The sequence below is a fragment of the Macrotis lagotis genome, chromosome X, assembly GCF_037893015.1.
Source record: "Macrotis lagotis isolate mMagLag1 chromosome X, bilby.v1.9.chrom.fasta, whole genome shotgun sequence".
Classification (NCBI taxonomy): domain Eukaryota; kingdom Metazoa; phylum Chordata; class Mammalia; order Peramelemorphia; family Peramelidae; genus Macrotis; species Macrotis lagotis.
In genome coordinates this window covers 526,426,463-526,570,641 of record NC_133666.1, presented here as the reverse complement: position 1 = coordinate 526,570,641, position 144,179 = coordinate 526,426,463, and the positions used below count along the sequence as shown (strand labels likewise).

Here is a 144,179-nt window from a genome sequence, read left to right as displayed (position 1 = left end):
GTAGTAATATATTCCTAATAGCATTTTTTCTGGTATCAAAAAACTAGAAATAAAATGAATAACCAATAGCCAGGAAATGACTAAAGAATTGTGGTAGACATATAAATGTAACAACAGTTAAAATGAGGAATTCCAAAAAATATGAGGAATTCTAAAAGAATGAGATTTTTATGAATTGATGTAATATGAGTATGTAGAATCAGAAAATTTATGCAATAATGTCAATAAGGTAAATGAAAAGAAAACCAAAAATTGAGTGATTAAAAATGACAAAATATGCTCTCAAAGGTGAGATAAGAAATATATCTTCCTTTTAATTGTTGAGGTAGAGGCACTATGAATGTTGAATATATCATATACCATGAGAGGTGCTTAATGTGTTATTAGTTTCATTCACCTTTTTATTTTCTTTGACCCCAGGTTGAAGAGAATATATCTACTAATAGCTGGAATACAGAAACAAAAGGCATTAATAAAACATGCCAATCTCTAAATTGGTCCTACAAAGCATAAAGGTCCCATAAAGGTTCTATGATGGCAGAGGCACAGGCAGAGGGGAAATATCAGAGTAGGCAGGGTTGTTTTAGTGAACAACCAATTAGGGCTAATGGTAGGCCTCCGTGATATAATAGCAGTAATATGGAAGCATGGTGCTCTGAATAAAATGACAGACTTCAACTCAAGAATTCCTCCTCATACATGCATTACCCATGTGATGACTCAGTTTCTTTATTTGTAAAATGGAGATAATGTATATTGAAGGGTTGTTGTAAGGATATGAGATTTTATTTATGTTTATATGGATCACATGAGATTTATATGTATATAGTGCTTTGTAAACCCTTAAAGCATTTTGTAAATGTTGGCTATTATTAGCTATTACTATAGTCAACATAATCAACTCAATTTACTATCAATGCAGTTAAAAAAATCAAAACCAAATCTCATTTATATCTCCCAAGTATATGTGTCATCATCCATGTTGGGAGAGATGCCGATGGCATGAAGGGGACAGACAACAAGGAAGTAAACCAATGAATATGTTCCCTTTTGAGCTCCTTCAAATAATATTCTCCCCTTGAAGAGAGAATATAATAAAAGTACTGAACTTAATCATCTAAATAAGAAAGGTAATTTTGAAACATTTATTACCTTGATTCTTATACATAAGGTAATGATGTGGCATATATAAGGTAAAACAAAAGAGACATGATTTTTGACAATGGTACAAAAGTTGGGTTTGGATGGCTTTAGAGGCAGAGAATTTCTTAAGTAGAATGTTAAGGACTTGCAAGATAAAAACCAACTTTAACTGCATATCTTCAAAATAAAGAGGAAAGTGTACATTAACAAAGAGAAAGTGATATAAGTTGTAGGACTGATAAGCTTGAAGCTTCTGACTTAAGAAACCAAAAATGGTTCGACTAACAGATACTTTCTGAACGATTAAATGAGCAGTGACTTGGTTTTGAGATGAACTTTCCACATCCTTAAGTCTGTTCTTGGAACCCACTGAATTGTTTATCTGAGACAGTGATACTACTTACAGGAACAATTCTGGTTACTCTTGGTTGACTAATGCTTTCCTTGTTGCATTTGATAATACATAATTAGATAACACACAACCAGGCAATTGATAATACCTTTCTAAATTTGTCTGTGATGGTACCTTAAAATAAATTGCAACCTTTCTCCAATGACAACCTTGGAGAACATGGCTTCAAAGTTAGTGAAAACAACAAAACAATTCATTAATAGCTCCTTCAAAGAACAAGAAATATTATTGTTATTCATCCTTCTTTTTTGAGGAAGATCAGTGATATGTGAATTCCAAACTGACCCTCAGTGTTAAAAAAGAAAAGAAAACAGCTATGGCACCTTTGACCTATCCATACTAAAGTAGAAGCCAAAACTCAGTAAGACAATGAGACCTGAGAGGGTTCAGAATGCCATTATTCAGACTGTATACAGAAAAAAGATTCATGGAAGTGAGGGGAAATATCAAGGTGGGCAAATTCCTAAAGCAATATGGTCAAGTAATCCAGTTTACAGGGCAGACCAGCCTCTACAGAACTACTTTCCCACACTTACCACTGTCTCCACTATTCAGTAAAAGGGAAAACTGATCATTGCTAAAACCTGAATGTTCCAAAGCATAGCTCTCTTGCAAGGCTGAAGGCTGGGACTGAATCTGGGCTTAGATTTAAAAATCAAAAGGGGAGATATTTTTAATTTGAAAAATTATATCTATAATTTTAAAAAATTTAACTGGAACCATTCCAAGATATAATTAAGTTAAACAATGATGAAAACAAGGCAGTCTGGATGTTTGGAAAATTGGATTGTTTTGAGTCTTGTCTATGGGTAACATATAGGTTGCTATGCCAATGTGTTCAGTCACTGGATGAAACCCAGGATCCACTAATCATGCTGTCTCAGAGTCATTCAGATATTGTCTAAAAGATGTAAAAGCCTTCCCTGAGTAAAATTTGGAGTTTATTTCCTTTGTACATCTAAATGCACACACACACACACACACACACACACACACACACATACTTACACATACACATACAATGTATCTGTTCATTTAATTTTAATTATGCAATTAGAAAAAGGAATACTATTAGAAATTAGGAATTAGCATTAGGAATGCTTTATGTTAACACTGTCCTTTCCCCCTTGGGACTTACCTCCCAACTCATATTCCTAGACTGCAGATTTTATCCATAAGGGGTGATTACTACCTTAGGGTCAAAATGTACTGTTGTTCTGTAGTTCTTAAAACTATAGCTCATGAGTCTGATCAGTATGCTTAGCTTTAATAACCAGTAGAGGTCACAATCCCTCAGTCATTTACTGAGATAGCATAATTAAGAACAATAATTATAAGGCATTCCTCCACATAAACATGGGGTACACTCTCCCAGAAATACAGATTTAGTGGGAAGAGTGGGGACATATACTGATAATGAAGCATATACATAAGGAAAACATGCAATCAAGGCAACATGTCTCCAGCACATCAGAGCTCCAAGGTCCTTTTTCTTCTCATAGTGTCTTCACCCTGACCCACCCTGACCTTGCCACCTCCATTGGATGCATTCTATACTGGACAAGTCACTCAGACTCTCTGGGTTTTATTTTCTCTACAGCCCAGTTCTCAACTGTCAAGGTAATTTTTTTTTGTAAATCTATGATTTGGCCAACCATGGTAGGCTCTCTAATATCACTGTCTCAGACAAACAGTTCAATGGGATCCAAAAACAGACTTAAGGATATGGAAAGTTCATCTCAAAACCAAGCCACTTACTTTACATGATTAGGGAAGTTAGATGGTTAATAGAGTATAAGGCATGGAGTCTAAATCCAGCCTCAGACACCACTAGTTGTGTGACCCTGAGCAAAGCACTTAATCCTGTTTGCCTCAGTTTACTACTCTATAAAATGAAATAGAAAAGGAAGTGGCAAAGCACTCCAATATCTGCCAAATAAAATTCCAAATGGGATCATAGAGAATTGGACATGACTAAAATCAGCAACAGTGCTTAAGTGTGGTACTTCCTGAAGATTAAATTTCCCCTTCTAATCCTATTATGATCTCAAACATTTCAGGCCACCACCAAATAGTAAAAATTAATGGTTTTCATAGAATCTCAGAATTGAAAGGAATTTGAGTTCTGATATAGTTTAAGCTTTAGTTAAACAGGAATGTTTACCCAACCCCAATACACTTAAACAGTCCTGCTAAAAAGATCTCTAATGATGAGGAATGCACTATGCTATGAAGTAATCTATTTCACTTTTTGGACAATTCTAATCATTAGAAATATTTTTAGTTGAATCAAAATCTTCCTCACTTCAACTTCTACTCATTGCACCTGATTCTGCCTTCTGGATCCAAACAAAACAATTTTAATATCTCTTCTAATTTCCCTTTCTGACCCTTATAAAAGACACACTATTAACCAGAGAAATGGCCGACAGGCTCTCAGTCAGAGAGAGAAGCAGGTCAGGCATGGATAATCTAGTAACTGGACTATCAGCCCCTGAATAATTGAGAATTTACTGTATCCAACAACCTAGGAACTGAAGCCCACTATTTTTTCCTCTTTTAACATGTTCTTTATGGTTAATGGCCAGAGTAATAGCAGCAGCAGGAATACTTCTCTGCCAAAATGCATAACTGAATCAGAGGGGCCATTACTCTGGGTGTGAAAGAACGAGTTATGAGGTCTGCTGCATTGGCAGGTCTGGAATCCTTCCCTTGGCAATGGGCAATACCTAATGATTCAAAGGAAGGACTTTTAATTCTTCAAAACAGGCCAGACCAATTGTGTAATCTTATTTTCAGGGACAAAAAATGAGGAGAAAGAGGTAGCCAGGGAAATTCCTTCCCTTGCAATGATCAGCTTATATCCTTCAGCATCAGATTTGATTATTCTTATCTATAATTGTCTAACTATAAATATTGTGATTGGTCATAAAAAGACTAGACTTTAAAAAAAATACAGGCACAGTATTTGACTTTGTGACTGCCTGTGGTGGTGAATTCCACAGGCTGACTACATGCTGTGTGAAAAACTATTTCCTTTTATTTGTTCTAAATTTACCAGCTTCTAATTCTATCAAGTGTCCCCTTGTTCTCACATTAGAGAACAGGGTGAAAAGAACAGACTGTACATGCCACATTTATCCCCTTTTAAAGTTATATAAATTAAATTGATGTCCTCTTCCTACCTTTCCAAACTCTTCTTTCCATGATGAATCATTCTTTGGTGAGGTAGGAATGGGGGAAGGGGGAGAGCTTCTATTAAGAGTCCTGTGTAAAGAACAACATTATGTGCAGGAATCTGCAAAGTGAATGGATGAATTAAAAACAACAAAAACAAACATCATTAAGTAATAACTAATGGCAAAGCACTATGCTTAGTTCTAGGGATAAAAATAGAAAGGAAAGACAGTTCCTATCCTCAAGGAACTCATATTCTAATGAAGCAACATGTATGGAAATTTTCAGCTGCAAGTCAAATGGAAAGTTCCTAGAATCTTAAGGATGTGGAGGCAAAGCTGATGTTGAAGAGACTTATTTAAAGCCATTTCCACTGACAAAATCATAGACTTAATGTTGAATCTTTGGGCAGTGCCAAGGACTTTGGTGCTAAGAGTCTTCTTTTTGGGGTCTTCAATAGTTATAGCTGAAGTACCTGCAGAAAAGTTTGCATCACCTCTAAAGATATGGTTGCAGGTACTGGGGTCTTGGGTTCAAGGTCCTGGACTGTTTCCCTCAAGGTCTGAGGGATAGTCAAGATGGTTGCAGTGGTTTGGTTTGCCTGGTGCATGCTGCCTCCTTCCTTTCCCTCAGAATGCCTTACTGCTTTACTTTGGCTGGCTTGCCTGCCTTGTGTTTAAAAGTTGGTTGTCAGTTGGTTCTAGAAATGGCTAACCTCTTCTCCATAGGACTTGCTATCCCTCCTGGTGTGTATGAGAGCTGGACTGGAAAGTACTGTCACTCTCAAGGCTCTTGTGCCCATCTAAAACATAGGGATGAACTGGTTATCCACTGCTTAGACTCCTGCCCAATGACTTATAAACATCTCAAAATATACTAGGAAAACAAGAGAGAACTGAGAGGCAATAATTATCTGTCAACAAAACAACTGGAAAGGGGAAAAGCCAGGTAAAGGAAATAAAAAAAATACAAATAAATTTATCCTTGGTTTAATGGAAATTAACTGAATAGAATTTTGAGCTTAAGCAGTTCATGAATGAAGCCAAAAACTCTCTTATGGGAGCAAAAGCCCCTGGATTCACAAAACACAAACTCATGTCATCCACCTTGTTCCTGATGCTGTTTCTATGGACTATTTGTAGCTCATCTTAACTGTTTGCCATCACCTTCTTGAAGGCAAAAAAACAAAAATGCTTGAAAATTATTATCATTTTCAGGGGGAATCTCCAAATTCTGGTTCAATGGGTTATCAATTCTTAATGAAGATGCTAGTTTAATAAACAAAAGTTGGATATATAAACTGGTCAAGAAAAGCACAAGTTAATAGTCTGCTGATAGGCAACATGATATAGTATATGGAATGCAAAGCTTTACATCAGGAAGATCTGTGTTCAAATCCCACCTCCGACACTTATTATTCATAAAACTATAGATAAGTCACTTGTCTTTTCTGAATGTTTTCTTATCTGTAAAAATGGGAATGATAATAACTATAGACTCAATTTGATAGGGTAGATAAGATAATAAATATAAAAAACTTTGAAAACTTTTTTTTAGGTTTTTGCAAAGCAAATGGGGTTAAGTGGCTTGCCCAAGGCCACACAGCTAGGTAATTATTAAGTGTCTGAGACCAGATTTGAACCCAGGTACTCCTGACCCCAGGACTGGTGCTTTATCCATTGCGCCACCTAGCCACCCCCCACTTTGCAAACTTTAAAGAACTATATAAATATAACTTGCTATTGCCATTATTAATATTATTATCATCAATAGATATTAGCTATTTGATGTATACCTATATGTCCCAGTAATGAAAAGCAAGCCTCTGTTGCTAAAAAAGACCTGGTTATAGCAATACTCAGCCCAATGAGATAGTCCTAAACTATGCATGTGATACAGGCTAGGAGGTCTTGAGAGAGGTCAATAGACTCATGTTACACAAATTTAACATAAAACTCCAAAGATGTGAAAGAATTATCTTGGATGCAAAACTGGAAATGTTAAGATGAGTAAAAGAATTTAGCCAAATTGCTAAACTAAGTAGGATGATTATGATGATGATGTTTGTCCTCCATTCTTGAAGAAGAGCATAATTTCAGGGAGGTGATGCCATGACATGAATCTTAATTGGATTTGAGTGAGGGAATGCTGTCACCAGTCCTACTTTCTTTTCTAGAGCCATCTGTGCCCAGTGATAAGGAATTAAGATAATGAGACATAATCAAGATGTAATCAAATGTCTTGCCTAAGGTATCATCACTAGTAAGTGTCTGAAGTCAGATTTGAATTCAGGTCCTTCTGACTTCAGGACCAATATTCTACCCACTGTGCTATCTAGATGTCCCTATTATAAGTAGGAACAATATTGTGGCAAGATGAGCCTCATATTTATACCCCCTGTTAATGGTTTTGAACTATATTTTCATCCTATATTTTTATTTTGTGAATTATATTACCATGACATTATCAAACCAGAAAGTTATAATTTTCCTTTTAAGTTCAAGTTTCATATTTGGTTTGAAGCTTTTACCTAGTGGTCAGCATATATCTCATGGTAAAGATCTTTGATTTTATGAAGTCAATTAAAACTGGACTTCATAACCTAAACTCACTTTTTAGAAAACGACACAAAGTCATCTTTTTCCTTAAGTGAGAAATATCCTTCAGGGTCCATCATATTACATGGCTTGAAGTCTCACTCTGAGGCTAGTCTTAGATCTATGCTATTGGGTCACCTTATAGATGGAATTGTGGAGGGTACACTGGTTCAGGGAAGACAAATAACTTTACTGTGAGGACTGCTGAGCTCTCTTCAGGGCTGCTCACACAACTTTGGTGTCCCTGATTCCCCTGACTCTTTTCTGTGCCTCCAAGACATTGGAGCATGTTAAGAAATTATACTCTAATAAAACTGTTTTAGTAATGGGCTAAACCAGGTTAAGGTATTGGAGGGTCCTCAAATTCATTGGTGAGTTTTTTTTTGGGGGGGGTCTAACCCTAGCATGTGAAATCTTCCCAGGTAGAATTGGAGCATGTGAATATTTTATTTCAATGGGCCATAGAGGGTGACTGAAGCAGTTGCTGTGGAGCGCTTAGAGCTTAGTTAAACATCAAAGACACCAAGGTCATCCACTAGGTCCCAGGCCATTACCAATTGTCCTGATTTTCTCTTGCTACTGAATTCTGATGTCTCTGGATGACAGTGCAAGGCTGATGACTTTGCAAAACTCTGACTCACTTAAATCCAATTTTGCATAAATCAAAAAAAATGGAACCATCTAACATGAAATGCTTTTGCTACCATCTTTTCCAGTTGGATGTCTCCCAAATCTATCTCCTGGCTTGGAGCCTCACTCTTGCACTTTATTTCCATATGGTTAGAGTGCACCTCCTACTGTCACTTCCACCTCACTTAACAAAATAAAGAAATATATTGTCTGCTTAACCTGGATCCTCTTTTCAATTATTCCATTTTTTTTTCAAAGCATCATCATTCTTCCAGTCTCTCAGACAAAAATTTCAGGTATTATCTACATTTCATAGAAATGGAGCTCATGTGGTCTAAGCTTCTATAAGGTGAAGGGATTCCTCTATAAGAATCTTTTGGATGATCAACCAGCCTCTACCTGGGAATATCTGGTGATGAGAACTTCACTACTTAATAAAATATCTTGTTTTATTATTAGGAGGCTCCAGCTATTTGGAAAACTTATCTTATAACAAGTGAAAATCTGTTTTGACTCCCCTTTCTTTTGTTCTCTATAGTCAATTTGCCAACATAAAATTGTTGTTTCTTTTCTATAAATTCATCTTGAATTTGTTTTTCCTTCCTCCCTTTTCATTTCCATTGTCATTTTCAGGTCCAGGTAATTATCACTGTGTCCCAAGACTAGGGAAGTAGTTTCTCGGATCAGTCTTTTTGCTTTTAGTCTCCCAGCTCCTGTGAACCATTTATGTCTTCCTTAAAACAACTTTCATGATGTCATTGCCCTACTAAATAACCCATGATGGCTGTTTGTTGCCTACATTACATGAAGTCTAAACATTCTGCTGGAGTTTTTAAAAATATTTTTATTTTGTCAAATATTTCCCAATTGCATGTAAAAGCATTTTTAAAAATTCATTTTTAAACATCCTGAGCTACAAATTCTCTCCCTCCTTGACACACCCTTAAGAAGGCAAACAATTAGATGTTGAGTGTACATGTGAAGTCATGCAAAAGATATTTCCATATTAGTTATGTTACAAAAGAAAACACAAACAAAATAAAACAATAAAAACAGATTAAAAAAAGTTTGCTTCAATCTGCATTCAGAGTTCATCGGTTCTTTCTCTGCTTGTGGACAATATTTTTCACAGCTTCCTTTGAATTTTCATGGATCATTACCTTGATCAAACCAGTTAGTTCTTTCATGACTGATCATCCTTACATTATTGCTATCACTATGGACAATGTCCTCCTCATTCTGCTCACTTCACTTTGATTGCATTTTATACAAATATTCCCAGGTTTTTCTGAAATCATCCTGCTCATCATTTCTTACAGCACAATGGTATGCCTTCATTCCTTCATAATCATATGCCACAACTTGTTCAACCATTTCCAGCTGATGGGCATCTCCTTGATTTCCAATTCTTTGTAAACACAAAAAGAGGCTGCTGGATTTTTAAGATCCTCAAGAATCTAGCCTCCCCTTAACTACCCAATCTTATTTATCAAAATTCCAATATACAATCTCTATTCTCAGATTTGATATTCCTATATTTTCTATCTCCTACTTCCATAATTCTCCTTACTTTGATAAAGAGATTTATTGTTATTCATGATGAACTTTTATTTGTATAAACAATCTTTGGTAGAAAGGAGCTAAAATGGAGAGTAATGTAACTATCACCACACCCATCAGAGTGATCAGTAGCTTTTATTCTGAACCCCTTGCATTCCTAGATTATAGATATTTGTTATGTGGCATTTGGGTATAATTCTAGCTTGAGAGGACAACTTTTTTCGAGATTAGAGAGGAGAAAAACATCCAGTCACAATGATCCTAGAGCCTGCATATCCCTCCCAGCCTACATGTGTTTGGTGTAGGCACTGAGCTCCTCTTATTCCTCCAATGATAGAAAACAAAGTTTCCTTTGGAGATTGGGTGGCCCAGATCAGTTAGTTATCCCATGCCACATGAAAATCTGAGATATAATTATATCACATGGCACAACTAAATATACTTTATGCTATTACAACCTAGGATTCTCCTATTAAATATTTTATTTTTAGTTCAGTAAAGAAAAGATAGGTATCTTTTTTGCAGAATTATACTATAATGATTAAACATTATCTTACAGGAGTAACCTCAAAGTTGTGAAATATATAGCTGTTTGACATTAAAAAGACATCTTGAGAACTAGTCCGATTTTCCATCAGGATACTGTAAAAACACCAGTTGAATGGGGGGGGGTGATGATGAACTTTGATGGACTTGCTCATTCCATCAGTGCAACAATCAGGGACAATTTTGGGCCATCTGCAATGGAGAATACCATCTGTATCCAGATAAAGAGCTGTGGAGTTTTAACAAAGATCAAAATCTATTACCTTTAATTTAGGGGGAACAAAACCATTATCTTATTATGTAATTTTGCTATCTCTTATACTTTATTTTTCTTCCTTAAGGATACAATTTCTCTCCCCTCACATTTAACTTAGATCAATGTATACCTTGGAAACAATGCAAAGACTAACAGACTGCCTTCTGTGGGGGACTGATGGGAAGGGAAGCAAGATTAGGGGGAAAATTGTAAAACTCAAAATAAATAAAATCTTTTTTAAAAATAACACCAGTTGAGATATATATATATATATATATATATATATATATATATATATATATATATATGTATATACTCAAATAATTTATTCTGTGAACCAAGTTGACCAAATTCAGAAGGATAGTCAGGAAATCAACTCTGAAGATGAAAAACCTGCCTAAAATATGCACAATGTAACCTAAATTCCAGAAAACTCTGAATAGCAGCTGGTAATGAGGTAGAGTTGGTGTAGTGATTAGACTGAAAGATCTAGAATCAGGAAGATCTGGGTTAATATTCCCATCTCAAATACTAGCTATGGGACCATGGACAAGACATTTAAACTCTCTGGGACCTGTTTCCTCATCTATGAAATGAAGTGGAATAGATCACTTCTAAAAGTCTTTTCCTGCTCTAAATCTAAGATCCTCTAAGTCAGGAAAACTGGGTTTAAATCACTCTTTAGCAAGTCACTCTGTGACATAATGTGGACAATTCATTGGATATCCTGGAGTGTCAATCATCTCATCTGTAAAACTAGGATAAATATTTTTAAAATGGGGAAAAATATACTCACTACCTTCACACAGGGTTCTTATGAGGAAATCATTTTACTAACCTCAAAGTATTATGTAAATATGAAATAGTAACAATAATAATGGCAATGACTGGTTGGATTGCCAGGTGACAAAGTAGCTGGTTACTGTTAGCAGCCATCTGTTCACATGAAGAATAAAGATGTGTCATGCATCAAAATTATTGATGGATATGTTTTTGCTCAAGCAATCAAGCAAATTAGGTGTTTACTATATGCCAGATACTATGTTGATCACTAGGGACACAAAACTAAAAAGTCCTAAGTGTAAATACTGAGACTGATTAGTTTCCAGAGAGCATCTCATGGAACTCAGAGTTGCCTTTCTTGGTTCTGGTTGACCATGGGGGGAGTTTGGGAAGTTACCTTTAGTCTTATGTGATTCAGAGCTTATTGAGGTAATGGAATCTCTTTACTGGCTGAAGAGTTAGAAAAAAACAATGACTTAGTGGATGTAAAAGAAGGGAATGACCACTTTCTCAGCTGCTCTTTTCCTTTATATTTATAAATTGTGTGAATATTCTTTTGAGCTACTTCCCAAGATGGGAGATGGGTGATTTGTTCCAACCCTTCCCCTGGTTTCTTGCAGTCATGAGAACATAACCTCTAAAGCACATGCCTTGCCAAGTCAAGTCTGAGCCTGGATGTAAACTGTCTCTTTTTTGTGTTTGAGCTTGACTGATTTTAGGTGAACAAATACTCATCTTGAAATAGATTTGTCCAGATATGGAGGTGACCTTGTGAGTTTGAGAAGTCCAATACTCCCCTACTGATTTGAGATTGGTCCAAGTCTGACTGTTTTATTAGTAGATGCTTACAAAGTTGTTTGGACAGTGAAGAATCAGGTTGAATATAAAATTCCTAATTAGCAGTTTGACAAACTGCTTTATGTTCTGATGAGGCCTAAGTTTCAGTCCCTCAGAAGAGGAATCAATAAGTTGCAAGTTACTGAATCCTTTCTTAGGGTGGTTTGTGAAAGCTCAATGTGAGTCTTTTGTTTTTAGTGTTTCTTTTGTGTGTAGGGATTATCTGTCCCATAATGAACTGATATTGTATGCTGAGTAGACTAAATCATCCCTTGGATGCCAGGGTTCAATTTAAAAAGTTAGAGGATGAGGGGGCGGCTAGGTGGCATAGTGGATAGAGCACTGGCCCTGGAGTCAGGAGGATCTGAGTTCAAATCCGACCTCAGACACTTAATAATTACCTAGCTGTGTGGCCTTGGGCAAGCCACTTAACCCCATTGCCTTGCAAAAACCTAAAAAAAGAAAAGTTAGAGAATGAGAACAGACTGCCTCATTAGAATCTGGGGGACTTGGAACCAAATCAATTCGACCTACATGCCTAGGGGCAGAAAAGAGCCTGGATACTTCAGTTCCATGTGAGTTCCAGCAGCAGTTTTGCAATATTAGATGACTATAGACAAGACACATACAAAACAGATAGTATATACCTGCCTTTCTGAATAGGAAGGTTCTAGAAACAGGAAAGGAGGACCGTATACCATAACATTTGAACTGAGTCTTGAAGGAAAACATGGGGTTCCTAGAAGTTTAGGGTAAGGAGTACCTACTCTAGCATAGAGGACAATTGTGTAAAAAAACAATAAGGAACCAGTACAGCTGGACAGTAAAGAAATGAAAGAGTGTAGGAAATCTGGAGATATAGGAAGGAGCTGGATTGTGAAGAACTTTAAAGACTTTAGGAGTTTATATTTAACTCTAGAGGTAATGGGGGCCAATAAAGCTTACTGAATGGGGAAGTGGGTGACATACTTTGCAGTGAAAAATTAGTCATTTAAGAAACATTAAAATGTAAATAAATTGCTTTAATATTGCCTATACTTAAGGAAAGGTCCCATAGATCTCTTCAGGAAATCTAGATCAGCTTAAGAGCAAGAAGCAAGTTCATTTCAAGCTGTGACTTTTGCAGATAATTCTTGGAAGGCCTCCCTGAAGTGGATAAAGAAAGAACGTGAGGCTCTCATTGCACAGAATTAGGATGTAAAGGTAGCACACAGTTCCTGAAATGAAGAAAAACACTTGGCCACGGCTACAACTTTTCTCAATAATGCCAAATGGCTCAGTAATTTATTGTCTCTGGTGATTGGATTCCAGTGAAGGAAACTGAAATGTCATACCTTCATTCACAACACCATCTCATGGAATTATTTTTTCCGGATTCTTAGGGAAGTTAAACTATTTGAGAAGAATATCAGGAACTGTTGTTTCAGCCTGTTTTGTGAGTAGATAATTGCCTTCCAACTCCATTCTTTCAGGAAATGGTGTGTGCTGCATTGTTCCTAGATGGGGGCAGCAATGTGCTTTTAGGAAGGTCCATACATGTGTTAGTTAAAAAAACAAAAACATGAAGTCCAAATCACTACTTTGTACCCAGACTTTTTGAATTTGGTCTAGATAAGAAGCTGGCCCCAGACAACCTGTCCACATACCATTAGCATTCTTTAGAGAGATCGTAAGCAAAGTCAGCTTTCAGGAATGAAAATTTTAGTACAAAATCCATTACAATGAAAATAGTTCAGCAGATCCATTGAATAAATAAGACTTTTCTAATTTGTGCTGAATTGAAGATCAACAAAAGAGCCTGAGGTGTGAACTATAATGGAAAGAATACTAGGTTTGGAAGTCAGTCCCCCCCCAATACAGGATCTACCACTAATCACTTGTATGACTTTGGGGAAACTGCTTAATTTCTCCAGGTCTTGGTCTTTTCATTTGTAAAATGAAAACTTTTCTCTAAATGACCTCTAAGATTTCTTTCCAGATGTAATATTCTATGAATTAGAAATAAAACATTTGTCCTTAGAAGTACCTTTGACAACATGGAATATGTTAGGCCATTTTCCTGAAAAATGACATCATTTGTGGTACCAGCTGTATGGGTGTGTCATGTAAAGATTTACAAAACTTGACTCCATTCTGCCTTAATACAAATTTAAAAGCAATAGAAAATAACATAATCCAGTTAAATGCTGTAAATGGGTTTGAATGTGCAAAATTTCAGTAGCTCAAACAACTTTAGATCATCTTTTCAGGGAATCAGAGAACTGTGAAAGACCAGTTTTGAAGAGTCAAATTAAGAAAGAATCATATATAGATGTTAAATGTATAATAGAATAGCAGAGAGTCAAAGCAATTGGTAATTCAGGAATTGCTTTGAATATATTATGGATAAGGTAGTAAGTGTGGCATAGAGAAAAGAGTACTGTACATAAGAGTCAGAAGAAACTTGGATTGGAAACCTGTCTCTGATATTTATTAACTGTGACATTGTGGGCAAATAATTTAACTTTGTTCAGTCTTGGTTTCCCCATTTGTAAACAGAGATTATAAAATCTGTAGTATCTATTTTTGCAATATGTGAAATGTTCACCATTGATTTGATCCAATTCAAATCATCATAGAATCTCAGAATTGGACGAAACTTCAGGGGTCAAACAGTCCAAACTGGAGCTTTTCAATGATTCTTTCTAAGAGCTATTAGGCAAGGGACCATCTTAGTCTTTGCTTATAAATACCCTGCAAGGGACAGTCTATGCTTTTTCTTAGGTAGCCCATTACACTTTTGGATAGTTCTAATTATTACAGTTTTTTTAACATCAAATTTAAATGTGCCTCTCCCCATCTTCTATGAAATGCTCCCAGCTTTGTTCTTTTGGGTTAAATAGTGGATAAATCCAATTCCTTTACAATATAATAACCCTTCAGATAATTAAAGACAGTTCTCGTATCTTCCCTATTCTAGGCTAAGTAGCCCCAGTTTTTTCAAGTAATCCTTAAATGGCACAATTTCAGAGCTGTTTATCATTTTGCACTTCTTTACAAAGGTTATCCCCTATGCCCACCATACATGCCCTTCTTAACTTTCACTTCTTGGCATTACTGGTTTCCTTTCAGACTTAGTTCATATACTAAACTGCAAAAGAAATATTTCATGCTCCTTCTTATTGTGAGTACTCTCCCCACCACAACTATTTTGCATTTACTTTATTATTATTCTTGTCACAAGGGTCACAAGGGTGACAAGAATCAGAAAGATCAGAAAGGTCACTTCACATGGCAAATACTAAAGAACAGGAACATATTCAACACCCTGATTTCAGATAGAATAGTAGAACAAACCATTTCAGTTAGTGTAATATGGACTTAAAGTACCAAATATCTAGGCCCTTTGATGGAAGATTACCACTAGCCCAATACAGAGGTGAATAACAGAGGCATCTTTTATTATAATTGCAGTTTAATAAAAAGAAAAAATATATTTTTGGTTAAGAAGTTGAATTTCAACAAGTCACCATTAGGGAATAAATAAGACTAGAGATGGATGAAATCTTGTACCTTGAATATCCTAATATCATTTTCAATTAAATTAAAGCAATTGAGATACCAAGAGAAGGAAAGAATGCTTTTTTTTTGTTATAACTATGGATGACTGGGTCCTATGCATATTACTAGCTTATAAAATAATTGTCATTTGATACTGAGGAAGTGATTAGACATAGAATCATATTTAATTTAATTCAAAAATTAAAACTATTATTCCAAGTTTGTTTCTAAAAAATGAAATTACAAAGTTTGGGGGAGAATTTTATTGATAATAAAATATTGGATAATTAAGTAGATATTATTAGGTGTAAGATATCTGAAATAAAGAAAAAAATTAAAAACTTATATGCCCTGACTTGTAATGTTACAATGAATTCATGTAAGTTCTTAGAAGTTATTGCAATGAAACAATAACCAAAGGACAGAAGATCAGTTTTCATAATCAACACATTTTTAAAAAAAGGTCTTGAGCTGAGTAAAAAACTAAAGCAAAAAAACTGTTCTTAGAACTACGAAAAATAATGATGATGAGAATAAGGATTTATAAGAATGAAGATGACTTTATTACATTTCAGTACCCAGCAGAGTTTAAGGTCATTCCATGATATTTATCTCAGAGAGAATTAAAAATTCCAAGAATGAGGAAAGATTGAACTCCAAAGCAACCCTATTTTACCTTGATACATCAGATGACTAGAAAGAAGAGATTACACCAAAAGATAACAATATTATTAGTTAATATTATCTAATAATATTAGATAACAATATCTAATATTAGATGTATTAACAGTTAATAACAAACAAGCTAAGAATTTAGAAACTAAGTTTAAGAATCTAAAAAATAGCAAAACAGTTCTTAAACTGACTATGAGTGAGCAATTACTGTTTTGTTTTTTATCATTTATTGTTTTAAAAATATTTTATTTTAATCAGTCAAAATCTACCTCTCACCCTACTACTTTATTATCTCTCTCCTTCCCACTTGAGAACATAGATCCATTTCATTTATAACAAATTTCCACTGACCATGGACAAAAAATAATTTAATTGTCCTGGTCTTGCTGTTTTGTTGGTGTATTGAGTGTTGTGTTATTCAAGGGATCTCAGGGATAGGATAGGAACCTGCGAAATTTCAGTGCTCCCAAAATATTCTGATCAAGGGTAAAAAGTCTGATCATTTACTCCACTGATTTTAAATCTGCAAGTTTCCAACCTGGATTTGGTCTTAGAGTAGACTACTGCTAGATTCAGCCCTGTCAGGTCAGCTAGAAAGCTTCATTGGTTCAAAGCAGCAAATTGTGGGTTTTTGTTTGGTCTGGGATTCCTGCCTGATTCATTCTCCTGCAAGCTGCTCCATAGACTAGAAATGAAACCGCTGTTCTGCACCTGGGAACTGAACCACACCATTGTTGCCACTCCTGGCATTTGAACTTTGTTATCCTGCTCTATATAAAAGGCCTAGTTCTATGTACACACCCTAGCTGTGGTCCATATGGGTCTAGTGGAGTCTGGGTATGAGTATGGGACCTCTTCTTGAACAGGTATTCTCTCCTTGGGGGCCACTCCCCAGAATACCTGTAGCCTGACCACAGTCCCCAGTGACTGAAAACCTCCCTTTCTACTTATGCTGACTTGAACTGGATGATGATTCAATATAAGTTTTTTAATGGATTTTCCCCATCAGTGTTTGATTTGATGTATTTTCTAGTTCTGTTTAGAAGAGTTTTGTAGATGGGAGCACTGCCATACTAGCTGCTACTGCAGCCTCCCTATTAATATTTATTGTAGAGATGTTTTCTCTAGCTGTTATAAAACATTGATTTGTTTGTAATTATTATATTGGCAAATATGGAATTTTAGGTTATACAATTGGTTATTTGTCTGTCTAGTCCAACTACATTATTTTACAGATGAGAAAATTTGGGATTAGGGAGATAACACACTGGTAAGAAATGTTAGAAGTTAGTTATTAATCCTGATTAAATCATATTAATTATTTCAAAATATATTTGGAAGCAGTGTGGAATGGTAGGGAGATACTGAGATGGAAGTAAAAAAGGCTGGGTTGAAATCCCACCTCTGACAGTTATTAGTTTTGTGACTCTCGATAAGTCAGTGTATCTGTATATGTCTCTGAATGTTCCTTAGGATTTATTTACTAAACCATGGATGATGGTGATCTGAAGTAGGAGAAGTTTCCATACTAGCAGTACCACTTAGTAGCCAAATCACCAAATTACTGGATAATAAGGTTCACTGGGTAAGGATGCATTAGCAGTTATCAAAGTATAATGTTATTTTTCCAGATACATAATTTTTTCATTTATAGAAGCATTCTCAAACTATAGACGTAGAAAAAAGGTAGAGTCTAGAATTCTATTATGCAGAAATCTGGGCTTTAAAAATAATTTGATACTATTAAAAATATAAAATACTGTAGGGCACATTCTCTCTCTCTCTCTCTCTCTCTCTCTCTCTCTCTCTCTCTCTCTTCTCGCTCTCTTTCTCGCTCTCGCTCTCTCATTGGTAACTCCATTCTCCATTCCCTTTAATACTTCCCCTCACTCTCCAATTAAAACCTAAGGGGGGACATTTTTTTAGGCAAATAAGCATGCTGAGGAAAATTAATCCACCTGGTTGCCATGACCAAAAAATGCATGTCTTTTTCTGTACCTTGATTCCATCACTTCTTTGTCAATAAGCAGCATGCTGCAGAGGTAATCAGGAGGCTTAGTTGGTCTTTGCTTTGATCAGACTTAAATCTTTCAAAGCTGTTTTTCTTTATAATATTGTTGTTCTTAAAAAACTGTTTCAGTTTTGTTCTGTTTACTTTGCATCCATTCATACTACCAAGGATTCTCTGAAATGGTTTCTTTTATCATTTTCATAAATGACAATACTCCATTACATTCATATATACCAACATTATTCAGGCATTCTCTAAATAATGACTAGGCCCCTTGGATTCCAAGTCCTCTTTTATTTCTCCCTTTTTAATGCCCCCCCATTTCTAAATCAGAAATTTTGTTTAGCTTGTAATCCCTAGTCTATCTAATCCCCTCCACTCCTTAGACCCACTCATTTCCATCTTGAGTTTCATGTATTTCTATTCCATCTCTCTGTGTGCATGTGTACATGTCTATGTTTAACCCTCTCTTGGCCAATTTAGGTAACAATGAGGTTTATCTGATGTCCACTGTCCTTTCTTCATTCTGTTTGTATACACTTCTCATGAAGCACAATTATATGTTTTATTCCCTTCTTTTCTACACCAGTATCTTCTTTTAAGTGTACTTTCATTCTCTTTCCCTTCCTAACCCCCCCCCCCCCAATAGAATCAGTCTACCCCAAGGTCTCTATTTTTCTTTTTCAAATCAATAATCTTTGAAGATATTAAGATTATGGAAGGTACACTTGTTGTTTCACCCTAGTAGAATGTTATCACTGCATCATCAATCACCTTCAAATTACTCAAATAAATTTACCTTTTCTAGGTTTCACTTGTTTCATCTTTTTTTTAGGTTTTTGCAACGGTCAAGTGGCTTGCCCAAGGCCACACAGCTAGGTAATTATTGAGTGTCTGAGGCTGGATTTGAACTCAGGTACTCCCGACTCCAGGGCTAGTGCTCTATCCACTGCGCCACCTAGCCTCCCGGCTAGGTTTCACTTGATTCTGGCATTTGATGTCAAAATTCTTATACAATTGTTTTTTCATCAGAAATACTTAAAATCTTTTATTCCATTAAAATACATTTTCCCTTGTTAGATTATAGACATTTTTCTGGGTTACAGCCTGAAAATAAGCTCCAATCTATATTCAGACAACATCAGTTCTATTTTTGTGATGAATAGTATTTTTTTATCACAAGTCCTTTAGAATTGGGTCACAGCAGTACTGAGAAAAGCACTGATTATCCTATTAGTTATTTTGTATATAGCATATTTAACATTGTACCTGCTCTTGCAAGTTTTTTTAACAAGAGAGCATACTGTTCATCATTTCTTATAGAATTCCATTTCATCTTAATCACATACCGCAATTTGTTTAGCCATTTTCCAACTGATGGGCATCCCCTTAATTTCCAATTCCTTGCCTCCAGAAAAGAGCTGCTATACATACAGATCCTTTTCCTTCATGTTTTTCATCTCTTCTGTAATATACACCCAATAGTGGCTAGTTCCAAATTGCTCCACAGCATTATTGAAATCATTTCACAACTCCTACAACAGAGCATTGTCTTCCCCCACACACACATTCCTTCCAACATTTATCATATTCTCTTTCAGTCCTATTAGTCAATCCAATAGGAATAAGGTAGTATCAATACTGAGGACATTTTAAAAGAATGATTTAAATAGCATTGATAGCCTCAACTGAAAACTGTTATCTTTAGAGAAATGGTTTATTTTTAATAAATCTGACTATGTTTGAGAAATGAGGTCTTTATCAAAGAAACTTGTTTATTTTTTCCCAGTTACTATTGCTAACTTTATTTCATTCCATTCTATTTCCCCCACTCTCACTTATTCCATTCTATATCTCCTTTCACCAGGTCCTTCCTCAAGTGTTTTGCATCTGATTACCCTCTCACAATCTTCCCTCCCTTCTATCACTACCCCCTCTCTCCCCCAACCCCTACCCTTTCTTCCATCCCTTTCTTCTAGGATAAGATAGATTTCTAAGCCCAACTGAGTGTTGCTTCTTATTCCCTCTGAGCCAAATTTATTTTTAAAATTATCTCCTTTACTTATTTTCATTGTTATTTTTTATATCAGATACCTTGCATTTTCTGTTCTCTGTTCTATAGCTTTTTTTTCTTAGAATCCTGGATTTATTTGATCCAAATTTTCAAGAAGTCTGCTGAATAAAGTTTACCTACCTTTTTATTCTATTTATTCTTCAACCAATTATTTCCCTTATGAACTTTTATTTCATTGTCATCTATTTATTTCTAGGTATTCATGTAGTTCTCATGGTAAAATTCAACTTTTGGTCTCTTCTTCATTAACATTATCTCCCACATTCAGAACACTCTCTTCCTTATCTCTATCAATATGAGTCCCATTGATATTTCAAAGCCCAATTTAAGTTCATGGAATCCTCTTTGGCTAAAACTCATTTTCAGATCATTATCCATTATGCTCTGCTGCCAGTATATTTATTGCTATAAACTGATTTAACATGAAATTAGTAAAGAGTTTAATGTGGTCAAACATGGACATGATTTTAAATATATTTTAAAACATTTTTAGTACAAGTACAAAATATATAATAAATATTCACAAGCCTTTCCATGCTATATAACTTGATAGAAAAGGATTGGCTATATTTAACTTCCTAGGAAACAAAGTCAACTTTAAACAAAATTACTAAACAACTTCTAAAAAATATAATAAATTACTAATTTTTGATCTTTTTCTTGCTCAAAAGCTGGTGTTTTAACTTATTTTTTAAAATCTAGTAAAATCATATATTTTCTAATATTTTCATTGTATGGTCATAAGATATTCTGAAGATTTAGGAGAAATTTTGTTAATACAGTGACACCTACTGGTTTTGAACTGCAAATTTCAAATTCCAAGTTAAAGCAAATCTTAAAAACCTACTGGAGATTAAATTACATTAGTTTGTTTGCAAACCATCCCTTGATTGAGCATATGGTAGACAACAGAGAAAATTTTTTCTTTTTTTGTAGTAATGATTTTTTTGGTAGAATTTTTATGGGTGTACTTCCTGGAAAGAAAAGTATTTTTTCAACACATCCCTGATAGTTAAATTTGTATTTAGCATTAGATAAATACTTATTTACGTGTGTGTGTTTTTTTAAGGAAAGTAATTACACTGAATCCAATGAAAAAGATGAAATTTGTCATGCTTTGAACTACTCTACCTTTAACAAGATAATGTCATAAAAATAAACTGTCATAATTGACTTATCATAATTGAAAATTTTGTAATCTTGCATTTTTCAGTGAAGTATCCCTTCTAGCTAATAGCATATATGAAACTCTCTCAGAGCCACACCTATCACTCAGAACCGCTGGAAACATCTGCCTTGGGGGCTGAAATTTTCCAAGTTTGGTCTCCATTTAAAGGTGAAATTTTCCTGGAAAACTTAAGAGCAAATATGCTCACTTATTTTGAGGAGAGATGGTGGAAAACATGTACCCCACACTATTTTCCACTTTAAAAAATGTATTAAATTATTTTTAAAACCCAGGTTTCTCCATAATAGCTGAATTTCAGACACTACCTTTCTTTGTGTGTGTAGTCTGAGAAAGCTTCTGTAAATGAAAAAATTATGTAACTGGAAAAAGAACATTCTGTTTAATAAATTTTCACCATGCGATTTCAATAAAGTTTACTCGTAGAATTTGAGAAATGTGAAGCATTATTTGACAACTACACAATACTGGTAGTTTCTTGATGATTTACTCAGTTGGATGTCTCCTCTTTCCTTCCCATTTTACTCTTTCTGCAAAAAGATCCAAATATGAAGGACTTTAATTTTTTCATATTTTGCTCACCTTAATATATTAAAGTTTATGACAGATCACCATACTTTTATCCTATCTTTAGAGATAAACTTGGAATTAATTTGCTTTTATCAATAGGGCTATAATCATCATCTAAAACATTTACTGAACACTCATTGCATGCCTGGATCTTTTGTAAAACCCTTTCCAAAAGCTGAATGGAAAACACTAAGGTTAAAATTAAGATAAATGCACATTTGCTAAATGTATTTTCAAGATGACCTGCAAAGTCTTTTTTGATGAACAACTTTATTTTTCCTGAACCCTTTTTTTTTTTTGGACAGTAATCCATGAACAGCACAGAAAGGAAGAGACCTTTCCTCTTCCTTCAGGATCTAAAATCCATTTTGGATGGGGTGGGGTGCGATGAGAAAACACAGCTTTACAGAATAATTTAAAAGAGCATGACAATTTTATTTTAGATAGAAAAGCATCTTCTTATAAAATCTACATTTATTTTTTCTTTAATTATGGAACACACTTAACACTCAGTGTCTTTGGAATTGTTTAAAGGTTCTTCCCTCATGAAGTGAACATTTTAATCTATGCAGAGATTTATATACGTTTTTGCTCATGGTACCAATTGTATCATTAAAATGAGCATGATGAAAGAGTAGTATATACAGTAGAAGTATATTAATGAATCTGGCTTCTATTTCCAATTCAGCAATGACACATTTATAGCCTTAGTTACAATTATTTGGTAAAATGACAACTTTTTACAATGGAAATAATACTTAAAACATGCTTCAATGAATAATAATGCTATTGAAAAATTATGACATGCTTGTAAAGTTCTTGTGAAGAACTCAACAAAGCATCAGATAAATATCCAATATATTGGTCCCCCCCCCCCAATTTTTTGACTAAAGACATTCTCAATTCGTTTTTAAATAGTTTACTTGCACCTTTCTTCTTGAGGCAAAAATAAATAGCCCCCATCCCAGGTGTCTAGGGCACTATTACTGGCACACACTAAAACTCTCTTAAAATGCTTCAGAGAGAGGATGGAGACTTTCTTACATACAAAATTAGTCTTTCAAGAAGCAAAGGACCGTGGTCCTTTATGATACCCAAATGTTTCACAGCACTTTGGTTCATAACTACTGATATAGAAACTACATATTCATTTCACATCTTGCCTCTGTCATTAATTGTATGTTAATCACTTGTCTTTCTGGCCTCAGTTTCTTCATCTGCAAATGAAGCTGTACTGGACCCAGGTCCCTTTTAGTCCTAATTCTAGGATTTTTGATCCATATTATTTGAAAGTGACATTTCCATAAACCACAATGGTAACCCAAAGAACTTGGAAAAGGTCCAAAATTCTGAAGAATATAGAAAGAACACAATGCTGCCCTGTTTCTCTTCCCTTCCAGGTACTTACAAATAGTAATAAAACTAGAAGCAGTCTGTTAGAATACATAAGGCAATAATAATGATAAGAAGGCATTACTATTAAGAGAAGCCTTTGAGATACATATCTATGTTTATAGTTAGTAGTATGGTGAGCACAGTTATGTGTTTTAAAACTGAAAAGGTAAGTCTTCAGCAAATTTTATTATGTCTTCATTTTGTTCACTATGAAAAAAAATTCAACCAAAGTTATATTTTTTATAGTAATTTGTCTTTTTTCACAAATATGAGACAAATTATTGTAAATTCTTGTTGTTATCCTGCTACTTATCTATTGTATAGACCAAAAGTGATTTGATCATTCTAGACAAAAGGGATAGTGGTCAAAACTAGGAAATCAACATTCAGGATTGAACTCAAGTGAAAAAGAAATATGCCTAGAAGTTGTTACAAAAAAATACATTTTCTATTTTTAATCCTGAATGTTAATATTTCTTTTCAAATGATTTTAGATTAGTAGTTCTTCTGGAGCTTGTACAAGGTAAAGTAAGGTAACTGAACTTGAACACAAGGGAACAGAAAACTTGAACTCCCATCAGACAATCATATTTTTGAGTATATTCTTGATGAAGCACATAGACCTGATTTTTTACTTACAGCATCCATTCATCGTTGGATGTACTTAATGTAAAGATATTCCAGAAACTTTCCATTCAAAATGGGATTTTTATTTAAGGCTTTCCTTATTTCTCGTGTGTGGGATACTTTAGAGCTATGTTGTTTTTTTTTCTATCCACTAAAGAGAATTAACAAAATTCCAACATGCCTTACTGTCGGCAAGGACTCTTTTTACTCCATGTACCACAGGATGATTGATGAACCTGTCAGGCTTACGGTAGCGGACAGAAAAAGTTGGCTGAAGTTCAGTGTTATTGAAAGAAATCTCAAATACTTATTCTGTCTCCTCTACTAACTTTAATCACATTTTCAACATGCTGCCAAGAATGAAGCTTTGACACTAAGCCATAAATTTACACAGGCAACCATTGTCGATTTTATGTAGTCACAACACTGAGATAACAAGAGTTGGATATATTTTTTTCTTGTTCCCTTCTTTACTGCATAGCAGTTATATCATTTGAAATGCTTATCCATGCTTTAGGATTCATTTGTAACATATATCCTCCTGGTACTACTGCATTTTATTTCTTCTTCATTTACAAAGACTAAAGAAATACAATTTACATTCCCAATCTAAGATTGTTAAATGCATATTTTAAAGATCACAGTGATGACAGCATTGGTATAGTTTATACCACAATATATTTGCTTATGAATATATACACTTATCACTAAAAACAACTTGATATCTAACATGGCCTCTTTGCCATGTGAGCTAATACTTTTGATTCTTCCAGAGCCAGAATACATATTTAAGCTAAAAAGCTTAATCCCCTGCAAACAGATATATAATGAGGTAAATACTATAGGTAAGATCTGATTCTCGATAAGGATAAAAAGCATAACCCAGATTTCTGGTAAGCTCTTCCTTAAACAAAGTTCAAAATCTTCCATGGTAAAAGGCCACTAGTCTTTGTAAGAGAGAATTTTGCTAACTTAATCCATTGGAATATGTGCATGTTGTGACTGCACAGTTCACACCAATATCCTAAAGTTAGCAGTTTATTGTTCAACAGAGACATTGCTGTTGCTGAAACTATTTTGATTTTCAGCTCTTTACTCCAAGCTGTTTCAAGGCTAGTAGTTTGTGAACATTACTCATATAAGAACAATATGCATTCTCCTCCTATATAGTCTGGGGATTACTAGTATTCAGTTGTATATAGTATTTAAACAAGTATAATAATCCAATACTAACTCATGTATGAGAATGGATTAGATTATTTTTCATAGTCTGATAGTTTTGCTACATTTGTCATTTTCTTATCTAGTCAGTGAGCATGGATAGACTGCAAATTCTGATAGTTTAAGAACCAATTCATTCCATTTTTCCTCCTACTTCCCCACCTAAATAATTATACAGAGGCACTTAAAATTGGAGGCATATAGGACTATTTTCTTTTTATAATGAATATTAAATCTGAAATCTACCAAAAGTTTTTATCTTTCTTATCAATCTTTGATGTAGCATTACCACCAAACCATATTGCTAATTTTGTAACAGAGGACAAGTCTGGTGTCTTTTGGTTTTTGTTTTTTTTGGCACAGTGGAAAGAAAAGTTTTTGTACTGTTGTTATTCAAGCTCTCAAAATGATGAAAATTTAGCTAGATCTTTCTCCATCTCAGCATACTGTTCTTTAAGGCGTTCTGTGGCTTTTTTATGTTCTTCATCCACTGCAGCCTGCTTGTTCTGTTGCTCTTTCATGAAATCTTCCCATTGGGTTATGCGCTGTTTTTCACTAATCAATAAGTGTTGACTATGAAGCTGAGAAAAGAAAACATGAAAATCATACAATATTCTATCTAGTTATTTTTATGTTCAGAAAATACATATTTCTGCCTAAACCAAATTACAAAAATCAAATCTAATAGTTAATCACCATAATAACAAGTATAGTTTCATTCTGATTAGAAAAGCAAATGGGGAAAAATGTGGCATATTAGGAATAGTAGATCTGATATTCTCCTTACTATAAATGAACCTGAATGTTCATATTTCTTAACTTTTTAAAGTATATTTTTAAAGAACATAAAGTCAAATATGAAAATAGAGCAACATCATGAATAATGTGTTTTTCAATAGAATTATCTCTTTATGTATCCCTTGTAGTTACATACATTTATGTTAATGTATCAAGATTTAAAAAAAGAACCTGATCAATAATAAATTCACATTTCTATAGCACTTGAAGGTCTACAAATGAGAAAACAAAGGGTCACAACTTTAATGGTTTCATTTGTTAAAAATCAGAGAAAGCAACAAAAGGAAATGCTATTTTTACTTTAATCTTATGAGTGAGAAAGAACTAGATGCTGATGTATTAGTGATGAGAACTTCAAGAGGTACTGACTATCTTAGGATCCATGAAAGATCAGGAAAGATAAGAAAAGTCTTAAGTATAGCCTTGGTTTTAGGAGATTTCAAAAGAGAAGTAGTAACTTAAAGTTTAAAATTTCACATGGAATTTGACCCAGGGTAGGGTCACCCAAATACAGATCATTCTATTAAGAATGAAAAGAGGTGTATGGTCTAAAAAGTCTATTGTGTACACAGAGAACTAACTCACTGATCAAATTAGGGTATGTAACTGAAGAACATAAGAATGCCCTAGTCTTATAACTTCAATCTCAGGAGCAGAACTAAAACAGAACAAACTGAGACTGATAATGAACACAAAGAACAAAAAGGGACTTTTTCATACCCTTGGAAAGGATGACAAAGAACAGGCACAACTAGTTCATTCTAAATTTGTTTCAGTTTTCACCAAGTTTCCTTCCATGACAATTTCTGAACATCATGTGGGGAGTGGTAGAAATAATGTCACTAATTCCAGCAAACTAAGAGTTAATCATGCTGCTAACAAAATGTGTTTTAGTGGAATTTTCTTTAAGAACTAATGGTCAAAACTATTAAGAAAAAAAAGAACAGATAAGAAAATACTATCCCAATACAAGATCCCAAATGAATAATCAGTAAAGAGAAGTTAATGTAGACTACACAATAATTATTAAGTCAGTCAATGACAACATTTATTAAGAACCTACCATATGCTAGTTACTGTGCTAAGCACTGAGGACACACACACACACACACAAAGGTCAAAATGGTCCCTCTCCTCAGAGATTTCACATTCTAATAGGGGAAACAACATGCAAACTACTAGGTCAAGACAAGATAGATAATTCTCTGGACCCAAGTCTTTTGTGGCCTTCCTAAACACAGACAACTTAACTAGTATACATTCAAAGCTTATTAGTATTTCAACAGAAATGAAAAAAAAATAAAACTAAAACAAACTCAAAACCCAAGACAATCCATACTCAACTAGATTCTCTATACCAGCAGCTGAGTCCAATCTGAGAAGACAACTTACCTCAAAGATTGAGAAACCAAGGCATGCTGTGAAACCAGAACTGATACACTGGATTTGGTCTCCTCTCAAAGGAAATGGCTCACACAATGACCCTGTTCCAGCACATCAAACACCTTTACTTCCAGTGTGCAGTCACACTGTGTTTCCTTCTCCATATGTACTATATGCCAGTGGAGTGGAAGCTCTCTGAGGGCAGCAACAGTTTCTAGGTTATGATGTTATTAAAGGCTTGGTGAAATGAAATGAATTTTCTACTAAGGAGAGAATCTTAAAGGATTTTGGACTGGAAAAGAATAAACAAAAGCAATCAACTGAGTTGAATTCAAGATAAGTGAAGAGATAATAAGATATGTGATGAGATGTCCTCAAGAATTTAAGAACTGAACCAACCAGTGATATTAAAAGACACTGAAAGAACAAATGATTAGGATTTCTGAAAAATCCTCATAATTTTTTTAAAAAAATATGTTGGTTTGTGGGTTGGTTGTTTCTTGTCTTTCCTTATTGAAGAAGACCAAAATGATACCACTATGTCAATACAAAAACAAAAAAAACACCACACATTGGCAATTATTGGAAATGATAGTTGACAATAAAAGAAGGAAATAGCAAAATCAGAATCTGCTAACGCATGAAAGTGAGAAGTCTAGTAAATGATAGTAAACAGAAAATATTTCAAGGATGTTATTGACAGCAACAAGAGATTCAGATGTACAAAACATTTCATGGCAGCATGAATTCCAGTACAAAAAAACTGGAAACAAATTATGTACCCATAAACAAGGAAACAAATTACAGCATACATGATGGGATATTGTTTTTCTATAAGGCATAACAAAGATGAAAATAATTCTTTGGAACATGGAAAGACTTGCAAGACATGATGCAAAGTGAAGAGAACAAAGTGAAAAGAATTATATACGCAATAACTAGATGGTGCAGAGTTGGGTGCTGCCCTTTAAGTCAGGAGAACCTGAGTTCAAATGTGACCTCAGAGACTTACTAGCTGTGTGACCTCAAGCAAATCACGTAACCCTGATTGCTTCACATGCAGGTCAATCTCCTGTTGTCCTAATTAATATCTAGCCTACTAGACCGAGATTGCTCTGGAGGAGAAAATGAAATGTGACTTAGCACAGTGCCCTCTCACTCAAATCCAATTCACATGCATGTCATGACATCACCTCCCTGATTCATGGTGTTCTTTGAGAATGAAGGACAAACACCATCATCATCATCATATAAAAAAATCAACACCAAGATTTTTGTCAAATACAAAAGTCATTGTTAGTACAAATTAAAAAATAATTAAAGAACAAAATTTTACTGTCTGCCAATAATTTAATAAACTGTTTTGGAGGGCAATGTGCTCTGAAGAAAGTTTGAGATTATTTCTTATGAACTTTCAGTTATGTCAAAATAAAATATGGCAACAGAACCCAATTCTTTTAACTTATTCTCAGAGGATTCTATTTTCTGTCCCTTTAATCAATGGTCCCCAACATTTGGACTATAGTTTCTTGAGGGGTAGGTATATAGTTCTGGCAAGGGGTCTGTGAGTTCATCTGGTAATTCAAAAGAAAAGGAATATAGCACATATAGGTGGGAAAAAATTTCATGTACATATTACTACTTTTTCCAACAAAACATATAGTTGCTAATGAATTAATAGAATATTTACTATCAAGTTGAAGTTTGCAAAAATTATTGATGCTTTCTTACAAAAGGAATCCTTGGGGCAGCTAGATAGCACAGTGGATGATAAAGAACCAGTCCTGGAGTCAGGAGGACCTGAGTTCAAATGTGACTCAGATACTTAAAAATTACCTAGCTGTATAACCCCACTGCCTTGCAAAAAAAAAAATCCTCATACTTGAAAAGATTGGAAACCATTGCCATTAGATAATTTGTTGTCTTCCTTTTCAACATCCTTTCCAATTTATATATTTTTTTCAGCTTTGACAAAATCATAATGAAAAGTATAGTAGAAGGATTAATTACTGCCCCATACATTACATTCTAGTATCACAATGATTTTATTCACAAAACCACTATTTTTTTAAACTGTGATTGCCTACAACTACTGGATTATTTTAATGATAGAAATAATGTAATATGGATGATAATTACATGATACTGAACTTGTCCTTAGTTATCTGCATCCTGAGTTTCTTTCTATAGAAATAGATTTTCCCAGTTGATTAATCATTTTGGGTAAGAGAACTGAAGATGACTGCTTGCTTAAAGTCTTTTTCAAATAAGTATTTCTTTACTTCTGTGCTACACTTCATCTCCCAAATTATTAGCAATTCCATCCAACTTCATATCAATAGCAAATAAGATATAAGTTCCTTGAAAACAGTGGCTATCTCTATTTCACTTTTGCCTTTGTATCTCAGACAGTATCTTGTACATGGTAGGTATGAAATGCTTGTCAATCACCCAAGTTATCAATAAAATACTGAATAAAATGGGTTCAGAGTCAATCCTTGAAAGGCTATACTTTCCAAACCTACTTTCCAACTTCACACTTCTAAACCACTAATTACTATTCTTTGATCAGTCACTTGAGTCTGACTAATAAGACCAATAGGATCAAGTCACCCAACTCCATAGGAGATAGGAGAACCAAGATAATTTCCCCCTACTTTTGTCAACAAGAACTTCATGTGTCTGAAATGACTAATATTAAATTCTAAATCATTTTCTTATTCATCTTATTTACAATTAACTGGCTTTGTTTTATAACTGCTTAAGTTATGGCTCACTGTCTTTGAAATTGGTCTGGAGTTCAGCTAGCTTATAAAGGATTAAATTTAGAAATTCAGCTCTCCTGCTTACCACTGCCTCAAGGATTTATTTCCTATTTATTACTGCCTCAAAGAATTTAGCCAACCTTAAGAGGATGTGTGAATATTAAGAAAGTTAGGCTTAATATCTTTAAACTACACCAAGCTATCCTTCAAGGATGTCTAGTGGAATGTCACTAGCCCTCATTATTAAACTTCCCAGCAATTCAGCTCTATGTGCAGTCATATTGCCTCCAACACTATGACATCACCCACACTATTTTTTTTTGTTCTATATTCCCCAAAACCTATAAAAGGGAAGTGGTATATCTACTAGGGATCTTTAGTCTAAACAGAGGCAATCCATTGACTCTTTTATTGGTAGGCATCATACCCTGCTAATAAATGTTATGCTGTATGGAAATTTGCCTTGGTTGCTTTTTTGTTGTTAAATTTTGTTAAGTTTCACCTGTGATATGGTAAAGTATAAAAAAATTACTAAAATAAAAAATTTATCTCTTTTCTTTTAGTTTACAAATAGTGACTATCATCCGAACACAAAAGGAAATTAGATTAGTTTGTCCTAATTTGTTTTTCACATATTAGTGTTATTTATTTTATACTAATATTCTAAATTGTTAATATCTGACTAATTTTATTCTAGTCTCTTTCTATATACGAATGGAATTGCCATTCCATAAAAGGGCAAAAAGAAGGCATAATATAAATAACAAGGGGACCAAAATAAATTAAGCTACTTTTACTTAGTACGACAAAAGCAAACATTGAATTTCTAAATCTTTCAGTAAAATGTGTTAACAATGGTAACTAATGTTAACAAACATTTTCATTGTACAGAATGTGTTGATGCTAAGGAACAAAAAGTTTAAGAGTGATTTATAAGGGGTGGCTAGGTGGCGCAGTGGATAAAGCATCGGCCCTGAGTCAGGAGTACCTGGGTTCAATTCCAGTCTCAGACACTTAATAATTACCTAGCTGTGTGGCCTTGGGCAAGCCACTTAACCCCATTTGCCTTGCAAAAACCTAAAAAAAATATGCCAGGTCATATTGGGGCAGCTAGGTGGCGTAGTGGATAAAGCACTGGCCTTGGAATCAGGAGTATCTGGGTTCAAATCTGGTCTCAGACACTTAATAATTACTTAGCTGTGTGGTCTTGGGCAAGCCACTTAACCCCGTTTGCCTTGCAAAAAGAAAAAAAGAAAAAAGAAAAAGTGATTTATAAAGTATCACAGAAAAAGTGGACAAAAATGCATGCATATATATATATGCATGTATATATCACCACATATAAACAAAAGGAAAACTTATGAGATCAGAAACTGATAGCAGCCATAAAAACCTGATGCCAAGAATTTCATATAAGTAACACATTTCTACTCAAAAGGATCTTTGATCTTATTGACATGGATATTTTCTCCAATAATATAGATCATGACACAACTATGCCTAGCCATTCTATGTGACTTTTGTCCATGTCCTCCAAAAAGTTCATTAGGAAGTTGCAGATGGGAGATGACAGAAGAAGGGAAGTTTTCTCAATTTCTCTTGTCATTGTGAAGATACCAATGTGAATTATCTATTACTCATCCCCCCCTCTTATTGTATGCCTGCCTCACTATAATTTTCTTTACTTTTACATTTCTTTGATAGTATTCCTTGGATTACTTCCATTTTATAATTTCTCACTTGTAATATGTCATACCTTTTCCATTGTGTTGTTAGGACAAAATCATTACAATGATTACTGATCTCATTTAGGAATCTCTGCAGTGTTCCAGGCTCAATGTACTCAGCACAATGTCATTCACAAACAATGGAGGAATTAATCATCTATAAGCAATCCCTCCACATGTCATGTTAGTATGAAAATGAACATGGGTTTTATTCAGATAAATCCTAACAATGGGGTTAACTTTATTGAGAATAGGTCTAGATAAATATGAGAGACTCATTATTAGTAGCTGGACATTTAATGATGTATTTATTTGCCATGATAACTTCCCCCCCCCCCAAAAAATAGACAGGGGTAGCTCTTGCAGTGATAATAGTACAGTAGAATAAAGGGAAAGGACCCACAGGAACAAGCAGTTTTTACAGACCATTTACAAAAAAAAACAATTTAGCAATTAATATTTTAAGTGTGATATCTTGTCTAACAGACTTGACTATTACATGAATTGAATTGTTATTAATCTTGACTTTTTTGCCACAAATCATAAAACTGTTGCAGTTAAATTAAAGGGTGACTAGTGGGTTCTTTCTGGAAAGGATATCAGGAGTTGGTTTGATCACACATCTAAAGGCAACAAAACAAAACATTGCTTCATGAGATATCTGGTTATCTCACATTACAGAGTTCAGGGATAGTATTTACAAAAAATCACTATGAAATAACTCACTGAGATCTGTTACAGAAGATGAAGATGTAAAAAAATTCTATAAAGAACTCTAAGAAACTCCAAATTAAATGATGATAAATTTTGATTCTTGGTAATTTCCAAACAAAGGTGGAAAAGGAATAGACGGTGTCAAAAATGTCCAGAAAAATAGGATTCAAGAGCAAGAAAAAAGAGAAGCCAGACAATACTTCAAATCTACACGTCAAGAATATTTTCTTCAAGAAAGGGATCAGAGAGTTCTATATATAGCATGCATCAAATAACATTAATAAAAAAAGAAAAGAAAAAACTCAGAATGTTGGTAATACTTTAACCCAGAGAAAATAACTTATTAATGATGTGAAACTCATTCCTTAATTGGTTGATTGTGTACAAGAGAACCTTCAACTTGTTAAAGATTAAAATTAATACAAAGCTAGAAGAATAAAAATGAAAACTAGATGACATTCAATAGATTCCAACCTGACCCATTCAAACAAGTCACACAAACACACAAAGAGAGGAAATGGAGGAAAGGTACTGGCATTCATCACAATGATTTTATAAACCAATGAAATTTAACAATGAAAATCAACCATAATACCAAGGAAATCAAAAGAGCTAAAAACTTCCTTAGTGAACAAACCCATGAGTTAATTTGACAAATCCATGAGTTAATTTGACAAACAGAGATATATGGCAGCTAAGGGCAATCATAATTTGGAACATAGACTTATTTGTAAAATCTCATGGAGAAGGATGGTTTAAGATTCATCTCTTAAAATAGAAAAACAGTAGAATGAAAAAAACAGTTTGAAGAAAGGTTGGCAAGAGACAAGACTAGGGAATTTATCCCAAGGGCATTTAGGGATAAAATTGGAGGATTGACAGATAAAAAAAATGGATTAAATCTTCAAAGCTTTATGAAATGAACTCTTTTTATCATTAAGGTCAATGCAATCACCATATCTGGATTTTAAAATCCCAGTCCTGGATATATTTCTTAGGGAAATGGAAACAGATCTGAACAAAATAAAAAATGGAAAAAGCAGCTAAACTAGACCAAACACACACACACACACACACACACACAACACATGAAGCCCATACTGGAAACAACATAATTTTAAATGCATTTAGTTATCAATTCTCAAGGTATCTGAAAGATGGGAATGATACCAAAGAAATGGAAAAAAGCTCCCCAAAATTGGACCTTATTAACCAAAAAATGAAACCAAGAAAATATTAATGGCTCACTGTCCTACTTTCCCATCTAAATAAAAAGGCTTGAGTACAACCTATACACTTAGAAGAAATTACAGATAAGATTATGTTAGGGGGAAATGGCAAGCTTTCAACAAATGACAGTAGAAAACATTTTTAAATATCACATATTTGACTCAAAAGTATATAGAATATAAACTGTGATGCTGACTGTTTAATATGAAAAAATTAATTTAGAAAAACAAAATGATTCAGAAAAACCACAATGTCATTTATTTTCTATGCATATGGCTTTTTTTGTTTTTGCAAGGCAATAGTGTTAAATGACTTGCCCAAGGTCACACAGGTAGTAATTAAGTGTCTGAGGCTGGATTTGAATTCAGGTCCTCCTGACTCCAGGGCTGGTGCTCTATCCACTGTGCCATTCAACTGCCCCCATGCATAAAAGCATATAAGACTCCATAAAAGATATAGTAGGAAAAAAACATGTTTGGTAGCTTTCTAATCATCAATATCAAGGAAGCAGATAAAATATGATTATCAAAGTTTTTCATCACTCTAGAGAAGGACTTCTAGCATGGAGTTTAAGTTGATAACACATTTCTAAATCTCAAATATTATTGAAGATTCAGGAGTTTTTTTAAAATTTAATTATTTTTAATAGTAGAAAAAGTGGGCTCAAGACACAATAAAAATAAAGTTTAAGAATCTTTACATTTCTGCCAAGGAGCATTTCTGATTCTGAAGTGTATAGTTTTATGTGAAGTTCTTTTAGGAATCATCAGGAAGAATTAAGTTATCAAATAATTTGTAGCTCATATTGAATATTACATACATGACATAAGTCCTATATATTCTAACTTATCTGCCTAGACTAAATTCTGCTCTACAAATTCTATATTTAGACATCTCTAGAATAAGGTATAACAGATTTTTAACTTTAAGACATATCTAGTGCTAAAAATGAACTATTAAAATATAGTTGAGTATTTAAAGTTCCTAAAAAAGCAGGCAAGGAAGGAAAATTTCACAAAGAAGTTATTTTATAGTAATCAAATACATTGGCTTTAAAATGCTAAGTAACCATAGATATTTAAAGATAATATAATTAATTACTAATGTTAATTATAAACACTTGAAAAATAATACATAATAAATTTGCACACACTACATAAATGGATTTCATACAAACAAGAATAATTATTTTTCAGGATCTATACTTAAAGATGCTAAGTACTTTAAAAAAATTACTACCAGCACTTCTGAGCTATGAAAAAAATATGAATTTTTATGATCAGAGTAATACATACTTTTCATAAAGAAAAGTTTTTCTACTTTTCCATTTTTTTCCACAGGAGGTATATGGGGCTTTCAGGGAAAACTAGCAATTCTGTTGTGAGGGTTTGATGAGTCCTTTTCAGGGCTGCTCATCTACTTTGGTGTCCACAGGTCACCTATCTTTCATATATGGATTCAAGAAGCATGGCATGTGAAGTAAGCATATTCTGGTAAAACTAATCTTGACAATTGGACTAAATCAGGTTGAGGGTAATCAATGGACCTCAAACTTGATGAGTTATGAAGGTGTCTTCTCCAAGCATGTGAATTCTTCCCCAGTGGAATAGGTAGATGGGAACAATTTGTTTCAATAGCTATGAAGGCAGCTGAAGCAGGTGCTGTGAAATCCTTACAGCTTGGTCAGGCATGAAAGACATTAAATTCTTCATTTTTGGCCATCAAAAGTTATTCTGACTTTTGCATTGCCACTGGACTTCACTAACTCTAGAAGAGTGAAGCTGACAACTCTGTGAAACTCTTCCTTATTTAAATCCAATTCATGTTCAAGTCAAGATATCATCCCATTATAATCACTGTTTTTTTTGAAAAATGGAAAACAAATAACAATTTTTTCTGTTAAGATTCTGAGAAGAGGAGATAATGCTAAAAAGACGTGATGTTAATAAAAAGTTTGGAGGACTTCAAGTAATGAGATTAAATATATTTTTAAAAAGACGAAAGTTTGAAAAATAGTCATTATTACAGTGTTCATTTCTTTTCACAAAGAATTACAAAGTCTTGGAATTGGGAGGGATAGACAGCAAAGATCAGCTAGACCAACCCATAAATGGAAAATGATCCCTTCTAACATAACAGTTCTCTTAAATTTGTTTGGAGTGCCACTCCACCACAGTAAAAAGGAGTTTGTTTCCCAATTGAAAAAACATTCAAAGGACATGAATAGGCATTTTTCACATGAAGAAATCTAAAGTCAGATGAAAAAATGTTCTAAATCGCTATTAATTAGAGAATTTCAAATTAAAACAACTATGAGGTACTACCTCACACCTATCAGATAGGTCAATATGACAGAAAATGAAAATAATTGCTGGAGGGGCCTATGCCCAAAAAGGGATAAAATGGTACACACTTTTTGATTCAGTAATACCACTATTAGGTCTGTATCCCAAAGATGTTATAAAAAAGGGGGAAAGTATATGTACAAAAATATTTATAGCATCTCTTTTTTTGTGGTGGCAAAGAACTGAAAATTGAGGGAATGCCCGTCAACTGAGAAATGGCTGAACAAGTTGTGGTATATGAATGTGATGGAATATTATTGTACTATAAAAAATGAACAGTAGCAGATATCAGAACAACTTCGAAAGACATACATGAATTGATGATGGATGAGGTGAACAAAAACATGAGAACAATGTACACAGTAACAGCAGCATTGTATGATGATTAATTATAGCAGCAATATAGTTTTCAAAGACAATTCCAAAAGATGGAAAATACTATCCATACTCAGAGAAAAAACTATGGAATCTGAATGCAAATTAAAGCATACTAATTTCACTTTTTAAAATGTTTTTGCTTTCTCATGGTTTTTTTTCCTTTTGTTCTGATTCTTCTTTCATAAGATGACTAACATGGAAACAGGTTTACATGATTGTATGTGTTTTTTTTAAGACTAAATTTGACACTGCCACCTCTACTCACTGCTCCTGGCTCTGATCTGTGGAAAGAAGTAATATGTGAAATAAATAAAAATAATTCTTAGCTTGGAGTGCTGAACTTGGGATTTATAGGACCTAAAATATAATCCTGGTTCTTCTGTATGTCTGTGACTTTGAGCAAATCATGTAATCTTTTTGCTCTTTAGCTTCTAATGAAGGAGTTAACTTTAACTAGATAATCTCTAAGATGCCTTCTGGCTCTAGCCCTAGGATCCTATTTAGAAGCGAATTCATAAATCAAATCCTTCTTCCATCTGAACAACTTTTATCTACTTGATTCTAATCTTTTATTCTTCTAGTTAAATAATTACTCCTAGTTGTTTTAACTGATCATTATATGACATAAACTCAAGATCCTTTCCCATCCCAATTGTCTTCTTCTCTGGCATAATAACATTCTCTCTAAAATGTGGTGCTCCCTAAAATCATATACAATATTTCAGACAATATAGCAGACAATGTTATATTGAAAGGAAATAGGGGCAAGTTTATTTCAGGAACAACAAATTAATTGAATGGTTCTGAACTGCACTAATAGAAGAATCTTGGAACAATTATTTCTAATCAATAAGAAGTAAAAGTAATTTTAGCAGAAAACCATAAATAAGAATATTAAAAATGAATTTGGGGGCAGCTAGGTGGTGTAGTGGATAAAGCACTGGCCTTGGAGTCAGGAGTACCTGAATTCAAATCTAGCCTCAGACACTTAATAATTACCTAGCTGTGTGGCCTTGGGCAAGCCACTTAACCCCATTTGCCTTGCAAAAAAACCCTAAAAATGAATTTGAATACATATAATATTTTTCTTCTATATTTCTTCCCTTATTGCTTAAAAGGTAGTATTATTATTATTATTTTTCCATTCTACAAATAAGGAAACAGATTTAGAAAAATTAAGAGATTTGTCCAAAGTAAGTAGACAGTGCAGGCTTCAATCAAGTTTTCTGACTTTAATTCTATTGCTTCTTCCACTAAACTGTGTTGTCTATTAAAAAAACAAAATAAAAAAAACAATATGCAAATACAGAGAAATAGTGAAAACAGTCAGCTAAGTGATTTTCCAAAGTGGTCTAATATAACAATAGTCACCCACATCTGTATAATGGTTTAGGTCTCACAAAGAGTTATCTACTGTTTTATTCATATCAAAGTTATTTAAAATATAAGCTGTAATATTTCTATTATAATCACCAAGCATAATTTTATTAGATCTCCTGGACAATTAAAACTTGGATTATACTAAGTTAGAATATTCCCACACAAATGCATTAGGGAAGGGGAAATTTGTGCACCACCTACATCTCCCTTGAGAATGGTAATATATTCATAAGAGTCAATGATTTTAAAAGATGTCTGTAATTCCCATTTATTCGTTAATCTTGTTGCCAGCACACAAAAATCCAGTGTTGTACTAGTAGCAATTTTCTAGTCATAAGTCAAGTACTAGGGAATGTGCATTATTGTTTTCCTAAATATCAATTGTGGGAAACACGATTTTGTAAGAATGACGTTTATCACAATTCATTTCCCACAGAATTCCACAAATTGTCTTAACATAAAAAGATTCATGATTAGTGCTAATATTTTATTTTACCTCATCACTACTCCTGTCTTTATTGTGTATAAAACAAAGTGAATAAAATTATGGAAGGCAATGAATAACATCAGTTGTCAGTTTAAAGTAGAGGTCAATTTTGCTTTGCATCTGCAAATATCTATTAATTTGGAGTAGTCTAATATGATGTAGAGCAATAAGTCAAATTTTATAATTCAGTGTCATATATAAATGTATTTTGGAGCTACTCTGACAAGTAATAGTTACAAAAGAACCATGAAAATGGTTATTGAAAATACTTTAAAAAGTTCTTTAAGTACAAATGAATCATTATCTTCAAATGTTCTTTAAAACTGGAGTAGTTAAGTATCTTTTATAAATCAGTAAGTAAATATTTATTAAGAAAAAAGGACAAGAACTTAAAGAGAAAAATTTTATTGGCCTGAAGAGAGAGACAACAAATTGAGAGATTGAGAATGGATGGTAGAAGAGATGCAGGATATATAATCAGTCTCAATATGTCAAATTTATTCTTTCACTCTTTAAGAGAAGAAGATTTATTCTGAAATTAAATCCAAATTTGATTCATGGATTCTGAAACTTTTTTTATACTATATACTGTAATTCCTCATGTCATATTACTTTTGTCTGAAAATAAAACACTTACATAGTTCTCCTACTGAGTTAATCTGTTGAATATCTGGAATACTGACAATTAGATTAGTTGTTTTGAAAATCTGTATCTCCTGGAGTAGTTAGAATTCCCAAACAAGAAGGTATAACCGGTTCTGTGTATTTTAAATAACTGAGCTTTTGAATGAAGCATGATTAAAAAATCCTTGGGAAACAATTCTTCCACAATAATTTCTATAAGAAATACATAGAAAACACAGACTGTGCTAAAGCACCATCATGACCTTCAAGATACCTTTCTTCCTCTAACTAGTAGTTACTTTAGTAGTTACTTTCCCTTTAAGGTGACTTTGTATTTACTGTGTATACACTGTATATAAACTGTACCTAGATATGTACACCATTAGAATATAAATTCTTTCTTTCTTTCTTTCTTTTCTGGTTTTGCAAGGCAGGGGGATAAGTGATTATCCCAAAAGTCACACAGCTAAGTAATTATCAATTGTCTGAGGTCTCATTTGAACTCAGGTTCGGACCACTGAAGCTGGTAGCAGTTGGTGTTTCTGGAAAAAATGGAAAATAAATAAGAACAACAATTTTTTCTCTTAAGATTCTGATAAGAGGAGATAATTCTAAAAAGATGTGATGTTAATAGAAAGTCTGGGGGACTTCACGTAATGAAATTAAATATATTTTTTAACAAAGAAAAGTTTGAAAAGTAGCCATTATTACAGTGTTCATTTCTTTTTACACAGAATCACAAAGGTGAATGAAGATTAAGTATGAATTTTGTCATTTATTAGGATCATTTTTTCATTGTAATATTTATATACTATATAGCAGTGTAACAGAAGTTAATAATCTGAAGGCTCAAATATATTTTATTATTACTAAATTACAAGGTAAGTTGATATCCATGTAATGATTATCATTGTCTTAAAAGGTGACATGGGAAATAAAAAAATTATCTATCACATATCATTTTAATGTGTTTGGCTGCTTTAAGAAAGACTGTTTTGGACATCTTTAGCAAATTACTTATAACTATTTTAGTCATGATTAATAGAGTGTGTTTCATTCATAATATATACTTTTCTCTTCAATCATTCAATATTCTATCTTGTTAACATATCAGAAAGGGAAAAGGTTTTCTCTCTGGTATTGGAATGTGTGCAGAAATTGAAGGCATGGGTTTTATAGAAAAAGTATCACTGGTTGATAAATAACAATGAAGAACACAAGATATTAATAGGAGTTTTGTTTATACTTTGGCTATGGATTAGAATCCCTCAATTAGGAATCCTTTATGTATCACTGAGTGCTAGGGATGGACAAAAGTCAAATTGGCCTTTCTTGAAGTAGCTTATTTGCACATCTATAGATGGCTCAGGTATGGATAAATCATGTATCTAAGTAAGTAAGAAGGAATTTTAAACAGCTTGAATTTCATAAACAAAGTATGCAACATAATGGGGGAAGGAGAATATATTGTTTGCTACTTGATCTGAGTTTCAGAGGAAGACAGAGATTCCAAGAAGAAGCTTCATATTCAAGGCTTGGGAGACAGTCAATGCAAAGGCACAAAACAGGTGTGAGGCACAGTAAAGGGGCAAATGGAAGGTGGCTGTCAGGACAGAGAGATTTAGGAGAGCTGGGTTTTCAGGAAAAGAAAATTGGCTCTATGTTGGATCTAGGACACAGGATCATGAATCTGGAGCTGAAATCAGAGACTTCAAAAACCATCTAATATAAATCTTCCTTCTACAGGTGAAGAAACTAAGACTAATAGAAATCAAATATCTTGTCCTATAAGTAATACATAAATGCAATAAGAAGCACACCTGGAATTCAAACCCAGATCCTATGATTCCTAAGTAACAGATCTTCTTACTCCAGGCTTTCCATTGTATCACACCACTTCCTGGTGATAATACAGAACATCCAGTTCAAAATGTCCAGTAGACAGCTGGTACATGGGACTAGAATTTAGGAATAAAATTATGCCCAAATAAACAGAGCTAAAGAGGGATTTGCATAGAGATCATAATTAAATTCATGGAAAATGATAAACTCACCAAGTGAATGTATGGAGAGAAAGAAGGAGGACCCAGGCTGAATCTTCGGGTACATATACAATAAGAAGGCATAACAAAAATGATGACCCAGCAAAGGAGACTGAAAGAGTAATGCTATCATTTGAGTAATGCTATCATTTAATTCAGCAAGTCATTAATTTTTTTTAGAATGCTTCCTCTCTGTAAAATGAGCAGGTTGGACTATGATGATATCTAAGGTTCTTTTTCAGGTCTAAATCTTATGGCAATCATATCTTAGTAAGACACAATAATGTGATCATAGGCAAAACAGTGTTGTCTGAGATTAAATCTCTGTTGTGAAATTAAAGATGTATACAATTCCTACCTGATCCAATATATTATTTCTATGAAGGCACTAATGACTTTAACAATTTCTTAACAGCTTAGTTGAAACAAATAATTTACCTTTATAGTATATAAAATCTCCATGAAAGTTCAGTCCCAATGAATATCTCATCTCTGGTGGCAGTGGTTCTGAAATGCTAAATCAGAAAAACACAAAATCTAAGGGCTCCTACTATTTGTAAATAGTGTTCCTTCAAATTATAAAGACTGAATAACATATTGTGTCTGTAATCTGAGGAGTTATCTTAGCTAAATTTGGCCACTAGTTTTGTTAGATATGGAAACTTGTGACCATCAGATAAAGCATAAAGCAGTAATTGTTGTAATCTGGGCTATGGAGTGGATACTTACACTAATAAAATCACTGATCTTTTGAAATACTAAAAGAATATATCAAAATAAGGGAAAAATTATAATTTAATAATTGTTTTTTTAGACACCAGTGTTAAAGAAACTATTCTTTCCAACCTTTTATTTACTGTAATGGCCACAGTTTCCAGATTAGAGGGTTAAAAGCAGTGAAAGAAGGGAAGCTATGGAAAGGTCCTTAACTACTTAGTAATTATTTTACACACTCCCAGTCACTAAAAGCAAGTTGTACCAACCTCTTAAACTCAGGACTAATTACTTAAAAACATCATAAGTGAACTTTTCATAGTTAAAGTTAATTTACTATCCAATTTATCAAAGACCAAAACAAATTTATCTTATAGAAACTACATATAACAGAAAGTAAACTGAATTTGGGAGTTATAAGATGTAAGATTAAATCCCAGCTCCAATATGGACCCTTAAATCCACAAAATGGAAATAAAAATCTTGCTTCATTGACATCAAAAGATTATTATTTGGAAAGTATTTTATAGTCCAGAAGCACCAACTGCTATCAGCTTTAGTGGTCCTGACCTGGGTTCAAATCAGACCTCAAACAATTGATAATTACTTAACTGTGTGACCTTTGGGATAGTCACTTATCCCCTGCCTTGCAAAACCAGAAAAGAAAGAAAAGGGAAAGGAAAGGAAAAGGAAAGAAAAGGGAAAGGAGGGGAGGGGAGGGGGGAAAGGAAAGAAAAGGAAAGGAGGGGGAGAGGAGGGAGAGGAGAGGGGAGGGGAGGGGAGGGGAGGGGAGGGGAGGGGAGGGGAGGGAAGAGGGGAGGGGAGGGAAGGGGAGGGGAGGGGAGGGAAGGGAAGGGGAGAGGAGGGAAGGGAAGGGGAGGGAAGGGAAGGGAAGGGAAGAAAGAACTTATATTCTAATGGTGTACATATCTAGGTACAGTTTATATACAATGCATACACAGTAAATACAAAGTCACCTTAAAGGGAAAGTAACTACTAGTTAAAGGAAGAAAGGTGTCTTGCAGGTCATGATGGTGCTTTAGCACAGTCTTGAAGGCAGCTAGAGATGAGAGGCAGAGGTGAGGAGGAGAGTACTCCAGAAATGGAATACAGCTATTAACACAAAGCCAAGATAGACAGAGCATCACATGGGAATAAGAGCAAGTAGGCCAATGTAGTTGAATTGTACATTGTGAGGGTCAAAAGTAATATGATGTGGTACAGGAAAGGATCAGGTTGTGGAGACCCTTAAAAGATTAAAAAGAGGAACTTCAATCTAATCCCAGAAATTTAAATAAGTAGTGACTACTTGAGCCTCAGTAAGGAAGTGAGACAATCAGACCTGTGCTTTAGAAAAAAATTACTTTTTACAACCATGTGGATTATGGATGTAGGAGAGAAAAGGCAGAAAGAGGAACTGGAAGGCTATCATAATAGTCCATGTTACGAGATGATGAGGGCATCAACAAGGGTAGTAGCTATGTGAGTGGAGAGTTAGAGAAATATAAAAGAAATGATATGGAAGAAGAAACCACATTTGGCAACTGGTGGGCTTTATAAATGTGCAAATTCAAATCTGCAATTCAGATGTACAAATATCTTTTTTCTGGTATCTAATTTTTCTTAAATGCATCAAATACAAAAATGCAAGGCCAAACCACAAAAAAAAATAATTGGTTTAGTTATATTTTAAGAGTAGCAATGATAGCTAGGAAACAGTGAAAGTACAGAAAAAACACATGGATTCAGAAGATCTTTGCTTGAGTCCTAGTTTTGATGATGGTGATGAATTTTGTTATCCATTTTCAAAGAAAATCATGATATCAGGGAAATGATGCCATGACAAGCACATGAATTAGATTTGAGTGAAGTGCTGTGCTAAATCATTAGCCTCCCTCTCTCTTCCAGAACCATCTGGGTCGAATATCCAGATACAGATCAGGGCAACTGGAGATGGCCCTGGATATGAAGCAATCAGGGTTAAGTGACTTTCCCAAGGTCACACAGCTGGTAAGTCAGAAGTGCTGGAACTCTACCCACTGTACCATCTAACTGCCTCGTTCTGATATGTAATAGTTGCTGAAGATAGTACTTCTTTTTTTTTTAGGTTTTTTTTGCTAGGCAGTGGGGTTAAGTGTCTTGCCCAAGGCCACACAGCTAGGTAATTATTAAGTGTCTGAAACTGGATTTGAACCCAGGTACTCCTGACTCGAGGGCCAGTGCTTTATCCACTGCGCCACCTAGCTGCCCCAACATATTCTTTCTAAGTGTCAAAAGGTCAACTATTAAGAATAGCTATCGCTAATCTATTACAATTTTTTCTGATGACGACGATGATGATATTTCTTCATTCTCGAAGAAGGCCATAACTTTAGGAGGATGATATCAAGCACATGAATTAGATTTCAGTGAGGAGTGCTGTTCTAAGTTACCAGTTTCACTTTCTCCTCTGGAACCATCTAATACAGATCAGATACAGATCAGAGAGACTAGAGATGGCCCTAAATGTAAGGCAATCAGGGTTAAATGACTTGTCTAAGACCATATGCTAGTAAGTGTCAAGTATCTGAGGCTGCATTCAAACTCCAGTTCTCCTGACTCCAAGCCAGTGCTTTTCAATTAGAATTCAAAGCATGTTTAGCAAGAACTGAGAATAAATAGCTTTAGTTATAGGGCAAATAGTATGAAAAGTTTGTCCTTCTAATAATGAGATATTTTCCTCTTTAAGGTGTATTACCTGAGTCTATTTTTGGAACTGATATTTATATTTTCTTCTCCTGCTCTTCTTCTGTTTATGTCACTCCTTTGCTCAAATAACTTCCAATTTAGCCGGCTAAACAAAGTTCAAATTTCTCTGCCTGGTGCTATCTTTTCTTACTGGGCTTATCTCATATTTCTCCCTACAGTCCCTCTATACTCTCTGATGTACACAAGGCATACCACAGCATGTCCTGTGCTTTCTTGCCTCTAGAGCTTTGCTTTCACTGTACCTCTCCCAGAAACAAACTTCTCCCACTTCATTGTTGAACCTATCCTTTAAAGTCCAACCTAAATGTCATCATTTTTATTTAACAATTTTATTTAACAATAACCTTTTTCTTTTTAGACTTCACATAGTACTTTGTTTTACAACTCTTTAAAGGAATCTTCATGTGTTATTTTGTAGAATAGTTATCTGTGCATATGTCATGTATCTCCAATAGGCTGTAGGTTCTGCAACAGTAGGTACTAATGACTAATCTTAATCTTGAATTTCTTCTAGAATTAAATATATTATTCTGCACACAGTAGAGGTGCTTATTAATCTTTGTTCAATTGAATTTTCCTTTAGGATAAAATATAAACTACACCGTTTTGCTCCTAAAGTCTAACAATCTAGCCCCAGCTTATCTTCCAGTCTTTCTAGATTTTACGCCCCTCTGGCACTCTGAAATCTTGTCAAACTGATCTTTTCCTGTGTTCCTTTTACATGCCACTCCATCTCCTAACTCTGTGCCTTTTCAATGGTCAACCTCTAGGCCTAGATTGCATTTCCTACTTACCTTCTCCTCAGAGAGCCCTTTTCTTCTTTTAAGACATAGCACGGCTGGTTTTTCTGATTCTCCTAATTGCCACTGCTTTCCCTTTTAAACTATTTTGTGTATATTTGTATTTATTCTTTATATTTATGCAGTAATCATTTTTGTATGAACCTGTTGCTTCTCTCATTAGAATGTAAGGATTTTTTGATTCTTTGTATCTGGGTCTCCTGCACATAGTACCTGGCACGGAGTAGGTGTTTAATAAATACCTGACTGGCTATCTAAATTACATTTAGATTTTTCATACCTAGAGGTTCAATACACATGATATATAATCACCACATTTCCATACTGGTTTATATATTAACTGAGAACCCTGTACTCATAACATCTATACAGCAGGAAACTTCATTTACATAAATTTACTAACATAATATTGAAAATATTTGAAAAGAAGAATAACAGTGTTAAAGTTTGCTATCTATGCACTTTCAACACAGGAGATGGAAAGATACTCTTAGGTCCTACAGACCAAAATGTATACATGATTCAGAAATTTGTAACAACTTTTATAGTAAAGCATCAGCATATCAATAACAATAAATCAGAAACTTTTTGTCTAAAGATATTTCATAGATTACAAAAAAGTTTTTCACTTATCCAAAAAAGTACTGTCTTTCATATTTTTTTTTACTCGATAGTTTCTTTATTCCTCAGTGACCACAAAGTCTAGTTATTCAGGAAATGTTTACTAACTGTGTAACTTGGGATGTGTCACCACTTCCCTGTGCATAAGTCAATCCAGCTGGAAAACTGGTTAGATAGAAAAGACTTAGTATAAATAAAATTACTGCTCCAAAAAGATATCCTACAGTCATTAAATATTTTTGTCTATTCATTACAATTTGATTGGTTCTGGAGAATATATTACTTTCACAAAAGGGCAGTTATGCACAAAAAAGTAAAAGACTGCCTTTAGATATTTTAGAGCTCTATGTTGTAAAAAGAAATAATTCAATTTAAAGTCTCAGAAAATGCTTTGTAAATATGTTTGCATCCTGTGGTTAGAGTATCTAAACTCCTAATTGCTTCTTATATAGTCAAGATTTATTAAGGGAGATGGCTGCAATGTAGCATGCCAAACATAAATCTATCCCAGTGGGGTTACAAGAGAAACTTTTTGATAAATGTTATCATACTATCGCAAAATCTGAATTATATTGCTGACTGAAATGACAGGCACAACTTCAGTGTAAAACTTCTAAAAAAAAAGAGGTAGGAAAGATAGCCTGTTCCATAATTTAGAAACGGATCATGCTTTCATGGTCCAGGTAGACTCTTCTGCTTTGGGAAAAAACTGGAGTTCAGTGTTCTCTAATAATATTACCTGGGTCCAAAGTAAGTCTTCAGTCCCTAAATATGATACAATTAGTAATATTAAGAGAGAAGGAGGTATACCAAAATAAAGTTGATATAAGTCTAAAATTTAGAAATAAAAGATAATACCTTAAGCTAGTCAGGATAACAAGGAATAGTTTATCTGTCAAATCTATGGAGAGGAAAGGAAGAGTTTATTACCAAACGAGATACAGAACAATCTAAAATAGAAAATGGATAATTTTGGTCATATTAAATTCAAAAGTTTTTGCACAAAACCAATACAACCAAGATTAGAAGGAATGCATAATGCTGAGAAACAATTTTTACAGCCAGAATTTCTGATAAAGGACTCATTTCTAAAATATGAGAATTAAGTCAAATTTTATAAGAATAGAAATCATTCCCTAATTGAAAAATGGTTAAAAGATATAACAGGCAATTTTCAGGTTAAAAAAATTAAAAACTACCTATAATCAAATGAAAAAATGCTCTAAATCATTATTGATTAGAGAAACGCAAATTAAGATAACTGAGGTACCTCCTCACACCTATCAGATTGTTTAATATGACAGAAAAGGAAAATAATAAATGTTGGAGGAAATTTGGGAAAACTGGAACTCACTAATACACTGTTGGTGGAGTTGTGAACTGATCCAACAATTCTGGAGGGCAATTTGGAACTAGGCCCAAAAGACTACAAAATTGTACATAGCCTTTGATCCAGCAATACCACTATTAAGTCTGTATCCCAAAGTGATCATGTACAAAAATATTTGTAGCATCTCCTTTTGCTGGTGGCAAAGAACTGGAAATTGAGGGAATGCCTATAAATTGAAGCATGACTAAATAAGATGTGTAATATGAATACCATTGTTCTATAAGAAATCATGAGCAGATAGATTTCAGAAAACCTTGGAAAAACTTACATGAACTGATGCTGAGTGAAGTGAACAAAACCAGGAAAACAATGTAGACTTTAATAGTAACATTGTGTGATAAACTATGATAGATTTAGCTCTTCTCAGCAATTATAGTCCTCAAAGACAGTTACAAAAGGCTTGTGTTGAAAATGCCATACACATCCAGAGAAAGAACTATGAATCCTGAATGCAGACCAAAGCATATTATTTTCACTTTTTAAAATGTGTTTTATGCTTTTCTTTCTCAGTTTTCCCCTTTTGTTCTGATTCTTCTTTCACAACATGACTAATATGGAAATACTGCTCACTGTCACAGGGAGTAGGGGGTGAGAGAGGGAGAAAACTGTGAAACTCAAAATCATAAAAAATTAATACTGAAAACTATATGTGTAACAGAAATTTTTTTTTTAAAAATAGGGAAGAAGGAAAAAGGTCTATTTCATGGACAGTGGTTTGGAAAATAAAGTAACTGTGACTTCAGAAATAAAAATATTTGGAAAAATATATAATTCAGAATCTCCTTTGGACAATTGCTATTATATATTCAAAACTGAGACTGAGACATGGCCCAGAATTTTTAACAAGCCATAGCACAGAAACAAATTCTTCATTATATATGTTCTGCATAAATAAATTCTGATCATTATCTGAGGATATTGAAGTCTAGACATTAAATTCAAAATTGGACTTACATAACTACATATATATACTCATAGCTTAACAACACTATATTGTATATAAATGCTGTATTTTAAATAAGATAAAATATTCTATATAAAAACAATAAAACATAAAAGACTAAATAAATAAATAATATCAAAGGCAAAGAAAGAATAATTCAATACATGTGATAATATATATATATATATATATGAAGTATTTTGCAAACTTTAAAACATAATATAGATGTCAGCTGTTATAGGGTAGCAATAACAATTCCCTTTTGTAACAATAACTTTTTGGGGTTATTATTTATATGATGTTTTAAGGTTTGCAAAATGCTTTACTAATATTATTTGATTTTATTCTTTTATTCTCACAACTCTGGGAAGGTGCTACTATCATCTCTAACAGATGTAGAAACTAAGAAATAAATTAAGTCACACAGTATCTGATATCAGTGATTTATTTACTGGAAAATATCTCTCTATACAAGACATACCTTATTTTATAACACTCCAATAATCTCAATATAAAACCCTAAATAAAAATTAATTTTAAATAATTAGTACCTAAACAGTCTATATAGAATTCTTACAGTAGGAATAAGAAATTAAGAAATCAAACTAGGATGTTACAAAACAAAAAGCAATAAATCACTGCTCTAGACACTATCCACCATACTGAACATTTTCTCTTCAAATGAAAATCTTTGAATTAACTCATAATTATTATGAGTACTTCAGTATGCATTATCAATTTAAGCAAGACTAAATTATAGTGGTTCAGTTTCAGAAAATCATCTTTACAATTTGCTTCCTCCAATTTTGGGGGGAGGTTTCATTCATTTTAAAAAAAGGAATACAGTAGAAGGAAAAGGGAGGTAGAATGGAGAAAATTATTTCACATGAAGAGGCATGAAAAATCAATTTTATATATAATGGAGGGAAAGATGGGAAGGTGGTTGATGGGCATTGCTTAAGCTTTACTTTCATTAATAGTAGCTCATAAAGGGAATACACACACACACACACACACACACACACACACACATAATCAGTTGAATGTAGAAATTCATCTTCCCAATAGGAAAGTAGAAGGGAAAGAGATCATGAAAAAGGAGGTGATAAGGGCAACTGACAGGGAAGACATTGGGGGAGGCAGTAGACAGAAACAAAACACTGCTGAGGAGGAAAAGGGGAAATAAAAGAGTTGACAAGCAGGAGGTAAAATAGTATGGAAGGAAATACATATTTAGTAATCAGAACTAAATGTGAATGGGGTAAACTCTCCCACAAAATGATAGCAAAAAAAAGAATGGACCAAAAACCAGAAGCCTACAATATGAAGTTTACAAGAAACACACTTGAAGCAAAGAGATACACTCACAGAGTAAAGAAAAGAGGCTGGAGTAGAACTGATTGGGCTTCAATCAAAGTAAAAACAGCAGAGATAGTAATCCTGATCTGAGACAAAGCAAAAGCAAAAATAAACCTCATTAAAAGGTATAAGCAAGGAAACTACATCTTGCTAAAAGGTACCATAGGTAATGAAGTAATATTAATTCTAAACATATGTACCAAATGATACAGTATCCAAGTAGAAGTGAGTCTCAAACAAAAAGAGCATTATGAAAAGTAAATCAGATAATTTTCATTATATTAAATTAAAAAGCTTTTACACAAATAAAATCAAGGTAATCAATATTAGAAGGAAAGCAGAAAGCTAGGAAGCAATCTTTATTGCAACTGTCTCTGATAAAGCCCTCATTTCTCAAATATATAGAGAACTGAATCAAATTTGTAAGAATACAAGCCATTCCCCTCTTGATAAATGATCAAAGGATAAGAAAAGACAGTCTTCAGATAAAGAAATCAAAGTTATCTATAGGCACATAAAGAAGTGATCCAAATCACTTTCGATTCAAGAAATACAAATTAAAACATCTATGAGCTATCACTTCACACGCATCAGATTGGCTAATGTGACAAAAAAAGAAAATGATAAATGTTGAACAGGATGTGGGAAAATTGGGACATAACACTGTTGGTGAAGTTGTGAACTGATCTAACCATTTTGGAGAATCTGGAATTATGTCCAAAAGGCAATCAAATAGCATATTCTTTGATCCAGGAATACTACTATTAGCTAGGTTTGTATCACAAAGCGATCATAAAAAAGGCAAAAAGACCTACATGTACAAAAATATTTAAAGCAGTCCTTTTCATTGTGTCAATATGTTAGAAATTGAGGGGATGCTCATCAATTGGGGAATGACTAAATATACAGTGTTACATGAATGTAATGAAATACTATTGTGCAATAAGAAATGATGAATAGGCACATTTCAGAAAAATCTGGAAAGATTTGCACAAACTGATACAAAGCAAACAGAACCAGGAAAACACTGTACACAGTATTAGCAACTATGAATGACTCAGCTCTTCTTAGCAACACAATGGTCTAAGACATGTACAAACGACTCAAAGGAAAACTATCCACATCTAGATAAAGAAATGAGGGACTCTGAATGCAGATCAAAGTATATTTTTTCATTCACTTTGTGCTTTTCTGTGTTAATTTTTTTGCTTTCTTTTTTTTTACAATTGTGACTAATATGGAAATATGATCTACATGATACCATATGTATAACATATCAATTTACCTCCCATTTTAGGAAGAAAGAAAAACTGCAAAAATGAATGCTAAAAATTTTCTAAGCATGAAATTGGGAAAAAACACTAAATTTTTAAAAAGGGGGGGGGAGAAAAACATTAGAATGCCAGAAAGTATTTTGTGCATTTAAACATGATATTTAAAACTGAGAAACTTGATAAAAATATTACTGACTCAAGATTGGTTCAATGTGGTCTTTTATGAAATTTTTAATACTTTAGTATAAGTAAAAATAAATGCTTCTTCCACTACTAAATTTTACCTTTGAAATTTTAAAATACTCAGAGGGATTTTATTCCTGTGGGAATTCAGGAGGATGAGCAAAGATGCTTAATGATCATAATGCCCTGCTCTTTGTCCTAGTTATCTGACCTATATTTCCAGAGGTAGCAGTACAGCCTAGAGTTCCACCTCCTCCTCACCACAAAATATTCTGGATTTCATTCCTTAATTGGGGCAAATCTTAACAGTGAGACTGAACTTTTAATTAGGCAACACATTTTATTCTTAACCTTTTCATTGTTTTGTAAAATGAGCAAAAGGCAAAACAATGCATAATAAACAAGAAATTATTTGCAGCATTTTTATATAACCCAAGATTTTCTTCCTGATTCCTTTAGCAAGATTTGGATGGACTATTAAAAGGATTTCTAAAATAAATTTACATAAGTTATAAGAAAAGTTTAGAAGCATTCCACCCTTCAAATTTTTATCAACTTCTAAAATCTGCTTATCCTATCCACTCTTACTTCATTTTCCATCTCTATCTCACTACAGTCTCTTAGCATCATCAATCAGACAATTAACATCCTATTCCATTCTCTTTATACTTCCCTTTGTTGTAAAATACGAGGGCACAAATGTCTGCACCTTTCAGTATCCTCTCCTCACATAATCTGACAGTTGGACATGATCTTGGAAGTTTTCTAGTCCAATTTCCCACCCAATTCTTTCTGTAATACTATGGACATATAGTCACACAACCTTCACTTGAACTTCACTACTTCCCTAGGTAATTCCTTTCTTAGGCAACTCAAAAGAATTAGTTTTTTTCATGTTAAATTGAAATCTGCCTTATTGCAACTTCTAACCAGTGGTCATACTTTTTACCCCCTGAAGAAACAAAGAATAAGTCTATTACCCTTTTCTATATGAAAATCCTTCAAATATTCAAAAATAGCTATCATGTTCTCCAGCATTTTTTCTTTAAATACTCATTTGATAAGGATTTATGATTTCTTGTCATCCTGGTCACATTCTTCTGAAAGTACTCAAGTTTATAAATGTCACTACCTACTTAAAATGTACAATCCAGAACTGTTCATGTTTTAAATGTGGTCCATTCGAAGTTTGTTATACTTCATTTAAGAAATATTCATTTAATGCCTACTGCAGAGAAAACCCCCTCCACTAAATTCTGCTGTATGAAACCAGAGCAATGTATATGTGAGCAATAATATTCTGTTTCAATTTCTATATTAAAAGATTCTCTTAAAAAAACAGAAAAATTCAATAAAACATCTTTCCATGTAGAACTAACTACATGGGAAATTAAGAGAGGTAAAAAATTGACTGCTATTTTAAGTGTACGGAGAAAGTACCCAGTAGGAAGGTTTGAGTAATATTCTAAAAAATTGCACAGAAGTTAAAGGATGATGATGACTAAACAAAGACCACTAGATTTACAAATTAGGATAATATTAGTAATCTTTAAGAGAGCAGTTTCAGCAGAGAGTCAAAGCAGAAACTAAAATGCAGAAATTAAGAATAAGGGGAAAAAAAGTGGAGGCATCAAATAAAGAAAATTTTTTCAAAAACTGTAAAAGGGAAGGTAAGAACGTAAGTGGGACAACAGCTATACAATCAATGGGTTTCCAAGTTTGATGCAGAGAAAAGAAATTCAGACTTGGAGTAATGAGATTCACTGGCTAGGAGTTCTGGCACTAACACTCACTAGATATATGACATAAAACAAGTGATTCTTCTCTGGGTCTGTTTGCTCATCTCTAAGGTCCCTAAATATTCAGTAAACACCATTATTCTAGTGATGTGACCGATGACTATATATCTTTTTCATCATACTATAGACATAATGAACTTGTTACCTAAATCACCTGGAACTCTTTCATGTGAAATTCTATTAAATAAGGTGACTCCATAATGTTAAAATCATTTGGAAGATATTACATTTATTTCTGCTAACTTTAATCTTATGTTATTTAGCATATTATCATAACAGATCAAGATCATTTTGAACCTTGATTCCATCAATTGTATTTCCTGTTCCTATTTGGCTTTGAGTCATCTCCAAATTTTATAAACAGGACTTATATGTCTTCATTCATGACTGATAATTTGTTCTTAGTGAATGTTAGTATTCACCATTTTTTCCCCCACAAGTACACTCAAATTATCCATTTAACAATCTATTACAGAATTTTTACAGGAACTAGTAAAACCAAGGCTACCTTTAAACTATAAGGCTACCTTTAAAAAAATCAGGACATTTCAATTATACACACGTGCATATAAATATACATATTGTGTATGTCTCTTACTCTGATTTAAACTCATCTTGTCTCAAAGAAAAACAATGAAACAAAAATATCAAATACAGATTATATCTGACAATGTATGATATTCTTCATGTTTTTACTCTTAAAGCTTACAGGCACATCTATAATTTCTTTTTATTTCCTATGATATAATTTGTTTGAGCCTGAATATTTGAATTTAAACTGACTTTTGACATCTCTCTTAGGTTTCAATTTTTTCTTTATCTTACCCTTTTCAATTAGGATATCATTCATTATCTTTGATGACAAAGATGAAAGCAAAACAGTCAAACTGTTCTGCCTTTTCTATGTCACAGATATACCATCTTCCTTATTCTCAAGAAAGTAGAGATGATACATGATGGAGGCAACATATATTCCAAATAATCTGAAAATGTACCTTAATATCGTACTAGATGCTCACAGGAAAATGCGGAAGAGTACTTACTTCATTTAGTCCTTTCTCAATCAAATATCTAACAAAGGGCAACAGAAAACAGTTTACTACAACTTTCTAGTGATGTCCTTAATCAGAAAGATCTGTTAATCCATCTCATAAAGCCCACATTCACTGTAAAGTAAGGATGAGTTATATGGCATGCAACAGTATTATGCCCTCTTCCCAGCTACCTGCAAGAGGCAAAGGATGAAGTAAACTCTTTATTCAAGATATTCAGCAGCTCCCTCTAACCCAGTGTTATTGGGCTGAGTGATTAGCAGCCTTCTAACATTACCTGAGTCAGACTGATAAATAAAATTTTCTTATTTATTTTTCATGAATTTTTTCAATTTATAGATTTTCTTTAAAATTTCACTTTAAAACTCAGAAATTTATATATATATGTATATATATATAAAACATATATATATATGCCAAAAATAATAAAATGTTGAAGTGAGTTTTATTATCTTGTATCTCAATATAGAATTCAGCAATAAGAAAAATTTAACCCTGATTCTCAACAATAAGTAAAATTCAGCCTGGTGGACTCTAGTACGCTATTCTTTTTTGGATGGTGAAAGTATCAAACTATTTCAAGATTAGTCTCTTTCACTGATACTGAAAACTAAATTCCAAAGAAATAAAAAAAGTAAAGATTATGCAAATTTATTTTTTGTATGGACATTATTTCTAGAGTAACTTTAATACTTTCAACATACTTATAAGTCATAAATAGATAACAATAAAATATCAGGTATTATTTATGAAAAAAATCAAAGAATATAAACTATAATAGGGTGTTTATTTTTATCCAAACATGAATTTAGTTAAGATGTAATTCATATAAGCAAAGAACTGCCCAATAAATGATTCATATCCTCCCATAATAGGATCATTCATTAGATAATACCTCTGTAAGCATGAAAAGATTCCTTCCTATGAGGAATATACATAAGAAATTTGATGTTTCTAACAAGGAAAGATTTTACATTTCCATTTTGGTGTTTTTGTCCCATGTAAGCCTTATTGTTTTCTCTCTTTTGTATGAGAAATGCCACCTGTAAGAGCAAAGAGGGAAAATGCTTTAAAAAAAAAGCAAGCCCCACTCCTCAGGATATATGTGTAAGTTAGGCACTCCTACCTCTTTCCAGAATTCTTTATTTAAAGCAAGAACAAGCAAATTCCAGCCACTGCCAATTTCTGCTTGTGTTTTTAAACATAATAAAACTTTATTTAAATATGAAAAGAACATTTTTAGTACTCTGGGAGTTTGCCAACCCCTGTGCTAGAGAATTATTTCATCAACTTAAAATCTTTTTAAATGATTAAATAAGAGATAAAAGACATTTTTGTTAATATTTTCAATATGATATGATAATATTTTTAGTTGAAGTTATATATATATCCTCTATTCAATTTTACCTTTCTTTTTTCTTGCTCCTTCTGCTGAAGTTTATGTACTAAATGGCTGGCGGCTTGCACTGCAATAGAACAGAAAGTGATTGTCAGACTGAATATTGGGAGAAAAAGAGATTCCTACAATTTTAGAACTGAAAAAGATATTAGAGTTTAATTAGTCCAACCCTTTTGATTCAGAGGGAGCCTGAGACCCAGAAGGCATATAGCTAGACTGGTAATTGAATCAAAAAATGTCAAAGGTTTTAAACTATTGCAATATCACTATATATTTTGCAAGTATGTCAATTTTCCAAGAAAATGTTTACCAATATAAATAGGAAAGTCATTACAAATCCAAAGCAGAATCCTTATTCCTTAAGCATTCTAGAAACCAAGTATATAAAGTACTTATATATTCCTATGATTACATACTTCAACACCATTACCCAAAACACTTTTGAGGATGTGAAAAAAACGTAAAATGCATGACAAGATTAGAAATAGTTATTTTTCAATCTCTTATTTATATTTCTTTTTCTATTCCAATTGTCATGATTCTAATCTAAAATCTTTTCACACTGATACTAATGTAAGTTTCCAAATTGTTCCTCTCATCTTTAGTCTCTCCCTCTCCAATTGATCCTGTAGCACACATAGTCAGATTAGCCTGAGTAATTTCATTAAGTCATCACTGCCAATAGGATCAAGTTGGGAAAGGATCAAGTTCTAAATTCAGTCTGTCATTCAAGGACCTTCCATCACTTAACTTGTTGGGGGCGGGGGGAAGAGGCTTGGCGGTCGCTTAGAGGGGGAAACATAATCACCTTATAAGGGAATGTTACAGAACTCGGCCCCTCATTGAGTAAGAGTTCATGGGAGGGAGGACAGAGGGGATAAAAGTGTCTGCTGAGAGGTGGGGGGAGCGGGAATGTGATCACAGAAGAATAAAGACTCATGACCCACCTCAGGCGCTCTGTCTGGTTCTTCCCCCATCAAAGAGTGGGGGCCGGAGGTACCCCGAAGACTCACCACGCGTTGGACTGGTGAGTAAGAGGACGGACTAGCATTAAGAAGCCGGCGTTGTAAATAAAAACCCGGCAAGTGGTGCCGAAACCCGGGACCTGATTTTGCTAGGGAACGTCTGAATCCGCTGGTCGGATTCTCCAGACAGCCTCGGTCGTTTCTGACCGGGAGGAAGGAGAGGGCGTTTACTCTCAGATATTGCCTGAGGGACATATCCCTATTGTGTTGACTATGCTTTCTTTCTCTCCCCTTTCTCCTTCTGCTCTGCTGGCCTGTCTGATTGTGCCCTGCTTCCTCCTTCTCTTTTGCCGAACGGGAACTTTCCAGTTCTGCCACCTGTTAGGATTGCAGCCTCGGCTAGTAGACAGCAAGGGGGGCCGGAATAGTATTCCCGCCTTTGAGCCGGAGGAAAAAGAGGTCGTTGCAGGGCAGCTTTATAAACTCTGCGCTAAGCATGGCCGTACATTACCTATCAAGACGTGCCGTGCTTTTGTTGAGAATATCTGGAACATCTGCCCTTGGGTGCAACATAGTGGGATCCAACCAGATAAATGGAAGGTGGTAGGGCAGCAGATGGCCTCCTATAATGACACCTGCCCGGGAAAACTGACCCCCAAGGATTTTACAGTGTATAAGATAGTGGATGCAGCCCTGCATCCCCAGAAGGTGACTTTGGCACGAACAATCAGCACTCAGGTGGGTAGCTCGTTGGCGGGATCGGATTCAGAGGGCTCAGAGGAAGAGGGAAGGCCACCCCCTCCCCTGTATCCGTGGGAGGAACTTAGAAGAAACAATGGGGGAACAAGGGGCCCCCAGGGAGAAGAAAATGCCGCATGCCCCTCCTTACCGAGACAGAATGAAAAGGGGGGAGGGCGATGAATGTGGCGCACTTAGAGATTCAGGGCCGGAAGTTTCCGAGCGCGGGAAGGGAGGGGTGCAAACAGTCTTCAGGGGTGGCAGGAAGAGGAGCGTGAGTAGGTGGGACCGGGAGGCTGCTGACGAGGAGGGAGGAGTCCGCGCTGATTGGACAGCTGCCGCGCCCCAGGCTTGGCGGCCCAGCCAGGAAACAGAGGCAAAAAATCCCCCGTGTTCCTTGTCCGCCCTTCAGAGATCCCCTCAAGGGCTCCGCCCATCCGGCCTACTTGCCACCAGTGCCTCCATAGCAATAGAGAAAGGGGAGGAGGTGGACTGGGATGACTGGGGCCTCTACCCGGTATTTACGGACCCCCTTACCGGAGCCCGAGACTACCGCCCTGTCCCTTTTAAGATGCTTAAGGAACTTAAGGAGGCCGTGACTAAATACGGCCCAAGCTCCCCTTATGTAAAAAGACTGATGCAAAACCTCTTTGCTACGCACCCTTGGACCCCTGCTGACTTTGACGAAATTGCAGCCGCGTGCCTAGATGCCTCCTTATATTTAGCTTTTAAGGCTCAGGCCCGCAGAGAGGCCTCTAAGCTGGCAAAATCCCGGGGTTATACTCCCCTGGATTTAGCCATTGACCTCCTGTGTGGAACTGGAGCCTATACTGACCCTGCTGTTCAGGCCCAGTATGGCCAGTTTGAGCTAGAGACTGTTAAAGAAACACATGTTGCAGCTTGGGATAAGATTGGAGCCATGAAAGGGGGGGGAGAGCCACACAGAAGTTGGTTGGGCTGAAGCAGAGAGCAGATCAGACACCCCTCTCATTTGTGAACGAGGTTAAAGAGACAGTGACTCGTATAATGGGAGACACCCCGGGATCTGATCTACTTATGAGACAATTGATTAAAGAGGGTCTTCGCCCCAAAGGGATCGCAGCCATTAGCAGCCTTCCCCCCGACGCTTCATTAGAAGGAATTGTTGACAAATTGCTGGACATGCCCAGCGAGGATTCAATTCAAGCCTTAGTGACTGCCATGGAGAACCGGGAGGATAGCCTCCTGACCGCCCTTCACGGTATGCAGGTGAGACCCACCTGTTTTGGGTGCGGAAAGCCAGGGCACCTCAAAGCACAGTGCAGGCAGCGGCCCCCCCTCCACTTCAGTTCCAACCTGTTATTCCTGTGGAAAGCCAGGTCACATAGCCAGGTTCTGCCGATCCAAAGGGAAGTCGGGAAAAGGGAAAGGGAGGGGCCCGGCCGCGGGGCCCCCCCCCCGTGCTCGAAGACAGCGGCCCCATTACTGTGACTATCCCCGTGAGGGTTGACTATAGAGAAGGGACACAGCAGAGAGAGATCGGGCCTTGGGAAACCTCGATGATTCCCATTGAGCTAAATATTTTCCCAGCGCTCATCACAGGGGCTGAGAGATGTGTGGACTTAGTCACCCATACCCAGGTCATTTTTGGTCCCGGAAGTCCCACATCCGTAAGGGTCACAAACCCCCACCCCTTTCCCACCTTGGTAAAACAGGGCCAAGAGGTAGGAAAGGCGCTGCCCTTGCGGACCCCTCCCGCTCATGTGAACTGGGTCCACCCGGTCAGCTCTGGGCGACCACTGTTAACCGTCACGGTGGAAAATCAGAAGCTCGAAGGGATAATTGACACTGGAGCTGATTGCTCTGTCATAAATAGGGGACAGTGGAGGCGCGAGTGGCCACTCCTACAGAGCCCTCAAGCAGTGACGGGGGTGGGGGGCAATAGATCTGCCATGAAAGCAGCACACGCCTTACGGTGGTCAGCTTTGGAAGAATCTGGACTCTTCACCCCACTGTGCCTACCCGACCTCCCTTATGCATTATGGGGTAGAGATATCTTGAGCCAGCTTAACCTGACACTTGCCACCCCTGATAGCCTGCGGGGAAATTAATTGGGGCCACTCTAGAGATGAGCTTTTCCCCCAGAATAACATGGATTAATAAGAAACCTATTTGGGTTGAGCAGTGGCCCCTGACAAAAGAAAAGCTCATCGCCCTCACAGACATAGTAATGACCCTCCTGCACGAGAACAAAGTGGAACCGTCCCTTAGCCCGTATAACTCCCCCGTCTTTGTCATAAAAAAGAAAGGGGGGAGTTGGAGAATGTTGATTGATCTTCGGGCAGTAAATGCCAACATGATACCCATGGGGACCCTCCAACCTGGTCTCCCTATGCCCACTGCAGTCCCGCAAGGGTGGACTATTATAGTGATTGATGTTAAAGACTGCTTCTATAGCATTCCCCTCCACCCGGAGGACAAAGAAAAATTTGCCTTTTCCCTCCCCGCGATCAATTTCCAAGCCCCCAGTAAACGTTATCAGTTCCTACCTCAGGGAATGGCCAATAGCCCCACCCTGTGCCAGCTTTACATGGATACTCTGCTACATCCTATCTTTTTAAACAGAAAGGGGGAGTTGGCAGGTCACTGACCCATTCAGACCTGTCTCAGGTACTATTTACCATGAATTTCCTACAAGTCAGGGATGACGGCACTACAGCCGCCCAGAGATTTTTCTCCCCAAAAGGACATGCTAAGAAAGAACCAACGCTCCTGCCCTCTCCCACCAAGGCCCTACCAGACTCTAAAGTCATGTGGAGAGATGAAGAGGGAGGTTGGCATGGCCCTGTAACGGTAAAGAACAGAAGACAGGGCCACCTGTCATTTCATCCCGAGGATAAGATAGAAGAGCCAGAAAGATGGCTCCCTGTTTACAAGATAAGAGACCTTGATTAATGCCCAACCCTACGGGGTGAGAGGAATTTCTTTCTTTTTCAGGCCTTCTGATCATCGTAGGGATCCTTGGAGGTGCTCCATCTGAAGGAAATCCGACATGGGGAATACTCCGAGTTATTCCCTCTCCCCTTCCGGTAGCACGGAACTCCCCGATCTACCCTCGCCTGCTAGTGACCAATACATCGATGGGGCTCCCTTCTGCCTCGGTGGGGCCCCTCATGTGTGGCCACAGGGGAAAACATCGAGGATCCCATACCATGGAGGGATTGCCAGATGGCGGGAGGATACCCCCTTGAGGGTGAACAAGGACGCTGATTCTGGGAATCACCCTACTTGTTGTCTGTTTCTGCCGCCTAGCTAGGCGACAGAGGGGCTATATGCTTCTTACTCAGAAAGCCTTCATGGCCATGGAGACGGGGGAGGATCCCCAAGTCTGGCTAGCCGCCATGCATGACATGTGACACCTAGGGGTAAGACGAGGTAAACCCCAAGACGGGCAACTTCTCCTGACCCAGCCACCTAAGACGGGCAAGGTCCTGGGTTGATGGAGATGACCTAAGACAGGGTTCCTCGCCCCCGGCGGATCCCCAAGTCTGGCTAGCCGCCATGCATGACATGTGACACCTAGGGGTAAGACGAGGTAAACCCCAAGACGGGCAACTTCTCCTGACCCAGCCACCTAAGATGGGCAAGGTCCTGGGTTGAAGGAGATGACCTAAGACAGGGTTCCTCGCCCCCGGCGGATCCCCAAGTCTGGCTAGCCGCCATGCATGACATGTGACACCTAGGGGTAAGACGAGGTAAACCCCAAGACGGGCAACTTCTCCTGACCCAGCCACCTAAGACAGGCCCTGAGGGTGTCGGGCGCCTAGGACGGGCAAGGTCCTGGGTTGAAGGAGATGACCTAAGACAGGGTTCCTCGCCCCCGGCTATCAGAGGCCAGTAGAAATGACACCGCTTAAGGCTAACCTCAGCACCACTTAAGGTCACACCAAGTGATAACCTTGTAAAACAGAAAGGGGGAGATGTTGGGGGCGGGGGGAAGAGGCTTGGCGGTCGCTTAGAGGGGGAAACATAATCACCTTATAAGGGAATGTTACAGAACTCGGCCCCTCATTGAGTAAGAGTTCATGGGAGGGAGGACAGAGGGGATAAAAGTGTCTGCTGAGAGGTGGGGGGAGCGGGAATGTGATCACAGAAGAATAAAGACTCATGACCCACCTCAGGCACTCTGTCTGGTTCTTCCCCCATCAAAGAGTGGGGGCCGGAGGTACCCCGAAGACTCACCACGCGTTGGACTGGTGAGTAAGAGGACGGACTAGCATTAAGAAGCCGGCGTTGTAAATAAAAACCCGGCATTAACTGTCCAAGTTTCTTACTATACCCTAAAAATACCTGCCACTCTATTTCATGTCCTTATGCTTAAAACAATTTCTGTGCCTTTGCTAAAGTTTTCTCTCCCTATTAAAAAAAATCCCCTTTCTTAGGCAGTTAGGTAGTGCAGTGGATAGAGCACCAGCCCTACAATCAGGAGGACCTGAGTTCAAATCTTCCCTCGAATACTTAATAATTACTTAGCTATGTGACCTTGGTCAAGTCACTTAACCCCATTACCTTAATTAAATAAATTTTTTAAAAAAAATCTCTTTTGTTCTTCTTTCTAAAGCTTACACTTTTCTCAATGGCAGTTGATCGTTGCATGAACTGCTCTTTTAGTTACTTCATCATATAAGAAGCTGCTACTCCCTTAGCACTTATGTAAAAAGATGATGTAATATTTTGTGGTAGTTATATATCTACTAAATATTATTTCACAGATTTTCTACTCAGATCACAACTGTGAGAGTAGGGTTTGTGGCTTCTATTTCTTTCATATTTTCTTATCAATCTATTTATTTTGTACTTCCATATTTAAAACTAAGGAGGCACTTAAAAGTGTGGAGTTTAAATGAAGACCAAAGTTTATTATCTTCAATTTTTAAAAGTAGTCTTACGTATTATATAATTTTGTTATCTCTAATCGTTTCTTTCTTCCTTTTGGATCTGATTCTTCTCTCACAAGATGTTCAGTTTTAATCTATGTTTAGCATGGTTATAAATGTAAAGCCTTTATCAGATTGCTTTTTGTTTGGGGCAGGGAAGAGAAGTAGGGAGAAAAATTGTAAAACTCAAAACCTTGCAAAAAGGATGATTGGTTAAAAACTACCATTGTATGTAGTTGCAAAAACAAATAAAATATTTACATTTTTAAAAAGTTTATGATTAAAAAAAGTCAAGAAGGAAGGGAGCCTAAGAGTACTAGTTTTCAGACTATGCTATAAGGCAATGATCATCAAATAATTTAGTACTGGTTAAAAATAGAGAAGTCAACAGTGAAGCAAATTATATACAGAAGACATAGAAGCAAAAGAGTCAGTAGCTTAGGATTTGGCAGATGTGAAGATAGTAATTTCTGGGTAAGAACTTATTATTTGATAAAAACCTACTAAGAAAAGTGGAAAGAAATCTGGTAGATATTAGTTTGAATGATACTTTGTATGATATGTAAAATATGGTCCAAATTGATGTGAGACCTAGATAAGAAAAAGTTAGAAGGAAATTACCTTTCAAATATGTGAAAAGATGAAGAATTTATAAACCAAGTTTAAGAAAGGATCACAGTGAAAAAAATTTGAGTTCATAAAAGAAAAAACATTTGGCATAAATAAAACAATTTTTTCTTATAAAAGTCCAAGAAATATTAGAAAGGATTCAAATTTATAAAGATAAGGAGTCATGTCTCATTTGATAAATACTCAAAAGACATGATAAGGTAGTTTTTATTCTTTGAATTTGATTCCACTATCATCATTCCCTTCCAAGAAAAGTTTATCAACACGAAACTGTTTATCACAGAGATTGCACCAACTTTGATATTCACACCACATCTGACTAAATGGCTAGAGAGATGAGCAAAGAAGAACTCAAGTCTCCATTTAAAGAAGGATCAGGGGTAGCTGGGTGGCACAGTGGATAGGGCACTGGCCCTGGAATCAGGAGGACCTGAGTTCAAAACCAGCCTCAGATACTTAATAATTACCTAGCTGTGTGACCTTGGGCAAGTTACTTAACTCCACTGTCTAGCCAAAAAAAAAAACCAAACAAATAAATAAAGAATGATCAGAAGCCCAGCCAATTTTTTCCTTTCCAACCAGCTCCACTAACTTGATTGGACTCTACCACCATTATGCATCTCCCAGATACCTTCCACTCACTCCCTTTTTCAGTTTCCTTTTGTATAATGCCTTTCTCCTTTACATTACAAGTTTCTTAAGAGCAGAGACTGTGTTTGTTTTTCTTACTAGCACTTAGTTCATACCTGGCACATAGTAGGAGCTTAAAAACTCCTATACTATAAACTCCATATACTTTAATATGCTTTAAACTCCAAAACTATATTGTATTGTTTTCAAGAGAAAAAAAAATCTAAGCCATTAATAACCATATGAAAAATGCTATAAAAAACCACTAATAATCAGAGAGATTGAAATGAAAGCAACTCTGATATTTTACCCAGATTATTAGAATACCTGACAAAAAAGGAAAATATCAAATGCTGGGTGAGTTTTGGTAAAACAGGAACATTAAAGCACTACTGGTGACACTGTGAATTGGTCCAACTATTTTGGAAAACTATTTGGAACTACACTCAAACATTAAGAACCTATTATAGGGCAGCTAGGTGGCGCAGTGAATAGAGCTTAATAATTACCTAGCTGTATGATCTTGGGCAAGTCACTTAACCCCACTACCTTAAATTAAATTTTAAAAAATCTATTATAAGTCAGGAACTGTGCCAAACAGAGGGGAATATAGGAAGAGGAAATAATGCAAATCTTCAAAGAACTTACAATCTAATGGAGAAGATGTTATTAAACTTTTTTGACTCAATAATACCACTAACCAAGTAAGTACTCCAAAGAAACTAAAGAGAAAACAGATTCATATATAAAAACAGGTTTTTATAGTCACTCTCTTTATTGTAGCAAAGAACTAGAAACTAAGGAGATGTTCATTAATTGAAGAATGGATGAACAAAGCACAATATTTGAATGAAATAAAATACTAGCTGTAATAAATGATGAGGTAGATAGGTTCAGAGAAACATGGGCAAATCTGTATGAACTGATACAGAGTAAAGTGTGCAGAACCAGGAAAGCAATTTATACTATGTCAACATTGTAAACTGAACAGCTTTAAAAGACATAAGAACTTTAATTAATTCAATGACCAACCACATATCTACGGTACTAATGCCAAAGAATGCTATCCTCCCCTAGAAATACAGTGATGGACTAGATATACAAAATGTGTTGCATATTTTTGAATATGGTCAATATGGAAATTTGTTTTGCTTAACTATTTATTTGTATATGCAACAATGGTTTTGTTTCTTTCTCATTTTTCCAATTTGGAAAAAGATTTAAATCTCAAAAAAACACAAGAGATAAAGAGGAAAGCCCACCAACACATAAGGAGAATGGCATTAGAGGTATTTAAAGGAAGATATGGATGAAGGTCTCACAGAATGAAGAATTAACACAAGTACAAAGATGAACTGATCACCAAATTTGTAAATGACATTAAAATGAGAGGGATAGCATTGATATTGGATGACAAAGCTAACATACAAAAGCACGGGGCAGTCTAAAACAAAGGACCAAAACTTAAAAAAAAAAAAAAGGTTAAATTTAACAGAGTAAAGTCTTATGCTGTATTCAAAAATCAAAAGAAGTGAAGCAAAGCTAAACAGTGTATGAAAAACAACTGAGTGTTTTTAATGGACAACAATGCCAATATATCAAAAGTGTAGTCCAGAGCAAAGAAGAAAGTCTAGGTAAAAGGGGACTGCTAATGAAGCTGGGATTAATAAAAATGAAAGAGACTAAAAAGAAAGGAGAATTTCAAAAGACAAGCAATAAAGCATATGAGAAAAGTTAAAATTCCAAAAGATTAAGAGAAAAATCTGATTAAAGTAGGTAAACCAAGAGAGGGGAATCATATTCCTGGAAGCATGAATGAGTAAAATCTCAGGAAAGGAAACAAAGACTTCTGGCTAAGATGGAGATATGAAAACACCTGTTTTTCACATAACAGAAAAATATCTGAAAAGGACTCAGAAAGATTAATGAAAAAAGAAAAGCATGGAGGATCTCAGAAGTGACTTCCAATCTGTAAAATGACGATGACTATAAGTTGACAGAAGTAGGTAGCAGGGTCTCAGTGGGAAAATCAGATCTTAAATTTAAGAGGTTTACAAAGGCAGGGAAAGGGGCTCCTGCCAAGGAAATTGATCTGAGCATTATATAAACAGATACAAAACTAAGGAAGATCAGGAGAGGAGCTAAGCCTAAGAAACCATCGCAAGCTCCTGCAAATGGACTCAGAGGAGTCAAAAGCCATTACACATTCTAATTATCAGAAATGTGAAGTCAGATCCTGACTTCGGCCCATCAGAAAAGAAGCAGGAGGCAGCTAGGTGGCACAGTGGCACCTTCTCTGGAGTCAGGAGGACCAGAGTTCAAATCCAGTCTCAGACACTTAATTGCCTAGCTGTGTAACCTTGGCAAGTCACTTAAGCCCATTGCCTTAAATTAAAAATGTTTTAAAGAAGGGAAAAAAAAAACAGGGACAGAACTAGTCCCTATAAATCATGGTACAGGGTTAAAGGTCTTTGGCATGCACTTCTCAGAGTACTGAGAGTTATAGCAAGAACATCAGGAAGTCAAACTGGATATCAGTGTGATATCCACTACTTCACTAGACTTGTCAGAGTCACACAGAGTATATAACCAATTGCTAACTGGGGGAATTATACAAGGAGAAAATAAAATCACATTGTCAGAATCCAAAGTGGGCCAACCAGAGGCTTAGAAAAAAGCCAGGGATTGAAGTTGGGAATACGATCTAATACCGGTTACTCAAACTGAATCAGCAGTGGCAAGAGCATCTCAACTATACAAAGAATACTATGAATTGAGGCATACCAACTCATAGAACAGTGCCAAAAGGGATCAACAACCCAAACACAAAATCCCAAATCAAGAACTGAAACTGAAAATAAGTAAAAAGGAAAACACAAAGAAGAAATACTATAGGTGAAGAGAAGCCCAAAAGACAAACAAAAGAAAAAAGTGACTCCACAACTACAAGTTGACCCTAAGTCCTTTAGGATTTAATTGGTTTTGCCACAAGGTCCTATGACTGAAAGAAATGAGTTCAAAGATCAGCAAAAATGAAATTAGAATTAAAATAATGAAATTGGAAGAAAAAAATTGAAAAGAGAAAACTAGTTTTGAATGAAAGGTAAAAATTTTATCCAAACTTTAGACTTCCTGCAAAACAGAATGAAGCAATCAGAACTCAATGACTCCACAAGATAAGAAATATTTAAACAAAGTCAAAAGATTTGGATGGTGGTAAGGAATGGAGGGAGGCTGTAAAACAGAAGAAAATTCATGGTATCTACTATTGAGTGGAATATTCCCAATAAAACCATTTCAGGGTTAATATTCCTGGTGAAATCCTCTCAGGGTTAAGAAATATTAAAGAACAAATGATTATTTTTAAACCATTTCTAGAAGAAAATCCCTTGTATTCCAAACAGGAGGCTCACTCTCCTAACTTTTGATAAGACTGCTTTTATTGAATACTAGAAGGATAGTAGATTTTTTTCCCTATGAGAAAAACCTTGCATTCCAGGACAAGTTACATTACTTCAATAAGATAGTTATAATCCTGAAGGTTATTCTCACCATCTGGATGGTGAGGTAATATTTTATGAAAACTTCATTCTTTTCTTTGTTGCTGGGGTAGACTTTTCACAAGTAGAATGTAACTCTGAAGACTAACCAATGAGTGGAAAGAGAGGGACCATAGGGAGGAGGATTGCATTAGGCCATAGCTTGACTGTCAATTCTGGGCAGCTCCTTGATCTTCACTACCTTTGTGAGACTTGGAGTGTGCCCTTAACTCAAGAAAAGTCAAAATAAACTTTTTTTTTTGCTCAGAGGAGTCTCTCTATATTTTTTTTAATTTTTGGTTTTTACAAGGCAATGGGGTTAAGTGACTTGCCCAAGGTCATACAGCTAGGCAATTATTAAGTGTGAGGCTGGATTTGAACTCAGGTCCTCCTGACTCCAGGGTCAGTGCTCTATCCACTGTGCCACCTAGCTGCCCTCGAGTCTCTATATTTTTTTAAAGTGGATTTTTATCACACACACTATCAAAAACAACTACCCTGGAAAATAAATCAATGAGAGATAATTTAAAATTTATCTGACTCTCTAAAAACCAAGACTATACAAAGAACTTAAACAATAAATTTCAAGAAATCATGAAAGAAAACTTCCCAGATGCATTACTGCCAAAGTGCAAAATAAAAAGAGAAAATATTTCATCAAGCACTTTCTGAGAAACTTAAAACTCAGGTATGTCAGTGATAGTTAAACTCAAACTTCCCAGGTATGTCAGTTAAAATAAAGCTTCCAAATCAAAGTATTAAAAAGTTCAAGTACACAGGAATAAAGAGTTTAAGTATCACGGAACTATATAATCAGTATCATGTAAGACTTGGCATCAAGTACTAAAAGGAAAGAAAATAATTCATCCTGCAAATTTCATATGCAAAATATGGAATTGGAGTACAAAATTCCTGAGGAAGATGAAAAAAAATCAAGAGATAACAATAAAGGAAGGATATATATTATAGTTCTAAATATAAGAATAAAGACAGAATGCACAATTATAATGTAACAATAAGTCTCCCAGTAAAATATGACTAAATAAATACCATATATCATATTTCAGAAAAATCATACAGGAAAATTATCTGGAAACATTATAAACAGATAGCAAAGTACTGATCAAGAGATTTCACAGAAAAAGTTCAATGGAAAAGACAAGTTTAAATCACAAAGAAATTTTATGATCAAAACTCAGAATTATAATATCAAACAACAAATATTAGCTACAATATTTGGTCAGGAACAAGTCAGGGAAAAAAAAAACCTTTCACATTCCAAAGAAAATCAGAATAGCACAAGGCTCATTTACAAGAAATCAAAGGATCAACTGGGAAATATATAAAAAGCAAAGATTAGTCAGCACCACAAAATTTCATATCCTGCAAAGTTGATTCTGGTCTTCAATGAAAAAAAAAGACACCTAACAAAAAAGAAGACAAATTGAAATCATTCCTTCAAAAGTCCCCAGAGGTTTAAAAAAAAAGGTCCCTAGAGGTAAATAGGAATATTAAAGAAGCTCAAAAAAAAAAGGTTTACAAAGCAATGGAAGACTAATAAATGAAATTAATGGTTTTGTGCATTTAAACTATTGTTCAAAGAAGTGGATGAGCATCAACTAAAGTATACAATAAAAAAATTAGCAACTTAATAGGAAGCAGGAACAAATCTAATCTCAGAAAAAGAAATGGAACAAGTTCTAAGAGTGACCAAAGTAAAAACAACAAGGTCAAAACTCTAGGCCCTGAAAAACTCACAAAAGAATTTTATCAAAGATTTAAAGAAGTTAAAATCTCTAATATTTTCACATTACAAAAGATTTGTAATCTCTCCATAGATATCAGTTATCTATCCAAGGATAGGGATTACAATCCACATTCTTACCCATCCTGTAGTTATTTGACCTTTATTCTGGAAGAGGACCATGACTTCAAGGAGGTGATGTTATGACATGCAAGTGAACTGGATTTAAATGAGGCAGGACTGTACAAAAACACCAGTCTCGTTTTCTCCTAAGTAGCCATCTGGGTCTAGTGGCAAGATATAAATCATGAATATAGAGATGACCCTGGAAGTAGTGGGTGACCTTGGCCTTTTTAAGTTAAGGTCTCTAATAGGTCTCAGGTTAACTGAGGTAACACACATTGAATGATTAAGGCTAGGTAAGAAATGAGGCATAGAATGTCTCTTTTATTGAGTTAAAAAAATCAGTTTGAGAGAGAAAGACCCTTGAGGTTTCTGGTCAAAACAGAAACAAATGGTATTTACATTCACTCTGAGCCAAAGAGGGTCCAAAATATGACCCTGGGACTAGATCTGGGACCTATTGTTGGCCAATCAATGAGAGCCAGAGTGATTTAGGTTTAAAGACATAGTCAAGTAGTTCCATTTGAAATACAATGGCTTTTTTTAAGCTTGTTTTTTTTTAGTTATGTCAAGAAATCATAAATGAAAAATATACAGAACAAAAAGTAAATTGTCCCAATTTTTGAAAAATAAAAATAATAAAAACATAGATAAAAATTTAAATTTTTTTTTAAATCTAGCCCTAGATATAACTAACCAAGAATTATATTCTTATGGACAAAATATCCACAGATAAGGAGATGGTGCCTCAAGTAGAGAGAAAGACAACATGTGCTGAGGGAAGAAGGGAAAGACAAAACCCAAATCAATACATACAAAGCTATATAAAAGAGAAATAGGAATAATTAACAGAAGAAAGATGAAAAGTAAGTAGAGTTGGGGAAGAAGTAGGTGGGATTTTAGTTGAGACAGAAAGGAAGCTAGGAGTTCATTAGGTAGAGCAGAGAAAGGAGAATAATTTGAGATAAAAAAATAATGAATTTAGAGCTGGAAGGACCCGTGAAAAGTTATCCAATTCTCTCTTCTTGAGTAGAGTAAAAAGAGCACTAGATTTGAAGTTCGAGGTCCTGGGTTCTAATTCCCACCTCTGTCATCTATCAAATGAGATAATATTTTCAAAGCAAATCTTATCTACATCCTCTGATAAACTTAAACTGTATTGACCCAAAGTGCAGGTAACTTTCTTTACTTTTCCCTAATATCAAAAAATACCAATGGAAGACACTGGCTAACTACTAGATATCTCTTGCCAAGAGACCAGTCTATTATTTTTTAAGCATCCATTTTTTTGATGACATCCTTTATATTAATTCTTTGTAGTTATTGTTATGTTTTTCAGTTTGTTCACATTTACCAAGCACTTCCAAATTATCCTGATACTCAGTTTTGAAATTTTCCCAAGGCAATACACTTTGCTCTCCTTGTTTTAAATTTGGGGACCATTACCTTTACACTGATAGTTCAGAACACATATACATACATATTTACATACAATGCACATTTATATGTAATGTAAAACTTTTGGGATACTCTTTATGATACTTTGCTCTCTGCAGTACTAAGTCCAATTCCTCCATTAGGACTGAGGAGGAAGTGGGATAGCTTTATTATCCTTGATGACAAAAAAAAGGGTTAAAAAATCTTTATAGAACTTCTATCTCTTTAGTCTCCTTTTCAAGTTCTTCCTTAAATTCCCTCAAGATGAGGCTAATTCATTGATCTTTTGCCAAACTTGATATAAACTGGTCTTATATATCATTTCACGAAGCATCATCTTTCATTATCTTCCACCATCGTTCATCATAAAATTTTACAAACAAGTTTATTTTCTAAATTGACACTTCCCTTGGCTGTCTTATCTTATTCCTTGGCAAATGCTTGCCAACTGAAGCACTTTTAGGTTCTTTTGGTCTCTATGGAAAATTATTTACATCAGTTTTATAAGCATAAAATTATTGCTGTCTCTTTTTTTCTAGCTCCTTTTCTTCTGCCCATTTCTTATTTTTCATCATTAATAACTAGTTTAAATAGGTCAAGTTGGAATTTTTAAATTACATGCTTTATCTTTTTCTAATTTTTTATCATTTCTTTTAGTTTTATATTAATATTGGTTGTTGCTCTAATAAGTGTACATAGACATGCCATGGAATAACTGAAACATCTTGTCTATTAAAATAGAATCAATTTCAATTTTTGTGATGTTGTTGGTGTTTGCCATATCTAGAGTTTTTCAAATCTTTTCTCAAAATATTTTTTCCTCTTTCCTTTCCTTTATTGCTCATGAGGGTCTATATTTTTGGGGGGCAGGGGGTATTATGTTTACTCCTAAACAAGAATAGTTTAATAATGTATAAAAAATCATTTGTACAAAAATAAAATGAATATAAATAAGAAAAAGAATATGTTAAAAAAAAAAAGAATCCAGAATGAGTCCTAGCACCTGGAAGACTGGGAGGATAGTGTTGACCATTAGAGTAATAAAGAAGTTAGGAGGGGAAAAGTGTTTAGGGAGAAAGATAATGAGTTCAGTTTTAGGCATGTTGAGCTTAAGATATCCGCAGGATATCAAGTTTGAAATGCCTGAAAGGCAATTGTAGAAGGGAGATGGAGAGGGAAGAGGGTAAGAGAGGTAGATCTGAGAATCTTTGGGTCAGAAATGGTAATTAAATCAGTGAGAGCTGATGAGATCACCAAATGGTAAAGGAAGAGAAAAGAATAGATTCAGGATAGAATCCTATTGGATACCCACAACCAGGTATGGTTGAAGATGCAGCAGAAGAGACTAAAAGACTGTTTAGGTGGCCAAAGGAGAACCAGGAGTGAGTTGTGATATGAAAATCTACAAGAGAAGAGGGTGATTAACAGTATCAAGGGCTACAGGGAGATCAAGGAGAATGAGAGTTGAGTAAAGATCACTGAATTCAACAGCCAAGATCACTGATAACTTTGGAAAAAGGAGTTTTGGTGGAATATTGATATTGGAAGCAAGACTATAATGGGTTAAGAAGAGAGTGGCACCTTTTGTGGATGGCCTTCTCAAGGAGTTTAGTCACAAGGGGCAGTTGAGATAGAGGATGATAGTTAGGTGGTGCAGAATGCCAGGCCTGCATTCAAATCTAGCCTCAGACATTTACTCACTGTGTGACCCTGGGAAAATCACTTCAACCTGTTTGCCTCAATTCCTCATTTGTAAAATGAATTGGAGATGGCAAATCACTCCAGTATATTTATGAGAAAAAACCAATGGAGTTCAAATGATCAGGCACAACCAAAATAATTGAACAACACAATAATTAACAAAGTTGCAAGGTCCAGTCAAGGGTTGCTTTGAGATGCTGGTATGTTTCTAGGCAGAAGGGAAGGCAGTAGATAGGGAAAGACTGAAAATAAGTGGGTGGGGACTCCAGAAGCAGAAATCTGTTAGAGGAGATAATACACAATGGAAGTGCTTGTTAAAGGTGAAGGGATAAGTCTTGGAAGGAGTAATGCCACGTCTTCATTGTCTACATACAAAGGTGAAGGAGGAGATACTGGCAAATGGCATATAAATAACGTGAGATGAGGAGGAATGCAAAGCAAATGGTCCCAAATTTTCTTTAAAATGTGAGGCAAAGTTCTCAACTGAGAAGGTAGTGGGAGGGAAAGCCATGGGAATTTTAAGGAAAGATGAAAAGTGTGCATAAGTTATGACCAGGTGTGAGAATTTATGGCATCACTGCTCTTTCTAGGAGACTGGAAATCTGGTTGAAGACAAGTGTAGCATGAGACAGAAGGCACATGGTCAATGAAAAGATAACTCATAAGCCCACAGTCATACAGCAAGTAGATATGTCAATCATGTCTTGAACCCAGCTACAACTAACTCCAAAGTCAAAACTCTATTCATCACAATCTACATTTTAAGTCTGGTGCATTTACATTAGACTTTCCTCAATGAGGGAGAGACTGATGATTCACTTCATGTCTGAGTGAAGAATAAAGTTGGTTGGGAGAGCACTGGAGAAGAGAGTCATCATTTATTTCTTTTTTGAAAAAGGACATGTACGGTTCTAGCCAATGATTCTAAAATCTACCTATCTTACCCTTATATCTCTGCTGACCTTTAATCTCTAATCTCCAATGGCCTTTCAGACATCTAAACTGGATGTCCGGTGGATATCTTAAATACAACATGTACAAAACTGAGCCCATCAACTTTCTCCCTAAACCTCCCCCCTCTACTACCAAAACCATTCTACTAGTCCCTCAAGACTACAATTTAGGTCTTATCCCCAACTCTTCTTTAGCTTCCACCCTCATTGGTCCGAGTGGCCAAAGCCTGTCAATTTCATCTTTGCACCACCTCTCAAATAAGTTCTCTTTTCTCATTTGACACCACTCTAGTATAGGCTCTTATCACCTCATCCCTAGACTGCTACTGTAGTCTGCTGATGAGTCTGTGGAACTAAATCCAATCAACCATCAAAGTGATTTTCCTAAAGCATAAGTTTGACAATGTCACCCTCCAACTCAATAACTCTAGAGGCTCCCTACTGTCTCCAGGATCAAAATACAAAATATTCTATTTGACATCCAAAATCCTCCCTTTTCTCCAGTATTCTTATATCTTACTTCCCACCAGGTATTCTTCAATTCAGTACCATGCCCCAAAAAATTAATTTATAAGACAAATAATTGCTGGCTTACATCTCTGGAGAGCCTGGCTCAGCTGGTCCTGCATTGTTTCTTTACATTTCGGAAGGATCTGCTCATTTGTCTCCTGTATTACATTCTTCAAATTCTCAAGGACTCTCACTTCTCGGAGGCCCCGTTTTTCCTGTAGAATAATGAAAAAGGTAAGTTATTACCAAATAAATTACTTAAAATCTTAGAACAGTCATTTTGAACCTAGGATTCATGATCTTAAAAAAAGATTATATAGATTATATTTTAGTAAAATTGAATTCCTAATAATCCTAATTTATGCATTTAAAAATTTTTTTCTGAGGAGTCATAACCTTCACCAGAATGCAAAGGCTCGATTTCACAAAAAAAAGGACCCTTAGGTCCAATTTTCTGAGGGTTTATACACTCTTAAGTTATTTCTTGGATATATACATATATATATATATATATATATATTATACTTCTGTATGTACATGTAATCTCCTTGATGAAATGGTAACACCTTCTAAGCAGAGTCTTTTTCACTTGTGTTTTTAGAATGTTTCCCCTTTTTTTAAATGTAAAGCTGATGGTGAGAGTAGTTTAATGGAAACAAGTACCAACTAAAACATGATTTTTAAAAGCATGAAACTTTCAAGTTCCAATTCTCAAGTATAATTTGGAGTAAGCAGAAGGTAAGAAAAATCTACACTCTTATTTTTGTAGATTATTTAAAACTAATGTTTTCTCAACTATAAGACAACAAAGGAAGCTCAAAGGACTATGTCAGCTCCCATCAAAGTGTATTTACTGTAGTAGAACTTGAAATCCTATTCTTTCTAGGAGCTCCTTCACCTTTATTATTCATGAATTCATTCAGTATTTACTGCGAACTTATTATTCAAAGAACTATGCTAGGCAATGTATTAAATACAAAGATAAGAGAGGATCCAGTTCCTATTCGTGTCACTCCCCCACTCAATAAACTCCAGTGGCTCTAAATGAGTACAAACTAGTCTGTTTCAGTCCACTATACCTATGAAGCCCCAAGCCCTTGATAATATTTCATCTTCACATCCTATCCAATCATCCAGATCATCATGCCATCTGCCTATTAGCACATGTGGGCATCCTCAATTTAATCTTCTGCTTTCAACCTTTCAGTCTGGACACAGTATTTAAATCAAGAGTACTACTACTTCTCTAAGAAGTGTGTGTCAATTGCCTACCTTATAGCTCACTCACCATCCAGGTAAATCCCCAGATCAAAATTCTCTTCCTTGACCAATGCTTCCTTCTATGTGCTGTATTTCTTGATTAAAATGTAAACTACTTCAGGACAAGATCCATCTTATTTCTTTATTTGTTCTTCCAGTGACAGATGCATATTAAATACTAAATGATTTTTATACATTCATTCCCTATGGCCTCTAAGGTCAAAAACAACTTCTCTACCTGGTATTTAAAGTCCTTTTCTATTAATTTTTTTTATTTTTTAAACCTAAATACATAATAAGAAAAAAAGGACCATTGTCATGTGCAGAGCAAAACATAAAAGAGGATTCATAATAGAAAGCACAAATTTCCATTTTAAGAAAGCCTAAATATTCAAAATTGTCCTCCTTTGCTTCCTTAAGGGTTTTCTTCTGTTCTCTGCCTTAACTGTTTACTTTCTTCCTCCCCCCCCCAGCCCTGACTATTAAGTGTGGATGTATACATATACACATATACATACACACTTAAATAATACACATACATATATACATTTAATATTTGCACATACATAATATATATATACATAGAAAAGATACATATATTCATATTCAAAGGTATCTATATATTTAGTTTGTGTATATTTCTCATTTTTGTAGCATTTCCTGAAAGCAACAACCTCTCCTCATTCCTCTATTTTACTTCTACTTTGTCACCTTGCCCCTACATTCCTTAACTTTTTGCCCTTACAAGAATTCTTTTCTCTTTCCCCTTCCCTACTGATCTTCATAGCCTTCTATATGCCCCCTTATTCTATTCTCTCACCTTTTAACTCCATACCCTCCCTATCCCCTTCATTTATTCTTTCATTTAAAGTTTTCATTTAAAGTTTTCATCGAGGTTTCAACCTATCTTTCTAGCCTCAATAACTACTTCCCTCTGCTACTTTATGGCCTAGCCAATCTGGCCTTCTTACTGTTATCTGTCACCCTCTTTTTTCTCATATCCAGGTCTTGAAACAGGTTCTTCACCATTCCTGGATCCCTCCTTATCTATCCTTTAGAATCGTGACTTTCTGGAGAATTTAGCTCAAGCACCAATATCTAAATGAGGTCTTTTTTTTTAAGGTTTTTGCAAGGCAAATGGGGTTAAGTGGCTTGCCCAAGGCCACACAGCTAGGTAATTATTAAATGTCTGAGACCGGATTTGAACCCAGGTACTCCTGACTCCAAGGCCAGTGCTTTATCCACTATGCCACCTAGCCGCCCCTAAATGAGGTCTATCTCAATCCTTCTTAGCTGCCAGTTCCTTCCTGAAAATTAATTTGTTTGTACAGTACTTTAAATACACTTCTAAATGTTGCCCTCTTTAGAGCAGAGGATACTTAAAGGGCAAGGACCATTTAATTTTTGTCATTTATTCCCGGTGCCTGGAATAATGCCTGGCATAACATATTAGGCTTTTATAAATACATGTTGATTACCCAAGAATTTTAAAATCTGGCATAAATATATACACATACATTTATATACATACACATATATAATACATATATGTGTGTGTGTATGGGAAACTTGCATTTTTTTATTGAATATGTGTTAATCTTGGCATGTTTTAGAAAAGAATCAGAATTAAAACAGTAATAAATAGGTCTAAAAATAATGACATTTGTTTAGTCTACATTCATAATTTAATTACCTATATGGAAAAATATCTCTACAGATGAAGAGTGGCAAGATCAACTTAAAATTTTATAGAGTTGCCTGAAATTATTGAGAAATTAAAGTGACTTTTCCACAGGAGTTTACAAAGGTTAAACTGACTTTTCCACAATCCCAAGACTAGTATGTATTAGAGATAGGACTTCAACTCTAGATTTGGTGATCATAAATCAGCTCTCTAGACACTAATCCAAAATGCCTGTCATTTGTATATAGATCATACTCCAAGAATTTAAATAGGAAAATTAAAAAAGTTACTTCTATAAGTATTATATTAGAATATACATTTACATATGTAATATATAAATATATATATATATATATATATATATATATATATATATATATATATATATATATATATATTACTTCTATAAAGCTATCAAGAAAATCCAGTTCTTTATATTACTTGGAGGAACTATAAGGAAGGCATGAAAACTCAATCTAAATGATTTAAAATTTTTCTTCCATCAAGAGTTAACCAACTAGACAGAAACTCAATCCAATAGTTTACATCTACCTCTGGCATTTATAACTAAATACCATATGGTAAGAAGCAGTTAAATAGATACCATAATATTCTATTCTAGGAAGTCATTTTTTTTCACAGGATACTACAAATAAAAGGCTACACTAATGAAGATGCTTCTGTCTACACCAAGAACTTTTATGCCCTTGTTTCACTGTTCCTCTCTTTTAAATTTCAAGGTAAAGTCCTTTTTTCAGGAAAGTTTCCCTGATCAAGTGCAAATCTAACCCATCAATAATCCTCCCCAAACTTTAAATTACCATATTTATCTGAATATTAGAATGATTATTTTTCTGCCTCATTTGTATTTTCACTTGAAAGACTCAGTTTGATCATAATATGATTCAATAGGAATTTCATATATACCCTTTTAGAGTTTAGTACAGTGCCTATAAAGTAGTAATTATATTTTTGACTGCTTGATTAATAAATAGATTCCTCCAGGTATATATAAGAAAGGAGAAAATGAAATCTCAAATGTTGGAAGATGAAGCCATAGGGGAGAAAAAAGGTTTAGTGTTTTTCTTTTACTGAATAATACTAGATAAAGGTAAATCAATAGAATGCACACCACAGAAAGCTGAAAAGTTCTAAAACTTGTTCATAATTTCACCAATGTGGATGTTCAATAAGCCAGGAAAATGGTTGATTATTCTTAAAAGAATACAAAAGCATAGTAAAAACATGTATAGCAGAACCCTTCCAATTCTCTAGTAAATGCTGCCACCATGTGGCATGTAATTGATTCTGTTAGAAATTCTGTATGCTGTATGCTACAAATTTAATCATCTATTAGTTTAACTTGTCAATGGAGTACTTGATTTTGGTACTACATTTTTAAAATTAGTTAAAATGATGTAGTAATGATTATTATCATGAGGAATAATAAATATTCTTTATTCAATCTCAAACATCTCTGTAACCAAAAAAACCCCACAAATTTTAAATGAAGTATACTAGAGACTAGATTAAGATCCATTTTAAGGTTACATATAAACCTTAAGGTTCCACAAGAACTTCTATTTTTTCTTCTAACCTAACAGGTACAAGAGAAAACACAGTTGAGTCAGATAGGAGAAGAAATCTGTAATAATAAATGGGAAAGGTCAGTCTTGCGATTTTGAAAATTCCAGTATCTATTTTAAAAATGCAGTTTACATATAATAATAATAACAATAATTCAGTCTACAAAGGTAGTTTTTACAAGCTTTTTCATTCTTCTTTAAAGTTCCCATGGTTCCCTGTTTCATCCTCCTACCCCCAGATGGGAACTTTGCCTTATATTTTACTGAAAAAATAGAAAAAAAAATTGCTAATCTCTTCTCAACTTATTCCTCAACTCATCACTCAGAGGCCTTTCTCCACATGTCCTCTTCACTCCTGTCTCACATGAAAAAGTGACTGACCCTTCTTGCCAGGCAAACACCTTTATGTATGCCTTCCCTTAATGGTTAAACTTGACAAAGCTGTCTGCATTTGATGCCTCCACTTATTCTCTTCTAAAATCCTCTGCAATCTTGTTTCCATTCTCAAAATTCAGTTGAAGTTATTTTCTTTCAAAGTATCAAGGATCTTTTAAATGCCAAACAAGGTTACAATATAAGAAAAAGTTACAATTTAGAAATTCATCTATGGTTAACCTATTCATTCTATACTTTTAATATGGTGATCTTTACACAATCCATTTTTCTTGATCATTCTGTAGCCTTTGCCATTGTTGATTACCATCTTCTCCTCAATATTCTTGCCTCTCTAGGTTTCTGGGACACTGTCTTTTCCTGGTTTTGCTCCTGTCTCAGTTTCCCTTGATGAATCTTTAACCAGGGTTTATCTACTACCATGATGAATAAACTTTCTAAAGTGTAAAAAAGTTACAAACTTATTTTCACTAGTCAATAAGTATTTGTTAAGTATTTTCACCAGTCAAATATTTATTAAGCACCTACTATGTACCAATTTTTGTACTATGCACTGGGGATCCAAAGAAAGGTAAAAAGCGTTTTCATTCTCAGAAGTTCATAATCTAAAAGAGGACACAGCATTCAGATAATCATGTTAAATTGTAGATAATCTCAAAGGAAAGGCACTAAAATTAAGGAAGAAGAGAAGTTTCTTGTGGAGAGTGGAGTTGCAGGGAACCAGAAGATAAAGGTCAGGGAGAGCTCTAGGCATGTTCTGAGAGAAATTGCATATTTTACACATTTACATATTGTAGTTGAGTCATTTCAGTCCTCTTTGTGGACAAAAGAACTGAGCAAGAAGAAATTAAAACCTAGAGAGTTTCTCTCCAATTAAGAATTCTAACCTGTAATTGATATTTTTATAAAAAATATTTCAAAGATAAATACTCACTTCAAATTCTTTCACAAAGTAACGTGTTTCTCCTTGAATAATTGGTCGATGATCTAACAGCCTAGAATGAATCTCTCCAAGATCTATAAAGACAAAATAAAAGTCAGGTTATTGGTAAAAGTATATTGTACAATGGAAAAAAGCACTGAATTGGGAGTCAGAGAATTTGGATTCAAAAATCTAGATTTTTGTCACCTAATTTCCCATATGATTTTAGTCAAGTCACTTAATCTAGAAAATGAGGAAGTTAACCTAGATCAGTGATACCAAACTCACAAAGAAATAGTCCCAGTAGCACATATTGATTTAAAAAAATACATATTAACATTATCTAAGTTCAATTGTATTTTTATTTATTGTGTTAAATATTTTATTTTGTTAAATTTATTTTGTTATAATCTTAATATAGATTTATTTTTTAAAATCTGGTTTGATTTTACTTGAGTGCTGAGGCAGCCATGTGTTTGCCATCTCTGCATTAGATGTCCCCTAATTTCTTTCTAGCTCTAATTCTATGGTACCATTCCTTGCTCAAATACCAGTTTTTTTGGTTTGAAATTTTTTCTAAAATCGCTAAAATTTAGGAAAAGTTATAATTGCAAGAAAGTTACAATTCAGAAATTCATCTGTGGTTAACCTATTCATTCTATACTTTTAACAATTAATAATAGGTCTGAGATTCATAACCTAAAATTTCTAGAGAAATTAAATTATTAAATTCAGTTAAGTGTTGACAAGTGTTTTGTGTTTCATAAACAAGTCCTTAGTATGACTAATCTATACTTGCTACAACTGCCTCATCAGACTGTCAGTCAAAAAGCATTCATTGGAGATGCAAAAAAAGGGCAAAGGCTTCTCTTTCACCCCCTCCCCAAATATTGATTCTCAAACTGCTCTCTTCCCCTTTGACCTTTCTTTTTTCTTTTGATGCCGTGGACTACCTCTCTCCTCCTAAGTTTTCTTCTCCCTCCTTCTCTTCTGAGATACTGCCCACTCCTGAATCTTCAACCTGATTGCTTCTTCTTAGTCCCTTTTCTTCTGACTAAAAGTATAACTACCACTCAAACTTTTAATGCTAGGCTTTTACTATTTTCTCTCTTTATTCTCTCCCTTACTGATTTTATCAGTTCCCAGGGGGTTCAATTAGCACCTCTGAAGATATTACCCAAATCAATAAACTCAATCTTAAGGTCTCTACTGCTGTTCTATTTTTTTCTCCAAATTCCCAATAGATGGTACAAACTCAACATAACCAAAATTAAATTTACCACTGTCTACCCTAAACTTGCTCATCCTCCAATTTTCCTGTTTTGATGCAGGATATCAACATACTTCTATCAACAATCAGTCCTAGGTTCATAATTTTTAGTCTTTATTTATTCTTCCCCTCTCCTTCACCTCCAAACCAGTTATCAAGTCCTGTCAATTCTACCTTCACAATATTAATAATGCCACTTCCTAGTTCAAATACTCATTTCCACTTATCTAGACTACTGTAATAGTCTACCAATTGGTCTGTCTCCCTGTTACCAATCTTCTTTAGCTTTAGAATCCATCCTCTATGCCTAAGGATCAATATTTTAGGTCCAACTATGTCACTGACTAGCTATTTTTTAAAAAAAGACTTAAGTCGTTTCCAATCACTTATAGGATGAAATACAAATGTGTTTCTACCCTGTGATCAAAGTCCTCCACAATCTAGCTAAACCTACTTTTCTGGTTTCCTTGTGAAATAATTCCTTTCCACCTAACTTAAATTCCAGAAAACTAGTGTTACTTGAATTTTCCTAAAGTTTCCTAACTCAGTGAGCTATCTTTTGTCTTCTTGCATTCACATAAGCATCCACAATGTCTTGGCATAAACATCCATCTCACTGCCAACTTTTACATTCCTTACTTTCTTCCAAGACTCAGCTCAAATGCTATCTCCCTGAAGCACTTTCTGAACCTTCCATTAAAATGCTCTTCCAGGGCAGCTAGATGGCACAATGGATAGAGCACTGACCCTAGAGTCAGGAGGACCTGAGTTTAAATGTGGCCTCATACAATAATTACCTTAGTTGTGTGACCCTGGGCAAGTCATTTAACCCTGCAAAAAAAACCAAAAACAAAAAATGCTTTTCCTCCTCAAATACCACATTTACCCCCTAATTTCTTACTGGCATTATACTTTTATCACATGCTGTATGTTATACTTTGCGTCCTACAGCAGAATGTAAGAACCTTTAGGGAAGATCATTTCATGCTTTTCTTTGTATATTTAACACCTAGCACATTGCCTTACACATATTAGGAGCCCAACAAATATCTGTTAAACTGAACAGATCCTTAAAGTCCTTTAAGTATATTATTCCCATTTTATGGGTGAGGAACTTCAGGCTCAGAAAACTTAATTGTCCAATACCTTGCAACTAATAGAAGTCATAAATGAAGTCAAAGTCTAGATGCCTATTAACTTAAAATCCAGGATATTCTGCATTATATCATACTACCTATCCCATGAGAACAAAGATACACAGAAATAACTCTTCTTTGGTATATATTTTTCGTCTTTTATGCTATACTTTTCTCATAAAATGCTAGAGCTTGCTCATTACTCCCTTCCTCCATTCTCCTCTCTATTTTCCCTTCAATACTTCTTGACTTCAATTATTCAAGGGGTTCCAAGAAACAGAGGTGAGGGAGAATGGTCCAAGACATCAGGCCAACATAAATCTGACATTATGAAACAATGGCAAGACTGCCAATATGGCTAAAACACAAGATACTTGAGGAAGAAATAATGTGTAATCATCCTAGAAAAGTAGATTGGAGTCAGACTGTAAAAACTTTTACATGTCAAATAAAAAAACTTTGTATTTTATTCTAATGACAAGAGAAAACCACTGGAGCTTCTTTAACAGGAGAGGGAGGAGATATGGTCAGACTTGGACTTTAGGAATATTTGGCAGCTATATAGAAATCAATTAAGGCAGAGCAGTAATGGAAAAGGCACTGGCTGTGGAGTCAGAAGACCAGGACTGAAATCAAATTCAACATATACAAAAAGAATTCAATAGCATTCTCCTTTCCTTTTACCCCATCTTCTTTTCACAACTTTCATATTATTACTGTCAAAGGCTGTCATGAATCCATTCATCTAGGGTCAAAAAATCTCATTGTCATTTTCAATTTTTCACTCACACATCCAAATATTCAGACTGCAAATCTTATCATTTCTACCCTAAAATGTCTCTCACATGTCCCTTTCTACTCACAAACCTTTTATAAGCTTTATCACCTTTCACTCAACTAAATCTATTGTAATAATCCTCTAATTGTTCCATCTTCTTCATTCAGCTAACAAAATGATTTCCATGTCACCCAACATGTCACTCAACAACTTCCATGGGTTCCCTATTTCCTCCAGGATCAAATATGTGTGGTACTTTAAGCCCTTCTTACACTTTACTTTCCTCCATATACTTTTTAAGATCCACCTATACTGGTTCTGTTGTTCCTTATAAACAGGGGCAGCTAGGTAGTAAAGTTCTGGGGGAGAAAGTGAGAGTGGTGGTTTAGCACAGCCCCCCCCACCTCAAATTCAATTCATGTGCTTATCATGGCATCACCTCCCTGATGTCATAGTCTTCTTCAAAAATGAAGGACAAACATTATTATTATTATGTTCCTTGTTCAGGAGACATTTCATTCCATTGACTGCCTTTTCATTAACTGTCCCCCATGGAGGAATACTCTACCTCCACATTTCTATTTCCTATTTTTCCCCTGGCTTCTTTCAAGACTGTGTTCAAATACCACTTCTCTACTTTTCCCATCTACTCAGAAGAGGGAGTTCTCTGAGGTGACCATCCATTTAACTCCAAAAAGTGTCCCAAAAGACTTACTGCAGTTTTAACCTTTAATAATTTCAGAAGTTAGTTTTACATTTTTAAAAATTTTGAATACAATTTTAAATTCAAATTTGATATTATACATGACACTTTTAAGAGCAGCAGATTAGCAGAGGTATCATCCTCTTTGCTTAATCAATCCATCACCTGATTGCTTTGCATTAAGACCTTTTCCTGTAGAGTTGTCAATGTTATCCTGCATGCATCAAAACTTCTTTGGATGATCTTTTAATAAAGTTAGCATTTCAGATGTTATCCTTTCAGTCAACTCAACAGGAGCTATGACAGTTCTTTTTACAAAATTCAAAAATCAACTTACTGAATTATAAGAGATCAATATTTTAAAATTTAGCCAGTTGGGGCAGCTAGGTGGTACAGTGGATAGAGCACTGGTCCTGGAGTCAGGAGGACCTGAGTTCAAATTAGGACGCAGACACTTAATAATTACCTAGTACCTAGCTGTGTGACCTTGGGCAAGTCACTTAACCCCTTTGCCTTGCAAAAAACCAAAAACAAAACAAATTTAACCAGTCAATTGAATGTAAAGTCCCTGAGGCAAGAACCCCAGATTTTGTTTCTTCTTTGTTTTGATTTTTGTCTTTGTTTGTAGTCCTTAGCTTGTTGACTGGCCCAGTATTAAATGTTTGTTGACTGAGTTCTAAAGTTTACCAGCTGTGTCATCTTAGGGAAATCTTCCCCTCTCTAGGCCTGTTACCTCAGTTGTGAAAAGGAGAGAATCCCAGGCCCCTTCCAGGCCTACCTCTGATGATGATGTTTGTCTTTTGTTCTCAAAGATGACTTTGGCATCAGGGAGGTGATGCCATGACAAGCCCATGAATTGCGCTCCGTCACCAGTCTCATTTTCTCCCCTGGCATTGCCTGGGTCCAGTGGCCAGATATCAATCAGGACAAGTGGAGATGGCCCTGGATGCCAGGCAATCCGGGTGAAGTGACTCGTCCAAGATTTTACAGCTAGTAAGAGTCCAGTGTCTGAGGCCGCATTCGAACTCCAGGCCTCCTGACCCCAAGCCCCACTGCGCAGGCGCTTTTGTAGCCCATCCTGTGCCCCCAGCTCTCGAGGGGCACCGTGTAGGCGCTGGGCAGATGCTAAATTATGCTCCTTGACTGGACGCGGCGGGGAGGGGAGGGATGGCTCAGGTCTCAGGCGAAACCAAGCCGCCACAACCGGAGGCTCCTCTAGAGGGAGGGGGCTGGAGGAGCAGGGCCCGGGGGGAGGAGCGCCGGCGGGGGCGGGGCCGCCCAGGGGTGGGAGGCGCGCAGGGGCGGGGCCAACGGGAGGAGGAGCGCCGGCGGGGGCGGGGCCGCCCAGGGGTGGGAGGAGCGCCGGACGGGGCGGGGCCAAAGGGGAGGAGCGAGGACGGGGGCGGGGCCAAAGGGGGGAGGAGCGCCTTTCCCTCCACTACAAGGTGAAGGCCGCAGTGGGTCGGTCCTCCGGGGCCGCAGAGGTGGCCGTGGGGAAGCGGAACCCTGACCACTTCTTACCCTTAATAATGAGGTGAACCGGCGAGTTCGCCGGGCCCTGCGAGTCCCGTTTCTTGCCTGCCACCGGGACAGCGGAGGGGCTGCCGCCCAAAGGGGTCTCGGTCCCTCCGCCGCTCATACTGACTAAGGAAGGAACTGGCTCCCGGGAGGGCGCACTGCGCTTGCCCAGTTCCGCCTCACACCTCGGGGCCCATCTCGCCGACTTCTATTTGTTTATTTTTGTGTCGTCATCTCTAGGCGCCAGCGCCAGGTTGAAGCCGATCAGGAGAGACTCGGAAGGGGAGCTAGCGGATCCTGGAGGAGGCTGCGAGAGGTGAAGCTTGGGCTGCCATGATGAGTTAGGGCAGGGGGCGTGGCGGAGGAACTTGGTATCCTGGAATGCCGCTGGGGAACGGGGAGAGGGAGAGAGACAAGCTCCGAGAGATGACACAGAGAAAACAGAAGGGAAATGAGCGTAGACTTAGCGGAGTCAGGATTACTGGATTTCAAAGGCAGCTCCGGGAGTGTAATAGCTATGTGACCCCCGCAAGGCACTTAACCTCTGCTTACCTAACTTTCCTTACCTGTAAGATGGAGGTAATAAGAGCACCCACCTCGCAGAATCGTGAGGTTCGAGACATGTTATTTTTTTAAATTTTAATTGAAATTTTATTTTATTTTTCCAATTACAAACAATGGTATTTTTTCAGGTTTATTGGTTCCACATTTTTCTACCACCCTCTCCATGGTGGCGAACAGTGGTAAAAGTTGTACATGCTCATTCGTGTTTAACATATTTACATGTTAGTCATGTTGTGAGGAATCAGATCTAAGGGGAAGAAAAAGCCAGGAGAAAGGAAGGAAACACATAAAAGTTTTTTTTTAAAAATGAATTTAGGGGCAGTTAGGTGGCACAGTGGATAAAGCACCGGCTCAGGAGTTAGGTGTACCTGGGTTCAAATTCGGTCTCAGACACTTAATAATCACCTAGCTGTGTGGCCTTGGGCAAGCCACCTAACACCTAGCCTAGCAAAAAAAAAAAAATCAAAAACACCCCAAACAAAACCTAAAAAAAATGAATTTAGTATACAATTCAGACTCCTTGGATTATTTTGTCTGGATGAGTCTTCCTGACCAGGCCCTAGCTACCTCTTAGTAGGTTTTTTTAGATGTGATTATAGCCCCTAATTCTAGCATTCCAATGTCTGAAAAACTCTCATATACATACACACACACACACACACACACACACACACATATACATGTACACATAGGGGCAGGCAAAATACATATATGGGGGAATGGTATCCAGGAAAGAGGATTTTGTTCTATAGAGCCACAGAGATGGTGGTTTGATGAATAAGATCTTTTCTACAATGGTAGTTTTGATTTTAGGAAATAGGGGAGGGGGAGAGAATGAAAGGAATGGTATTTGTGTGCCATACTGTGAATTAACCCAGGTGGTTAACTGGATGGGATGTGAAATATGGTCTGGTCTGAGACCTGTTAGATAGTTTTGTTCTCAGCAGTCAAGACAGCAACAGCCCCAGAGCCAGCATTCTAAAACTGAGTGAATTAACTGTCCCAAGGATTTTCAAAGTTCCATTGTTCTCATACATATCCCATTCTCTTCTCTGACACTGCCACCACCCCTCATCATTTCTCAGCTGGACTGTTGCAGAAACCTGATTGTTGGGCAACAAGTCTCTTATCACTCAAGTTCATCTTCCACTTAGCTAACAAAGTGATTGTCCTAAAGCATAGTTCTGACCATCTTGCTCCAGTAACTCCCTATTACCCCCAACATCAAATATTAAAAAAACCCTCTATTTGTCATTTAAAACCTTTCATAACTGGACCCCTTCCTCCCTTTTCAGTCTTCTTATACCTTGGCCTCCACGCTGTTGCTTACACAAGGACAATCCATCTCCTGAGTGGGCATTTTCATTGCTCCTTATGCTTGAAACTCACTCCCTTCTGACTTCTGTCTCCTACGTTTTTCCTGGCTTCCTTCAAGTGTCAGCTACCTTCTGCCTTAACCTGATTCCCTTTAATTCTAGTGCCTTCCTTCTGATATTTTCTTTTTTTTTATTTTGGTTTATTTATTTTTATATTATTACAATAATCTTGTTATAAGAGTAAACATAAACCCCCCCTTCCCTTCCAAGAAGATGAGAAACCTCAAGAATAGTGAGAGAGAGAAAAAAATGTATTTCAGTATGTTTTCAGATTCCAGTGGCTCTGTCTCTGGGGTGAGTTGCCTTCTTTTTTTTTTGCAAGGCAAATGGGGTTAAGTGGCTTGCCCAAGGCCACACAGCTAGGTAATTATTAAGTGTCTGAGACTGGATTTGAACCCAAATACTCCTGACTCCAAGGCCAGTGCTTTATCCACTGCACCACTTAGCCACCCCTGGGAGTTGCCTTCTTTATCATAAGTCCACCAGAGAAGTTAATTCAATATTTTTCCCACAGTTGCTATTACTAGCTGTATTTCCCTTCATTCTATTCCTCCCCACTCTCATTTATTCTGTTCTCTCCTTTCATCCTATGACTGTCCAAAAGTGTGTTGTACCTGAGTACCCTCTTCCACAATCTTCCCTCTCTTCTATCATCTATTCCCCTCTTCCCTCCCCCCCCCATTCCCCTTTATCCCATCCCTTTCTTCTCATTTTTCTCTAGGGTAAGATATTATACCCTATTAAGTGTGTACGTTATTTCCTCTCTGAGCCATTTCTGATGAGAATGAAGGCTCACTTATTCCCCCCTTGCCTTCCCCTATTCCACTCCATTGAAAAAGCTTTTTCTTGACTCTTATGTGAAATATCTTAGCCCCTTCTTCCTCTCCTTTCTCTTCCTCCAAGTACTTTCCTTTATCACCCATTGACTCCATCTTTTTACTATGTTATATCATCATATTCCGCTCCTTTCTGTGCCTTGTTTATATATGCTCCTTCTAACAGCTCTTATAATTGAGAAAGTTCATATGAGTTATCAGTATCTTCTTCCCATGCAGGAATATAAACAGTTCAACATGATTAATTTCCTCATTAATTTCCTTCTCATCCACCCCTCTATGGTTCACCAGAGCCCTGTACTTGAAGATAAAACTTTTTGTTCAGCTCTGGTTGTTTCAATAGGAAAGTTAGAAAGTCCTGTTTCATTGAAAGGTCATCTTTTCCCCTGAAAGAGGATGTTCAGTTTTGCTGGGCAGTTGATTCTTGGTTGTAATCCAAGATCTTTTACCTCCTGCAATATCATATTCCAATCCCTATGAGCCCTTAATGTAGATGCTGCCAGATCCTGTGTAATCCTGTAATCCTATAAGCCAAGGTAGTTGAATTGTTTGTTTCCTGGCAGTTTTTAGTACTTTTCTCTTTGACTTGGGAATTTTGGAATTTGGCTATAATATTCCTGGAAGTTTTCTTTTCAGATCTCTTTCAGGAGGTGACTGATAAATTCCCTCGATCTCTATTATACATTCTGCTTCTAGAATTTCAGGGCAATTTTGCTGTATTATTTCTTGAAAAGTGAAGTCTAGGCTCTTTTTCTGGTCATGACTTTCAGGTTGGTTGTTTTTCCAATGAGATATCTCACATTTTCTTCTAATTTTTGGCTTTTGTGGGGGGGGGGAGTTTTATTTCTTCCTGATTTCTCACAAAGTCATCAGCTTCCTTTAGTTCCATTCTGCATTTGAAGGAGTTATTTTCTTCAGAGAGCCTTTTTATCTCCTTTTCCAGCTGGCCAATTCTGCTTTTTAAGGCATTCTTCTCATTTGCCTTTTGTTTTGCTATTTCCATTTGACCTAAACTGGTTTTTAATATATTTTCTTCAATATTTTTTTTGTATTTCTTTCACCAAGCTGCTGATTTGGTTTTCATGATTTATCTTCATTGTTCTCATTTCTCCTCCCAAATTTTCCTCTACCTCCTTTAATTTCTCTTCAGAGCCTTTTTTGAGCTCATCCATAGCCTAAGCTTGGATGGTTTTGATACAGAAGATGGTTTTGAATATTTCTCTTGGAGGTTTTGGATGTAGAAGCTTCAAATTTGTCATCTTCTGAATCTTCCTTGGGACCAGAGTAATTTTCTGTAGTCAGATTCTTCTTTTTCTTTTGTTTGTTCATTTCCTCAGCCTAAGACTAATTTACTATACTTCCAAGACTTTGGAGTTTTTTTGGTACACCCCACTGCAACCTTTATTCCTCTAAGATCTTATGTTCTCTTGCCTGTGCTTTGCTATATAGATGACCACAAGTGTTCCCCTCTGTCCTGGAGCTGTAAAGAGAGTCCCTGCTCAGCACTTAAGCCTAAACTGCAACCTGGAACTAAGTGTGGGCAAACAGCAGAGTCCTTCCCCCAGGAGAATAGAGAGATTTCTGCAGTCTCCCCCAACCCTCTTACCATCTGTGGGCTGTGCTCTGGAGATGTAGGCTGGCTTCCCTGATTCCCACTGCAAGTTCTCACTGCAGGGCTGTTCTGAGACCAATGCTCCTCATTCTGCACTCATTCTGGTGCAGCAGAATGCTACCTGCCCCTTCAAGCTGTTCCTGGTGATCCTTGGGCTGAGCTGCGGGCTCTTTTCCAACCCCTGGTCAGTGAAACACACCTTTCCTGTGGAACTTCTAAGTTATCTTGGACTGGGAAAGTGTATCACTCAGTCTTTCTGTGGGTTCTTCCCCTCTGAATTTTGGCTAGAGTCATACTTTGACTTCCTTTGGGGTTGTTTTGGGGAAGGAGTTTCTGGGGAATCCTGCCTTCACACTGCTGTCTTCCTTCTGATATTTTCTCCAGTTTATCCCATTGTATGAGATTATTTGTGTGGTGTTTGGTAAAATTAGTTTGTAAACTCTGAGGGCAGGGAATGTTTTTGCTTTTTTATATCCCCAGTTCAGGCACAGTGCCTGTGCTAAAAAGTTGATTAATAAATATTTGTAGAATTGATTTGAAGCATAGTCTGCAATAAACTCTGCTTGCCAAAAAAATACGTTCTGAGGTCACAGAGTAAGCTTTCAATAGAGTTGGAATTAGAACCCAAGTCTTCCAATAGTAAGTTCGATATCTCATTTAATCCTCATAACAATCTTGTGAGGTAGATGCTATTGTCTGTTTTACAGATTAGGAAACTGAGGTTTAGAAAGGTTAATTGAGGGGGAAACTAGGTGGCACAGTAGATGGAGCACCAGCCCTGAAGTCAGGAGGTCCTGAGTTCAGATCACATAATCATTACCTAGCTGTGTGACCTTAGGCAAGTCATTTAAACCCACTGCCTTGAGAAACAAAAACAAAAAAAAAGGTTAATCAACTTTCCCAGTTCTTAGTATATGTTCATAGTATATGATACAGAATAAAGGAGAGGAATAAGAAAGGGCAATTCTAAAGTATTCTGACAAGTATGGCCCAACAAATATTTCTCAAGTGCTTCTATGCCCAAGGCTCCTTTTAGCATTATAATAAATTACAATTGAATGAAAGTTCTTAATCTTTTCTGTGGCATCAACCCCTTTTGAAGCCTCTTAAAGCCTATTTTAAGTATTGGAATAATGTTTTTAAATACATAAAATTAAACATATAAGATTACAAAGGAAATCAGTTACAGTGAAGTAGTTTTTGAAATACTAAAACAAATTCACAGACTCCAGGTTAAGAACCTTTGCTTTAGAGTTACCCTTGTGGAAACACGCTGAGATTTTTCTCTTCCCCTTTTCAGGGATATGTTACAAAATAATGTTAGGAAAGCACTTTGTCTTAAGTCCATGATCCTTTGCAATGAGAAACCTTGTCAGCTTACAATTCCCAAACTGAAATCTTTTTACATCAAACTAATAGAGGATGTGTCACATTTCTAAAGGGATCAGATTAAGAGAAGGAAGAAGTCAAGTGATTAATTAAGTTAATGGAAGTTTGTCTTGAGTTCACCTTTGATCAGCAGGAAAGCAGAATCCTTAGATAGAGTGGTTGAATGGTTTTAAGAAAATTGTTCTCAAAGGTATACCTAAAGTTGTTTTCTTGTTCTCTTTGAGGAAGCACAATGCTGATTGATCTTTCATCTAAGTTCTTTTGGTGTTTTATTTTATGTTTTTGGGGGAAGAATGCTAAGTCAGCACACAAAAAATGATTTGTAGGAACAGAAGCCAATTAATGCAGCAGTAAGGAAACAGTCCTACAGAACTTTGTGAGATCAATGGCCTCTCAGAAGACATAGCAGAAGAAACATTGGAAGATTCATTTTGCAAGTCTGTTGGTGCCAAGATAGTCACAGACAAGGAGACAGGGATATCTAAAGGGTTTGGTCTTTAACTTAGAAGAAATTGCTAAAGCTGTGAAAGATATCTTGGAAGATGGAGAAACTGATGGAAACAAAGTAACTCTGACTTAGACCAAACCCAATGACTTTGGAAGTGGCAATAGTGGTGGTGGTGGTGGTTGAGACTTTGGTGGTCTAGGAAGTAGTAAAAGAGACCAAGGGGGTTTTGATGGTAGAGGCCAAGGAAACTTTGGAGATCGGTGTAGAGGAGGTAGAGGAGAAGGCAGAGGTAGAGGAGGTAGAGGTAGAGAAGAAAGAGACAGCAAGCCACAAGGAAAGAAAATGAAAGTTTGAATAGCCTTTTCCCCATTATCTTTTCCCCTGATATATGAATGAACCCCTGGGATCTTATCCTGTTGGCTAATCTTTGACAGAGCTTTCTGAGGACATTCCAAAACAAACATGCTGTCCAGAGGTGGTCTTGGAAAAACCTGGATAATAGTTCAAGGAAAATAGCCTGTTTTAACTGGATGGACATTCCAAATAAACTTCTTATTAAAATGGTAAATAGATGTGAGTTAATCTTTTTGTCTATGAGTTATCTTGAGTTTATAATGTTTTACCCAAATTTTCAAAGGCAGGAAGGATTTCTGTCCTTTCGGATTCTCTCTTGTAAGCAGAGAGTCTCAGAATTAGAATAAATCAACTTTTTAAAAAATTGATTCTGGTTTTCCTTTACCTCAAACACAGAGTATACAATATTTTTCTTCAACACCCTTGATTTCACCCTTTCCTTAATTCACTGTATCCTGTATCTGAATGCTGTTTATTCTTCATTTGAAATGTGCCTTGTACTATGCATTCATTTTCCTTCCCAGTGTAGTAACTCTAATTCAGTCATACATCACTTCAAGGCTGGATTCTTGCTGCCTCTTATTGACTTGGGTATATATTCTGTCTCCCTGTATTGTTTTCAACTCCATGTGGAACACAAGTGTGTCTTATTCAATCTTTTTATCTTGTTCTAATTCTTTGCCAGGTTCTTTCCATATAGCAAGTGCTTAATAAGTGTTTGTTCAAGTTGAAACTGGCTTCCAGAGGTCTGTCTGGAGGCCTCTAGACCTTCAGTCCCCACTTACTATTAAATTAACAAATACATTAGAGCCAGAACAGACTTTCTAAAATACTACCTACATCACAGGATTATAGATTTAGAAATAGAAGAGACTTAGAAACCATTTAAAGCAACCCACTTAATTTACAGATGAAGAAACTAAGGCACAGAGAAAGATTAAATGATTTTCTCAAGGTCACACAGCTACTAAGTGTCAGAGACACAACTTGAACCAAATTCTCCAACCAAGTATAGAGCACTCTATCAACTATGCCATGCTGCCTCATTAAAACTGCAGTGGCAGGGGTGGAGGTGAGAGTAGGGGATGGAGATGAGGGATTGGAGAATAATCCACAGGTATAGAACGTTGCATAAACTTTCTGCTTCCTCTTTTAAAAACATCTTCGTTATACATAGAGCCTATATCAGGTTGCTTTCTTTCAGGGGATGGGGGAGGGAAGGGAGGGAGGGAGAAAAATATAAAACTCAAAACTTTGCAAAAAAATGATTGGTAAAAATCACAGTTTCATGTAGTTGGAAAAACAAATAACTACCTAAAATTTACTTAAAAACAAATAAATAAAAATGAAAAACAAATAAAAAACAAATAAATACCCAAAGTATACCTAAAAAATCTTTGTTATAATGAATGGTTCTGAGGAAGGAAGGGGGGATAGAGGTGAAAATGTAAGTCATATAGAAACAAGAATTATTAATAAAATTTATTTAGGGGAAAAATCTATCAGTGGTTCCCTGATACAGTATATCAAAATTCAAAACTCTCCTTTCTGTTTTTCAAAACCTAATGTTATCTGCTCTCATTCTACATCTCCAATCTAATCTCCTGCTATTTTCAGTCTGGATTCCTGGCTATAGCCAAGACAATTTCCTCATTCTTAGGAATGTATCATGCTCATTCCTGATTCCTTACCCCTGTTTCTTTCTGCCATTCCAAACCCAACCTATTTAAAGTTCATGGCCCAGTTCAAGTTCTACTTCAAAAAAAATCGTCTTCTCTAACTTCTCTAGCTCTTCTATTTCCCTCCCTTAAAATGATTTATTATAAAATTAATATTAAATATGAATTCAACCAACTAGATTTACTTTGCAACTAGATCATTTCACTGAATTTACATATTTCATTGAATGTATTTTATAGTATATAATTTAAATTTATATATTTAAATTAAGATAATTTAAAATGTATTTATATAATATAACATATATACATAAAATGTAATAATGTATAACATAGGGTCTTTTAAAAAGGAAATATTTACTTCAAAAGGTATAATAAATATATAAACTTACTTCCCCAACATGTGGGAAGCATAGTCCTCCAGTCCTTTTGTACCACCTCAGTCCCTTTGGAGTGGAAGAATAGTTGGTTCATATTCCAGAACTCTTCTTCAGACTGTAGTACTAGATACTCTGATTTCTTAGGTTTCCATGCCAGTAATTCTGACTGCACCATCTATCTCCCCTGTAATTCTGATTTCAAGGTCATTATGGCCTAAAATCTGTTCCAGGGAGGACTTTCTGCACTTGAAATAGAGGACAAACAATATAGAACAGAGCATTGTCAGGCCCATTTCTTGGAGCCAGGGTGGCAGAGAATTAGCTGGGAAAAATTTTCCTCCCTATTTCAACAGTTCTGTTTCATGGCAACCAAGATGGATGAAGAAAGGGTAGTGACAGCTCAGTCTCACCAGTTTTTTGTTTCTGTTAACCTTTATTGAAATTTTATTTAATTTTTTCAATTTCATGCAAAGGTAATTTTCAATATTTTTCTATTTCCAAGTATATGAGTTTCATATTTTTTACCATCCTTCATCCTCCTCATATTGGCAAGTAAACTGGATCATATTTAATATAATTCCATATTAGTCATGTTGTGAAAGAGGAATTAGAATTAAGGGGAAAAACAAGAAAAAGAAAGAAAAACTAATAGAAGATTTTAAAAAGTGAACATAGTATGCTTTGCTCTGCATTCAGACTCCATGGTTTGTTCTCCGGATGTGGATGGCATTTTCCTTAACAACTCTCTCAGGATTGTCCTTGATCACTGAACTGTTGTAAGGAGCTGCATCCATCAAAATCAATATCACCAGTTTTAAAGATATAGTCAGCCAACCAAAAGAGGCTACCTCTGTCTATGTGGTAGGGGACACAATGGGCACCATGTTGGACAAATTGGGCATGCTCGGTAAAGCTTTGGTTACCAAAAAATATAAATGTAGTATAGCATTTATATGAACTTATATATAGTTCATTGAATTTCAGCAATTATCTTAACTGTTTTGTCACTACAGGGTTCTTCTTAAATGGATCATAGAATCAAAGATTTAGAGCTGGAGGTGACCTTAGAGGCCAACAAATCTAACTCTGGTCATAATGTATATTCATTTCTTCTGGTTGTGGTTTTTTTATTTTGAATTTATTTCATAAAGATAGTTTTAGATTACTTTATATATATTATATTCTATGCAATTCTAAATATTCTTTATATTCAGTACACTTGTCAATCTTAATATCATTATATTTGTGCTGTTACAAGGGAAAGACAGTGTAGAGTGGAAAGAAATTAGCTTTAGAGATAGGACAAACTAGGTTTAAATCCAGCCTCTGACACATGGCTTCACTGTATGATCCTGTCTTACTTTTTTCATCTGTAAAGTAAGAGGGTTGAGTTAAAGCCCCTTTATCTATTTTTTCCTTTTTTTTTTAGGTTTTTTTTGCAAGGCAATGGGGTTAAGTGGTTTGCCCAAGGCCATACAGCTAAGTAATTATTAAGTGTCTGAAGCTGGATTTGAACTCAGGTACTCCTGACTCCAGGGCCAGTGCTCTATCTACTGTGTCACCTAGCCACCCCTAAAGCCCCTTTATCTAAATCTATGATCTTATAATGTAGACTGTATTTTATTTGTTTATTTTTTTTTTTGCAAGGCAATGGGGTTAAGTGACTTGCCCAAAGTCACACAGCTAGGTAATAATTGTCTGAAGTTAAATTTGAACTCAGGTCCTTCTGACTCCAGGACCAGTGCTCTATCCCCTGTACTACCTAGATGCCCCCTAGATTGTATTTTAGAAAGGCTATTTTGGTTATGATGTGCTTGATGGTTTAATAGTAAGTAGGAACTGAAGGTTTGGGAGGCCTCTAATGGCCCTAGATAACTCTAAAACCATAAGTTTCAGAACAGTTGGTTGATCTACCTTGATAGAGGTGCTATAATCATCTATAGCAGTGAAATCAAGTTTAACTATGATGTGAGTCAATATTTATCATGCTAGAAGAAGTGAAAGGAACTATATCCTTAGAAGAAGAGTAAAAGATATAGCATTTGACTTGCAAGTAAAATGATGCTCTCAAGGAGCCCCAGCAAATGATGTGAAGGGGAGGCAACCTCGCAGTATTATCAGCATATCAGTTATACAGAATGATCAGTACTCTGTTAGTCTAAGGGTGATGTTTCAGTCTAGTGGTCATTTAAGGTCTAGGAACTGGGATTTCTGTTCTTCCAATCTGACTTGAGTTTTTTTCTCTTGAAGATAATGGAGAACTATTCAGAGGTATAAACCACACTGAATTTAAGAGAGCCTCTTAGATCATTGATATAATCACTATATACTATCTTCTCACCAAAAAATCTTTCAGTGCCTGCCACTGAAGATGAGGGAAAATTTGCATATTGAAACTTCATGTCCCTTCAAGTCAACTGTTTGTTCAATTCTTTTTGGGACCATGAGGTCATTGCTAGAAAAGCACAAACACACGTAGAACTAAGAATGTTATTGAAGTTGGGAATGCTTTATTACCCACATAATATACCCCATCCTGTCCTGCTTTAGGGGAACAAATTTGTGATTTTAGAAAGTTAAGTGAATGCTCACTTAAATAAACATTGACATTCTTAGTAGCTGATATGTTTGCTATATAGAAATATGAACCAGAACAGCACAGCTAAGATAATATACTCTCAACTTATTCAATCATTTTAGATACATTTTTTTTTTTTTTAGATTTTGTCAAGGCAAATGGAGTTAGGTGGCTTGCCACATGGCTAGGTAATTATTAAGTGTCTGAGACCGGATTTGAACCCAGGTACTCCTGACTCCATTTCCGGTGCTTTATCCACTGTGCCACCTAGCCGCCCCTAGATACATTTTAAATAATGAAGTAATATGAAGCAAAATATAAATAATAAGTATATGTGTAATAGGGTATATCATATTGCCCTTAATCATAGCTCTCCAGTATAACTAACTATATTGCTCCAAATTACAAGACAAGGGTCCAGTCATTCACTGGAAAGCCTTGTAGAATCCCATAGACTATCATACCTAGATGTGGAAATTCATGTCAGACGTATGGGAAAGATTATTCCTGTCTATGTTTTTCAGGTTCCTTATCTGAAAAATGAGGAAGTTAGACAAGATAACCTCTCATCTTCTAGTTCATGATGACAAGTCATCTTGAGATAAATAGGGCTAAAACTAGACTGGTAAAAGACTCATATAAGGAAAAATTACTTCTTAAAAAGTCTTTAATTTTAGATTTGCATATATTTTTGACTTCCTGGGCTTAATAGTCTTCCCCATTTCCATAGTTTTTATATTTACCTTTTTTAATTCTTAGGAGAGAAGAGAGCAGTTGAAGAGAATAAGGATTGCATTTCTCTAGATCATAGAATGGTTTGATTTGATTCAATAAGCATTTGTAAAGTAGCCAAGCACAGAGAATGCAAAGACAAAAATTAAATACTCCATGCCCTCTAAGATTTTATATTTTACTGACTCTGAACCTACCAAAACTCTAAAATGGAAGTATCACTCATTTAAAGCCAGATTTTAATATCCAAATTTTATATCATTTTGAACAGTATCAGAACTAGTCATTGCTATTTAGTGTAGTGGTTATTGAAAAGATACTTATAGATTATTAGAAAAAATGTTATCTGTAAAAGTGGGATGTAACTAAGTCATAACTAATATAAAATTAATATTATATTTAATTCTACCCCCATCTCCAAGGCTTCCATTATCATTGATAACTCTCCTATCATCTTATTCTTCTGGCCATCTTCCTTGCCATCTGAACTAGAGGCAATATTCTGGAAGACTTAGTGAGGCAGCTGGTGGTACCACAGATAATGTATTTGGCCTGGCATCAAGACTACAAATCTGATCTCAGGCATACTTAAATACTGTCTGCCTCATTTTCCCCATCTGTAAAATAGGGATAATAAAAGCACCTACCTTTCAGAGTTATTTTGAGAATCAGATGAGATGATTTTATACATACATACATACATATATATGTACATATAAAATTCTATTACTTTTCTTACAATGTTAACTCATTAAAGGGACTGTTCCTTCCAAGTACCAAAGATCTTGTGAAATGTTGGGAAAAATGCTATAAGAAAACCCAAACTTATTGAGGCATGTTTGAAAATAAAGTAATTAGAACAACCTTTAAGAGAAGGTTCTGCTTCTCTGTGTGTGTGAGAAGCCTGGAAATTGGAGATATGGGAACTTACAATGAATGAACAACATAGTTCATGGGCTGCAACAGGGAGGACATTTGAGATTGAAATGAAGACAGTTGGATGTTTGGGGACCATGATGCTGATCTTGGTTAGAGTCAGCCTGGGGCTTTACTTTCTGGAGATGTGCCTTGTCAAATTAACTATATGGCTATTGTATTTTGAGTTCAACCTGTACAGACATGCCTGCCAGGCATAGGCTGCTCAAGCAGATGATGCTAAGGAAGACAAAAATTATCCACTACAAGACTGAGAAGACAGATGACACCCAGCAGGAATGGCAAGTCAAGTCTGTAGTATCCACAATACAATTGGCTAGCCCTAGGGAAATTGCTTCTTTGAAGTTGGAGAGACATCACCAATGAACTGTCAAATTAGTCTACCAGGGTGGAAAGGATGAAGAGATTTCATTCTTCTAACAGAGGAGGGGAATATTAGAGCTTCACTAAAGGGCCCATGACAATATTGTGATCAAGAGCAGAAACCCTTGATAACAAAAATGACCAGCATCACAATTTTCTCCTCCTTTTCTCCCCATCCCCCTTTTCGGCCCCTCTCTCTAGTGAGTGAAAGATGAGTTAAGACAGGCTAGATAGCAGTTGGAATAATTTTTACTCACCATCAGTATGGGGAATAACAGCAAGCCTGCAGGAATGAGTTCCAGCAACAAGTAATCATTATTGCAAAATCAAATTCTCTCTGCTATCTCTGACATACCTATATGTCACCCCAGAGATGGGGCACATAGCATTATAAATCTAGCACACAAGATGTGGGACAGTAGGCTATGGAGCTTTGTGTGCATCTAAGGGCTCAACACCAAGAGAGATATATGATGGTAACTTTCTCCCTATTGCTTTTGCAATAAAATTCCCCCTGAGCTCCAAGAAGAGTTAGGAGTATAATGCAGTTTCTATAAATCAGGACTCAAATTAAGATGGCCAGATATGTAGCAGTATATTCAGGTGTATAGAGAATATGAAATTTAGTGCTCTGGTAATGGATGAGAGCAGATTGTCTAATTATAGAGGAAAAAAAATACTACTTTCTGGGGTAAGAAGTTAAATGCTTGAATCCATTATATCACCTTACCTCTGCAAATGCTATATTAATATGAAGTAAGGACCAGGTAAGAGACTTGAGGTTCTTTTTAGAGAATGAATTAGAAAACTAGAAAGAAAATGTAAATGAAAAGGCTATAGTTAATGATAATTTTAACACTGTAAAATAATTTTAAGTTTGATCTTTGGGTGTTAGGAAGTTCTCTGATAATGTAGTATCCTTTCATCCTCTTTCAATGTTGATTCTTTAATTTTTTTCAATATATCTTTTCTTGTTTTTGTTTTTGCAAGGCAATGGGTTACATGACTTGCCCAAGGCCACATGGCTAGGTAATTATTAAGTGTCTGAGGTCAAATTTGAACTCAGGTCCTTCTGACTCCAGGGCTGCTGTTCTATTCACGATGATCTTTCAGTAGCTTCAGATCACAGATCTAAAGCTGAAAGGAACTTGAGAGATTGTCTTGTCCAACCATCTTATTTTACTGATGAGAAAACTTGGGGCTGGGGAGATGACAGGAAGTGTGAGAGTTGGTTATTAATCCTTATTGAATTATATTACTTATTTCAAAGTATATTTGGAGATAATGTGGAATGGTAGGGAGAATGCTGAGATTGAAGAAAAGAAGATTGGGTTGAAATTTCACCTCTGACACTTATTAGCTAAGCGGTTCTGGACAATTCAGTTTATCTGTATATGTCTCTAACTATTGCTCAGGACTTATTTACTGAACCACAAAACCATAGATCAATAGTGGTGACCTGAATTAGGAGAAGTTTCCGTAAGGAATATCACTTAACAGCCAAATCACCAAATTAATGGATGGTTAGGATGCATTGCTGTGTGGGCAATTGTCACTCAGCAGGGTTTTTTAAAGCATTTACTTGGTTTCAAGTACAGAGCTAAGCTTGGGATTAAAAATATACAAGTAGAAATACAGTTCTTGTCTTTAAGGAGCTTACATCCCAGTGGAGGAAGATAACATAAAAAGAAGCAATATACCTGGGAATGGTCCACAAAAGGTAGAGAGGAGTGGCAGGGAGATATGGTAGAGGAAGTTCAGACTCCTGAAAGAAGAGAGACAGAGCTGTCCCAGATGCTTTCCTTAAATAGTTCTAAAAGAAACTAAATAATCATAGAGATGTAAAGTGTGTCTAATGGGTGAACTCAAGGGTTGGAGTGAGGCTGCAGAATGAAGAGCTAGATTGTGGCTATTAATCCATCTAGTGATGGGATAGCTTTACTGTACTGTTGAAAGTTTGTCATCTGACAACACTGTACCTGGAGCCTCTGGTACCTAAAAGGTCAAGGTCTCCCATTGTACACCAGTCATCCTGATCTTACCATGTCAGCTACCTGGGCTCACAGAGAAAAGTGGGAATGGCATCTTTTTTTTTTTTTTGCAAGGCAAATGGGGTTAAGCGGCTTGCCCAAGGCCAGCAGCTAGGTAATTATTAAGTGTCTGAGACCAGATTTGAACCCAGGTATTCCTGACTCCAGGGCCGGTGCTTTATCCACTGCGCCACCTAGCCGCCCCCAAGGGAATGGCATCTTTAAATAACTCCCTCACTTTAATCAATCTTATGTGCAAGCTGTGACTTTGCTGATGTCATGGTCTTCTTCAAAGTCAAAAGACAACTACAACTATAACAACTACTACTACTTCTACTATCACCATCACCACCACCACTACTACTACTATTTCTATTACTCCTACTATTACTTTTCCTACTCCTACTCCTATAACTTACTACTATTATTAATTAGTATTACTATTAACTACTACTACTTACTACTATTTCAAATCACTACTATTTACTACTGCTTCTGATTACTACTACTATTATTAACTACTAACACTAATTACTATTACTTCTACTACTACTAACTACTGTTAATACCACTAACTACTACTACTATTACTAACTACAACTAACTTCTACTAATAATTACTACTACCACTACCACTGCCATTGCTTTTGTTAGTTCTTCTAACTGCTACTGCTACTACTAACTACTACTACTACTACTACAACTACTACTATTAATATTACTTCTATTGCTATTACTAAATGCCTAAATAGACCAGATAAAAACAGGCAAAAAACAGTCTCTGCCTTTCAAGGAGTCCTTATAGGGGAAATAATGTGCAAACATATATGTACAAAGCAAGTGTAGGAAACTACAGAGGGAAGGCACTAGAATCAAAAATAGTTGGGAAAGGCTTTCTATAGAAGGTGGGATTTTAGTTGGGACAAAAAGGAAGCCAGAGAAGTTAGTAGGCAGAACAGAGGAGGTAAAGTGTTCTGGGCAGGGAGGATAGCCAGAGTCCAAAGTCAAGAGATGGAGCATCATGTTTGTGGAAAATTCGGGAGGCCAGTGTCATTGAATCAAAGGATATGTAGTAGAGAGTAAAGTATAAGAAGACTGGAAAGGTGAAGAGTTTGAATGCCAAATAGAGCATATTTTATTGATCCTGGGGGCAATGTCTTAGAGTAAGTTTTTACATAGCAATTGTTTCTGCTTTGACCAGAAACTCTTGTGAATGATACTAAACTATCATTTTGTTCCCTACTTCAATGCTGGCAATATTGTGCTTTTGAAATTGTATGGCAAGTTTGATTAGACATTTTCAATATGTGTGGGTTACAGTTTATGTGTTAATAGTTCTACATATAATAAAATATTTATCTTTAATCACAAAAGCATGAATCTTCTAGGCAACTAACTTCATAAATCCCGAAAAGCAATATTTATGTTATACATAAATGTTTCCAAATAGGTACAGCTGCAAAGGACAAAAACATCTCCTTGCACAATTGAGATTTGTTTATTCACACTTTTTTAAGAAATGTGCTCTCAATCAAATAATTTTTTTATTCTGAACTTATAAACAAAACCAAGTCAAATAGATATATACACAAAGAACAGAAAAGGAATTGTGCAGGAAACTGCAAATCCCTATTTTTAAAAAATTTGCTTTTCCTTTGTGGTATAGATAATTTCTTTCCGGTTTTCTGGAAACAAACAAAACAACAAAATTTCAAAGACCTTTTTGTTTCTTTGTCTTTTTAGCTTCTCTCTAATCTCCTTCTTCTAGCTTGCTTCCACCCTCGAACAAAAATGGTAAAAAAAAAAACTTATAACAAAAACAAAGCAAAAAACAAATATGTGTTGCCAAGCATAATAAATGTCATTCTGTACCTTGAGTACATTATTTCTCTGACTCAACTAAATTATAAAATTAGAAATATTGAAGTTTTTATCCTCAACAGTAATTCTACTAAACTTAGCCCAAGTTGGAGATGCCTGGAACTCCCTGTTTCTAACCCCTTCACCACAAGAAAGCTAGAAACCTGGAAGGATATAATTTTGTTTATTTTCAGTCTGATCCTAATTCTGTAGCATTTAAATCTCTTAAAGATTTCCCAATTTATAGTCCAAGGCTAAGAACAGGCAGTTTTCAGATGAAAATTCAAAACTATTTCTAGTCATACAAGGAAGTGATCTAAATCAGTTTTGGTTAGAGAAATACACATTAAAACAGCTCTGAGATATCACCTCATATCTATCTATTTGGCTAATATTGAGTAAAGGAAAATGATAAATATTGGAGATGATGTGGAAAAATTGGGACATTAATGCCCAGTTGGTGGAGTTGTAAATTGATTCAACTATTCTTGATAGCAATTTGGAACTATGTTTAAAAGGCAATCAAATTATACATACTCTTTGATCCAGCAATACACTAATAAGGTCTGTATCCTAAAGAAATCATAAAAAAGGGGGGAAAGACCTAGAAAAATATTCATAGCTTCCCTTTTTATAGTGGCCAAAACTTGGAAATTGAGGGTACACCCATCAAGTAGCATATGAATGAAATGACAAGCAGGCAGATTTCAGGGGGGAAAAAACCCTGGAATGACTTATATGAACTGATTAAAAATGAAATAAGCAGAACATTGTACACAGTAATAGCAACATTGTGTGATGATGAGTTATGCATGACCTTGCTTTTCTCAGCAACACAATGATCCAAGACAATTACAAAGGATGCATGATGGAAGATGCTATATTATTCACAACCAGAGAAAGTATTGGTGGACTCTGAGAGCAGATCAAAGAATAATACTATTTTTATTCTGTGTGTGTGTGTTTTTCCTTTTGGCTTGTTTCTTCTTTCACAATGATAGCTAATATAGAAGCATGATTTATATAATTGTACATATATAACTATATCAAATTGCTTTCCATTTTAGGAAGAGGGATTGTTGTTTGTCCTTCATTCTGGAAGAGTACTATGTCATTAGGAAGTGGTATCATGACTTTCATGTGAATTGGATTTAAATGAGAGAGGGCTGTGCAAAGTCACTAGCTTTACTCTCTTCTCCAGACCCATCTAGGTCCAATGATAAGATGAAGATCAGGATGACTGGAGATGGCCCTGAATGCAGTGGGAGACCTTTACCTTTTTTAAGCTAAGGCCTTTAACAAGTCTCAGTTTCAAGAAGAGGGGGAGGGGAGAAAGAGAGGGAGAAAAATTTGGAATTTAAAATTTTGTAAAATGAAAGCCAAAAATTGTCTTTACATATAATTGGAAAAATAATTTTTAAAAATCCACATCAGGATGTTCAGTCTTTCCATTCTGTTACCACTTTCCCTATTAACAGAGAAAGAACTTTATCAATCAGAATGTAGTCACTTGTTGACTAGTTGACTGATTAATCAGCTTTAGTGTTCTTGAATTTCAGTGCAGGCATTTATATTTTAAACCATTACCCTTATGGAAGAAATTTCTGTCATCATCAAACTATTGAGGAGCAAAGTTTTTGGATACAGCAAGTCTACCAATTATGAAGTTGTGAATTATGTTCAGGAACTCTGGGCAGTTTTCAACTGTTCTGTGAAGAAACAAAAGTAGCAAATCACCCATATATATTATGCCCTTAAGCAAACATAAATTTAAGAAGATAAAAAGATCTAGTTATAAAGTTCAGAGTAAATTAGTATTCAGTGAACTTAAGTAAACTTTACAGTATAGAGGGAAATGAGCAGGGAATGATTTTCTTCCAGAAATAGGCTTTTTAAAAAAATGATGACCCTGATGACCAGCTCCATAGGAGATTCAATTCACATCAAGTAAAGTTTCCTGATTTAATTTCTAGGAAAAATTCTCAATATCTTCTAACAAAGGGAGCACTAATTTTGATAAGTTTGGATATATGTGGCAGAAAAGACAGAAAGTAGAATTTTTTCCTTTAAAATATATGTATAAATGTATAAACATAGAATGTCCCCAAAAGTTTTAATAGTTTTAGCTAGTATAAATAGTATTAGCTTTAATAAACATTATTAAAGTTATTAATAATATAATGGATAATAAACAATATATTTTAATTTGATATATTTAATATAATTGCTTAAAAGCTTTAATAGTTATACTATGACTTTTGGAATACTGTATGTGTGTGTACATTATATGCACTGATTATTGCCTTTTGTCTTTACATCACAATCAATTCTCACTCCACCCTATGAAGAACGAGCAAAAAAATTACACAAAAATATTCAATGTCATGTGCAGATAGAGTTCTATTCTAGCAGGTGCTGCTAAGCTTAGAGTCCAGGAGATCTACATTTAAACTTGCCTCAGACACTTATTAGCTTGAATTTCTCTCTCTAGGCAAGTTGCCTAATTTCTCTTAGCTTTACTTTCCTCACCTGTAAAATGAGGGGGAGGGAGGGGTATGACCTAATGAACTTTGAGCTTCCTAACAGTACTATACAGATATTGTCTTTTCCTCTCCTTATATCTCAACCAGAGCTATACTTCAAAGACATCTAAGATGATGAAAATTATATATATAAAGAATTGAAAACTATGGGAATGGTATAAATTGGGGGAAAGGATGAACAATTTATAATATGTAAATATGATGGAATGCTATTGTACTGCAAGAAATGATGAAGGGGACAGTTTCAGAGAATCATGAAAAGACTTATGTGAACTAATATAGAATGAAATGAATTAGAACCAGAACAATTTTTCTAATAACATTATAAAAACAAAGGCATTCAAATGGCTTGGGATTTCTGATCAACCTAATAACCAATTATGATTACAGAGGATTTAAAATAAAACATACTACATTGAAGAAGAGAAACAAAAAACAAGAAAGTGTTTTAAAAATCACCATAAAATCAAAGCATATTGATCTTGAAGACAGGATGCAAAAAAGACAACTTGAAGATTATAAATCTCCCAGAAAAATATGATCAAATTGAAAAATCTGAGCATTATATTGCAAAAAACAAGGCAGGAATGCCCATACGTTCTAAACAAAAAATAACATGCTAATCAAAAGAATCCACAGGTTGCCTTTAGGAAAAAATCAACCAAATAAAAAAATGCTGCAAACTCCAAGAGATATTAATGATTAACAATTTCAAGGACAAGCAATAGCTTCTGCAATGACCAGGAAAGAACTTCAAATCTAAAGGAAAGGGAATTTGTATAACATAAGATTATTTTGCACCCACCAGAAACTACAGAAAGGGATGGAATAATATGTTCCTTTTTTAAATTGATATCTTAGCTTTCCAAATACATGTTATAAAAGTTTTTCAACATTCATCCATATGCCTATGCATATTTTTAAGTTACAAAATTTCCTTCCTCCCTTCCTTCCCACCTTCTTCCTCTCAGCAGCGAACAATCAGGTTAATATTGTACATACCCATTTGTGTTAAACATATTTACAGATTAGTCATTTTTGGTATGAGGAGTTAGAATTAAGGTAAAAAAAAGACATGAGGTATTTTTTAAAAAGTGAATGTCATGTTCATTTGATTCCAAAGTATTTTTTTTTGTTTTGTTCTGCTTTTCTTCCTTTGGATGGGGATAACATTGTCCATAGCCAGTCTAATAGGGTTGTCCTAGCTCTCTGAGTTGATGAGAGGAGCTGCTTCCGTCAAGGTTGCTCTTCTCACAATATTTTTGTTAATGTGTACATTGTTCTCTTGGTTCTACTCCATTTGCTCTGCATCAGTTCCTGTAATTCGTGGCATGCTTCTCTAGAGTTTGACCATTTGTGGTTTCTTAGAGAATAATAGTGCAATAATGTGTTCCAAAGAACAAAATATTATAATATACAATCTAAGGTGACAAATCTGAATCTAATAATAGAAAAAGATGAAAGTAGTATAAAAGCAGTATTAGACAAACAAGTCCAACAAATAATTTGTTTTGCAAACACTAGAATACAAAAATACAAGAAAAATAAATAAATAAATGTAGCAACCAAGGAAAATAACAACGAAGTAATAGACTAGAAAGAGATTTTTTTTTCTAAAAGTACTAGAAGAGACAAGGGTGGAGACAGAAGGTAAATAGAAGTGTTGGTGGAGAAGTAGGCCTGAAAATCATGAACTAAATCTCTCTGCATCCTGTCTATAAAGTCAATGTTTTTGAGGGAATAGATTTCAGAATGGGAAGGTTCATAAAAGCAGTAAGAGGAGGAAGAAGATGGACATGAATATGTGATATAACATAAGATAAAAGTTGAAGATGTTAGCAAGATAACTACTGTATTCTTTCAGGAAGAAAAAAAACCTAAAGAACTGGTGAGGAGGCAGTGAGAGAGATTGAAAGAGGGAGTTAGAAAGAGGAAAAAGTCTTATTTCAATAGTGGGCAGGGGTATGCCTGACATTACCATGGGGAAACAGAAATATCTATAAAAGACATGTGGACCTTAAAATAGGTTTAATCTGCAGGGATTTGATACTAAGACCATTCATTCTGCCTCTAAAGAATGGGAATCAAAGCTCCTAGAGGACAGCAGTTAATTGCCTTTTTTGTCCTTACCTTCCCTGATTCTGCAGCCTTTTTTTTAACATTGTTGATCGCTTTCTTTTCTTTGATATTCTCTCTCTCTAGGTTTTTGTGACATTCCTCTCTCCTGGTTCTATTTACCTTTGATTTTATTCAATTCCTGCCTGCTAACCATGGGGATCTTTTTTTGCCCTCTATGCTTTTCATTTCTCCATCTCTACTATTTCAATCAATAATCTCATCAGTTCTCATGGAGTCATTTATTTCTTTGCTGTTGATTTTCAGCTCCACTTATTTAATCTTTCTACTGACTTCCAGTTCCTTTCCACTATCAGTGTTATATCTTGAGCAGTATATCCAGTAGACATCTTAAACACAGCATGTCCAAAATGGAATTATCTTCCCCCCCAAACCTTCCCCTCTTCCTAACCTCCTTATTATTGTTAAGGGTACCACCGTCCTCTCAGTCACCAATGCTCAAAACGTAGATGCCAACCTTGATTCCTTTCTCACCACTACCCTATCATATTCAGTATGTTGTCATCTGATCAGTTTTTACATTTACATCATCTCTTGAAGATGCCCTTTTCTTTCCTCTGACATTATCACTGCCCTATAAGGCAGTTCTTATTTTTATCATGCCTAGACTATTGCAATAGCTTGCTGGTTAGTTTTCTCCCACTTCAGTCTTTCTTTCACTCAGTTGTTAAAGTAATCTTCTTGGTGTGAGTCTGGTCATATCAATCTGCCTTCCCTTACTCAATAAATTCCTGTGGCTCCCTATCTCAAAATCCTCTTTATATTTTGCCCCTGTAGCATTTTTTATGGTTTTTAAATTTATTTTCATATTTACAATAATCTTGTTGTGAAAGTAAACATAACCCCCTCCCCTCCAGAAGATAAACCTCAAGAGAAATGAAGTGAGAGGGGAAAAGAAAGTGTACTTCAGTTTGTGTTCAGATTCCATCAGCTCTGTCTCTGGGACAAGTTGCCTTCTTTATCATAAGTCCATCAGAGAAGTTACTTTAATATCTTTTCTCACAGTTGCTATTACTATCTGTATTTCCCTCCATTCCATTCTCCCTGATTACCATTTATTCTATTCTTTCTCTCCTTTCACCCTATCCTTCTCAGAAACATGTTGTATTTGACTACCCTCTCCCAGGATCTTCTCTCTCTTTTATCACCTACTCCCTCCCTCCCACCCCCCATCTCCCTTTTCCCATCTCTTTCCTCCCATTTTTTCCTAGAGTTCAGATAGATTTCTATACTCTATTGAGTATATATGCAATTTCTTCACTGAACCATTTCTGATATGAAGACTCACTCATTCCCCCTCACCTTCCCCCCTTCCACTCCATTGCAGAAGTTTTTTCTTGACTCTTATGTGAAAATCTTAGCCCATTATACCTCTTCTTTCCCTTTCTCCCAGTACTTTTCTTTACAGCCTATTGATTCCATCTTTATACTATACAATTATATTCAACTCCCTCCTGTGCCTTGTCTATATATACTAACTGCTCTTATAAATGAGAAAGTTCATATGAGTTATCAGTATCTTCTTCCCATGAAAGAATACATGTAGTTCAACATTATTAAATGTATTGTAAATAGTCCTTCTCTTCCACCCTTTCTATGCTTCACCTGAGTCCTGTACTTGGAGATCAAACTTTCTGTTCAGCTCTGGTAGTTTCAACAGGAGAGTTTGAAAGTTCCCTGTTTCATTGAAAGTCCCTCTTTTTCCCTGAAAGAGGATGTTCCATTTTACTGGATGATTGATTTTTGGTTGCAAGCCAAGGTCTTTTGCCTTCCAGAACATCATATTCCAAGTCCTATGAGCCCTTAATGTAGACATTGCCAAATCCTGTGCAATCCTGACTGTAGTGATGTTTGAATTGTGTTTTTTTTTTTTTGGCAGCCTTTAGTATTTTCGCTTTAACTTGGGAGTTCTGGAATTTGGCTATAATATTCCTGGAAGTTTTTTTGGGGGGTGGTTGTTTTTTTTTTTTTTGCAAGTAGGGTTAAATTGCTTGCCCAAGGCCACACAGCTAGGAAATTAGTAAATTTCTGAGGCCAGATTTGAACTCAGGTACTCCTGACTCCAGGGCCAGTACTCTATCCAATGCATCACCTACCCAAGCCCCTCCTGGGAATTTTTTTTTTGGGGGGGTATCTCTTTCAGGAGATGAATGGTGGATTCCTTCAATTTTTATTTTATCCTCTGCTTCTAGGATCTCAGAGCAATTTTGCTGCATTATTTCTTGAAAAATGAAGCTTAGGCTCTTTTCCTGGTCATGACTTTCAAGTAGCCCAGTAATTTTTAAATTATCTCTCCTGGATCTATTTTCTAGGTCAGTTGTTTTTTCAATGAAATATTTCACATTTTCTTCTAGCTTTTCATTCTTTTGGGTCTGTTTTATTTTTTCTTGATTTCTTGCAAAGTCATCAGCTTCATTTAACTCCATTCTGCATTTGAAGGAGTTATTTTCTCCAGAGAACTTTTTTATCTCCTCTTCCAACTGGCCAATTCTGCTTTTTTTTAAGGCATTCTTCCCCTCATTTGCCTTTTGGCCTGCTTTTTCCATTTGACTTAAACTGGTTTTTAACTAATTTTCCTTAGCATTTCTTTTTGTATGTTCTTCACCAAGCTGTTGACTTGGTTTTCATGATTTACCTTCATTGTTCTCATTTCTCTTCCCAATTTTTCCTCTACATCCCTTACTTGCTTTTCAAAGTCTTTTTTTGAGCTCTTCTACAGTCTGAGCCCATTTCTTATTTCTCTGTGGATACAGAAGCTTCAACTTTGTCATCTTCTGAGTGTATATTTTGATCCTCTATGGGACTAAAGTAATTTTCTATGTCAGCTTTTTCTTTTTCTGTTGTTTGCTCATTTTCTCAGTTTATGACTGATTTAGCACTTCCAAGGCTGTTTTGGGACACTCCACAGGAACCTTAATTCCTCCAAGGTTTTATGAAAGGCTCTGACTACTCTCTTGCCTGTGCTCTGGTCTGTGGATGACCAGAAGCCCTTCCCTTTGCCCTGGAACTGTGAGGAGGGTCTCTGCTTCTCTATGGTAATATGGGGACCTAGTCTGAGTATGGGCAAAAAGCAGAGTCCTGACCCAGGGATACTAGAGACCTCACCACTCCCTTACTGTCTGTGGGTTAAGTGTTCTGGAAGTGCTGGGTGGCTCTGCAGGCTGCTCCCAGGTCAGCCATGGCTACAGCTACTCAACTCACTCTGGTGCAGTAAAATTTTCTCACCACCCTTCAAACTGTTGATCCCTGGGCCATAAAGTCTGTAAATCGCTCCATTGTCACAGACCCAGGTGCCTCATGACCTGTTCCCGGAAAGCTGGAACTAGTTGGCTTCAGCTTGGCTTGGCTGTGACCTGGTTGCACTGCTCTTTCCAAACCCTGGTCCCAGTGGAACAGATCTTTCCTGCCAATCTTCTAAGTTGTCTTAGGTTGGGAAATTATATCAGTCTTTCTGTGGGTTCTGCCCCTCTAAATTGTGGCTGGAGTCATAATTCTAGTTTTGGCAGCACTTTGGGACAATTTTCTGGGAATTTCTGCCCTCATGCCAACATCTTGGCTCCATTCCCATCCTTGTACCACTTTGTAGTCTTTTCAGGACTGCTTTTCACCTTTGATATCCACCTGAGCCACCTCTCACCTGTTCCAAGTATTTCAAGGTACAACATGCACACTGGCCACACCCCAGGAAACCATTTTGTCAGAAATGGTAAACCAAGTTGAGGATAATCAAGACGGTCTCAACCCCATTGGTGAACTAAGAGGATGTCTATCCAAGCATGTGAAGACTTCCTCTGGTGGAATGGTCAGATAAAAACAATTTGTTCCAATAGTCATAAAGGCAGATGAAGCAGGCACTGTGGAGTGCTTAGACTTGGTTAGATTTCCAAGATTCCAAGGTTAGCCATTACATCTCAAGCCATCACCAGTTGTCTTGACTGTTTTTGTCACTGGATTGTGATAACTGTGTAAGACTGAAACTGATGGCTTCATGCAACTTTATCTCACTTAAATCCAAATACACATGAATCAAAAGACTTCACCTCACCCCAGGTGTTCACAAGGGCTATTTGTGCCCAACCTGTGGTGGAGCATTCTGAGCTTATATTGCTCTGAGTAGCCACAATTAGACACATTAATTTGTTTAACATAGATGATGCTATTTGGATCTTCTTCGATAAAGGACAAGAACCACCACCACCATCACTTTGTACCACTCTTCCTTCCCCTTGTGTTGTATGGCAGGAGCTATAAGGTCTCTGATCTGGTACTGCCACAGCAACTGCAGGCAGGACTCAAAATTCAATAAATCTAGAACTTTTTAGAGGTGAATTAATTGTTAAGACTGAATATAGTAGCGAATGATGTTATTAATATCCAAATGGCTCTTGGCAGATAAAAAGGTTCCCCAACCCTGTCATAAGGGAAAGGAACAGAATACATTGGGAGATGAAGGTATTATAAAAACAAAAGATAGCAATAAGAAATTTTTTTTAAAGAAAAAATGTTAATCTAACCCAAGCACAGATCTGTTTCTAGAGCTTCAATGCTTGATGTCTTCTAATGGCCATTATATACTATACTTGTACAAAAAGGTTTCTAAGCTTGATATTCAAGTTTTTTACAAATTAGTGAATTCTTACCTTTCTGGCCTTATTTCTCACATTACTCACCAAATCAAACTGGATTACTCAAAAACCCCTATATTTCCCTAAGCTCTGTGCTTTTGCTGATCTATAAAGTGAATTAAATATCCTTCTCTTAATTCAAAGACAGTATGTTCTCCACCTGTAGAAATTCTCCCCATTACTTAAAAGACCAGTTCAAATACAATCTTCTTTATGTAACTACTTTGATCATATCATATTCCACCTGACCCCTCCCCCATCACCTAAAAGTTCTTTCCTTAGAACTCATTCATACATTGTCTGCACTTGTCACCATTTTGTTTTAGAGTGATATATTTTTTTCTCCATTAGGTTATATGCTCCATGAAGAGGATTATTTTAGCTAATTTGCCTAAACTGGAATAATGTTCTGCACATATTAGGCATCTAAGATTTGTTGAGTATTATTGAAAACAGCCAGGCATAAAGAAACATTGAGGCAATTTTCTTTTGCTAGATTCACTTTTTTGCTTGATTCACTTTCATAGTAATCACTGATAAGTGGACATAAGCACTAAAACCAGTGCCAGGATCTAAGTTAAATCAAATGAAGTTTACTTGACTTACAATAGGAGAATGTAGTAGTGATGAACTGGGATATATAACCCACATCATGCTTTTTTGGTACTTTTTAGCTAATGAAACAACAGGTTTTGAGAATTTCCTTTTGTGAAGGTCAGATATATTAGGTTTTATTTGTTCATGTATTAGATTTTAAAACATTACTAAAGCAGGCATTCTTAGGCTTTCTGACCAGAAGCTGATAGTTTTAAGTCTTAGATATTAAAGTAGGAATTTTTAACATCTTTTGTTACCATGGACCCTTAGGTAATCTAGTTAAGTGAATAAACTTCTTCTCAGAAAATGTTTTAAAACTCATTAAAATGAAACAGGATTAGAAAAGATCTAAGAAATTTATGTTGAAAGCTATCAAAATATTACAAAACAATTTTGTGGATACCAGATTAATTCTTGATTTAGAGCTTCTAGACTTGGTTAATTTCAGAAGCAAATACTTTCAAGTTTGATGATACATTTGTTTGAAATATGAAACACACTGGATAAAGACCAAAATGTGGCAGCAGTCAATAAACAACTCATTCTAGTATAATGGGATCAAGGTTGAAATTAAAGGTGGAAAAAGGGGTGGGGGCAGTTAGAGGAGTTTCTTAAAATCTGAAAAGGCTAGAAAATAAGGGAATGAGAGTTTTTATTCTGTCCATTAAATCAAAACATATCAATAGGTTATTTATCCTTTGATATCTTTGATCATTATGATTCCATGTATTAATGACTTGAGTATGCAGCTCATGTTTATACAATTTTGTTTAGTAAAAGGTTTACCTGTTTTATCTAAAATCAACTTTTTTTTAATTAGGACTAGTAAAGTCAGTTATCTATAAAATAACTTCATTGAAACTTTTATGTTAAATGATTAGGATGAGCTGAAAGACAATGAAATCCCTTTTAAATAATTTTAGATTTAATTTTAGGTAGTGTAATTTGTGTTGCATATTAAACCTTTGAAAATTTATATAGGGAGTCCTCTGTTTCAAAATTAGAAGCACTATTCCCTAAGAAATGTTAAGTGGTTGGGGGCAGCTAGATGATGCAGTAAATAGAGCACCATACCTGGAATCAGGAGGACCTGAGTTCAAATCTGAATTCAGTCACTTAATACCTAGCTGCATGATCTTAGGTAGGTCACAACTCTATTGCCTTGCAAAAACCTAAATTAATAAAATTTTTTAAAAAAAGTTAAGAGGTGTTTGGGTACCACAAACCCAGCAGCATAGTTTAATCCATTTCATTCATTAAGATTCTACTAAATACAAAGCATGGCATTTTAACTCCATAATAAAATTAAATTAGGTGTTTATTTCAAAGTTACAAAATTTTTAAACTAAAATTCTACTCCTCATTATTACTTTACAAAAATAAAAGACAAATATATATATGAAGCTTAGGAACCATAAGGAATAAGAGAATGTGATATTGAGGTGGTGTCAATGTTATAAAACATAATAGGAATTTCAACTTACAGAGACAAGAAAATTAAAACACCATCTTCAATTTTAGAGATGGGCCTTAAAGGATTTATTTCAATAGACAATAGCTCTATCTTTCAATTGGTAAGGGCTAGGAATCAGGGTGAAGGATGAATAGGAGAGGAAAGAATCTGGTTGGGAGATCAGTTAGGAAAATCCTCCCCAGATGGGTAATTATAAGGGCCTTTATGATGGTGGCATTAAGGGCAGAAAGGAAAGGACAAAACCAAGGCAAACTGCAGAAATGAAAAAAAAAACAAGTTAAAAGCCAAGAATAGCCAACTTTTTAAAATATACATCCTACCAATAGTAGCATAGAATTTAAGCACAATTATAACAATTTTTCTAGGGAAAATGTATTTCAATTTGGGATGGAAGAAACAATTGAATTCAGCTGAGTGCAAGAGAAGGAGAGATTTTTCTTCTGCCTTAGTATTACTTTCTTAGTTTGGGGTACAGATGGTTGGAAGATATAGTGAAAAAGAGAATGGGGGACAGAAGCGGTTTAGGAAAGGAGTTCCTTTTTATCTCACAAACAGGTAAGAAATTAAAGATGAACACTGGGCTCCAATATTTGTTATGACCATAATATAATAAAACTTCAGTTTCTGGTTTAAATGGCATTTTAGAGAATTAAACATGTTCCATATTAAGGGTTCTTAATTTGGGGTACATGGACCCCAAGAGATTAGGGGATTGATTTGGGGGGAAGCTATAAAGTTAGATAAGGAAGACATTTTGAATAACTTCTAAATGAAATCTATTATTTCCTTCAACAATTCTGTAAAGGAGTTAATTTATTTCATCAGATTGCCAAGGCGGGCCAAGACAGAAAAAAGATTAAGAATCCCTATTCTAGATAGTTATGCAGCAATACAATTAAGGGATCATTATGAAAACCCAAATATGCCACTAGTTTGAAAGGGAGACTTTCTGTTAATGTGATTCATGTATTGATGACCTTTCTTTATTCCTGTTACACCAACTTAAGAAGTATACTCTTGAGGGATGTGGTTTGGTTTAGAAAATTCAGTCTTCATTATATCTTAATTCAGTGAGGAACCTCCTGGTATTATCCTTCTCTCTTTACTCCTTTCATTTTATTGAACACAACAACAAAAAAATCCATTGACTCAAGAGACATACATCACTCAACTTCCCCTAAGGGCAATTCAGCTCTTAATTTCACTCCAATGAATAGTGACTGCAGAAAAGAAACAAAAAAGACTTTTTCCAACCATATTTACTAGATCACATAAATATTTGCAAACAAATTTCTCTTTCCTTTCTGTATCCTTGGCATGATTATATAGTAAACAAACTAGTATAAACATTCATGACAAAATGAAAATTTAAATATGGTACAGAGGTCAATAAATAGCTAAACAGAAGCAAATACTAAAAGTACTGTAGATTCTTTTTTTTACATTAAGATTAAGCCACTGATTTCAATTTAGTCAAAATAAATTTCACCTATAAAACAAGGCAATTTAAAACTTGATTTTGATTCAAGTTTTTTTAAAACTACAGCTGCAATTTTATATTAGGAAAGCTGCAAATTAAATTCTAAGAAACAATGAAACATTTAGACACAGTTTGACACATTATCAAAAGTTCTTCTAGCCTGCAAAGGATTGGATATCTATTGAGGTTAGTTACAAGGTCCAGAATTCCATTTCCTTTCAACAATTTTCAATTACTCTTCCGTATGGCATGGAAATCTTGATGCTCTTCTAATGAGTATTAGTATAAAGTCTGTTCTTGATAAAAACAACGCTAGACAGATGTTGTCTGATGCCTGGATAATGCTGAATGTGAGAAAACCAGCGAGACACATTCAGATATTTCTCCTTTTCTTGAAATGTAAGGTCGACCTAAAACCAAACAGACATCACATCAGCTCAGTTAATTTTAGAGTAGAGTTTTAGAGGTCACTACTGAGATGAAAGTGAAAAATTCCAACCACTGGGTTTTCTTTTTCTTATTGCAATTCAAAGCCAATGCAGGATGCAAGGAAGTTCATCAACACCAGCTTGTATCAAAAGTCATGTTCTGAGAGGATCTGGAAGCTCTAAGAGCTTTAGGAAGAGGTGAGATTTCCTGAGGAAAAAGAAGCTCATAACGGACCAGAATACAATTGATTTCCCCAATGTTTCTGGCAAACTAAATATAAGCACATCAAACTCCAGAAAGTATTAACTAATGACAACACTATATAACAGCAATTCAGAGACAAAACTTCCACTACAATTAAATGCTTGCCACAGTTCTCAACTTAGAAGAAATAGATGTTGGAACCAGTTATTACTCAAATGAAGGATGCTAAATAATGGGAGAACTAATTATTTTTAGTGATGAAGAGAAAAGGTATAATTGAATGCATTTTATCCACCAGGACAAGGATACTGCAGTTTTTTTTCCTTTTCCAATTCCAAATAAGATGATGAGGAGGAAGAATTCATAACAATTTTCTTTGTGTTCAGGACCTAACACAGAAGGTAATTAACTTCTGAATTGAAAAATGCCTCTGAATCTGATATAAACTTATGCAATAAGAAGTGGGATTGGATGTGAGGGTTAGCTGTTATTTTAAAGCAACGTGGTTAGTTAAGTATTGGGTTCAAATTCAAACAAGAATACTCAAGGTTTTCCTTGAGAAAATATTTGAGCTAATCTTTGAGTTATATTGAGGGTAAAGTCAGAAAGGCAGTAACACACAAACCAAAGACATGAGGAGCACAGTCAGTTTCCCCCCACAGTTCAATCAACAAACATTTGAGTGTCACCTGTGGAAATATTAAATTTGGTATCCTTATCCTGTTTTGAAGAATCAGACAAACAAAGCCTTCTCCACGAACAGTGTAAACATGGACAACCTAGTGTCAAGCTAATAACATATTCTCAATTCCACAACTAGTTGGTAAGACCAAAGAATGTTTCAAAGGTACTTTTTATTGGCTAACAGGCTTCATTTTTAAAGGAGGAAACAAAATGAATTTGAAGTTCATGGAGCTAAGCTACAACAGAAGATTTGGGGCTTTGTTTATCTGATTCTTCAAACAGGATACCAAATTTAATATTTCCACAGGTGACACTCAAATGTTTGTTGATTGAACTGTGGGGGGAAACTGGCTGTGCTCCTCATGTCTTTGGTTTGTTGTTACTGCCTTTCTGACTTATCTTCCCAAATTCAGTCTATTTCTTTTCACATAATTGTCCGAGCATTCCTGCTATGAAAAAAAAATCTGACCCCTATATCTACCTTTTCTGCAATTTCCCTAAACATTTTATTTTAGCACAAAACAGATATACTCTATTCTATCTTCTTCCTTCCTGTGACTTTGCTCAAATATCACCCATGTTTAGAACTGATTCCTTCCCCTATTTCCATAGAGGCAGTTAGGTGGCACAGTGGATAGAGTGCTGGTCCTGAAGACAGAAGACCAGAATTTGAATCCTACATTAGACACTTATTATCCATGTGATCCTGGGCAAGTAACTTCAGTTTCCTCAGCTGTAAAATGGGGATGATAATAGCACCTATCATTTAGGATTGTTGTGAGGATCAAAGGTGATAACATTTGCAGAGTGCCTGGTGCATAATTCTTTTCCCCCACATAGTCTCTCCCTTTTCTTCGCAGTCCAACTAATGAACCACCTCTTTCATGACCTTCCCTGACTCATCCTAGAGAAGGTGACCATTATCTTTTAAATATCTTACTTTCTCCTCTCTCCTCATTATCCCCTTTTGATCTTAAGTAACTGAAGCAGATGTGTCAGATCTACACTTGCAATGCCAGCATGTAACAAAGTACTTCAGTATAGGTATTTAATAATTGAAAGTATGGTTATTTTCTTAGAACTAAAGGATGTAGGTCATATAAGAATAGTTAAGTTTAGTACCTTCATATTTGAAAAGCATTTTGTAAATATTTCATTTGATTCTCACCTTGGAAGTGGGTATTATTATTATCCCCATTTTACAGATGAGGAAACTAATTTTGAAAAAGTGACTTGCCTGGCACCACAAAGCTCTTAAGTGCTTGAGGAGGGATTTGAATTCAGATCTTCTTGACTCCATGTCCAGCACACTAGCCAGTGAGCCATCTAAGATGTCTCAAGTACAATCACAGCTCCTAATTTTATAAATGATGGAGAAAAGAACCAGGGAAGTTAAATGACTCACTTGCAATCACAATAGTCAGGCCTAGAAATCAGTTTTTCCTGACTCCTGGATCAAGAGCGTATCTACCATATTATGCTATGACCTTTCAACAGAAGTATTCTATTTAAGGTAGAGGCAGGAAAGGAATCAGGATAAGAATAATCAAGGATTGATAAGAGTTAATGAGGTGAGGAAGGCCCTAAAACATATGGAGGATATTTGCATTTCTTTAAACATTGCTCTAGTTTACCTTATATTTAAAAATATGGTAATTAGTACCAGTCAAGAATGAATTCTAATAGTTACATTTTGATGTTTTTAGATCCTAAACTCTTTGTATCTTTATTCTATAAACTAGTCATTTTTATTATTCCTAATTTACATAAAATGGTCCTTCAATTATGATCAGATGATATTAAGCACAAATTTGCCACTAATATTAGGCATGAATTACAAAAATCTAAGCTATACTAAAACAGCTTTATAAAGTGGTTCTGACACATTCATAAAACTGCAATATTTGTTTCTGGTATAGTCCACTTTCCATTGTTAAGGTATAGAATTCTTTCAAGATAAAATCTTGTGGGACTGTTATCCCCCACCCCCACAAAAAAATACCAAAACAATGGTAAAGTCTCTACCCAGCCTCTGAGGCTTTTTTTCTCTAAAATGTGATGACTTCATATTTTAAATGAAGTCACATGACTTCATTTTAGAGGCTTGTTAACAAAGAAGCAATAGTAAATAGTTCACTCTGGCCCTGGCACTTTCTAGCCATATGGCTGCAGACAAATATCACTTAACCTCCTTTGAACTCCATCCGCAAAATGAGAGAAATAAATATTGTCCTTGGTGTCTCCAAGGATGGTTGGGAATGAAATCTTAAAGCTCTAGAGAAATACAAGAGCTTTATCTTAAAGTATAAAGTAATCTGTATACACTTAAATCTAGAAAAGGGTAAAAATAATTTTTCAGTGATATTTTCTTTCAAGAAAAACCAATAAAATGCTCAAAGTTTTTGTTCTGAGTTTTAATTGGAATGAAGTTATCTGGGGTAGCTAAGAGCACTGGCCCAGGAGTCAGAGGGCCTGAGTTCAAGTCTGACATCATGCAAGTCACTTAACCCCATTGTCTTGCAAAAACAAAAATAACCAAAAAAGGAAAATGAAGTTTTCTTTAATTCTGAAAAGATATAAGCATCTTTTACAATCTTATTGTTTAAATTTAAATTCTTAATTCTTATAGTCAAAACTCTAGCCTGTTTATATCTTGCTAACTACTTAATTAATTGGGAGTTTCAACAATGAAAACTCTCAGGTGTCCAAGATAAAACAATATTTACATATCTTTCTTTTAGATTCCTTCTTTCTTTCCTCTATTAACATGTTTATTTTGACCCTAAATTAGTAGTTTTGTTGTTTTGTATGCTGTTTCATGTACTCTCTTGCTTATACACTGAGTTTATAACAGTTCTCTGGAAAAAAATTCATAATGCTAGGGATTGTTGGCACCTAATACTCAATAAATTGAATTTTGGTATCACCATAAATCACAAAAATAAATACCAAGGATCTGTAATTTTATCAGTATAGGAATCCTTTTATTAGTTCAGATTTCTTTTTGAACAATTTTAAAGAACTGCCTGATGCTAAGAGATGTTATATAACCCACCCAGAGACACACTGCCAACATTGCTAGGCCTTTCTAGCTCTATGGCTAGTACTACACCCTTGTCCCCACAGGAAAAAATATTGAGTTCACTAAACACCACTTAAGGCATTATTCTAAACAAAATGATACAAAGATGCAACATGTACAAGTCCTATTTTCAAGGTTTTACCCATAGATCTGGCAGTTTAATCTGATCTTTCCTACTAAAATCAAAGAACTACTGAATTTTGAGCTCTATTTTTCACGCTGTGGAGTTCTTTATTCCAATACTCCTGACTGGTGAGTCCCTAGCCCAGACCCCTGCATTCAATGAGGTACCTAGGCTCATTGTTCTGGGATCTTAGTACATACATAGTGCCCAAGAGGAAAGTGAAGTGTCAAAGAAATAATAGATGAATTAAGCTTATATAACTATTGCAGAGTTAGGACTAAAATCAGTATACTACATTTTTAAAAAGGTACATAAATCTGAACTGTCATTCGAAATAGTGAAAAGCAGTGCAAGAAGATTAAGTACACATTAAAAGTTCACAAAGTACAATAACCATTAACCTTATTACCTTAATCATGACATTCTCTGAGCCTATTTCCTCATCTGTAAAGTGGGACTTATCATCTCCCTTGCCTACCTTACTATATATATTCATGAGGATCACAGAAGATAAAGTAGAGGAGAATGCTTTTAAGTGTATGGTTTAAGGCTTTCCACAAATGTAATTTTTTCTCTTTTCTTTTTTAATGACAGCAGGTAGTATAGAGGATAGAACACTGAGTCTGGAGCCAGGAAGATTTGATCTCAAATCTGAAATTAGACACTAATAAGTTGGGTGGCCCTAGGGAAGGCACTTAATCTCTGCCTGCCTCAATTTCTACAACTGTAAAATGAGGATAACAATATCTGTCTCATAGGATCGTTGTGAGTGAGACAGTTTGTACAAACGTTCTCCATCCTTCATTTTTCTTGCAAAAATTAAACCTGTTGATATAAATTCAACTGACAAACAGCAACAAAAAAAGTCACTTTATTTTAAAATTGTTAAGTGTTCAAAAAGTTCAGGAAATACTTACTATGAAACGATGAAGTCCATAGTACAATAAAATATCTGCTAAAGTAAAATGATTACCAGTAAGGTAGACTTTATCTTCAAGATATGAGTTAAGATCCTAAAAGACAAAAATTAACAAAATACAAATCAGAGCAGTATTCTAACAATATATTGAGGCACTAATGACTTAGGAAGACCAAGTTTTCTAAAATTCAACTGAACCTCATCTTTGACATTAACAGAAAAATAGAAATTATGAACTGTATGCTCATTACTCTTTTAGTTTGGACTAACTTAAAAGGAAGTAGCCTCTAGAAAATATTTTTTAGTTTTCCCCTAACAAATGAACAAAGTTTATTTTATAAACAAAAGCTCATTAAAAATAATTCAAGAAAAATCTTTCCTGAATGTTCCTTACTCAGAGGCTGTCCTGTGAATGCTATAGACACTGAAGTAAATGACATGCTATGGTCCTCCAATAATGCTGACTGACTTGGTATGATAGAGAAATATACTACTGTTCTAGATATCTAGGACATACTGATCAGTATTAAATGGATAACCATGAATAAAGCTGAAAATCATTTCTGGAACTCTTAAAGTTCCCTATGATTTCTGCAGCTTAAAAGACTTCTCTGACAAGGGAAAAAAAAACACATAATACCAAAAGGCTGTTTATACTTGTAAGTGACTGGGACAATATTCTCCTCAAGCAAAAGGTTTCCCTAGGGAAACCAGTGAGTGACTTGGAAAACTGTTAAAAAGTAAAAACTTAAGTAGGTCTGAACTTCAATGCAATATTACATAGGCCAAGGTGAAGAAAAATCAATTTATTTCTTGGAAGAAAAAAGGAGGTTAAAAAGTTCTTCAAAATGTTTTTGTATCTTCCACTAATTTATCTAATTATGATTTTACTAGGCATTTACTAGGCAAAAGCATAATGACAACATAGTAATGTACTTTTTAGAAACGTTTGACAAATAGGTTACAACAGACATCTCTCAAGAGTTTAAGAGATTTTTCTCAAAATTAAAGAAAACTACTAGAGTAAAAGGAAGAAAGCACTCAGGCCAGTAAGTAGTAACAAGATGCTAACATTCTATTCTAAAATATGTTTTTTTTGTTGCATATTTCTTAAAAGAAGATGTGAGCAACTCATCAGTCTCAGAGACTATGAACTTATATAGAATTAAGCTCTTGCCTGTCTTTAAAAGTATAAAATTTTCAATGGGTAAATGAAAACAAGACTTTTGGGAGTCAGAAGAGATCTGGGAAAGGAGAACTGATATGTCTATATATGCATGCAGGAAGGCTAGCAGAAACAAAAAAAGAAATTGAAGCAGGGAAAGAATATCCTAAATGTGTTCAGGAAATCTCCATAATTAAGTTGTAGAATGGGAGATGGTTCATTTCCTAAGGACGTGAAGTTTTGGTATATAAAAGAACTGTGTTTTGGTTTGTTCTTTGGAGAAGCCACAAAATTAGCCAGAAAATAGCAGATTATAGATTTGCATGGTATATACTTTTCAAGCTGTGAAAAAAACATTTATGTTATGCCAAATAGTAAAAATGTTCTTTTTAAGAAAAGCAAATGACTTAATCAAAATTCTGAACAAATTATTTTGGGACTATCTTCTAACCTGAGAAACGAACAGATTAAAAAATAATCTCCTTAAATCTTCTCTTTGTGTCATGGCTACTGGGAAAACAGTGCCCTTTTCAAAATTCACTTCAGCTAACTCATTTTACAAATGCAGAAACTAAGGTCCAGTGACCTCTGCCATAGGGTACACATGTAGTGTCTGAGGTGGATTTTGAATTTAGGTCTTCTAATGTCAGAGTTGGTAGTCTGGAAAAGATTTTAATTATCTTCCTAGAAAAGAAAATAAATTCTACAAATTAAGAAACAATATCCAATTTAAATTTAAGATACTAAAATCAAACTCTATTTGTCTTTATGTTGCTGATTTCTTGTACTTTACTTCTTTTGTTAATTTTATGCCTGAATAAAATTTCAGTTTCAGAAATGTAAAAAACTACAAAATATTGAAATTAATTATGGCTTCAGAAAGAAAGTTTTATGGTTTAAGGTATTTCCATATCTTCATGTATGATTTCTTCTATCTTTTAATTAAAATATCCCTTGAAGTCTATAATAAGACATTATAAAAATGAAGAGAATATCATTTTTGATGACTTGTTTCTGATTAAGAGATGTCTGTACCTTTGATTTTGTCAAGATACTAACAGGACAGAATTGGAGAAAGCCTATTTGGTGCTAATCCATTATCAGCTAGCATATAAATTATATTTGTGTGTGTGTGTGTGTGTATGAATATATTATATATTTATATATATAAAGTTACTCAGTAAATAAAAGACCTTTATAACATTTTTTGCAATAGGGTCTAGGCAGGCAGGATCTTTTTAAGATCAGTGAAGACTAGGATATTTTATGCAAGATCTTCATTATCAGAAACTACCTACATTTCATATTAAGCTGATAACAGAGGATAATCTAATAAAACCTGTAATGGGCACACATGTGATATAAGGTACCTTTTTCAGATATAAAAACTACTTCAAGATCAGTAGGATATATGCTTTGGGTTTTTAAAAGAGTATTCAACTAGTAAGTAGTGGTGATATCATCATCATAATCTAACCATAATAATAATAGCTAGTATTTATATGTAGTGCCTATAATGTACTACAATGCTTTGTAAATATTGTCTCACAATAACCCTGGGAGGCAGATACTATTATTTTTATTTTTCGTATGAGGAATTGAAATAACAGAGGACAAGTGATTTGTGCAGTCACACAGCTGGTAAGCATCTGAGAGAAGGTTGCCTGTTTGGAGGTCTAGGGCTTTATCCACTATACCACCATACCACCTACTCCTTCCAGTTAATGTAGATTAGTAAGTACAGAACCTTCCATACTGTTTTGTATGTTGAATATACAACATTTATAAGTCTAGAAATATGCTTAAATATTTTAAAAGTATCAAATTAAAAATGAGGAAGGACATATGACTACTTATTACAAAAAGAACATATTCAAAGTTAGTCATTAGCCAGCATACAGAAAACAAGTATAACTGGGGGGAGGAAGAAGAGATGCATACAGATATGCTTTGACTTATCAATAAATACATTTCTGAAGTCTCCTAATCAAAAACCATTTCTGGTTATCACAAAGCTTCTATTTAAATGCCTTATTCCACGACATTTTATAAAATGAACAAAACATTTAAGTTTAAAACACACTTATTAGGCTCTTGGTTCATTGGTTTTGCCAATTTATAAACAGGAACTAATTGGTTGGAGAGCTTATTTCATAGTATTCTTTATCTGTTTCTTAGTAAGTTAAACTATGAGTTGTTTAAAAATATCCATTTATCCTGATAAAGAAATGACGAATACCTTCAACATTGTTCGGATATCTTCCTTATTGGAGTGTCCATCAATTCGAGTTACTCTGTATTCTAACCACTGCTGAACGACTGCCTTCTCTTCTGCTGTGCTTCCCAGAAGATGCTCTTTGTTGGCTTGCTTAACCAGATGAGCTGCAATAGTAGCCAAACCTGTCAAACTTGGCCCATTGTTTGTCTGAAGGACTGGAATCTGAAAGGGAAAAAATAAAAATCCTTTTCATTAACTCCATAAAGTTATTATGACTAAACATATAATTCCTCTTTTCAGGTGCCCAGAAATCAGTCATTTAAAGATGCTTTATATAATTTTCTCATTTGAATATTTTAATAATTCTGTAGTATTCTTTTTTTTAGTTTTTATTTTATTTTTATTCAGTTTTCTTTTTGCAAGGCAATGGGATTAAGTGGGTTACCTAAGGCCACACAAATAGGTAATTATTAAGTGTCTGAGACCAGATTTGAACCCAGGTACTCCTGACTCCAAGGCCGGTGCTTTATCCACTGCGTCACCTAGCTGCCCCTAATTCCGCTTTTTTTAAGGAATTCTTCTCCTCATTGGTCTTTTAGCTTTTTCCATTTGAGCTAAGCAGCCTTTTTTGGGGGTAGGGGGGTTGCAAGGCATTGGGGTTAAGTGATTTTCCTAAGGTCACACAGCTAGGTAATTATTAAGTGTCTGAGTCCTAATTTGAATTCAGGTACTCCTGACTCCAGGGCTGGTGCTCTATCCACTGTGCCACCTAATAGCCCCCCTAAGCTGGTTTTTAACATGTTATTTTCTTCAGTATTTTTTTTTGTATTTCCTTCACCAAGCTGATTTGGTTTTCATGATTTACCTAAATCATTTTTATTTCTCTTCCCAATTTTTCGTCAACCTCCTTTACTTGCTTTTCAAAGTCTTTTTTGAACTTGTCCATAGCCTGAGCCCATTTCCTATTTCTCCTGCAGGCTTTGGATATAGAAACTTCGACTTTGTCATCTTCTGAGTGTGTATTTCAATCCTCCATGGGACCAAAGTAATTTTCTATGGTCAAGTTCTTCTTTCTCTGTTGTTTGCTCATTTCCTCAGTCTATAACTGATTTACAGCACTTCCAAAGCTTATGGGGGTTTTGGGGATATCTCTCTTGGGAGCCCAATTCCTTCAAGGTCTTTTGAGAGGCTCTGACTGATTTCCTGGCCTGTGCTCTGATCTGTGTATGATCACAAGTACAACCCTCTGCCCCGGAGTTATGAGGAGGGTCCCTGCTCCTTTATGGTAGCAGGGGCCCCAGATAGCAATCTGGATCTGAGTATGGGTTAAACAGCAGAGTCCTGCCCCATGGATAGCAGAAAGACTTTTGCAATCTCTCCCCACACCTTTACTGCCTGTAGGCTGAGCACTCTGGAAGCAACTCCAGTGACTCCACGGGCTCCTGCTGTAGACTCCGAGGCCTGTGCTGGCTTAGGCTCCACACTCAGTCTAGTGTGGTTGAATTCTCTCACTGTCCCTTCAAGCTATTCCTGGCAATCCTGGGCAAAGAAGTCTGGAAACCACCTCTTCTACCATGGACCCAGGTGCCCCAAGGGCTACTCCTGAAAGGCTGGTGCTGGTTTGCTCCAACTGGCTGCACTTCGACTCTTTCCAACCCCTAGTCCCATTCAATGACGTGGAAAGGGGGAAGACAAGGAGAAATGATAAACCTTCATTCTCCTCAGACCTTCTGAGTTGTTTTTGATTGGAAAATTGTATCACTCAGTGTTTCTGTGGGTTCTGTCCCTCTAAATTTTTACTAGATTCATAATTTGATGGGTTTTGGAGTTTTTGGGGGACAATTTTTTGCAAATTCCTTTACTGATTTAGCCTTCTTGGCTCCTAACCAAGGTCTTTTGGCCTCAAGGCTAATTTTCTTCCTTTTACACAAGACTTTCTTTATATAGAATTAGTGTTATCTGTATGTGGACTAGTTATTTTTTTTTAAAAATTATTTCAATTCAATATACAAATGAAAGTGTAATTTGAAAGGGGATGTGCTGGAGGGAGTGTCTGGAGAAAACCCAGATTAAGATGGCATTTTACACATGAAAGATCCTGAGGATTTGTTTTATCTGGGAGACTGAAAGACTGGAGCAGGTTACATGATCTCCAAACTAGAAATCAGAAAATGGAAAAGGTTCTTCACATATGAATCACTTGGGGTAGGGTTAATCTCTTCAGACACCATTACCGGGACAAATTACACTCACAGTAAGGATTTCATGTGAAATGGGAAGCAACACAGCCCATTGGAACATTGCATTTGAGTGACTATTTGTATTTCCTAGATGTTTGATCTTAGGCATGTCATTCACTTCCTGAATCTGTTTCATCATCTTTAAATGAGAGGATTGGACTAGAAGACCTCTTATATTAAATCTATGGAATCATGATCTTTGATGAAAGTATACCAACATGAAATTAGTATTTTTAAATTTCATAAAATCCTAGAGCTAAAGTTGGAAGTAATCTTAGAGATTATCTGGTCCAACCTCCTCATTTTATCAGATGAGAAAGTGAAGCCCAGACAAATTAAGTGACTTTGTCAATATCACACAGTTAATAATTCACAGAGACAGTTAATCACCTTGCATTTATTTTGTACATAATTCTCTATGTACACCCCATCTCCCCTGATAGAATAAGTTCCTTAGAGTACAGACTACCATCTAGTACAGTGATTGTCACATATGATGTGCTTAATAATTGTTTTCTGGGTTTTTTAATGTTATATTTGATAAGCAGCCCCTATAATAAATCATTTTTAGCTGCTGGAAAATTTCTCCAAAACTAACATTCTTCTGAAACTTTCCAGTCTTCATCTTAATCCAAAAGTGATAATTTTCAGACACATCTCAAGTAAAATTGCTTCAGTTGGCTTTGAATTATAAAAGATAGGAGGGGGAGAGAGTAATAGTTTTTCCATTAAAAAAATGTTAATTTATTTTTACCTCTGGCATGATAAGGAAATAACACGTTTGACTGGCTTTTATATTTTTCTACTATTTTCATAGTTTTTAAAGTTTGCCTTTTTAAGCCCTGTTTAAAATATGTTAAATTGTTCAATAAAACTAATCCTTTTTTTTTAATAGTCAAGAGGCTTTCTTTCCATTTCCAAGTGGATGACAGTGGTCCTCAAAGAGGAGAGAAAATTCAATTCAATTACTGAACCATGGTTAATTACTTTCCAGGTTAGGCTGGTTTAAAGTGCACCAAAGTACCTTATCTGTACTCAATAGTCTTTAGTTAAGGACACTCACCTAGGTTTCTTTGCAGAGAAATTTAAATTTAAAAATATCCCTCAACCCATCTGTTCCATTTTCCCCAGATGTCCCCTCACTTGGTAGAGACACTCCAGTGATAGATCTGACTGCAAATGTGTTCTGTAGCTTAAAAAGAAAGACACTCAAGGCTTTATTTTCCAGAGTCTTTAAAATATTTTCACTTCTCAGAAGTCTGATTTTTTTATATCTTAGTCCTTGGGGGTCCTACTATTTTTAGTGGCTTACCTAAACACTTTATTTTTGAAAATACTTATAAATGAGGATGCTTGAGTTAAGAACCCTCAAGAATGCCTCCCTCTTCTCCTCACTGATACCTGAATTGCCTTTGCCAAGAGACAAAGCCTTTCAAAATCAGAGAAAATAAATTAACTGAAATTTACCAAAATTAAAATCAATCTGAAATGTAAATAGGTGATCTTTCTTGAAACCATGCTTAAAGGAGGTGAGGAGGGTAAATGAGGAGGGAGTAAGAGAGCACACGAAAGAAAAATGTTTTCTTAAGAGGAAGGGACTGAGAACAAAAAATAAGAAATTGAGAAAAATAAGTCAACTGTCAATAATGACTTCATCATTTTGCCCTAATATAAACATTCATTTTTATATAAATTTTTATATTATATAAATTTGTATCTTTAGACACTATATAAAAGTCCATGAGATGGGTAGTGCAAAAACAATCAGCAGATCTCGTAGATGAGGAAACTGAGTATCTGAATGGTTAAAAAAACTTGTCTATGATCACATAGCTAGTTGAAGAACACATTCAAACTTAGGTCTCCTGATCTAAAAATCCTCTCTTTGTTACATCAACCCTCACACACATTATTTATGTGGATGTGTGTGTTTTAACATTGGCCAAGTCCTTCCTTCTGTACTCACAGAGTTGTAGATTGGGTTCCCAAACTGACTACTCCCTCACAGTAGAAAGAATTCCATAGTGTGGAAAAGATAAGTCTGTAAGAGTCCTGGTCAATCACTTTGCCTTTGACTAGTGGAAACAATTAATTTCCTAAAGCAAAGGTATTTATTAAGATGGCATGGTAAGAACAATAGATACAAAATATACCCTATAAGCAGGAATATACTTTCCCACAAATAACATCTATTGAAGAAGTGGCTATGTACTTAGAGAACACAACTATTGAGGTATACTATAGTTTGAGATTGAGGATGCAATGTACAAGGAATCTAATACCATAGGTATCACAGAACCTTAAAGTCCCTCCCTTTCTCGTGGTGTTCTCAAATTGTTCCCTCTGGGTTCTTTGTGTCTCTTGAGCAGGCTGCTTAGCTGGGACACCAGGGTTTGCTCCTCTTGACTGATAAGGTTATTTCTCTCTTCAATCCATAGTTAACTCTCTTCATTGCTACCAGAGGTCATATTCTATGAAACATTTTCTCTCCCCTGGTTCTCTCTGTCTATCTGACTCCAAAGCTATGAATGTAGGAAGAATAATTCTATTGCCAGACATCACGGCAGGTAGAAGTAGAAGGTAGAAGATATCATATATCTTCCCCATTCCTGCTGCCCTTTCAGAGAAGTTAAGGGATTACAATAAAAAGTTTGTTGGAGTCAGTTCAAACTGGCTGACAAGACCCAATTGTTAAAATTTCCATGTGAACATCACAGCTCAGAAATCAATAAACACTACAAATCAAGGCTTGATTTATTCTTTTGGAAAACAATGAAAAAATATGAAAAATACTAATAAAATTTAAAAGTGTGTCTGGGTACATTTTTTTTAGAATCTACCAGTGCAAACCCTAGTTAAGTTCCTCAGATTTCTCCCTGCCTCAGATGTCCTACAGCTGGCAAATTTAACCTTTTATAACCATTAAGACTGACTAAATCTTCTGCTAGTCAATGCCTATTCCTCCTTTCAATTCAGAGAAACTTAATACATGTATCGTTAACTGATTGTTATGTAACATTTGTAACATCATCAACTTGTCTTTGTAAAATCTCTCAAATATGCTACTTCTCTCCTCTGACATTGCCACTAATTGATGTAAACCTTCATTACTCCATGCTGGAACTATTCCAAAACCTGCTAATTTTTCTCCTTTTCTCAAATCTCTGTGTAGTCCATAATCCTACACTGAACAAAGTGATCTTCCTATATGAGAGGTCTAATATATCAATCACTATTCAACTCTATTAGCTTTCTATTAACCCTCAAGTACAAATACAAACTCCTCTGTTTGGTTTCTAAACCACTTTATAAACTGATTTTTTCTTATTTTTTCAGTAATACTTTACTGACCTCCATATATTCTGCAATTTGATGATAATGATTTCCTGCATATTCCTTATAGAGGACATTCCATTTCATAACTCTGTGGGGTTAAGTGGCTTGCCCAAGGCCACACAGCTAGGTAATTATTATTAAATGTCTAAGGCCAGATTTGAACCCAAGTACTCCTGATTCCAAGGCTGGTGCTCTATCCACTGTGCCACCTAGCCACCCCATACAAGTCTTTCTTAAAGCAAATTTTCCTCCTAAATTCAGGGAGAAAAAAAATGATAAAAGCAGGGAGAACTAAACTAAGCATTTAACAGTTTGATGGTGAAATTAAAAATTAAACTTCCAGCTCAATTTCACAAATACTTAATGGTCTCCTGTGTGCAAAGCACTGTAGTAGGCCAGATGTCAGGTGTACAAAGCTTAAGTACAAATCCTACTCTCAGAAAGCCCACAATCTTAAAGTGGGGATCACAAATAAGCATGCCACAGTGAAGTGTGATAAGTGCAAATGAAAGTCCAGAATGTGAAAAATGAGGTCATTTTAGCCAAGAGAGGAAGCTCAGGGAAAGCTTCATGGAGGAAGGAGATGCACTTCAAAGAGAACTGAAGCTGATGGGAACCGGAAGGTGGGCTTGGAGAAGAGTCTTTCACAGGACGTGGGGACAGCATAAGCAAAAGCATAAAGAAAAGAAAGCACAGGACAAGAACAAGGAGCCCGCTTCCATTTAACTAAGGGGGGGGGATGCCATATTTTTTCCCCCATCTAACTGAGGGGGGGAATCAATGCCATATTTTTTCTCCTATCCAACTGAAGGGGGATCAATGCCATATTTTTTTCCCCATCTAACTGAGGGGGGGAATCAATGCCATATTTTTTCTCCCATCCAACTGAAGGGGGATCAATGCCATATTTTTTTCCCCATCTAACTGGGGGGGGATCAATGCCATATTTTTTCCCCATCTAAGGGGGCATCAATGCCATATTTTTTCTCATTTAACAAGGGGGGGAATCAATGCCATATTTTTTCCCCATCTAACTAAGGGGGGAATCGATGCCATTTTTTCCCCATTTAACAAGGGGGGGAAATCAATGCCATATTTTTTTCCCTTCCCAAAAGGAAGGCAAGGCCTCAGATGAGATAGCAAATAAAAGAAAAAAGGTGGGAGGGAGAGAGATTTCCAGCCACAAAAAATAGGCTGGAAAAAGCCGTATCTGCCTTCCTCCCAGGCAGGCAGGCAGGTGCTCCCCTCCCCCAGTCACTGTCACCCCCCAGGGTCGGGCGTCGGGTCCAGGCGGGTCGGCCCCCTCCATCCCGCCCGTGGGGGGGGGGCCGGGATGGGGGAGGGGAGGCACGCGCGCCGCGCTCCGCACACGTGGGGACCCGGCCCACGCAAGCCGGCGAGCAGCCTGCCCTCCGCTGCGGCAGAACCGGCCGCGCGCTCGTGCCCCTTCTTCCCCCTCGCGCCGCCCTCACCTGGCGCTCTCCCTGAGCGCTGTACTTGTTCCCCCTCCTCAAGCCCAGCGACTTCTCCAGCAGCGTCAGCTCCTCCGCCGCCATTCTCCCGGACTTAATCGAGGCGGAGGGCGGGGCACGGGGAACAACGAAGTTCCGGATTGGAGGTGACGTGAGCACGTCGGCTAAGCGCCCTCGGCCATTGGCCCAGCGGAGGGGGCGTGTGGGAGTGCCTTCGCGGAGGGGGCGGGGCGAAGGTTGGGGGCGGGGCTGAGGGGCCGGGCGTGGGTTTCTTGGGGGGGCGGGGAACCCTCTGTAGCGGAGGCAGGGGCCTTGGGCCTTGCCCAGGGAGGGCACGAGGCCGGGAATGAATGATTTGCAGGAGAATTAAAGGGGCAGGTAGTGCGGTGGATAGAGCCCCGGCCCTGGAGTCAGGAGGACCTGAGTTCAAATCCGCCCTCAGACACTTAATAATGACCTAGCTGTGTGGTGTTGGGCAAGCCACTTAACCCTATTGCCTAGCAAAAACTAAAAAAAAAAAAGGAGAATTAAGGACAAGATCTTTCAGTTGGGCTCCACCCCGCCTTTCCAGGCTTATTTCCCATTCCTCCCTCTAAGCTGGAGCCCTCTTCTGGCCTTCTCCAGCCTCTAAGCCTTTGCCCACTCTTATCTCTGCCTCTTAGGACTCCCAGCTTCCCTAAGAGCCCAGATCTGGTGCTACTTTTGACATTTGCCTTTCTCGGTGACCCTAGTTTTAAAGTGTTATTATTCACCCTTTTGAAATCATTATATTTCTTTTTTGTATAAATTTCTTAGTGGGCAAAGGCTATTTATTTTTAACTTTATACCTTCTTGCCATTGTTTTATGCATGGTAGGCAAGATTTTAATTTATGAGGTGCCTACTATGTGCCAGACATCTTGCCAAACCTTTTACAAATATTATCTCATTTGATTCTTAGGTAGTTTGTTAGCATCATCATTTTACAGTTGAGGAAACTGAGGCAAATAGGTTATGTGATTTGCCCACAGAACAGTTAAGTCTCTGAAACTGAATTTGAATGCAAGTCCACCGTGCCATCTAACTGTCCCTGCTCTACTTAGATTCCATATTTGTATTTTAATGTTTTATTTTTTTATTTGCATGCAAAGATAGTTGCAACATTCATCTTTTTGAGTTCCACATTTTTCTACCTTATTCCCTTCTCTCCCCTCTTCTGATAGATTATATAGTCTTGTTGAAAACATATTAGAATGAACTTACATTTTAATGAGTGAGACTTGTAAATAATATTGTTTACCAAACAAACAAGCAAAAAACCCCTACTAGTTCATGAGTGCAACTGGAAATTATAAGAAAAATGAACTTGTATGTGGAACTCCAAGTGCAAGAATTTCATGATACAAACAGAAGCTTTTGTATTTATGAAATTGCAACAAAGGGAGGAAGAGTGGCAGAGCCAACAAAGGGTCAAAGTGAGACGTTTTTTCAACCTGAGAAAACTTAGGAGGTCCCTAGGAGAGCTCTGTTACATCAGAATGGGGGCCCATTGGGAAAGCATACAGATGGCTACAGCAGTAGCAGCAGCAGCAACAGCCTCAACTTTGGGAGTTCTCAGCCCAGAGACAAGTAAGAAGGTCAGACAACTGGCAGAAGGGACTCACTGCTGGCACTGGGTATGGCTAGCACTGATTGGTAATTCTATTACCCATACTCAATTCTGGGTGATGGTCACAAGGGAGCAAGGGGCCTTGGGCAAAGTTCCAGGGCCAAGAGGAATGCAAGTGCTTGTGATTGTAGGGGAAGGGGTTCTTCCTGGGTGAAGAACAGGGTGCAGACTGGGAGAGAAGTGACCACACTTTTTCCCCCAGATCATACCACTTTGAAAACCCTGAAAACTTTCAGACTCCCAGGAACTAACACTGAAAACAGAAGTGTAAAAAAGACTGAAGGGTAAGAAAGAGCTTCCTCACTCTCAGGTGAGTAGAACCTAACCTTAACATGATGTTCAAAGTAAAAATATAGACTGGAAAAATGATCAAATAAAAAAAAACTTGATTATAAAAAGGCACTACTATGGCAGGGAAGATCAAGACAAATCAAAAGACAATAATTAGACACAAGTCCCAACAAAAACTCTTGGAAGAATTAAAAAGATCAGTAGTAGAGGAAAAATTTGGTGAAAAAATGAAAATATGCAAAACAATTAGGAAAAGAGAATAATAAAAGCTTGGTAAAAGAGGCACAAAAAAAAGAAAAGAAAGGGAGAATGAATTGGGAGTTGATAGGTAACTGTCACAAGGATCTAAACACAATGATATATGTAGATAGAGTGAACTTTTAAGTGGAAAGGTTGTTGAGTTATGGTGATAGAGGTAGGGTCTGGAAGTAACAATGGGGAATAAGGAGTATGACTATTCTTCCTGGTCCCATGTTGAGGAGAGGGACTGAGTTGTGATGAGAAAACATGTATCCAGGACTAAAGAAGATTGCCAAGGATGCCAAGTTCCAGAGGGAACTGATTATGAATGTCAGAAGATGAAAGTAGTAGACAAGGACCAGCTCTAAAATGAAGGCAGTTTTGTTAACAATAGGATTCCAGAGGGCTGAGTTACCTGGGACCTGAGAGAGGAATTATTGAGATAGATGGGAATGGAAAAAATGGGGAAGGGAATAAGGGAGAAATTTATGCTGTAGGTCTTCTGATACCTCATCCAGGAGTCCTTTCCACTACACCCCTCAATCTTACATGTCCCTATGATATAGCCTTGCATTGTTTTGTTATCAATATGTAAAAGTCAGTCTTACAAATAGTATTTTTAAACTCTTTAATTGAGTAATTTTTTTTTTAGTTTTTCCAAGACAATGGGGTTAAGTGGCTTGCCCAAGGCCACACAGCTAGGTAATTATTATGTGTCTGAGGTCGGATTTGAACTCAGGTACTCCTGACACCAGGGCCGATGCTCTATTCACTGTGCCACCTAGCCACCCCAGTTGAGTAATATTTTTAATGGGCTACCCTTATTCCAAGAGGGTTCAAAGATAGAAAAAAGAATAACATTGTTTTGTTTGCTTTTGTTCTGAAATCTTAAAGACTCCTTTAATCAATTCAGGTGAGAAGTAGCATGGAATAGCAAGCTAGTCTTAGAGTCAGGAAAACCTGAGTTTGAATCCTGTCTTTAATCAGGACTATTATCTGTGTGAACATAGGTCAGTGCCCCAGGTAATTCTGTCTGAAAAGTAAAGTTGTATATCTATATGCGTGGAAAAAAAAATATCTGAATTCTATTCATCATAACATGTAGATCTGGAAGAAACCTTATCCAATCTTCCATTTTGCAGATGAAGAACTAGGGCCAAAAATGTCAAAATGGTCACAATGAGTAAGTAGAGGCAAGGTTCAAACCCAGATCCTTGACTCCAAATTCAGAGAAAGTATAGCACAATTGAAAGATTACCAAAGTTAAACTTTGCTTTAAATGACCACTTATGATACTTCATTTCCATGTGACCATAGGCAAATCCTTTTACCATCTTGAGCTTGTTTACTGTAAAATAGATATAATGAAGACGGCCTTTTCCCTGCCCCAGCTCCTACTTTTCCAAGATGTAGCACGAGGAGTAGCTTTTTGTATGCCTTGAAGGGAGGCAAAACAAACTTCTCTAATCTGTTCTTCCCCTGATTCTTCTTTGGGGCAATTTTATTTCTTGCTAGGAAGGGAAATTAGAAGTTGAGATAAGAAACTTTGGCCACTCTCTTCTCCTACCAAAAAATGTGTGTGATTTTGCCCAATGGGGTAATTCTTCACAATCTATAATGTAGCAAGCTGGGTATGGTAACATCAGATGGAGATGCTGGCTCCTCTCATGTTGACTTCTCAGCATCTTTTCTGTAACAACGTCAAGTGGAGCTGACATCTTCCAAATTCTGTCTCAAACCTGGAAATCAGAAGTGCTGGAGTGACTCAAAGCCTGAAGAGACCCAAGAACTGAAAAGACTTGAAGAAGCTCAAAGAAGAACCAAAGACTGAAAAGACTCTTTTTCTCTCATCTATTCCACCCACCCCTCATGCAGGTACCTACCAATTAGGGGAGAGTCCCAATGAACTTTGGAACTCAGATTAGAGATAAAAATTATCGCAGCACTTTTTTCATTAGGATGTCTGTCATGAGTTTCAGATGAAATAATGTATGTGTAAAGTCCACAACCTATAGATAAGGTCCTTCTGTCTACCACGTAGCCCCAAGTGGACCAAGCATGTGGTCCAAATTGCCCAGTTTGCAAGAAAAACCACTGAGGCAGAGCTCTGAGTCAATGGCACTTTATTAAAAGGTCCTTGGTCCCCTTTGATGAAGTGAACTTCAGATCTTCCTCACCATCTGAGATGCTTCCTTCTTCTAGAAACTTATTTTTATTTTTTTAATTCTTTTAAAGGATTTTGCAAGGGTTAAGTGGCTTGCCCAAGTACACACAGCTAGGTAATTATTAAATTTATGAGGCCGGATTTGAACTCAGGTACTCCTGACTTCAGGGCTGGTGCTCTATCCACTGCGCCACCTAGTTATCCCTAGAACCTTATTTTTACAAGGCCTGATATCAGATTTGATATTTCAACATTCTAGAGGGGCTATACAAAGTATAAAAATCCCATTGGTTGATGAACCTTGGTTGTGGATCAAGTATGATGCTTGAACTAGAAATGGTATGTCAGCATGAAAGTCTTGGGTTCAGTAAAGCATGGGACATCACTGATTAGGTGGTCATAAGATGGTCACTTGCTCATGTTGGACAAGAGAGATTGGTCCAGAGGTAGGAAAATAAATTGGGGGACTTTCCATGTAATTGATTCACCTCCATCATGATGGCCTTGGTCACCATAACTAGGAAAAAAAGGGCAGAGGTTCCTCTAGGTAGCTTTTTGTGATTAAGCAAGTGAACTTGCAATCTGCAGTTCACAGTTCTGGGTCCTAATATACAGAACTTATAATCACTATCTCTCTATGTAATCCTATTGAACTTGATTAATACTGATTGGGATAGATTGGAGGCCCAAATGAAGCATTTCTCACATAACTTCAGTTCCAGGGGGAGCCTAATCTTTAACAGACAAGATCAGATTTTTTAAGATTTGTTTATAACCACTCTCTGGCTTATGTCCCTGCCTGATAACCCTTGAGGACAATCTTTTAAATAAAACTAAAATTTGGCTTGTTTTTAGAATCTCCCAGAAAGAAATAAACATTTCTTGCCATGTTTGAGCAGTTTTCAAAACTGTTGAGGAAAATGATAAATCTCAATGAAAGTATGGGGGAGAACTTGAAGAGTTCCAACATGTTCTTACAAGAACACACACACACACACACACACACACACACACACATTTACAGAATCATTTCTTGTAAAGATTACTGAGTGAGTAGACCTTTTTGACTTGGTGATTAATCATGGTGTCCAGTGATCAGGAACATGAGTCAGAACCAGGAGAACCTTTTACATATTCTTTAGCAAGATGCATGAGCCTGAAAGGGACCAGAGTACATCCTTCCCTTTGTAGGAAGTACTTTAGCTAGAATGTGTCCTTTGAAATGGTTAGGCTTTAGGCTCAGCTCCACACAAGGTGCTGGATATAATCCAGGTATAATCCAATCCCTGCTACCTAAAGCATTTTGCAAAACAAGGGGTTTTATAAAATGATTGTTTTTATTTTCATTATACCAAACTAACTCTAATTGCTAGAATCTTGGGCAATTGGGAGAAAAGCTATTTATAAATGATATTGTTATCAACTAATATTATTATTAACTGAAGTTATATTATGGTATTGCTGTTTGTTTTTTTAATTGGTAATTTGGAGAAGCTAACTTGTCATATCAACTTTCATAGCAGAAGAATTTGGAAATTAAATAACAATTTAAATTGCTCCCAAGCAATTGGATCAAGTATTTCTGATTATATAGTATTTCATATTTCATTTGCTCATATACAATTCCTCATAATTCCAGTAGGTGGTATACTTGAATCAAAGCTGTTGTTAAAATTTGATAGTTAAAATGAATACAAGGTCCATTTTCTTTTCAAGTCCAGGAGGTTGTTATGCCTATATTTTTTCTTCTTTCCATCTGTCTTCATTCATGATTAGAACTGAACCTTTGTCACAATATAATGAAAAGAATTAAAAACTAGGAGTCGGGATACTTGGGTTCTATTTCCTGGTCAGTCACTAATGGAATATATGAATTTAGGCAAGTCTTTTGATGTGTTTCAGTTTCTGTTTTCCATTTTACGAATTTGGGGAGTTGAACAAGATGGTCTTAAAGGCCTCTCCACTCTGAAATTCTGTAATTTAGTACGTCCAATAGGATGTCAGCATAATTTTTATTTTTTGAAACAGCGAACTGGGGGAGAATTGGCATAGTTTTCTTGTAGCCAGATGATCCATGTATCCCCCTGAGCATTCTTCCTTAGACTGCTGTGCAAACCAGCCAAATAGACAGTTTGTCAGTAGGAGGGACAGTCATCCCCCTCACTCCCCCATTGCATAGTAGAAAATGGTTATATATCACTTTCAGGCTGTTCTCCCTATGCACAGTGAGAATCAACCTACTTAATTCCAAATGAACAGAATATGTTGAGGGAGGAGGGTAAGAAAGTGCTTTTGCTGAAAGGAATCAATGTCCTGTCCATTTGATGTGGAGGAATCTATATTAAGACCCTCACTCACAATGAAAATATCTTGACAAATTGATTCTGTCAAATGTAACACTGCTCTAATCTGCTATTATCATAGACAAGTTTTAAATCCACAGTACCTTGGGTTATAAATTAAATGTCAAAAAGAATTAATTTGGCATATGAAACATGAACTAGATGACTGTCCTTTGGAGAAGATCTGACAACTTTATGTATGTCACATTGTCAACTGCTAAAATGGTAGAAATTCTTATTAAATGAGACTGCTTTTAGCATCATCTAGTCAATTTTTAGTTCTAAAAGAGTAAAACTTTCAATAACTTTGAAAAAAAACTTCCATTTAATTGTATTAACTACAATTAACTAGAGAAATGAGAAATTCTAGTACTTAAAACAAATGTAGAAATCACTTAAGGGAGACTTTTAGGGGGGCAAGAGTTTCATTGGATTGGGGGGGCATAGAGGGTGACAGAAACCAAAGGCCATACCAAGGCTACCATTGAGGAGGGACCTACTGAGAGAAAGTGTAGTTAGAGTTAGAGAGGATTTTACCTATTAAGTATGAAGCTCTTGGAGTCCCACCTTGGCCTATTCCCAGAGCTAGTGGTTTTAGGGCAGAATTTAATATTACTTGGTTGGGTGTTTTGTACCAGAGGAGAGGCTGTCTGATTTGCTAAGATTCTAATCCATTCCCATAAACCCTTTCTCCTCCCAACTTCAAGGAGAAAAGTTTGGGAAGGGATAGAAGTTGTCTTTGGAGGTGGGCAAAATTAGTGCAATAATTGTCCCCTTTGACCCTGGGATATGAGAAAGTATTTATGTAACTTCATGCTAGTCCCCAGGCCCCTGAAGACAGGCAAAGGGCACTAGATATCAGATATAGTGGTTTTGTGGAATGGGTCAAGCAAAAAATTTTAAGATATGAGGACCACCAGGGGAAAGAAATTAATCCCACATGTGAGATATGCTGTGGTAATGACCTGGTCACCCTGCCCTACTTGTGACTCTGGTGGCATATTAAGTAGGTGCAGACAATAAATATACTTTTTGTGTACTTTAATATCTGTAGGGCTTTTGATTTCAACTGTGATTACTCCATTCACTGATGTGTAGATCTCAGCTTCTCTGTGACTTAATAGTCTTTGAGTGTTACTGTAGTTATATGTTTCATTATTTGCAGTCAGTCTAATCTATGTTCAGCAGTGCAAGGACATTTCATGTAGTAGCTGGTTAATAAACAAATATTTGTTGAATTAATTCAGTAAAAGTGCTGGACTTTTACAGAAATGCTACAGTATTTACTAACATTTTAGCAAAAAATAATTACTGTGTCTGTGTTATTTTGCCAAATGACATACTTCATTTTGTTAGTATAGACACAACTTTGTGTAGAAAAATTGGTGGAATAGAACAGGAAATTCTGGAAATTCCATGGAAGTTAGATATAAAAAAAGCAACTTTAGAGTTTTGAGCCTATGGACAAAATTTTAGCTCATATTTAAAATTTGCTATTTGTTACTGTGTGCTGTAATTGTGTTATTTAAGTCTCATATAATTGTTTTAATTTGTGCATTATATGACTAACCAGAAATAATGGATGGAAGTTACAGGCTTAAATTTAGGTTGCAAATAAGGGGGGAAACCTTTCTAACAATTAGATCTGTTCAAAATTGGAATGGATTGCCTCAGGAGTTAGTGGTTTCCTTCTTCCTAAGAATCTTCAGGCAAAAGCTGGGTAACTAATAGTCAGTTATATTGTGTACACTAGGGAGGTTCTGAAGTCTTTTCCAATACTATTCTATGAATAGTATAAAGACCTTGATCCAGAAAGAAGTTTTGTGGAAGGAAAGTTTTGAAACTTTTGTTGCTTCAAGATTATAGTACTTTGCCTGTATTATTCCAATTTTCTCTCAACAACCTTATGAGGTACGTATCATTGAGCTTCTCCTAAGGAGTGGGGAGAGGTATGAGGGCAGTATACAAACTAATAATTTTAGCTACATTTGAGAAGTAGTTAAAGTTCCAGATAGGAATAACTACAGACTGATTCAACATTAAGCCCATTCCACTTTAGATTCTTTATGGATCTGACTATAATTGGCCTACCTTGTATTGTGCCATGGTAACAACTGTGGGAATGACATTAATTAAGATATAAGATACTTGAGGAGGATAGGCTACTAATGGTCACCAGTATATTATTCAGGATTATTAAGATGGTATCTTTAACTGGTTTGCATTGTTTGAAGAAAAAAGTTATTCAGATAACCTCTGATGCCTCAGTTCAGGCATCTTGCAATCTACTGTGCTGCTAAATCTTTTTCTTCATAAAACATAGCATCCTTCCAGATAGTCCTCCACTCACTCAGAACAGTTAATACATCTAATTTTGCAATTCTACTTTGGAAATGAGCAGTTTCTTTAGGTGAATGAGTACAAACTCATATTACTAGCTAAATCTTGTCAGTACCATCCCTTTCTTCTCCTATCCAGTGTAGCTTATCATCTGCTCAGTGCAGCCATTACTTTTGGAAAGGGCATAACAGCTGCTTTATAGTTCTGTTTATAATCTCTATGACTTCACTGATGAAAACTGCCCAGGCCTAGCACATAGTAGGCTCTTAATAAATGTTTATTAACCAACCAACTCCTGCCTCCCTCCAACTCCTGCCTCCCTCCTCCCTTCCACCCTCCTTCCTTCCTTCCTTCCTTCCTTCCTTCCTTCCTTCCTTCCTTCCTTCCTTCCTTCCTTCCTTCCTTCTATGGCAACTGAGGGTTGCTGAGTTAGAACTAAATGCCCATCCAGTCAATCGGTAGTTTTAAGCACATGCCCTGCCTAGACAAAATTGTGCCTGAGTTGGAGCCATCTCTCTTTTATATTTCCTTTCTTCAATTGGTGACTCAGCAGAAACCTCCTTGAGGTAGAAGGCAATGACCTTGTGAATTTGGAAGAATTAAAAGTTCTACCAGAAATCTCATCGGTGGTCAGATGGTGGCTGAGGCATATAGCAGAGTTAGAGAGGCACTAGGAATGATTGTCACTTGAGAAGATTGCTTCAAGAGCAGGATCTCTCATAACTTTGAAAAGTGCAGGCTGTACAATGCCATTACCAAGTCTGTATTCCAGAAGAGAAGAAAAACAGGGAGAAAAAGGACATACACATATATTGTGTATATCTCTATCTCTCTATCTAAGGATATTTTGAGCAGCAATTGTCCAGTGGCAAGGAACTGGAAATTGTGGGGATGCCCATCATTTGGGGATTGACTGAACAAATTGTTGTATGTAATTAAAATGAAATGCTATGTTATAAGAAATGATGAACAGGATAAAAAACCTTCATGAACAGATGTGCTATATACAAAGTAAAAGCAAAGTTGTAGATGATCATCTATGAATGACTTAATCTTTTCTCAGTAATACTGGTCATCCAAGAGAACTCTGAAGGACTTAAGGTATCTGAATATAGATTGATGCATACTTTTTTTGTTTTACTTATTTTCTTGCTGTTTCTTTTTTATGGGGATTATACTTTTACAGAATGCCTTATTGTGGTAATGTTTTTCATGACTACACATTTTTAACTTGTGTCAAATAACTTGCTTTCTCAATGAGAGGAGTAGGATGGGAGGGAGAGAATTTGGAACTCAAAGTTTTAAAAGTGAACATTGAAACTTATTTTGCATGCAACCAGAGGGAAAATAAATTACCCCCCCCAAATGCTGGCTGGCTATGGACTTAACAGAAAGATGTGCTCCTGGATCTCAGAGAGAGTTGATGAGTACTCTACAAAGGAAGAAAGGAATCAACACTGAGTTATAAGGCATCCCTTTGACCCACAGAGCCTCATTTTGTGAATATGAGGGGAGAGTATACCCCAGGTTTGAGGGGAATGTTTTTTACCTTTTTGTTTTTGCTGTGTTTTTTTTCTACCACTCCCTTTTCTAAGAGTAATGAAGCTAACCTGGTGTTTATTAATGGAGAACACACCAGTGAGAGCTCAAGAGCTACAGTAAAAGAACTACAGCTCCTCAGGCTTCAGGGAAATGAAAATTAAATATTTTCTCACAAAAAAATTTAGGGACCCATACTCTACCTTAATAGTATTTCTCCCTAGTACTTCCCTTGATATTCAAATGGAAGCAATTCAGTTTCCTGGCATGGCACTGATATGCTGTCCAGGCTTCTCAGGCATATAACAATGAGCATAGCATCTTTTTTCTGTAGTCCTTCAGTTTGATAGTCACATTTATTTAACATATGAACTGTTTTAGGAAGATTCTGAAGCTCACCTGACAAGATAATGTACTGGACTTTGAGAACTCAAGCTTAACTGCTAGTAGTTCTACAACATCACTCTAATGAGCCCAATTATGTTATTTTTAGTGCCAAAAGTAATTTGCCTAAAAGACTATTTTTCAAAGAATGCCCCCTCCCCATAAGGCGAGTTCACATAGTGGTCAGAAGAAACTGTACAAGGACACTCTCAAAGTCTCTCTGAAGGACTTTGGAATTGATTGTGAGACAAAGGAGACTGCTGAAAGACCATGTAGTATGTAGTGCTTACATCAAAGGAGCTATGCTCTATGATTGAAACAGAATTGTAGTAACTCAAAAGAAATTTGGGATGTATAAATTTAGAACCATCTTCACTCCAAATGTTCATGTGGACTATTTGAGCCTTCTGAGCTTATGTTGTTCTGATAAGCCACAGTTGGATACACTATACTGTGACCATGACATAGTGATATCATTTTGGTTCTCTTCAAGATTGAAAGACAACAACCAGTCAACTAATCTTTGCTATAGAAAGATATATTATTAGAGCACCTTGGGAAGAAATCACTTTAAATAAATAAAATAATTTAATATTTTCTAAGGCTCCCAATAAAATAATTAACCTTCCTTAAAGCCTAGAACATAGATCCTCTGCTGTAGTTCCATAATAATCCAGATTAGTGATTTGTTTATTAGTTGAAATCAAGTTATTCTGGAACCCATGAATTATTTCAGTGAAGTTGAGAGTGCTTTGCCTATTAGTCCAGCAAGAGCCAACTTGGGCAGCTAGATGGTGCACCTAACTTTGGAGTTAGAAGGACCTGAGTTCAAATCCAGCCTCAGACACTTGATACTAGCTGTGTGTCTTTGGGCAAGTCACTTAACCTCAGCTGCTTGGCATCCAGGGCCATCTACAGTCATCCTGATTGATATCTGATCACTAGACTCAGGTGGGTCTGTAGGAGAAAGGCTGGTGACTTAGTACAGCACCCCCTTACTCAAGTCCAGTTTACATGTATGCCATGGCACCATCTCCCTGATGTCATAATCTTCTTTGTGATTGAAGGACAAACATCATATCACCAAGAGTCACTGATCATCAGTGGTTGCTCCATCTTCAGTGTTGCTGTTTAACACAAAGCTTGTTCAGAGAGAAGAATGTGTTAAGGGAGTGTTGTTAACACTGGAGGCTGATTCTGGTGGCTCATCCTCAACAGAATACTCCTGGAATGGCCCTGTGGGGCATGATAGCAGTTATTCATAGACATTAGTGACAGAGCATTAGATGCTCTTATCAAGTGACAGTTGAATCTGTTGCCATTGTATGTGGGAGCACTGTTTCTCAAATATAATTAAGAACCCTCTCTGCATATAGGCAAAGTAAGTATGCAACTTCTCACATAGTTGGGTTTTGGTGGTGCTATAAATGATCCTGTCTTCCTCTAAATATCCTTTTCAACTCTCTGTAGTTCTATCATTTGCTACTACTAAGCCTGAAATTATAACCACTGAAGTAACTTCTTGAATTTAAACAACAACAACAACAACAAAAAGTGTTCTTTACTTGTTTCAGTCATGTCTGATTCTTCATGACCCCATTTTGGAGTGATTTGCCATTTCTTTCTCCATCTCATTTTACAGATGAAGAACTGAAGCATAGGGTTAAGTGACTTGTCTATGGGTCACACTGTGAGGCCAGTTTTAAACATAGGAAGATGAGTCTTCTGATTTCAGAGGTAGCGGTCTATCCACTATATCACCTAGTTGCCTGGAGCATAAGTTAGCTACTAATAAACATTAATTGCCTATTAGCTACTAATAAAGATTAATTGATCAGATCAACCAGGAATCACAAAGGAAAGGAAAGTATGACCATGATGTGGTGGGAAAGAATGTGTGTTTGTGTAGTAAGGGAAGGACAAGAAAGGTAAGAAACAGAATGAATGACTTACCCAGCAAGGGAAAGTCCAGATATGGTGATGCAATGGGAGTGCTGAGGGCAGCTGGGAGAGATAGCATGAGATCTCTGAACTACAAAAATTGATAGGGTGTTGTTAGGTCTGTGATGAAATACTATGAGTCATACTTTTTTGCTTACAATTTTGATTCTTCTGAGAATGATGCTATTCCATTATTACAATTATGGAGCATCACTAGGATAATATTTATGTTAAAGAAAGAGACTTTTTGGTAGTGAGATTAGGGTAATTGAAAAAAGACCTGGGGGGGGGGCGGCTAGGTGGCATAGTGGATAAAGCACCAGCCTTGAAGTCAGTAGTACCTGGGTTCAAATCCATTCTCAGACACTTAATAATTACCTAGCTGTGTGGCCTTGGGCAAGCCACTTAACCCCCTTTGCCTTGGAAAAAACCTAAAAAAAACCAAAACAAACAAAAAGAAAAAAGACCTTATTAGGTAAAAAGATTTAGTGGACTGAAAGATCAATGAATCTGCAGTGTGATACCAGTCAAGAAAAGCTAATGCTACATTGAGCTTCATGGAGATAAATTGCTTCTAGAATTAGGAAAATTATGGTCTTATTTTATTCTTTTCTCGTCAGATCCATTCTAGGGTTCATTTCCAGATGCCACAGTTTAAGAAGAATATTGATAATTTGTAGTCTATGAAGAGCAAGAAGAATGATGAAGGACCTTTAATTTATGTCATGATGGCATTTTTTGAATCAATTGGACATGTTTAGCCTAGAGAAGACTCAAGAGCAGATATAATAGTTGTCTTCATGTGTTTAAAAGATTTCCACAAAGGTATTGGATTTATGCTGTTTGGTCCCAGAGGATAGAACATGAAGCAATGAGGAGAACCTGCAAAGAAGGC

General features: G+C 35.9%; 2 protein-coding genes across 3 annotated transcripts; both read right to left on the bottom strand.

Annotated features, from left to right (window-relative positions):
• Positions 1-25,548: 25,548 nt before the first annotated feature.
• Positions 25,549-84,718, bottom strand: BLOC1S5 (biogenesis of lysosomal organelles complex 1 subunit 5). Of its 2 annotated transcripts, XM_074208156.1 has the most exons (6): positions 84,535-84,718; positions 79,139-79,221; positions 73,367-73,496; positions 55,404-55,462; positions 41,552-41,628; positions 25,736-25,821 (listed from the first exon to the last, which is right to left on the bottom strand). In XM_074208156.1, the coding sequence occupies exons 1-5, from the start codon at positions 84,650-84,652 to the stop codon at positions 41,554-41,556; spliced, it is 465 nt and encodes a 154-aa protein (XP_074064257.1). In that variant the 5' UTR covers positions 84,653-84,718; the 3' UTR covers positions 25,736-25,821; positions 41,552-41,553. The 2 variants fall into 2 exon arrangements, with proteins under 2 accessions (XP_074064256.1, XP_074064257.1); XM_074208155.1 differs by lacking the exon at positions 41,552-41,628 and having other exon boundaries at positions 25,549-25,821; positions 84,535-84,714.
• A 27,743-nt stretch (positions 84,719-112,461) lies between these two features.
• On the bottom strand, positions 112,462-130,592 carry EEF1E1 (eukaryotic translation elongation factor 1 epsilon 1). The gene is made up of 4 exons (XM_074208152.1): positions 130,397-130,592; positions 123,370-123,570; positions 119,964-120,059; positions 112,462-114,933 (listed from the first exon to the last, which is right to left on the bottom strand). Exons 1-4 carry the CDS (start codon positions 130,478-130,480, stop codon positions 114,793-114,795), a joined length of 522 nt encoding a protein of 173 aa, XP_074064253.1. The 5' UTR covers positions 130,481-130,592; the 3' UTR covers positions 112,462-114,792.
• Between the last annotated feature and the right edge of the window lie 13,587 nt (positions 130,593-144,179).

Bases quoted from the DNA above. Each gene is read 5' to 3' on its own strand.
- BLOC1S5 (XM_074208155.1), bottom strand. From the start codon at position 84,652: ATGAGCGGCGGAGGGACCGAGACCCCTTTGGGCGGCAGCCCCTCCGCT. The intron at 73,497-79,138 runs GTGAGTATTTAT...ATTATTCTACAG, and splicing joins ACTTTGTGAAAGAATTTGAA to GAAAAACGGGGCCTCCGAGA. The intron at 25,822-55,403 runs GTAAAATTGAAT...TTCTTTTCTCAG, and splicing joins AGGAGCAAGAAAAAAGAAAG to CTTCATAGTCAACACTTATT.
- EEF1E1 (XM_074208152.1), bottom strand. From the start codon at position 130,480: ATGGCGGCGGAGGAGCTGACGCTGCTGGAGAAGTCGCTGGGCTTGAGG. The intron at 123,571-130,396 runs GTGAGGGCGGCG...TTTCCCTTTCAG, and splicing joins GCGCTCAGGGAGAGCGCCAG to ATTCCAGTCCTTCAGACAAA. The intron at 120,060-123,369 runs GTATTCGTCATT...TTTGTCTTTTAG, and splicing joins ATATCCGAACAATGTTGAAG to GATCTTAACTCATATCTTGA.